This window comes from Nomascus leucogenys, chromosome 18 (genome assembly GCF_006542625.1).
Source record: "Nomascus leucogenys isolate Asia chromosome 18, Asia_NLE_v1, whole genome shotgun sequence".
Taxonomy (NCBI): domain Eukaryota; kingdom Metazoa; phylum Chordata; class Mammalia; order Primates; family Hylobatidae; genus Nomascus; species Nomascus leucogenys.
The window spans coordinates 33808199-33939610 of record NC_044398.1 but is presented as its reverse complement, the minus strand read 5'-3'; the positions used below and the strand labels follow the sequence as shown (position 1 = coordinate 33939610).

At 46.3% G+C, this 131412-nt stretch overlaps 6 protein-coding genes across 8 annotated transcripts in view; 2 read left to right on the top strand and 4 right to left on the bottom strand.

Moving 5' to 3' along the window:
• Positions 1-16249: 16249 nt before the first annotated feature.
• Positions 16250-30025, bottom strand: RGR (retinal G protein coupled receptor). The gene is made up of 7 exons (XM_003274469.3): positions 29909-30025; positions 27327-27483; positions 26128-26249; positions 22162-22315; positions 20686-20803; positions 17159-17272; positions 16250-16658 (listed from the first exon to the last, which is right to left on the bottom strand). Exons 1-7 carry the CDS (start codon positions 29985-29987, stop codon positions 16527-16529), a joined length of 876 nt encoding a protein of 291 aa, XP_003274517.1. The 5' UTR covers positions 29988-30025; the 3' UTR covers positions 16250-16526.
• Positions 30026-33516: 3491 nt separating this feature from the next.
• On the top strand, positions 33517-43302 carry LRIT1 (leucine rich repeat, Ig-like and transmembrane domains 1). Its single transcript, XM_003274468.4, has 4 exons — positions 33517-33770; positions 37443-37909; positions 40449-40754; positions 41922-43302. The coding sequence occupies exons 1-4, from the start codon at positions 33517-33519 to the stop codon at positions 42896-42898; spliced, it is 2004 nt and encodes a 667-aa protein (XP_003274516.3). The 3' UTR covers positions 42899-43302.
• Positions 43303-49240: 5938 nt separating this feature from the next.
• On the top strand, positions 49241-54355 carry LRIT2 (leucine rich repeat, Ig-like and transmembrane domains 2). Of its 2 annotated transcripts, XM_004091173.3 has the most exons (4): positions 49241-49413; positions 49710-50491; positions 51974-52003; positions 52151-54346. In XM_004091173.3, exons 1-4 carry the CDS (start codon positions 49304-49306, stop codon positions 52909-52911), a joined length of 1683 nt encoding a protein of 560 aa, XP_004091221.2. In that variant the 5' UTR covers positions 49241-49303; the 3' UTR covers positions 52912-54346. The 2 variants fall into 2 exon arrangements, with proteins under 2 accessions (XP_004091221.2, XP_003274515.2); XM_003274467.3 differs by lacking the exon at positions 51974-52003 and having other exon boundaries at positions 49286-49413; positions 52151-54355.
• Positions 54356-56171: 1816 nt separating this feature from the next.
• On the bottom strand, positions 56172-79305 carry CDHR1 (cadherin related family member 1). The gene is made up of 17 exons (XM_030798494.1): positions 79027-79305; positions 78266-78361; positions 77204-77349; positions 76016-76066; positions 74744-74833; positions 74387-74473; positions 73155-73268; positions 71927-72070; positions 70446-70524; positions 68952-69052; positions 66507-66710; positions 66003-66155; positions 63712-63876; positions 63163-63230; positions 62471-62699; positions 61531-61788; positions 56172-60797 (listed from the first exon to the last, which is right to left on the bottom strand). Exons 1-17 carry the CDS (start codon positions 79079-79081, stop codon positions 60258-60260), a joined length of 2580 nt encoding a protein of 859 aa, XP_030654354.1. The 5' UTR covers positions 79082-79305; the 3' UTR covers positions 56172-60257.
• A 9211-nt stretch (positions 79306-88516) lies between these two features.
• On the bottom strand, positions 88517-98626 carry C18H10orf99 (chromosome 18 C10orf99 homolog). Its single transcript, XM_003274526.3, has 3 exons — positions 98495-98626; positions 95868-95957; positions 88517-89121 (listed from the first exon to the last, which is right to left on the bottom strand). Exons 1-3 carry the CDS (start codon positions 98562-98564, stop codon positions 89036-89038), a joined length of 246 nt encoding a protein of 81 aa, XP_003274574.1. The 5' UTR covers positions 98565-98626; the 3' UTR covers positions 88517-89035.
• Positions 98627-120248: 21622 nt separating this feature from the next.
• GHITM (growth hormone inducible transmembrane protein) overlaps positions 120249-131412 on the bottom strand; it is a 13819-nt gene continuing 2655 nt past the window's right edge. Inside the window, exons 3-9 of one of the 2 annotated variants that reach the window (XM_003274524.4) lie at positions 130636-130735; positions 129281-129392; positions 128393-128534; positions 124582-124690; positions 123171-123359; positions 122531-122702; positions 120249-121162 (exon numbers count right to left, since the gene is read on the bottom strand). In XM_003274524.4, coding sequence (XP_003274572.1) covers positions 121078-121162; positions 122531-122702; positions 123171-123359; positions 124582-124690; positions 128393-128534; positions 129281-129392; positions 130636-130735 — 909 coding nt within the window. In that variant the 3' untranslated portion in view covers positions 120249-121077. The remainder of the gene's footprint in view (positions 121163-122530; positions 122703-123170; positions 123360-124581; positions 124691-128392; positions 128535-129280; positions 129393-130635; positions 130736-131412) is intronic. The other variant, XM_030798433.1, reaches the window with a different exon arrangement.

The following is a 131412-nucleotide window of genomic DNA, read 5'->3' as shown; positions in this document are numbered from 1 at the left end:
TTTTTTGCTGCGTTAATTATCTTGACTGAGCTACTGGCTTCTTCTTTAGTTTCAAATCTGGGGTAAATGAGGCAAAAAGAAAACCCAGAGAACTCACCACTGTGTCATTCTTCCATCTTGAGATTTCTAGGCAGCTTTTCCTTCTCTGCGTCTTTCAGTTTCCTGTGTTTGTTTTATACATAAAATGTCGAGGGTGTTTAGTGGCACTTAGCAGGAGGAATAGGGAAGGGTTCCTCTATTTCGTTTTCCTGGAAGCAGTTCTCTCATTGTGGTTTTAGTTTGCATTTCTCTAATGCCAAATGATGTTGAACATCTCTTCTCGTGCTTATGTGGCATCTGCAATTCTCTTCCATGAAATTCAACTATAATCTTAAGCTCTTATTCTCTCAACCTTCTGACCATCTTATTTCCTGCTTTGTTAACAGCAGATATTCCTCTTCTGAAAGAAAATTGAAGTCATCAAATGGGAATTTCCTCAAATTTCTAACACCAATCCCACAAATGAATCAAAATTTGCCCTTTTCAGCCTTTCTCTCCTGCTGCCTGGGGTCCTACCCCCTTCCTCTTTTCAGAACCCTATGCCATTAATTATTGCTTATCTTTCCCATATATTCAATTACTTCTCAATCAACCTTTCCCAAGAACATTTAAACCTGCTCAAGCTTCACTTTGTTAAACAAAAGCACACAGGACCTCCCCTCCCTTGTGTTATTTTGTTTCTCTCTTCTATCTCAGTCAAAATTTCTCAAAACGAACACTTCATTTCTACAAAAAAAATTTTTTTAAATAGAGGCAGTGTCTTACTATGTTGCTTAGGCTGGTCTCAAACTCCCGGCCTCCAATGATCCTCCTGCCTCAGCCCAAAGTGCTGGAATTACAGATGTGTGCCTCCACGCCTGGCAAAACAAGCACTTATCTTTCCAGTCTGGCTTCTATTCTCTTCCCCTCACTGAAAGCTCTTGCTCTGGTCAATGAAGGCCACCAAGTCACCAAATCCAGTGGGCATTCATCCACCCTTACTTTACTTGACCATTCTTTTTTCTTGAAATACCCTCTTCCTTATACTTCGGGAAACTCTCACTCCAGGCTTTCTTCCTGGTGCTCTGGATACTCATTCTGGTCCCCCATGCAGACTCTTCCTCCCCACCAGGCTATTCAGTGTAGTGGATTCCTCAAGGCTCAGTCAGGCTCTTTTCTCTCTTCCATTTAAAACTTCTCCCTGGGAAACCTCATCCACCACCAACGCTTCAGTTACCAACTCCATAGCAAAGACTTTCACATCTATATCCCCACCCAGACTTCTCTGAGCTGCAAACTCTCATATTCAATCACCTTTTCTAAATCTCCACTTGGCCGTCACAAAGACACATCAAACATAACAGTGCCAGACAGAACTCATGCCCTTCCCCCATAAGCCCAGTCACCTTCTGTTGCTCTTTTCTCCATTTCCACTGCCACCACTACTGTCCAAGCCATCACCATCTTTCACCTGGATGTCCATAAATAGCCTCAACTGGACTCCCTGCATCCCCTCCACCTGGATGGATGGATGGTTCTTTGTACCACAATGCCAAAATAGAAATTGGATTATAACAGCTTCTGCTTAAACCCTTTTAATACCTCCAATTACACTGAGCATCAAGCCCCAAATCCTTTTTATCAAACCCCAAATCCACCCCTTTTTTTTTTCTGAGACAAGCTCTCCCTCCATCACTCAGGCTGGAGTGCAGTGGCACAAAAATAGCTTACTATGGCCTCAAGTTCCTGGGCTTAAGCAATCCATCTGCCTTGGCCTCTTAAAGTGCTGAGGTTACAGGTGTGCACCACCATGCCCTGCTAATTTTTTAAATTTTTTGTTTGTAGATACAGAGTCTTGCTGTGTTTCCCAAGCTAGCCTCGAACTCCTGGGCTCAAGGGATCCTCCTGCCTTGCCCTCCCAAAGTGCTGGGATTACAGGCTCAAGTCACTGCACCCGGTCCGCCCCAAATCCTCAACCTGGCCTGTAAGGGTTTCTGTGTTCCGGACCCTGTCTCTTGTCTAGTCTCATGTCATATCATTCCCTCCCTTTCATTTATCACTTAAGCTCCAATGGCCTTCAATCAGTGCCTTTACCCTCACCTCAAAAACACCCCAACTAAAAGGGTATGATGTTCTCAAACCTCAGCAATATGAAGGTCCAGAAAGCCAGAGGGGAAGCCACCTCCTGTTCTAAATGTGAACATTCTCTGCTTCAGGACCTTGAATTATGATTCCGCTCCTCCCAGCACTGCCCATTTCCAAATCTGTCCTTCATCCGCCCGCCTGGAGGCTTCCACCACTGCCTGTGGATTGTTTCTGTCTTCTGTCTCCTATTCAGATCAATACACTCCTAATGGATCCTGGCATTGGGACATGACATCCTTACCAGCATTGCTTCTGTGGCTCTGTTATGCTGAAGCATAGTGCTTGGTCACTATGCTTCCATGCTACAAGTCACGGAATAATGCCCTTTACACCCTGACATTCAGCTTCTAGTAGCCCCCTTCCCTTACATCCCCAAGAGCAACCTTTCCCACCCAGCTCCGAACTTGAACATGGGGAAAATAAGAGAATTTTTGTGCAAGATGTCTGCTAGAAATTGATTTAAAAACGACAATAAAAAATGCATTTAGGTGTAGAAGAAGCTTCTACTGAAAAATACGTGAACAGATGGGGCTGGGGGATTTTGTGATTATTACGTAAAGCCTGTATAGAGGGGAGGAAGACACTGGGAAGGAGTATCAGGATGTGAAGTAGGACCTTTCTGCTCTGCTGAGACATTAGTTTTGAAAATAATCGTGCATGTACTATACTTCAGGGCCTTGAGAGTTAAGAAGGGGAGAACTTGTGTCACTTCCTCAGGGAAGCCTTTCTGGATCCCTCCTGCTGCTTTTGAGTTTCATCTTTTCTGAGTTCCCACTGCACTTTCCATTAATTCATTAAATTAATTAATTATTAATTTTTATTAAGAGATAATTTATATACCATAGAATTCATTCTTTTAAAATGTACAATTTACTGGTTTTCAGTATATTCAAAAAGTTATAAAATCATCACCACTATTTAATTTCAGAATGTTTTCAATATCCCCAAAATAAGCCTCATACCTAGTAGCAATTACCTCTCAAACTCCTGTTCTCCCAGCCCCTGGCAACCACTAACTTACTTCTGTCTCTATAAATTTTCCTATTCTGGATAGTTTGCATAAATGAAATAATTCAACATGTGATCTTTTGTGTCTGGCTTGTTTCAATGTTTGTTCGTATTGCAGCATGCATCAATACTTCATTTTTATGGCTGAATAATATTTCCTTGTATGGATAAATTACATTTTACTTATCCATTCATCAGTTGACTGACATTTGGGTTGTTTCCACATTTTGTCTATTGTAAAAAATGTTGCTATGAATACTGGTATACAAGATTTTGTGTAGAAGTATGTTTTCAATTATCTTGGGCATGTACCTAGAAGTAGAATTGCTGAGCACATGATAACTGTATTTTTAACTCTTTGAGGAACTTCCAAATTGTTTTCCAAAATGCTGTACCATTTAACATTCTTACTAGCAATGTATAAAGTTTCCAGTGCCTTCACATCCTTGCCAACACTTGTTATTATTGACCCTTTTGATTTCAGCCATTCTAGTAGATATGAAATGACATCTCATTATGGTTTTGATTTGCATTTCTCTAATAACTAACGAAGTTGAGCATTTTTATGGGCTTATTAGCCACTTGTGTAACTCTTTGGAGAAATATCTATACAAATGCTTTGGCCATTAAAAAATTGGTTATTCGTCCTTTTACTGTTGAACTATAAGAGTTTTAAAATATATTCTGAATACTAGTGACTTATAAGATATATAATTTGCAAATGTTTCCCCCAGTCTGTGGGCTGTATTTTCATGTTCTTGTGCATTTTTTGAAGCACAAATGTTCTTAATTTTGGAGAAGTCCAGTTTAGCCATTTTTATTGTTGTTTGGCTTGTGCTTTTGCTACTGTATGTAAGCAACCACTGCCTAATCCGAGGCTATTAATATTTATGCCTATGTTTTCTTCTATAGTTTCGTAAATTTAGCTTCCGTTTTCTCACATAGGCAATGCAGATAATAAAACTTAAGATCATAATATTGTAATCTTAGTATTGTTCAGAGGCTTGGATATGTTGACACATGGAAAGCCCATAATAAAGGGTTAGACTCTGCTGTTTCATAATTACCAGTGTTTATTCTTCTTACCTTCCTAACTTCAAGGAGTCCTTTAATCACTTCCTGTTTAACTTGAGAAGATTTGGCAAATACACCTGCTAACAGCAACTGATAAATAATGTTATCTGCAGTTTTCTAATGCCTGAGCTTCTACAAAGGCCTTCTTTAAACCCAGGTAGGCTGAACAACAAGGTACTCTATCCACTGGGCTCGTGCACTAACATCACTGTGAACAGAGAACAACACCTGCTGTCTGTGGCACTGGCCAGGTGTGAAGAGAGGGACTATGAGGCCGTTTTCCTGGAGTAGTTGGGGCATTAGAACTGGGGGAAGGCAGGCAATCTCAGAACTTACCTAAAAAGAGACGCAACCCACAGACTCCTAGAAAGCAAAGCAGAGTGGGTTGCAGATTTCTAAGGTGGTAGTCATGGGGGAGGAGGCTTATCCCCATTCACCATCTTAAACATTTGATAGGAGAAGTTATGCTGGGATTTCTTTAATTTATTTATATTTCCTGGTGTGTGTGTTTTTTTTCTCAAAGAAAATGCTTCAGTTTTTGTGTGTGTGTGTGTGTGGGGGGGTGGTGGTGGGGGGAGATGAAGTCTTGCTCTGTCACCCAGGCTGTAGTTCAGTGGCACAGTCGTGGCTCACTGCAACCTCCACCTCCCAGGTTCAAGCGATTCTCCTGCCTCAGCCTCCCAAGTAGCTGGGATTACAGGCACACGCCACCATTCCTGGCTAATTTTTGTGTTTTTAATGGATATAGTTTTTATCATGTTGGCTAGGCTGGTCTTGAACTCCTGACCTAAAGTGATCCGCCTGCCTCAGCTTCCCAAAGTGCTGGGATTACAGGCATGAGCCACCATGCCCGGCCGAAGCATAAGTCACCTACTTCCAGCCGGAATTGAACCAGTGACCTAAGGATTGCTTCAGTTTTTTAAAAGAAGTTTGAAAACAACTGATGTAATCTAACCCATCATAAATGAAAATGCAGCCCAGAAAAATTCAGTGACTCACCCAAAGTCACACAGGAAGGGAGCAGCAAAGCTGGAACTCCAAAGTAGGTGTCTGTTCTGACCAGGAGACCAAGATTCTTTCTATGTCACCTGCTGCCTCCCTGTTAAGTCACCTCCCACAGCATCTGAAAAATTCTTAGCATGTGCTGACTTGAGTCATAGAATATATTTGGTCGTAGATATATTGTCCCCAGGAATTGATTTATCCGATCATAGATGTTTGGATCTGCAGGGTGTGGGGACTAGATTTAGGATCAAGAGGATGGATTCCAAACTCAGGTTCTGGTGGACCTGGGGTGCCACTTAACCTGTGCACATCTCAGCTTTTTCATCTGAAAAATGGGATTCTAAATTCTCTTCCTGCTACCTTTCTTTCATTGTTCTGAGGATTGCTCAAACAAAAGACATGAAAAAGATGTGTAATTGTAATGTATTCATTTAGATCTTCATTTGTTCCTTTAGTAGCAGAATATTGATGCTCATAGCTTTATTTGGTTTAGAGAATCACTAGTTCTAACCTTCTCATCACAGTTTTTCTTCTGATTCCTGAGCTGTCAGGGAGAGGCTGTGCTAAGTGGCTGAAAGTTTGTCACTCTGTCCCACACCTAGAGGATGCCATGTGATGTGGGTGCCTCCACCCAGGACAACTCCCTTCAGCTCTTGCTCATATTTCCAGATGCTTACTAGACTCAAATACCTGAGTATCTAAGAGGCATCTGTATTTACTCTCCCCCAAGCCTGGTTTGTCTTCCTCATCTTGGTATATGGCACCTCCAAAACCCTAGGTACCATCCTTATGTACTTCCATGTCCTCGATTCTCACCTCATTTACAAATGGAAATGAAAATTTTCTCTTCAGCATCCATTCTGACCTCTCCCACTACTCAGCAACTATGTCATTTGTGTAGGTCTGACTACACCCCTACCTTTATTGGTCCAAGCAAATTAAAATAATTTCACCTCCTTACCTATGGTGATGGTTTCCAGTAAATCCCACCTAAGCTAAGCTAATCAGTCCATTGGCAGCTGGGGATTAATGGGAGTACTAAGCCAACTATCATGTTAATTCTCTTGGAAACAGGGATTTGTTTAGAAGTGGTCCAATCAAGCCCCAACTCAAGAGTTTTGTTTTATGGTTATTGGGAATGATGCTTGCTTCCTCCTATATGTGAACAGAACTAACTCACAAGCATGTACATATATTGTCCTTGGAGCCATCTTGGAGTTATTAATAAAGTTAGCATAAGAATAAATGGACACATAGAGAGTTGGAGAGAGAAAGGGTAGGCCTGAGAATCACAGAAAAATAAACCTGGAGACCTGATCAAACCTTGCCTGAAGCCTCCACTCTTCCACTTTTCATTTGTGTGAATCTGTAAGTTGCACTTATTTTTCAGACTGTTAATATTTACATTTTCTATTACCTGAAATCAAAAGCACTCAAACTGATAAACTTACTTAAACCACTAGCAAGTCATGTAATATCTGTTTCCAAAACTGTGTACCAAATCTGTCCATATTTCACTGTTATCATCACCACCACCTAGTTCAAGGCAACAGCATCTTTGGTCTGGACTATTGTAACAATCCCTACTTCAATTTTCAGCCTCTACTGTTCAGTGTAGCCCCCAAACAGCAGCGAGAGAGATCAGTTAAAAATGGAAACCAGATCTGGTTACTTTCTTGATGAAAAATTTTCAAAAATTTTCATTTGCTCTTAAAATAAAACTTGCTGTTCCCCTTCCCCATCCCAGCCAGCCCTACTGGATGGACATGGCCCCTGCATCCCCTGTTGCTTCCCTTTGGGCTTTCTGCCCCAGCCTCATGCCTCTCCTCGAACAGCCACTCCCTTTCCCACTTGCTGTTCGCTCTGCCTGAAATATTTTCCTTTTGCCCTCACCTGACAGCCTTATTATTATCCTTTAAGTCACAGCTCGAATATCACCTCTTCAGAGAGGTCTTTCCCAACCACCTCTCCCAGCTTCCCTATCTGTTCCCTAGTTTATGCCCTCCAAAGTGCTTATCAAAATTTGTAACGATTTCTTTTATACATTTACTTGTTTATTGTCAGTACAATGTAAGCCCCTCATGAGGACCTTGTCTGTCTTGTTTAAACTTTGTCCTTGACTTACAGTTAGGCTCAATAAATATTTGTTGAATTGTTGTTGAATGGTGAACATCCAACAGCTGCTCTGCAACAGGGAACGCCATAGGGAGGTGCACCAGAGCGCCACCCAGTGGCATCTTAAGCCTGGCATGGAGGTTTACAGAGCTCAGTCCAATGACACAACTTGAAACATTGATCTGAATCATCTGGCAGGTAAGAGACAATGAACACCCAGTCAGAGGCTGGGAAGTGACGGAGGGGCAGGTAGGGTCATAATCGGTTGCTTTGGCTGAACACACTGCAACTTCAGTAACATCGGTTTACTTGGGAGTTTGTTAGAAATGCACCCTTGGTCCCTATCCAGGCCTACTGAAGCAGAATCTGCATTTAACAACAATTCGGTGATTTGTGTGCACCGAAGAGTTTGAGAAGTGCCGCTCTACAGCATCTTGGATGTGCACTGCCTGCATTGATATCCAAAAATCCCTGTGCCAGGAGGCACAAACCAAGCTTTCTCATTTACTGTATGACTTTAAGCAGTATTGTTAACCTCTTATTCTTTAGTGTCCCCGCTAAAAGCCCTGGCCCTATTATCTTGTAGATGATATCATGATAATAAAATAAAAAGCCTTGGGCTGAGGCTGTCCCGCTGGCCTATGGTCTTTGGAATTTGGAGGAATTAGTAAGAGAAAGATGAGAGCAAGCCATGGAACAAGAGCAAGTGAAGAAGAATGAGCACCTAGAGAGAAATATATATTCATATAAAACAGCAAACAATGGCCTCAGAGATGACTCAGAGTAAATCTCAGCTAAATCACTCCTCATGAAACAGAACTGTTCATACCACTCCCCAAAAGTGGTGGTTCTCATGCATGGCTACATATTAGAATCACCCGGGAGCTTAAAAAGCCCAAGCCAGACAGCCCTTTAAACCTACCACATCGGCATCTCTGTGCCAGGGACCTAGACAGCTATAATCTGTAAGGCTCTCTGGTGCTTCCCAAGTTTTAAGGTGCACACAAACCAACTCTGGGGAGTTGTTAAAATGAAGATTTGGATTAAGGAGTTCTGAGCTGGGCACTGAGACTTGAGGGCTTGAGACATTTCTTTTTAAAAATTTTTTATTTTATTGTGTATGTATGTATGTATGTATGTATGTGTGTATGTATGTATTTACAGAGACAAGGTCCCGCTATATTGCCCTGGCTGGTGTCCAGCTCTTGGACTCAAGTGATCCTCCCATCTCAGCCTCCCAAAATGCTGAGATTACAGGCATGAGCCACCACGCCAAACCCTGAGACATTTCGAACAATCTCCCAAATGAGGTTGTGGCTTCCGGTGCGGGGATAACACGTTGAGTCACCGGGCCCCAGATGATTCAAATGTGCAAACAAAGTTGAGAACTGTGCTTGTGAGGATGTTGTGGGGATTAAATGAGGGAGTAGTTGGGACAGCTGTGGTGTGTAATTGCCAGTCAATTATGATAATTCTACACACCCTTTACTTGAGTGACAGCAAGGAGTAGATGATGAAGTCCCTGATGGAACGTATCTAATATCTATTGAGCACCTACCATGTACCATGCGCTTTAAAGTATGCCACCCAAATGAGTCCATTTTTGTGGATGTGGAACAAACTCAGAGATAAAAAATTTGCTTGAACTTGTTTAGACATTTGTTAAAAAATACTATTCGATGACACTTGTGAAAGCATGGTAAAGACTTTATTCAGGACCGTTGCTATAGGCGTAGGGACAGCTGCAATGGAATGTTGCAATGGGCGAGAGAGATGGACAAGCGGGAAACGATAGCCCAGGAGCAGGGTGTGGTTTGCTGGGTGGAAAATTACTAAGATGAAACATCAAGAATAAAGGGGATTCTGGCTAAACCTATGGAACAAGATTCTTGCTGAAGACAGGCCAGGGTGATCAGAAATCACCTGGGTGATGGTGCAGGCTGAGGAACCTGATCAGATATCGAGGGCTGATGGTTCTTGCTAAACTAACTTAATAGGGCTTTTGCTACAACTGGATGTTACAAGGAAGTTCAGAGATGGGCTTAGAAGAAGGTTCAAGAGCCTCACTCAAGTTTGGTCAAGCAGAGAATCTTTGTCACATTGAATAAATGGTAAATCCTGGATTCATGCCCAGGGATTTCCAACACCCAAAGCTGAGCCCTTTCCAATCTGCCAAGCTGGCTGTGATCTAGAAGGCGAAGGCGGTGCATGTGTTGGACAGCTGCAGAGGGCAGGGCAGCTGAGCTGAGGATGCTGTGCAGGGGACAATGGAGGCCATTGTGAGAGCTGCCAGGTGGATGGAGGGAAGAGCAGGTGTGTGATGTTGGGGCCAAGGAGCAGCTTAAGAGGGGAGCAGCAAGTTACCTCAACCGAGAACAGAAGGAAGACTTCAGGATTATATCTCTGGCCTTCACCCAGGGTTTTCCCAGCCCTCGTTACCTTAGAAACATTGCCCACAATTGCCAAATGTCATTTATTGTGCCTCTGCCTGAGGTGTGGGGTGCTTCTCTGAACCCTCCTGCCCCACACCCCAGTTTGCAGTGTGCTTCCACCTATGATCACAGCATGAGGGGTAATCACCACCACTTTTCAGATGAACAATCCCAGGTCGGAGAAATCCAGGGACTGCCCTGACTTATCAGTCAGACAATGACAAAACCCAGGCCCAGACCTCTTATCAAAATGCTGTGCCGTGCGGGGCTTTGGAGGCCTCCATTTGGCTAGACATTCAATGGCTGTCCTACAGGCAAAGAAAACGGACTGATTCCACCGGGCCATCAAAGACTCTTCTGGTCAATGGGCATGACACTGTGTTTCCTTTAAGAAAGAGAGAGATGTGGAATCATGTCATCATTTGAGGTAGAAACAGCTAAGCGTCAGGCTTCTTCTGTACTACGAATTGGCAAAGGAAAACGTGTCAGAAATCCTGCAGGAATCAATAACCCATCCACGCGGGCTTGCCAGGAGACCCCCAGGCTCTGCGGAGAGGCACTACCGTCAGGGCTGGCAGCTCAGGATGCACTGATCATTGAGAGGGCACTGCCACCTTGTGGTACCTCCTGAGCACTGCGCCACCCTCACGTTCTGCCCAGTGCGAGTATTTATGCATCTCAGATCTCTGCTTTTCTCTTCTCTCTTCATTTACCTTAGATGACAGGACAGATAATAGTGATATTTACAAACATAGGGAACACAAGAAGGGAGACAGTTGTGGTTGGAAGGAGAGTGAGCTTATATTTGAGAGAATTGGACCAGGAGTATCTCTGACAGGGAGAACAGCAGAAATTCTATTAATTATGTGGCAAGAAGAAAGATATGAATAAATTAGGCCAACTTCTTTGCCAATGAATTTATTTATCTATATAGAAAATTTGCAGGATCCCTTTTCCCTTTAAGAGGGAATATAGATATTGTATAATTCAGGCAGTATTTAGTTGATATCTACTTTCTTGCTAGCCAATCAAATGCACAGCCCTTTCCCTCCCCAGAAAAATTGTGCCAGTGAAGGTCTCCGGAAGGGGCCAATCCTTTACCTTGGTTACAACTTTCTACTTTATTTGTGACGTCAAGCCCATTTAGCAATAGGCAGAGCCATCTTTCCCAGCAAGAGGATGAGGTAGGTGATAATATTCTACTGTACTTACATTTCTTTGTGAAAGAACTCAAATACATTCTACAATCAATGGATCTTAGAGTGGGAGGGGATCTTAGAAGCCAAATTTTATAACTTTTGATTGGGATTTTTACAATCACCAGGCTCTGCAGAAGTGGCACTGGGTGTTCCGGGGCTGGGGGCACCAGCTGGGCTGTTGGTCCCCTCCATTATCACCTGTTTCAATGATGAGCTTTGATGTAACATTGTATTAGTTTGTTAAAGCTGCTGTAACAAAATACATAGACTGGGTGGTTCAAGCAACAGAAATTTATTTTGCACATTTCTGGAGGCTGGAAGTCGGAGATCAAGGTGCCAGCAGTGTTGGTGTCTGGTGAGGGCTCTCTCCTTGGGCTGGGCCAACTTTTCACAGTGAGCTCACATGGTCTTTCCTGGACATATCCGTGGGATGGACGAAGAGGGAGCTCAGGCTCTCCGGTGTCTCTTCTCATAAGGACACAATCCTATGGGATCACGGCTCTGTTCTTATGACCTCATTTAACTGTACTGGGTTTCAACATTGGTGTTCCAGGGGACACAAACATTCGGTCCATCACAAACATCTCGTTTGGAGAAAAACATTCGATAGTGTTTGAGAATCTTCTGCCTGTGTCAGAGCCCCGGGGGACTGAGATGATGGAGGGGATGGGCCAGAGGGGGTCTTGACTCCCAAGGTTACCCAGCGAGGGGATGGCAAGGCCTGGTCACACTACAGGAGTGCATGTTATGGGGCCTTCCTCTGTGGATGCCAATTTAGGGAAAACTGTTCTTAGAAATAATGGCGGTTTTCTTACATAGGACTATGTGGTTTTAAAAAAAGAGAGAAAGAAAGAAAAGAAAAAAACCCGGCGATTTCCAAGTCAAACAGAAAATTTTAAAAATCCAGAATGGGGCTAAAATCGGCTACACATTGAAATTCAATGGGGAATAATTCTCTTGAAATACAATTAAACCAAGTGCACAATGAAATGCAGAGTGCACGCTTAATTTATCTAGAGTCAGGGATAAGTGTTTAGTTTTTCGATAAGGACTTGCGGAGATTCTGAAGGAACTTTCTGGGCTATCTTGATAACACTTATTATTATACCTGATTTCACTTACTTGGACATGGCTGTACCGTAATTTCTATCTTTGATTTCCTAGCTATTGTTAACACCTGTATTTTACTCACAAATGTAACGAAGAGACAAAGAGACAGTGGACATTTTCTGGCAGTATCTGGAAAGGATCTTGGTACTGCGTCGTCACATTGAGCACGTGTCTGACACCCAGCAGCTGTTCAGTAGATATGTATTGGATGGATAGGTGAATATGTCACAACTAAGAGACACAGACAGGGATTCAGGGGGTCAGATGGATGCTGGCTTACAAATGAGGAAGTGATTGCTGGAGGTGGCATTTTCTGGTGCTTGGTGCTTGCTGGTTCTGGAAGTCCACCTCCTGGTGGCCTCTTCCTAGTCCAGTCTGTGTGTCTGCGTATCAGTGTGGTCTTTGGTGTAGAGTGTGGCTAGAGGCCAGGGCAGGGGAAGGTTAGGCTGGTTCCCTGGGCCTCCAGTGAAGATGCCCTGAGCCCTTGAGCTCTGCAGATGAGGCTCTAGCACCGTCTCTGCTATTTTCATCCTTCTTTCTTCCTTCCTGACTTCGCCAGACTTGGTCTTCTCACCTTGCTCTTGTCCCCTTTCCACAATGTGGCCCCAGTTCTCCAGGGCTGCACGGAACGTAGAGAGAGCACTGTGGTGCTAGTGATGACTAACATGGGTGGGGGGACCTTGTTGGTGTGTCCCCCTAAAATTCATTGTGTCTGCAGGGGGTGGCATTAAGGGGACACAAGTGGATGGAGAAAAAAGACCTAGGGGTGCCCAGGAAAGGGTGAGCAGTTGCTCCAGAGGAGCCTCGGAGGGAGGCAGGAGAGGAAGGCTGGTGGGGAATGACGTTCAGCAAACTCAGACTGATGGGGCTTATCTATTCCTCCCCTCCACTCTGTGGGATGGAGGTTGCTTTCTCCTGCCTCCATGGTCCTGGGTCAGCTGCGCCTTCATCATCAGACTTCCTCAGTCACCTTGCCCACCATCTCCATTTCCCTGCAGGGCCCCGGGTCTCACCAGATATACAGATATACATTCAGGGATGGGGACTCTTGCATCAGTGTCACAAACCCAGAGGCCCACAGGCTCTGCAGGGAACATAGAACTACAGCTAGGGATAAAACACTTGAAGGAGGGAGAAGTAACATTTTTCTTTACATGTTTTTGTGATTGCAAAAGTGGAACATATTCATTGTAGAAAATCAGCAGAGAGCTTGAGGACTGTGAATCCATCACCCTAGGGATTGGGCAGAGCAAAGCGAGCTTGAGAAGGATTTAGGTCTTTGAAGGCTGTGGTCTAACTTCTGCCAGGCCAAGTGCCAGGGATGGGCAGACTTTGATTCCTATCCCAGCTCAGGGACTGTGCCAAGGGCCCACAGGGAGGTGGACTTCAGACAGGATTCAGCCACTTCCTTTGTCCTCTTCCCCCAAAGGCAGCTGAGCTGCTTAAAAGAAGGCAGGGGTGCAGGGGAGGTTGTGGGGCGAGTGGGAAGGAGGGTAGAGGAGAAGACCTGCATGCAGTGTCACAGGGGACAAAGATCCTAAAAGTGCTTGGGAACATGGGCAGAAGAGCCCGAAGGTGATGAGTCTCCCCAAGCCCACTCCATGAGTGGGAATTGGGGGGTGTGGGCCGATATGGGGCTTCTGAAGTGAGTAACTTCAGGCGGGTCTGTGGTCATTCCTCACCAGTTACTGCTTCAGCCCTTCCCATCTCCTGCCAACCGAGGCCAGGCTGGCCATTCCCAAGCCCTCCTTTCCCTCCTACGGGAAGCCTTGGGGATGCAGGGCTTGAGCTTAAGCCATCTCTGAAAGCAGCCTGACCAAACCACCTTCCTCCCTGCCTCTCCTCTGATCACAGATGAGGAGGCTGATGTGTTTGGCCTCGTCTCCTTCTCTTGGGGACCCGGGATGGCTCTTGTCACAAACCCAGAGGCCCACAGGATCCACAGGGGACACAGGCATTGAGGTTGACAGAAGAGCATGTGTCCTGGGCAAAGGGCTGAGCTGCCCTGAGCTCTACAAACTGTAACCATGTAGGAAGGCAGCCTGGTAAAGCCTCATCTTCTGACATCTGCATTTAAATAAATTGTCCTGATTTTTAAATGTTGGCAACGAACCTCAAAACATTTTAAAGCAATGTGCAGGCCAAGCCCCATATTACCAGAGCCTGTCTTTGACTAGTATGTGCTGGTGGCTGATACTCCATGAGCACTTACCATGCCAGGGAATGTTCTGGTCCTTTCTGTGCAGTCAAGTTGCCACTTCCGTCATCTCACCTCCCAACTTGGGAAACGATGCACAGGCAGAGGAAGTGACGGGCAGCAGATCACGATTTAATACGTGGTGTTTGAATGCTGGCAGCCTGGCTTGAGCTCCCATAAGCAAACCCTGGGGCTTTTACCCCTTTCTATGTAAGACTGAGTCCCTGCAGGGCATGGCCAAGACTTAACGAACAGCTCTGTTTTAATGAGTATTTTCTATGTGCTTAGTGAGTACATGTTATCTTCAAGCCTCACAACAATGCTGTGATGTCCATATTAACATCCTTATGTTAAGGGTTAGAAGGTTTAGAAGGGGTGATGTTAGGACACCCTTTTCAATAAATGGTGCTGGGAAAATTCTTCTGCCATATGCAGAAGAATGAAACTGGACCCATATCTCTTACTATATATAAAAATCAACTCAAGGATAGACACAGTGGCTCACGCCTGTAATCCCAGCACTTTGGGAGGGTGAGGTGGGTGGATCACCTGAGGTCAGGAATTTGAGAACAGTCTGTTCAACATGGTGAAACCTTGTCTCTACTAAAAACCCCAAAAATTAGCCAGACATAGTGGTGCATGCCTGTAATCCCAGCTACTCAGGAGGCTGAGGCATGAGAACTGCTTGAACCTGGAAGGCAAAGGTTGCAGTGAGCTATGATGGCGCTACTGTACTTCAGCCTGGGCAACAGAGCAGGGCTCCATCTTAAAAAAAAAAAAAAAAATCAACTCAAGATGGATTAAAGACTTAAGTGTAAGAACTGACACTATAAAAATCTTAGAAGAAAATCTAGGAAAAACTCTTCTGGGCATTGGTCTAAGCAAAGAATTCATGACAGAAACCTCAAAAGCACAAGCAACAAAACCAAAAATAGACAAATGGGACTTAATTAAGCTAAAAAAGTTTCTGTACAGCAAAATAAACCATAAACAGAATGAACAACCTGCAGAACAGGAGAAAATGTTTGCAAACTATGTATCCAATAGGGGACTATTATCCAGAATATATAAGAAATTCAAACAACTCAACAAAAAAATTCCAAATAATGCCATTAAAAAGTGGGCAAAAGACATGAATAGACATTTTTTCAAAAAGAATACATACAGATGGCTAAGAAGCATATGAAAAAATGCTCAACATCAAAAGTCATCATAGAAATGGAAATTAAAACCTCAATGAGATCTTATCTCACACAAATGAGAATGGCTATTATTAAAAAGTCAAAAAATAACAGATATTGGTAAGGATGCAGAGAAAAGGGAACACCTATACGCTGTTGGTGGGACTGTAAATTAGGACAACCCCTATGGAAAACAGTATGGTGATTTCTCCATACTGTCTTAAAAATAGAGCTCATTTGATCCAGCAGTCCTACTACTGGTATCTACCCAAAGGAAAAGAAATCAGTATATCAAAAAGAAACCTGCATTTGTATGCTTATCACAGCTCTGTTTACAGTAGCAAAGATATGGAATCAATCCATCAACAGATGATTGGATAAAGAAAATGTTATATCTATATCTATATCTATATCTATATCTATATCTATATATATATGGAATGGAATACTACACTGCCATAAAAAAGAATGAGATCATGTCTTTTGCAGCAACATGGATGAAACCGGAGGTCATTATTTTAAGTGAAATAACTCAAAAACAGAAAGTCAAATACCAAATGTTCTCACTTGTATGTGGGAGCTAAATAATGTGTATACATGGACATGGAGTGTGGAATAATAGACACTGGAGACTCAGAAGGGTGACAAGGTGGGAGGGAGTGAGGGATGAGAAATTACTTAATGGGTACAATGTATATTATTAGGGTGATGGTTACACTAAAAGCCCAGACTTCACCACTAGGCAACCTATCCATGTAACAAAACTGCACTGTACCCCCTTAAATTTATTATTATTTTTAAAAAGGAGTGGCTTTCCTGAGGCCTCTCAGCCTTGAGTGTAGAGGGCTATGACCGACACTCAGGTCCATCTGGCTCTTTCTGTGCAGCCTGGTGTCTTTCTGAATCCTTCTGTCCAGCCTAGGGCCAGGCTCCACGGGGCCACTGGGGAAGGTGGGTGAGTGTCTGGGCTTGGCCACTGAGGCTGCTGGGCAGGACTCCTGGAACAGCTTCCTGGCATGGGGCTCAGTCCAGGGTAGCAAGCTCACTTGGCTCGGTCCTTCTCACTCTTCTGCGGTGAGAGGCACTGCCAGATTCCCCTGCAGACCATCTCATTGCCCAGGGCATAGTTGACGGCGTTGATCGTGGGCACCATTTTGGCAATGAGGGCGGGCACCTGTTGTGGCAGAAAGGTCCAGAAAAGAAGCTTCAAAGCCACTGATCCTCTCTCTGGTCCCACCTGGCGACCCCAGTCACCCTCCACCTACAGCTGCCAATCATTTAGTTCTGCAGTCTTGGAGCCTACCCTGACTAGTTAGTGGAGATGCATGGCTCACGGAGTCCATGGAGCCATACTCTTGTCCAGACCCACCTGCTCCCAGCCTGGGGACTAATCTCAACCCCTAGTCACAGAGTCTTTATCTGCACCATCTGGCTGGCTGTCCCTGTCATCTCACATGAGGTTTGGGCAATGTCAAGCAGCAGCCTGGTATGACTCAGGAACGAGGTGGGGGATTAGGGGGCAAATTAATGCTCTATGCATTGTGAGTATCCAAAGGAAGAAACACAGGGAGGAAGAGACTGACACAGAGGCCATAAATCCAGAAAGTGAGATGAGGTTAGACAGAGAACAAAGACGGAGAGGGGTGTAGTTTTAGGTACTATAAATATCTGTACCATCTGCAGTTTGGGGGAGATGGAAGTCACATCTGCGATGACCGCGTATAGATACAGGATGGCATAGGGGCCCCAGCCGAGCAGCAGCGTCCTTGCTGGCAGAGTGGTGTTTACCTGGGGAGAAATTGTCACAGGAGATGTCAGCTTGCTCCAGGTGGCCCACAGCCCCATGTGGCCGAGAAGACCAGGTCAGCACTCAGCAGGGCTGGGCAGCATGGACCAGGCTTCAGGAGGGGGCTGAGTCTGCAGGGGAATTTGGGACCAGATGGGCCTCTCTGTTGTTTTAAGACTGTGTGACCTTAAGCCTTTTATTTAAACTTGCCTGACCTCAGCTGCTGTGTCTGTAAAATGGCCTGACAATACCTGACGTGGCTGGAGGCCGAGACTGGGTGGATAATGACCTTCCTCCTGGGTCTGTACTCTTTGTTTGTCAAATACAGAAGGGGGTCTCACTACGTTTCCCAGGCTGGTCTCGAACTCCTGGGCTCAAGGGATCCTCCTGCCTCGGCCTCCCAACGTGCTGGGATTACAGGCATGAGCCACTGTGCCTGGCCCGGGTCTGTGCTCTTTAAGAGGAATCCTGGGCTCTGTGACTGCGTGCTCAAGGGGCCTCAAGCTGAGCTGCCGTCAGACCTCAGTCCTAGAACCAACTCGTCATCCACAGCTACAGCCACCTGGCGAGACCACCCTGTCTGGGCTCCCAATGTGAAATACAATCAGCGGGGAAGGGGCTTGTCCGGAGAGCGGGAGATACTGGGGTGCCGCCTGGGGCCATGAGGGGGCGCAAGACTCGCGCTTTAATGTCAGCAGGAGCTGCCAGGTTCCAGCCCCGCACAGACACGCGGACGTGCAAATTCTGACGCTGAAGTTCTTGCCTGTTTTCTCCCTGACCTTTCTTTAACAAAACGGGTGATTAAGCTGGAAGAGAACATATTTTCTTCCATCTTGGATTATTAAAATATGTTGACCAAGAGACTTTTTTTCCTCTTAATTGTCCCTTATTTGGGGGGGAAAAAAACAACAACAAACAACGGAGCTCAGCACTACGGGGCCCTCCCGGGAGCGGAGGCCGTAAGACGTGGAATCCCCTGGGGAGGCTGCGCGGTCTCGGGAAGCCGCTCAGCTTGGGATGAGGTCCCTGGACCCATGCGTGTGACCTTGGCGATGCCCACCGGAGACAATGGTTTAAAGTCAACCCAGAAAAATGAGGAGATCATGGTGGTAGCCTTGTCTCCTGGCTGCCTGAGCCTCCAATAAATGTGAACTTTGCGCCTCCAGACAGTGCTTGGGACCGGCATCGCGGAGGACAGCCTAGAGGCGGCGCCTGTGCCAGGGGCCAGCTGGGAGCCAGGGGACTGGATTCTGGTCCCAGCAAAGCCCTTTCTCTCCTTCTGACCTCGGGGGAGCATCGGGGCTCCAGCTAAAATAGATTTGCACAGTCCTTTTCCAAATTACAATAAATAAATAAAGTGGCAGATGAAGTGACTTAAAAAAAAAAAAGCGTTTTTCATGCACTGTGATTGACCACATGGGTGGTGGAGTCCCAGACCTAGGTTTGAATCCAGGTGTGTGGTTTTTGGTGAGTTGCTTAGTTAATCCCCATCTCAGCATCAATTTTTTAGTCCGCGACACAGGGATAAGAGGACTTCCTTCTGACCGGCGCTATGGCTCAAGCCTGTAATCCCAGCACTTTGGGAGGCTGAGGTGGGTGGATCACTTGAGGTCAGGATTCAAGACCAGCCTGGCCAACAGATACAAAAGATACAAAAATTAGCCAGGCGTGGTGGCAGGTGCCTATAATCCCAGCTACTAGGGACGCTAAGGCAGGAGAATCGCTTGAACCCGGAGGCAGAGGTTGCAGTGAGCCGAGATTGCCACTGCCCTCCAGCCTGGGCAACAAAGTAAGACCTTGTCTCAAAAAAAAAAAAAAAAGAAAAATAGAAAAAAAAAAACGCTGGGCACGAAGGCTTACGCCTATAATCCCAACACTTTTGGAGGCAGAGGCGGGCGGATCACCTGAGATCAGGAGTTCGAAACCAGCCTGACCAACATGCAGAAACCCCGTCTCTACCAAAAATACAAAATTAGCTGGGTGTGGTGGCACATGCCTATAATCCCAGGTACTCGGGAAGCTGAGGCAGGAGAATCGCTTGAACCCAGGAGGCGGAGGTTGCGGTGAGCCGAGATCGCGCCATTGTGCTCCAGCCTGGGCAACAAGAGTGAAATTCCATCTCAAAAAAAAAAAAAAAAAAAGAAAACCTCTTTCCTCATTGAGTGGTTACAAAGATGAAATAATATTAAGATCTGAATTTGTTCTAATCTTTGTCGCTTGTTACGACTCCTTTGCAAGAGGTCATCCAGGTGACCAAGTTAAAATAAAACTGTGGCAAGGGAATAGTAATGCAGAAACTAAAAAATGGCCAGGAGAACTTATTTTGAAGTATTGTATTTCTTGGACAAATGTGCTTATACGTTTGATTTTTATCTTTTGGGCACCACCCTGCGACTGTGATTAAATTAAACATCTCAAAGCAGTTTAAAAGTAGCATTTAAAAAGCCTGTAACTTTGTGCCAAACCTCAGATCCTTGGCAAGAATTAAGTGGAACAGCACAGATAGTGTCCAGTAGGGAACCCTGGTGCCCAGAATTACCGGGTCTGTGTGAATCTGAGCAGTCCTGATTCTTGCTCCCCAGGCCTTGGCCATCTGAGCAAAGGGAGGGTGGTTTCCAGTTCTAACATCCTATGCTGTGCACAGCTGGATTTTCTCTTGATCATTGAAAACTCAGAAAACCCCTGGTTGCTGTCTGTCACATTGTTCATATTCCCTGGTGTCCCTGAGATGAACCGAGAAATTTCTGCTGCTCTTGAGGCAGGAGAATAGCAGAGGGAATTGGAGGTTAAAGGGTGGAATGAGTAGAAGCAGAAGCAAGGTGAAGAGGCGGTGAGCAAGAAGCAAGACAAGAAACAGAAGTTGAGCAACCAAAACACAAATAAGATTAAAAAGTGAATAAGAAGCTCCCATGGCCAGCTAGATCTGTACCAAACCTGTCAGGGGCAGCTCCTCAGAGATGGGCATGTGCATTAGAGAGAAAAAGTATCCTTAAAATGACCCCATATGATAATAAGCTTATTAAAGCTGATGCATATGGACTGCATATCATGCATGTACTTAAGATTATGGGATGGAGGTGACAGGCAAGCACACAAGGGCCAAAGTAACTAAGCAACCCACCTATCAATCAAAAGGCAGATGCTGGCTAGAGATTAGGCAGCCTTGGGAAGAGAAGAAAAATAAACATATAAAAGAACCCAAAATACAACAAATTGGTGCTGATCTCACTTCGTAGAGATCGGTCCACCCTCCCCTCTCTGAGAGTGTAACACTGTGCTGAATAAGCTTTTGCTGCAAAAGCAATGAACATTTGCTTTGCTATTTGTGTGTGTCACATCCAATTCTTCATTCGGGACACCAGGAGCCTGGAGCTGCGCTGCACCATCAGATAACACTCCGGGAGGGGGTCCTTACCTGGAGATGGCCACTCTTCCCCAGTTTCTGCTCCATGAGACTGTAGGACGTGATCGTGATGAAGAGGGGCATGGCGAAGTTGAAGAAGGACATGGTGAAGAGGAAGCTGGTGAAGTTTCTACAGGGAGAGTGGGTGGAGGATTGGGGTTACCTCTCAGGGATGGCCAGCTGCCCTCAAGGACCCACCAGCTCTGCTCTAGATGATCAGATGCGGGGAAATGCCCCATTCAGACAAGCACTCAGTGTGGTTGTTCCTGGGGGTCCCAGGTGAACTCCCTTTAGGAGCCAGGGAGCTACAAGGTCCCCCTAAAACTTGCCTTTAGAAGCCAGGGAGCTCCGAGGAGGAAGAGGCCTCTTTCTTGTACAAGTTCTCAGCCCTGCTTTCCTGTTTGTCCCCCAAGCATGAAGAATGGGAAATTTTAGTTTGGGAAACATGTTCACCCAATGGTGGAGATGTCAGTGGACCAAGAGGAAGGAACATTCAAGGAGCATTCTAGGCCCAAAGGTTTTAAAAGGAGACTGGATAACAAGAAGATTGGATACTGTGTCACTGAAGAAATGGTTGAAGGGACCATAGAAGAGCCTGGGTTCCCAGGTAGTGGTCATGGGGAGGTGAAGGGAATGGTGGGAGTCCCAGGGAGACAGATTCCCATTTTCTGAAGGAGAGACTATGTCACCTTGGAGCTGTCCACCAGGGATGGGCAGCTGGAAAGACTGGACCCTGGCTGGGGAGTGCCACAGAGGGACACTTGGACCAGGCCGGGCATTCTCAAGAATGCATCACCTGGAAAGCCTGTCATCCAGTGCAGATGCCTCATGATTAAACACCATGGGTAAAGCAGATGAATGCAACTTGGCTCTGGTGGAAGCAAGAGGGGCTGGAGCCCATGTGACCATTCCTCAAGGCAGTTCCTAAAGGATCCCCCTAAGCTGTTGTCTCCCTAGAGCCGCCTGATGGGGCAGTACCAGAACAAGAGCCCAATGAGGGTGGTGACCCTCATGCATTCAGTCCTATTTCTCCAGGGATTGCCTCATAGCATATGCTCAGGGCATTCCCTCCCAATGCAAGGACCTTAATGTTCTTTGAATCTATTGTACCAAGGGCATGGCTCCCTCTAGAAATTGATGAGGTCAGAGCCATGATGGCCGACTGTGCTGAAAATGGCAAAGAGGTGGTGCAGCTTGGTGACTGTTATCACTGACACAAGCCAATGGCTCCCTGTATGATGTCTCTTTTTGGGTTCAACTCTGGGTCCCAATTTTCATAGCATTCCCATCATCTGGCCAGTTTTCAGAACAGGTTTTTTCCAGTCCCACTGTCCACCTGCAGGTGGGTATCATGACTAAGGAGTTGAGATTGTCTGCCAAACGTTGACATTTCCCCATTTGGATTTTCAGCTGGGGCACCCTTGTCATAGGAGTTCAAAGCCAAGATTCCCATGGATAGGAGCCTCGAAGCTGCTCCTCCCACCTCACCTGTCCCCCTTGGAGTAGTCCAGGGTGCAGCATGTCCCCAGTGGCTCATAGTCATAGTGACCCCAACCCAGGAGGGGCAGGGCTGCCCAGAAGGCAGAAGACAGCCACACGAAGAGCACCAGAGAGATGGCTGAGTTCCAGGCCAGCTGGCTGCCTGCACAGGACAGAGGAGGAAGAGGAGGTTGTGAGGAGAAGATGGCCTGATAGAGTGAGAAAGAATGGGACTTCCCGATCTGGAAGAGTGTCCCTTTGAGTGATCCACCCGCCTCAGTCTCCCAAAGTGCTGGGATTATAGGATTGAGCCACTACATTCTGCCAGAAGGAGGTTTTCTTATCCCTGTGTCACGGTCTAAAAAATTGAGGTTGACAGAGGGGTTAACTAAGCAACTCACCAAAATGGGAACCCCAGCTCTGATGCTTAATAACTCAGGGCCTCAGGCAAGTGAAGAGCTTCTCTGAGCCCCAGTATTCTCGCCCACAATGGGAATGATAATCCTTGCCTCAGAGGATGGTTATGAAGAATGAAATAGATAATGGATGGTGAAGGTCTCCAAATAGACACACTATACCATCTTCTTCAGAGGACAGAGACAAGGAGGGAGTGGCAAAGAGACAGATATGTTTTCAGAGACAAAGTTCAGGAAGAAGCATAGGCAGGGGTTCAGGTGAGGGTCACAGGGGATGGAGGCAGAAGTCTGGACTTACCACCATCCTCAGCACTTGCTCAGAATCAGGCCAGTGCCCTTGCTTCCAGGACACCCTCTGAGAATGCTTGACTTGGGGGTTGGGGCTTAACCTCAGTGCCAATGGCAGAGGCTGGGTCCCAGCAGCATCTTTTGATGTGAACCAGCCATGCTGATTTGACCTCCTCTAGTCCCTTCCCTGAAGCCTCCCTCTCTGCTGCGGTGTAATTGGGTCCTTCCCATCCAGTGGTTCCTCCTGGATCTGGCTTCAGGATGCACTTCCCAGGTGTCCTCCTCTGTCTACTATTTATTTGTCATACTCCTTTGTATATAAGATATCAGAGCAGAGGACAGTTCTCCAGATGGGTTTTGATCGGGAGAGAAGAGCATGTCTACAACCTCCCTCATCTGACACTTTGCTTCTACTGATACGGCTCCAGATGGAGTTTGCTTGGATGTGACCTTCTGATATGAACTGAATGTTTGTGTCCCCTCAAATTTATATGTTGAAGCCCTAATCCCCAATGTGATGGCATTTGGAGGTGGGGCCTTTGGGAGATAACTAGGCCATAAGGGTGGAGCCCCCATGATGTGATTAGTGCCCTCATAAGAAGGGACACAATTAGCTGGACGTGCTGCATGAGCCAGTAGTCCCAGCTACTCAGGAGGCTGAGGTAGAGAATTGCTTGAACCCAGAAGGTGGAGGTTGCAGTGTACTGAGATGGTGCCACTACATTCTAGCCTGGGCAATAGAGTGAGACTGTTTCAAAAAAATAAAAGAAGGAACACAAGAGTGACAATCTCTCTCTTTTTATGTGAGGACATGGCAAGAAGGTGAAGATCTATAAACCAAGAAGCAAGCCCTCACCGAACCTGACCATGCTGACACCTCGCATTTGGACTTCCCAGCCTGAATAACTGAGAAATAAATTTCTATTGTTCAAGCCACCCAGTCGATGGCATTCTACTATAGGAGCCTGGGCAGACTAAGACACCTCCCATCCCAACTGTGGGCATGATAATTATGTGCATGGATAGGAATACTCAATGTAGTTAAGATGTCAGTTCTTCCTATCATTTTTTTAAAAAAATTTTGAGACAGAGTCTTGTTGTGTCACCCAGGCTGGAGTGCAGTGGTGTGATCTCAGCTCACTGCAACTTCCACCTCCCAGGTTCAAGTGATTCTCTTTCCTCAGCCTCTCAAGTAGCTGGGATTACAGGCTCATGCCACCGTGCCCAGCTAATTTTTGTATTTTTAGTAGAGATGGGGTTTCACCATGTTGGCCAGGCTGGTCTTGAACTCCTGACCTCAAGTAATCTGCCCACCTCAGCCTCCCAAAGTGTTGGGATTACAGGCATGAGCCACTGTGCCTGGCCTTTTCTTTTCTTCTTCTTCTTCTTTTTTTAAATTTTTTAAATTTTTTAATTTTTTTTTATTTTATTGAGGCGGAGTCTCATTCTGTTGCCCAGGCTGGAGTGCAGTGGTGCCATCTTGGCTCACTGCAACCTCTGCCTTCTGGTTTCAAGCAATTCTCTGTGGGCACAACAATTAATATCTACCTGGATCCTTGTGCTGCCTCAGACTTTCAGCTTTAGAGACAGATGGCCAAGGTGACATGCCTACAACCACCCAGGGATGGAGTGGATGAATTCAGTCCTCCTCATTCCCCTTTGCCTGCCTTCACACTGCTCTGCCATGCTCTCAGTATAGAAAGGGCTTTGATCTAAGGCCTCTGGCACAGGGATCAACTGTTCTATATTGAGGCAGAGAAGCCTGTTGCTGTCTGAGATGGCGGTGTTTTGTGTGTGTGTGTGTGTGTGTGTGTGTAAGATGGTCCAAGGGAGCATTAGGGGTGGGGGCTGGGATGTAAGTAGTGGGAGAAGCGCTCTGAGGCCAGGTGAACAGGAGGGCTAACCTATCGCCACTCAAAATGATGAGACCGACGGCAGCATTTTGGCCTGGAGAGAGGCATATGACAGGAGAGACCCATGAGGGGCAGTGACTTTGCAGGGAAGGGGGCTGTCCATGTGACTATGGCAAGGGAAGTTCTGTGGATTCCAAAGAGGCCATGCCATGGTTTGAGGCTGTGCTGGCCATAGACCTCACAGCAGCCTCTGTGCTGGGCAAATTCATAGCTCAGGACTTGAAGGTACCAGGTCATGCCCAGTGCTGGCTCTGCCCTTAGTAGCGAGGCAAGCTGCTTAACTTCTCTGTGCCTCTGCTTCTGAGGCTGTGAGCTGAAGGTTTGCTAGGAGGATTAGCTGAGCTACAGCTCCCCAAAACATGTTTATGTACCCCTGGTGGTGAACAGGGTTCTAGATAGTCTCTGGTGAACAGGTTTTTATTTTAATTGTATTAAAATTATAAGAACATTAAACCTGTGATTTTGCAGATATTTAGAATGAGCTTGTAGCAGGTGTTTACATTTTAAAAAAATGAGTCACTTTTAAGAAAAAAAAATCAAGGAAAAATGGAGCAGTTTGTACACTGTTATGGCCAATTATGAAGATGGTATTTGACAGCGCACCTTGGGAAATCTAAAGCTGGACAGTTTTCATGAAGCCTTATGGAAGTGTGGGGTGCCAGCATGCCCAGCTACACACATACACACAGCCTCTCTGCGCCTCAGTAGTGCCTGTCTGCAAGGGCATTTTCTGTATCCCTGATCTCATTTGATTTTCAAAATAAAACTGAAATTGGTTATTAAAATAATCTCAGCCGGGTGCGGTGGCTCACGCCTGTAATCCCAGCACTTTGGGAGGCTGAGGTGGGTAGATCATGAGGTCAGGAGTTCAAGACCAGCCTGGCCAATATGGTGAAACCCCATCTCTACTAAAAATACAAAACTTAGCCAGGTGTGGTGGCACGTGCCTGTAGTCCCAGCTACTCAGGAGGATGAGGCAAAAGAATCGCTTGAAACCAGGAGGCCGAGGTTGCGGTGAGCCGAGATTGCACCACTGCACTCCAGCCTGGGCAATAGAGCGATTCCGTCTCAAAAAGAAAAAAAAATCATTTCGCAGAGGAGGAGACTAAGGTTCAGAGAGGATCCCTGACTTGCCCAAGGTTGCAGCAATGGCAAGAGAGCCTCAACAGCTCTCCTGCACACTCTCCCACCTTCCTTCCTTTCCTGAAGTGAGTGCCTATGCATGCACACTCACACCCACTCACACTTCCCTGTACTGGGAAGCATGGAGCAGTAGCTAGTTCTGACTGCCCCTCCCTGCCTCTTATCCTCTCCACACTGCATCGGTGTCCCTCCACTCGAGGAGCCCAGATACATACGGGTGCAGTAGTGGTGATAGCGCCCCCATGCGATGGCTGCACTGCTGCAGATGCTGGCTAATGCTGTCACAAAGCCCTGGAAGCCGTGAGCCTGGCAGCCGTCCGAGCCGTAGGGCCAGCGCCTGTGGGAGACACTGGGCACCAGTGACCTCTCTCCTCTTACCCTTTCCACCTCCCACACCTGTCAAGTACAGCTTGGAGTGTGTGTTCCTGAATGCTGCCCTGCTTCTCCGAAGAGGGCCTTAATATCAGTGTCTTTCCTATGAGGCGTTAGAGCTCAAGTAAATGGGCTGAAGGGGTGGAGCCCAATGCACATGCTCCAGGCTGGGTGACTTTGACTGCACCACGGTTGGGCCATAGTCTCTCTCTGTGTGATCAGATCCCTCTGTCACAGGAGAGCTCATGCCTGTATTTGATAGGTGGGGAAACTGATGTTCAAAGAGGCAAAGATACTGAAGCCAAGGTCACACAGAAGATGAAGGCAAAGTCAGAGGGGAGATCCCAGGCCTCCCCAGCCTAAAAGGCCAAGCAAAGGTAGAAACTTCAATTCTCCGTGGGAGGAAGAATTCTCACTGATGCAGACCCCCCAGGCTGGTCAGCACTGAGCATGCACATCCAGGTGGGCTCCAGCCTCCGTCTGTAGTGTCCAAAACCAGAATGAGAATGTCCAGTCTGCTTCAGAAAACAATTTTATAAACACCTTCTGAAGCAGTGATGGAAGACCCTGGTTTATGTATAAGGAGGTATTAGACACTAGCCAAAACCCTGTTTGCGTTCACAAACATTTACTTAGAGTCCTAGGTATCAAGCATTATTTTAAGTTATTTACACATAATAGAAGTAAATACTTCCAACCACCTATATGAGTTAGGAAATAATACCTGATTTATGGAAGAAGCCCAGAACTAGAAATGCTGAAGCCAGAATGCAAACCTAGGTTGCTTGGTTACAGAACCCACACCATTGATCTCTACAGCCTACCATCTCTTTCATCAGGTTTCAGCAACCCCTGTCTTCCAGAAATCAGCTGTCGTTCTTCAGAATCAATCTGGAATTCAGCCCATTTTAGCCTGCCCACCCTCTGCCCTTGGCCAATTTTCTGTAAGTAGTAAAAATGCCCTTGGCCTGGCTGCCCAGGGCCCAGAGGTCAGGCCTCAGGCAGGACCCCAGAGCCTGTGGACTGGGGAGGGGGCTGGTACCGGAGAAGGCTGGATGTGGCTGCAACGAGGGCATTCAGGCTGATCCCACTGTCCGCAAGAGCCAAGCTCAGCACCAGCAGGTGGCAGGGAGTCCGCAGCTCCGGGGTCTTGCAGAAAGAGAAGATGGTCAGGGTATTGAGGCTGAGACCGGAGAGAGCTGAAAGGAAGGGTGGGGGCTGGCATTGGGGCTGCTGAGGCCCAGCTGGGGTCAGAACAGGGTGCGTAGGGTGGATGGAGCATCAGCAACCTCCGGGACAGACAAGGAAGACAATCAATATAGGGTAGCACGCTTCGTGCTATAACAATCATAATCACTGACACCTGCCAGGCACTTAGCACACACCAGGCACCAGGATAAACACTTTATATGAGTCATCTCATTCAGTCTTCACTTGGATACTCTCTTCTCCATTTATAGCTGGGAAACTGAGGCTCAGAGACACTAGCTAACTTGCCGTAAGTACACAGCTAGTAAGCGGTGGAGCTGGAACTTGAATTCAGGCCTTTTGGATTTCAAAATGCCTTATCCAAGGACTGTAGAGAAAAGTCAGAGAGGCTCCAAGGAAAAGAGTCGATGTTAGAGCTGGGAGCTGCCCAGGACGCCAGGCATGGAAGTGAACATGAACGGGGCGTACTCTGGCAGCAGAGAGACCCGACCTTGAATTCTGGCTTGGTTGCCTCGCTTGCTGCTCCTTAAGCTCTCTGAACCTCAGCTTCCCCTATCTAAAGTGAGGAACAGGAAAAATTCCTGCCTTCAAAACTATGAGAAGCACTTACCTGAGGGACAGTGCATGGAAGAGCATTCCAGGAGGGAATAGCATGTGCAAAGACATGCTATGGTACAATGAGATACCACCTTACTCCTACAAGAATGACCATCATTAAAAAGTCAAAAAAACAATAGATCGATGACATGGATGTGGTAAAAAGGGAATGCTTATACACTGCTGGTGGAAATGTAAATTAATACAACCTCTATGGAAAACAGTATAGAGATTCCTTAAATAACTAAAAGTAGATCTGCCATTTAATCCATCCAAAAACACACGTGCACATCTATGTTTATTGCGGCACAATTCACCATTGCAAAGATACGAAATCAATGTAAGTGCCTACTGACCAATGAATGGACAAAGAAAATGTGGTATATATACATCATGGAATAATACTCAACCATAAAAAGGAGTGAAATAATGTCTTATTACAGCAAGTTGGATGGAGCTGGAGGCCATTATTCTAAGTGAAGTAACTCAGGAATGGAAAACCAAATACTGTTTGTTCTCAGTTACAAGTGGGAACTAAACCGTGAGTAAGCAAAGGCATTCAGAGGATATAATGGACTCTGGAGACTCAGAAGGGGAAGGGTGGGAGAGGGGGTAGGATTAAAAAAGCCTACATATTAGGTACAATGTACACTACTCGGGTGATTGGTGCACTAAAACCCCAGAATTTGCGACGATGTAATTCATCTATGTAAACAAAAATCACTTGTACCCCCAAAGCTATTGAAATTTTAAAAATATTTTAAAAATAAAATAAAAACGAACGCATTGTATATATAATGACATTTCTGATCATCAAACACGAAATAAAAATGTAAATTTAAACCCCTTCCAAAAAATAAAGTGGTAAAATTTTATGGCATGTTTGAGGACCTGGAATGATGCTAGATTGTAGGGTTCTCAGGAAAGGGAGACACGGGCTGGGGCCACCAGATAGTCGTGTCAAGAACTTTCAGGACCAATCTAACGACTGTCACTTCCCCTCCATTGTCAGTTCTCATTAGGTGAGAGAACGTGCTGATGATTTCTCTGGGTCTGCTTTGAACCAAAGCTGCATTCTCCATCAACTTAGCTTGGGTTGGCCCAGATTCAGGATTGACACTTTCTCTAGCTCTGGCCTCAGTGAGCATCTTAGGGATTCTAGGTTGAGGTAGGTACCTCGCGGACCCAGGTTGCCTACAGAGGGGAAGTGCTTAGGCTCATAGGAGTAGACACAGTGAAAATAGTGGTGGGGCTGGAGAGGATGGGAGTGAATGAACTTATATACCCTAGAGTCTATTTAGGCTAGCACTTTATACCCAGTATCCCATTCAATCTTTACAACCACTCATTCGCAATGTCAAGGCATTGAGGTCAGAGAGCTGAAGGGACTTGGTTCCACCCACACAGAGCAGGTGGCAGAGCTGTCTGTCCCCAGAGCCTTTTGGGGGACTGATCCTATGTGGGATTCTTAGCAGGATTTCCAAGGAGTGGATTAAATTTTCTCCCGGCTGGAGGGACATGAAAAGTCCTAAAGCCTGGCTCTTGATCATCTCCTGGGCAGATGTCCCCTCTCAAAGTCCCTCCCTCCCTGACCCTTGCCTGGCTTCCTCTCTGCTCCCAGTGGGTAGTGTGCTGCACCTCACAGGTTCATCTGTCAGAACACACCCCAAGTCCAGGCACAGAGGGGAAGGCAGCCAAGGGGACCTGACACCCAGCTGGGTTTGGGGACCTCTCCTCTCCTTGCCAGCTCCATACTGGTGGCCTGGGTCCTCAGAACCCACTGGGCCCCCACTGCACCCCAGGTTCTGCTTGGCTCACCTTCCACCAGCAGCACCATCCCCACAGCCAGCACCTCGAGCTCCCCGAAGCCGGTGGGCAGGGCACTGGTCTCTGCCATCCTCACTCTCCCTCACTGCCAGTGGCCCAGCTGTCTCTGGCTTCCCACAGCCAGGGCCTCCCTTTTAAAGGGCCATCCCATGTGCATGGAGGCACATGCAGGTTATTATGCTGGACCTTGGGCTGTTTCTGGATGCCTCCCCGCTGCAAATGGTCCTCTTGGCCCAAGCAGAAGGAACCCATTCACGAGTTGGACAATGCAGCCTTTGTGAAGCCAGAATGGAGCCCTGTCTCATTCATTTCAGCCCCATTGCACAGGATTAAGGTCGGGGAATCCAAATGGCATGTGGCTGAGAGCCTAATTGGAAAAGAGTTGCATAACCAAGGGAGGGGAGCAGGAGGAGGGATTTGAGCCCCAGCTGTTCCCGACAAGCCGGGTGCCCGTGTGTGTGTGTCCTCAGGCTCACATGAGTATACTCCAAAGCGCTGGGGAAAGGATGAGGCTTGGGAAGTCGCCTGCTGTCAGAGGAAGAACCTCAACTGGGACCAGAAAATGGAGTTCTGGTTCTGAATCTGCCACTAACCAGCTATGTGCCTTGGAGTGGGACCACTGGACTCTTCCATTTACTTTTCTGCAATGTCAATGTCTTTTGTCTGTAGCCTTTGTGTAAGTCCTGGTTAGATATCGTGAATATAAACCTCAGGGCTGCATTTCCTGTCTCCCATAGAGCACTTGAGCCACACAAGCATAAAAAATGTCCTAGGACACTGTCTTAGAACAGAGGGGCTGCCGTCTTGTCAGTCTCCATCCCTGAACCTGCCCAGCCTTGCTGGCCCCACTAAGAGCTTTGGCTGCTACAAATGACTTCTTGGTACACTGGCTCTTTATGCACTGTTATGCTCTGGCTCATGATAAAATTTACACCAGGAAACACTGATCTAGGACAACTTAATTCATTTTCAGATAAAGAAACCAAGCTCCAGAGCACTCTGAGCAACATAGCTAATATTGAGTGAGGTCAGGCACTGTGCTAGGGGATCTTCTCATGAGTCCTACAAACAACTCCATGAATTAGATACTATTATCCTTTTCATTTCAGATGAGGAAACTGTGGCTAAAAGCAGTTAAGAATCTGCCTGAGGCCATGCAGTAATTTATGGATGGAGTTGGAACAAAAGCCGATCTCCTATTCCTCAGGCTCAGGCACTTTTCAGTGGCATCTTCTGACTCATCTGGTAGAGCAACCCGCTATGTTCCAGGAACGCCCACTTCCCAGGCCTTTCCTCTCATGAGTCCTCACTTACATGGAAGCCTAATCCCTCCGCAGGGCTGAGCTTATGGTTGCGCCCTCCAGAGCGTTCCCTGTTCGTTCTCAATTTCTTTTTTTGTTTGTTTGTTTGTTTTTGAAATGGAGTCTCACTCTGTCACCCAGGCTGGAGTGCAATGGCGCAGTATCTGCTCACTGCAACCTCTGCCTCCCCGGTTCAAGCCATTCTCCTGCCTCAGCCTCCCGAGTAGCTGGGATTACAGGCATGTGCCGCCATGCTCGGCTAATTTTGTATTTTTATTAGAGACAGGGTTTCTCCAAATTGGTCAGGCTGGTCTTGAACTCCCGACCTCAGGTGATCCGCCGGCCTCGGCCTCCCAAAGTGCTGGGATAACAGGCATCAGCCACCACGTCTGGCCTTCTTTCTCAATTTCTACCTTATGGTGTTGGTTAATACATATGTCAGTCCTTTTTCCATGCCTTCAAGATCACAAAAGCCTTCACGAGAGAATATAAAGCAGGGCAAGGCCAAGATTAAAGGGTAAAGTTCATTTGGGCAAAAGACAGAAGGAGGAAGAAGCAGAGATGTGGGAACAGGCAAGCTGGTGGCTGGGTTTAGGGAGGAGGAGGTATAATTGGGAAGCACTGAGAAAATCCTACTGGCTGCATTGGAAGGAAGGAAAGAATGAGAAGCCAGTATTGTTGAAACAGACCTGGCACGGAGCTAGGCATTTTATGTGTGCACTGGGGCCCCAGATATCTTTGCAGGTCATACCTCACTGGTCTAGGCCTGCCTGGAGCCACAGGCATGAAGGACTGGGGAACCTTCTAGAAAAGCCAAACAACATAGATAGGGCATGCTGGACCAGAGAACAATGCCTCAGGGTCAAATGTGAAGAACGAATGAATGAGTCGACTGAGTGTCTACTACTGGGAATCATCCCTGGTCAGTCCCCACTGGCATCTTGAGAAGATATGGTGGGGTGAGATAGGGTTAGGAGAGAATAGGTAAAAATTGAAATTAGGCTGGGTGCAGTGGCTCAGGCCTGTAATCCCAGCACTTTGGGAGACTGAGGCAGGAGAATCGCTTGAGGCCAGGAGTTTGAGACCATCCTGGGCAACATGGCAAGACCCTGACTCTGCAAAAAATAATTTTTTAAAAATAGCCAAACATGGTGGTGGTTGCCTGCAGTTCCAGCTACTTGAGAGGCTAAGGCAGGAGGATGGCTTGAGCTCAGGAGTTCGAGGCTACAGTGAGCTATGATTACACCATTGCACTCCAGTCTGAGTGACAGAGCAACCCTGTCACTATAAAGCAAAACAAAGCTTTATGGATAGAGAATTTCCAAAGGCCCTTATTAGAGGTTGGGGTTCTGTCTCCAAAAAAACCTGAAAGTGCCTTCTCTAAGAACTCTCTGAGCTACCTCTCTGGGGCCCTCCTTGGAGTACAGTCCATTGAGAAGAGGGGTGCCCTTGTCCCTTATGTGGAGACATCTCCACCTTTGGCATTTGTAGTAATGGCCAGAAGGGCTCAGCTGAAATAGCATTGTGTTGAGTCCATATCCATGGGGCACTCAAGGCAGGCAGCTGTTTGCCTGGCAGCCTGGGACAATTTGTGGGCTCATGAGAGACACCTCTGATGTCTCCCCAAAATATCTGAATCTGTCCAGTTCCTCTGTAAGCAGGGTCTTATAAGTACCAGTGAAATTGGGCACTTACAACTTGTGAGAGAGCTTCTGTTCCCACAGGCTGTCAAGGCCTTGGAATTTGAGTTTAATTTTCACAAACACCCTGCATGGAGTAACTTTATTTCTCTTTGTCAGATAAGGACACAAAGGCCAAGAGATCATGTGACTCACCCAAGGTCACAGCCCATTAATGGAGCAGCTGGGATTTGACCCCAGGAAGCCTGGGTCCAGAGCTTAGCCTCCTTCCAATGCCTTTAGAACCGTCAGGAAGAGTTGCTTCATTTCACTGCTTTTTTGCTATGAGACAGTGTCACAGGAAAGAATTTCCAAAGGCCCTTATTGAGGCGAGGGTTCTTTCTTCATCTTCCCTGGCACTCCAGTGGGGTCTGTGTTGTCCGTGGCCTTGTTGGGATGGGATGCTTTGCAGGTGACAGTCCCATGGCTGCTCGCCTCTGGAAAGCTGCCTACTTGTCTTGCTTTGCTGTGCCCTGGCCTCTCTGGGCCTGTGGCTATTGCTATGGAAGGGGGTCCCCCGCCCCCACCCTCAGGACTGAGTGATTCAGAAAGCAATAAGCCGCTGAGTGCTGCGGCTGGGACTCCCCTCCCTAATCCCCAGCCTGTCCATGTTTATCCGATGGCCTCAGGAGGGGGTGTAAGGGGCTGGCGAGCAAGTGGGCAGCTGCTGGGTTTGCTGGGCTTGCTGGGCTTGTGGGACGGAGCGGTCCAGGGACAGACCCCTGCCCGGGCCAGAGAGGAGCCAGGAGCCATGAGGGTGGCATTAGGCATGCTCTGGCTCTTGGCCCTTGGGTGGACCCCCCAGGCCCGGGGCTTCTGCCCCTCTCAATGCAGCTGCAGCCTCCATATCATGGGTGATGGCAGCAAGGCCAGGTATGGTACCGGGTGCGTGGGACGGGCAGCCCAGCCTCCATTGCTGTGCCAGCTAGGTTGGGTTGGGAGGAGTTGGAGCTGGGGCCCTGGGTGAGATCTTCATCTCCCTTGGCCCTTGAGGACCAGGGATCCTATGGGGTGGTCTGTGCTGCATTGTTTTCCAGCAAGCAAGGGGGTGACTCTGTCTGAGAGGTACCAGGTATCTGTACACATGGGCCCGAGGGTGAGGCACAAGTATGTCAGTTCTAGAAAGTCCTTCCTAAGTCCTCCTGCAGGCTCCTGGTGAAGAGCCCTCCTTAAAGGTCCAGGAAATCTCCTCCCTTACTGCTTTTTCTTCTCCTTTATTTTTTCTATTCCCTCTTCTTTTCTATATTTCCCCAGCCCCTTCTTTCCCAGGCCACTTGCACTCTCTTGCCTGACCTCTCTACAATGTTCAATCATATCCCAGGCATTTCCTACAACCCCACCCATGATGGGACCACTTGCCCCTCATTCTCTTCCTCCTCTCCATCTTTGCTGGCCAGATCCCAGGAGCCTCAGCCTCAATCCCTTTTTATGAGTGCTCCAAAAAGCCAGGAGTGCCCATCCCATGACAAGCATGCTTCCTTCCATCCCCAGCCTTATCCTTGACTTTCCCCATCCTCTGTCTGATCCCTCAGAGTACCTCCATTCTCTCCTCCTTTCCTTCCATCAGACATTCCCATGCCACTGTGGCTCGTGGACCCTTGCTCTTCCACTACTGCTCATTTTCTTCTTTTCTTTAGCAACCTTTAAATCATCTTTTCTCCAACTTCTTTAGCTTATCCATTAAAGACCTCTGCATGGTTTCTGAGCCACTGATGGTTTCTGATCCTAGGAACAATGTTATCGGAGCTACCCTTTTAATAATCTTGGCAATGAATGTCGAGTTGATTGGGGGATGAGAGGAGACAGAGAATGGAGAAGAACCACTAAGAAAAGACACCTCAAATGATCTGAGAACCAGAATGAGCTCCATTGTAGCCCAAGTGTCCAATGCATCAACTCATATGGAGGGTAAGGATCCTGTCCCCAAGAGAAGCCAGGCTGAGCCCTGAACAGGCTGCTGTTTCCAGCCTGGGCAGTGTCACTGAAGTGACAAAAAGCCTCCTACCACCCATAGAAGGCATAGAGCTGAAAGCCACATAGCATCATTGACGAAACCAGTCCTGGAACCCAGGCATTCCGATTCAGTATTCAGAACACTTATCTGGTGATGCTGCCATGGGCAGGGACCAGTGATAAGTTCCAGGCAGCAGAGTTAGCCTTAAGATGGAAAATGAGTTTCTAGGGCCACTAATGTAAGTCAGTGGGCATTCCCTCCTCTGAAGCCAGAGCTCTTGGTTCTACCAGCCTGACCATCCCATGGCTAACATGCACCAGCCCATCTGCATGGAGGGTCCTATGAGGCCATGAAAGGTGGTAGCAGGCCCTGAGGTCCCCTGTGGCTATGGGCACAGACTGTGCAGTTAGACCAAAGCTCCTTCTGCATCTCAGAAGCCTTCCTCAGATCCCTCTCTAACCTGGGCCTCTCAGAGAGCCCAGCCTTTATGTCTGAGCTGTTGTATTGTGAAGTGTGTGCCTGTGAGCACTGGGGTTGCCTGGGAGGAGCTGGGCTGTGCACCTGAATGGATTTGTGCCCATGCTGTTTGTCCCAGTTTGCCTCTGGTTTTACCCCACCAGGAGTCGTGCTGGAGGTTTGAGCTGTGGTGTAGGCTTGCATTGGGTTCTTATGGTTTCCTTTAAATCCGCCTTTTACTGTTTTCTCTCCAGTCCAATATAAGTTTTCCAATCACCTGTCTTTCGCTCACCTACATCCAGACCTTCCTCCTTGCAATACCCAAACCTGTATTACTTTTTTTGAGACAGGGTCTTGCTCTGCCACCCAGGCTGGAGTGCAGTGGCACAATCATAGCTCACTGTAGCTTCCAACTCCTAGGCTCAAGCCACCTTCCCACCTCAGCCTTCTGAGTAGCTGGGACTATAAGCATGAGCTATCACACCTGCCCAAACCTATTTTAGTATCTGGAAATATCATTGCTGTAAATGCTCTTTCTTCCTGAGCTAGATTACACACTGTATGGAGACAGGGGCTATGAGGCTGATTCTCTTCTGAATTGCCCATCACTTAGTAGGAGTTCCATGTATATTTGCTCAAAAGGAGTGAGTAAGAATATCCATGCTGTTTGTGGACACTGTTTATAAGAAAAAACAAGCCCAGCCCAGATGCCTTTAAGTGGAGTATATGAGTTATGCTGAGGGATGCTGGTGATATGTGTGTGCACCTCCAGGAAAGCCTGATATGACCAGTAGGTTATGCTGTTACAAGAGAACAACCTCCCTTAGACGGGCCTGTTCAGTGGTTGGGGGGCTTAGGATTTTATTTTCGGTTTATGTAGTATAAAATAGCCCTGAAATGTAGGCTTCTTGAGGGCAGGGACTGCCTCCTATTATCTCTCTATCCTCTGCTTTAGTCTCAAACTTAATAGAATAAGGTTTAAGAAGTCGTGGTTTGGGTAGAAGAGCTGATAAGACTGACCCGATCTACTTGCAGTGCTGAGATGCAAACATTGATGACAGTGATCCATACCCTTGGGCTCATGCAGGGTGGCAGGCAATGTGCTGGGCTTCCACATGCATTACCTCATTTAAACCCCATAACCACCTTGTGGAGTCTATTTGATGGCAAAACTGAGGAAAAGAGAGGTTACCTAATGTACTCAAGGACACACTGCCAGCAAGCAAAGAGCCCAGGTGTGAATCCAGCTGTGGGGCTGCCAAGTCCTGGCTCTTAAACACCTTGATCATCGCATGGCTCCCCAGAGGTGGGAGAGACTTGAGGTGCTTTCATTTTTGATGTCCTTGGTATATTTTTTGTTAAATGATAAACCAAAACAGTTACGAAAATTGAGGTATAATTTAACAAACGAACAATTTTTTTTTTTTTTTTTTTTTTTTTTTTTTTTTTTTTTTTTTTTTTTTTTTGAGACAGAGTCTTGCTCTGTCACCCAGGCTGGAGTGCAGTGGGGTGATCTTGGCTCACTGCAACCTCTGCCTCCCGGGTTCAGGCGATTGTCCCGCCTCAGCCTCCCGAGTAGCTGGGACTACAGGCGTGTGCCACTATGCCTGGCTAATTTTTGTATTTTTTAGTAGAGGCAAGGTTTCACCATGTTGGCCAGGCTAGTCTTGAACTCCTGACCTCAGGTGATCCAACGGCCTCCACCTCCAAAATTGCTGGGATTACAGGCGTGAGCCACTGTGCCTCGCCAAGCGAACACTTTTAACACATATTTGCAAAGCAACAGTACACAACGTGATCATGGGGTTTATTAATGCTGTTCATTCTTAGTGCACTGTGGGTGCTGTGGGCTGTTATAGGTCGTTAACAGTTTAAGGGTGGGGTCTTGCAGGACCCTGAAGACCAAATCACTTTCCTGGGACCCTTGTGAAAGGCTCTGAGAGCAAGACCTCTGCAAAGGGAAAAGTGGGGCTGCTTGCTCCGGGCCCCTCTCCAGGTCTCCGTCATGGCTTGGACTCTGGTGTGGGTGTCCGGTGATAACAGGCAGAACTGGAGGCTTCGCGAAGGGAGGTAGCGGTGGGAGATCCCAGACCCGGCAGGATCCTTGCTCAACTATCCCTCATTTCTGCCAGCAGGACAGTAGTGTGCAACGACCCCGATATGACCCTGCCCCCGGCGTCCATCCCCCTGGACACCTCCAGACTGCGCCTGGAGCGGACGGCCATACGCAGGGTTCCTGGCGAGGCCTTCAGGCCCCTGGGCCGCCTGGAGCAGCTGTGGCTGCCTTACAACGCCCTCAGCGAGCTCAACGCCCTTATGCTGCGGGGCCTGCGACGCCTGCGGGAGCTGCGGCTGCCGGGGAACCGCCTGGCCGCCTTCCCCTGGGCCGCGCTCAGGGACGCCCCCCAGCTGCGGCTACTGGACCTGCAGGCCAACCGCCTCTCGGCTGTGCCCCCTGAGGCCGCGCGCTTCCTGGAGAACCTCACCTTCCTCGACCTCTCCAGCAACCAGCTGATGAGGCTCACGCAGGAGCTGATCGTCTCCTGGGCTCACCTGAAGACCGGTATCTTCCCTCCCGGCCACCACCCCAGGCTGGTCCTAGGTAAGAGGCGGCAACCGTCACCTGGGGTCTTAGGCAAGTTACCACGCTTCCCTGAGTTTCGATTCTTTATTTGGAAAATTGAAATCATACCTTCCTTCCAGGTTTCAGCAAAGACAGTGAGATCCACAAGAGCGGCGGGTTTAGGAGCTCAATCCACAAGCCAGACTGTGGCAGTTCACATCCCAGTCATAAGAGAGGTCTTTCCAGGTCACACAACCAGGAGAAGGCCCCTGAGACTCAATTTCCCAACTCAGAGCTGAATGGGTTAGTACACTACACCAGCTGGACCTGCTATTTCTTCGGTTCCTTCCTGTTCTTAACAAACCAACAGCTTACCATGTGAACTAGATCTCCTTTCCTGCCCAAGGCACCTGCCTGGTCCTGAGAATGACAGAAGGGGCATAATTCATTCTGGAAAATTGATCTGAATTATACAACTCATACATGAATAAATACAAACGTTTAAAATATTGCAGAAGAGGTTAAAGACGCTTCTGTCCTCTCTCCCTATTCCAACCCCCTCCCAAAAGTATTTACTATTATCATATTTATATGCAAGCTCCCTATCTGTTCAGACACATTTCGTATGCATGTGTATATACATATATACACATACATACATGGATTCTGGAAAGTTATATGTGTGTTTTACATAAAAGTTTGTCATACATACTAACCAACGCTTTTTGACCCAACACTGTATCTTGTAGATCTTTCTAAATTACTACAAATGGATCAAGTTTATTTTTAAAACTACTGCACAATATTCTATAGTATACTATATCTGCACTATGTTATAAATATATTTATACTATAGTTTATTTAGCCATTCACCCTTTAATGGACTTTTACATTGTTTCCATTATTTTGTTAACGCCTATGATGCAACAGAGAACATTCTTGGCAATACATTCTTGTGCACATCAATGTTTCTCTAGGATAGGAACTGAAAAGTGGAATTATTAGAGTCACAGAGTGTGCATATTAGACATTTAAAAACCCATCTGGGTTGGATACGGGGGCTCACACCTGTAATCCCAGCACTTTGGGAGGCCGAGACGGGTGGATCACTTGAGGTCAGGAGTTTGAGACCAGTCTGGCCAATATGGTGAAACTCTGTCTCTACTAAAAACACAAAAATTAGCTGGATGTGGTGGTGGGCACCTGTAATCCCAGTTACTTGGGAGGCTGAGGCAGGAGAATCGCTTGAACCCAGAAAGCAGAGGTTGCAGTGAACCGAGTTTGCTCCACTGCACTACAGCCTGGGCAATGAGTGAGACTCCATATTTTTGAATGCCTTCCAATTCTAGGTGCTGGGAATACAGCAGAGAACAAAAGAGATGAAAACGTATACATTCATGGAACTAACAATTAAAATGGCCAAAATGTTTAACTTTTGCCGGTCTGGCAAGTGGAAGTTTCACTGTTGTTTAACTTGGCCTTTTACGTTCATTCTTTCTGGCCCTATTGTGATAAAATGAAAGCCAGGTAGCTCACCACTGGAGCCAGGCATTGATGAATCTTAGGTAGCAGATGTATCATTAAGTGCATTTAACCAATGATGCAAGGCAGCAACCACTGGTGAGATGGGGTGAGGGGGAGGTGGGAAAAGGAACTGGCACCCGTGGGTTGTACTCAAAGAGACCTGAGAGACATGAATATACAGTCAGATCTGAATGCACCCACCCCAACCCTTTGACGCATGTATTAAATATATCTATGTGAATGTATAAGATATCATTGATTATTAGATATACTATTAAATTCAATAAGTCTTTGGGGACTAAAAGGACATCATATCAAGTGCATTTATCTTGCATTTCAGTAATGTAACCCTATAAGAAGGAATTGTGCCTTAGAATTGAGGACACATAGTACCCCTCATTTATATGCACGTGGTACCCCTCCATCTCTATAATGTTCTTTGACAGAGTGGGTACAGTGATCTGCTTTCGGCTCTGTAAGAATATTCAATTTTAGAGTAAGGACAGTAGGGGATATAGCCTAGGATTTGATTTTCTGGCCCTTTCACCCTGCTGTTTATGCCCATTTGAGCCTATGTCAAAAGGACCATGGCTCAGAGCAGCCACCTTCATTGCTGGGATGATGCTGAAAATATCATTTATACTGGAAGAACTGGCATCAAGGATCAGGGGTCAGTGATGCATTTCTAGAAATGGGTTTTGTCATATTGCAATTATTGTGGAAATACTGCCTGGCCAGTGGCCTGAAAGGACCAGTCCGAGAATGGCAACAGTAATTGCCAGTTTTGTCAGTATGCTGTATATCTACCCAGTACTTAATATGATTTATTTTTGATTATGTTTAAAGCAACCCTGAAAAGAAAGTAATGCTATTATTGAACACAAAAAAATCAAATTTCTGGTCATACTACTAGCAAGGCAAGGAGCTGGGTCCAGAGGCCAGTTCTGCTGACTCTGAATGAGGATCTGCCTGTCCTTCTAGAGGGGAAGGGGTGCTGGGCCTGAGGACCTTGAATATCTATCTGAATATCTTGTCTTCTTTTTTACCCCTGCAGGGCTACAGGACAACCCCTGGGCATGTGACTGCCGACTCTATGACCTGGTTCATCTTTTGGATGGCTGGGCCCCAAAGCTGGCCTTCATTGAGACCGAACTGAGATGTGCCAGCCCACGCAGCCTGGCCGGAGTGGCCTTCAGCCAGCTTGAACTGAGGAAGTGCCAGGGCCCAGAGCTCCATCCAGGAGTGGCTAGCATCAGGTCCCTTTTGGGTGGCACAGCATTGCTACGCTGTGGAGCTACCGGAGTCCCTGGGCCGGAGATGAGCTGGAGGAGGGCCAATGGCAAGCCCCTTAATGGTACAGGTATGTGAGCTACAGGGATGCTGCACTGAGACCCCAGACTGTGCAGGGCAAAGCAGTGCCCCAAATGGGGATTTGGCAGGGCCAGAGGGAAGTTGTCTAAGCAAAGCTGGGCTTCCATCTGTCTGAGTTGAGTTTGACGGGGGCTTCCCAGAGGCAAGTCACTGTGACAACAGATTCAACAATGACAATGGCTCTTGACCTGTCCTATCATATCCCACCAGCCACTCTATAGAGACTCAGGGCCCACCCTGAGAGAACAAAAAGCTGACTTTTTTGGTGGAAGACCCTCTTTTAGTGTATTAATATTTATAATAAGTTTCCTAGTTTTAATATTAAACCAGAATTACCTGGAGTAATTAATGATGTGAGCTACCATCTATCGAGCTCTTCATGTGGGTCTAGCACAGTGCTAAGTGTATTATGCACATAATGACATTGAACTTCAAAGAGCAACCCGATTTTCCTTCTTATTTTGCATATAAGTAAACTGAGGCTCTGAGAGGCTAAATGCTACATTACAAGGCTCATACATGGAGGAGCTGGGATTCCAGCACAATCTAGCTGATCACCTTTGCAAAATTCCAGGGCCCCTAAGAACATAGTGGGTTGGCTGGGGGCTCACACCCAATCCTAGCACTTTGGGAGGCTGAGGCAGGAGGATTGCTGGAGTCTAGGAGTTACCAGCATGGGCACCATAGTGAGACCTTGTCGCAAAAAAAAAAAAAAAAAAAAAAACTGCTGGGCATGGTGGCATGTGCCTGTGGTCCCAGCTACTCAGGAGACTGAGGTGGGAGGATCACCTGAGCCTGGGAGTTCCAGGCTGGAGAGAGCCATGGTCACACCGCTGCACTCCAGCCTGGGTGACAGAGCAAGACACTATCAGAAAAAAGCAAACAACAACAAAAAAACCCATAGTGTGAACTTGTCAGATTTAGAAGGCATCACTCTTAGGCTCTGCCTCAGCCTGGGGCTCCAGAGACTCCCCACATTTGAGCCCAAGGTAATAGTGATCCCCTTGGCTAGTCTAAGAAAAGTTGAATGACTGCCAGTGTTTTCTCAGGATGACACCTGAGTGTGCACCACCTGGGGCTGTGAACTTGGCCCTGAAAGGCAGCTTGGGGCAGACGGGCCCATTCGTTCTCCCACACATGCCTGTTTTCCTCCTAGTGCACCAGGAAGTCTCCAGTGACGGCACGAGCTGGACTCTGCTGGGCCTGCCTGCAGTGTCCCACCTTGACTCCGGAGACTACATCTGCCAAGCCAAGAACTTCCTGGGAGCCTCTGAGACTGTTATCTCCCTGATTGTCACTGAGCCGCAGACTTCCACAGAACACAGTGGGAGCCCAGGGACACTATGGGCAAGGACAGGCGGTGGAGGGGAAGCCGCTGCTTACAACAACAAGCTGGTGGCCAGGCATGTCCCCCAGATTCCCAAACCCGCTGTCCTGGCCACTGGACCCTCTGTGCCCAGCACGAAGGAGGAGCTGACCCTCGAGCACTTCCAGATGGATGCCCTGGGAGAGCTCTCTGATGGGCGGGCGGGACCCTCAGAGGCACGAATGGTGAGGTCTGTGAAGGTGGTGGGGGACACTTACCACAGCGTGTCCTTGGTGTGGAAGGCACCCCAGGCTAAGAACACAACTGCCTTCAGTGTCCTCTACGCAGTCTTTGGGCAGCACAGCATGCGGCGGGTGATTGTGCAGCCTGGGAAGACCAGAGTGACCATCACTGGGCTGTTGCCCAAGACCAAATATGTGGCGTGTGTCTGCGTGCAGGGCCTGGTGCCCCGGAAGGAGCAGTGTGTTATCTTCTCCACCAACGAAGTGGTGGATGCTGAGCACACTCAGCAGCTCATCAATGTGGTGGTGATCAGTGTGGCCGTCGTCATTGCCCTGCCTCTCACGCTGCTTGTCTGCTGTGGTGCTCTTCAGAGGCGCTGCCGAAAGTGCTTCAACAGAGACTCCCCTGAGGCCACAGTTACCTACGTCAACCTAGAGAGACTGGGCCACAGCGAGGATGGCTTGGAGGAGCTGTCCCGGCACAGTGTCAGTGAGGCCGACAGGCTGCTCTCAGCTCGTTCCAGTGTGGACTTTCAGGCCTTTGGAGTCAAAGGGGGCAGGAGAATCAACGAGTACTTCTGCTGAGGGACGTACCTCCACAACTCACACACCTGCCCGCCCACTCTCCTTCTTTAACTCTGACACCCGAGTAGATGATCACCCACTCTTACCTGCTCGGGTACCTGCTTACCCAGATACTTACACACAACAACAGCAGCAGCAGCCACTGCAACAACTGCGAACACTTGTTAAGCACTTACGACAGGATAGAAAGTGTTCTAAGTGCTAAATTCTTGTAACAATCATTTGCAGCAGGCACCACTATTCTCTCCATTTCCCTGGGGTGGGGGGTTAAGAAACTTGCCTGTATCAGTCAGTTTTTGCAGTATAACAAATGAAAGCAAAATCTTAGTGATGTATAGCAGTGAACACTTACTTTCACACTCACAGGCCTGTGAGTTGATTAGGATGGCTCTGCTCTGTGTGTTTCATTTGGAGCCTGGGCTGGAGAGTAGCAGTGGGTAGCTGGGGCAGGTTTCTCTCACGGTGAGGTTGGATGATAATAGAGGAATGATTGTTGATGCAATGCCTGTTAAGTTCTTAGTTCAGAATTGGTATACTGCCACTTCCTTCCATATTCTACCTGCCAAAGCAAGTTTCATGGCCAAACCCGTTTAAAGGGGCAAGTGAGGACACTTCTTCCCTGGAGGTGATGGTAGAGCAAGGAATATGTGCTGAACAGTGATTTAATCTGCATTGCCCAGGATTACACAGCTAGGCAAATTTAGGTAGCTCTGAGATTTGGACCACACAGTTGGGATCCACGGTTAAAAGTCCTTACCATCCTCCTACACTGCACCTTGATTACATTTATGCTAATTCATAGGCACTCACACGCACCGTCTCTCTATGCATTAGCCATATTGGTAGTTACCCATCCTCACTAACACACACGCTGCACTCATAACCCACTGTGCCCTCACTGAATTCTAATATTCTCTGGGTGCTATTCTGCCTAGAGACAATCATTTGATTTTTCGATAAATGCTAGACTTTGAGACAGTGCCCAAGAGAACATTGCTCATTTGCTTTCAGAATGTCAGGCTGGAGGGATGCAAGAGACCTCATTACACTCTATGCTGTCTGGCACATTCACCTCTGCCCCATGCAGCAGACTTTGTGATTCTTACCAAAACCTACCTGGGTTCTTGAGGGTGTCTCAGAGCCTTCTTGGTTGCTCATCAAGTTACTTCAAAGGAAAATTGCTGTTCACATTTTCTTGGAACTAGGAAACCACTGAGATGTTGTCTCTGTGCACTGGGGAAAGTGAATGTTCCCAGCAGAAGGCTCAATTTGTTCCTCATTTATAGAGCTGATCTCTGGCATGAGGAGCATCCAGGATACCTGTGCCAAGTCCTTTGGGTAACAACTGAAGAAATTTTGGGACAGCAAGTGATCCAAGAAAATTGTTTTGCTAGTATTATGCAAGAGACTCCAAGTATTTGCAAGTATTATGTCATGTGATTTATTAGATATAAGCCAGTGTGATGCAGTGCTTCCTAAAGTTACTGTACTCCCCCTCACATTTACAAAAGACTTTACCACATATTTCACTCAGTTTTCTCACATTTGATACTCATGACAACCCACTATGGAGGCTGGGCTGTTTGATTTTACAGACGAGGACCAAAGAGTTGAATGATTTATACAAGGAAGTGATGAATTCTCTTTCGGAATCCAGTTCTTCGACAACTTTCTCATCAGGCTGAGGGTCTTTATTCAGTATCAGTCCCTGCAGTGTGGTCCACAGCAGGTTCACTATAGAAATTAACTTTTTAAAAATCACTGAAACCTGGGATCAGAACCATGAGAGCACCCATGCACATGAGTGTGGAATTTCCATTCTTGGATATCTTCTGCCACCACCTGGAGGGTGCACCTGACTATAACTTGTGGACCATAGACATTGGTAAGAGAGGCTGTTTTGTTGAAAGATGACAAAGACACTGTGTACATTGGGAGCCAGCAAACATTTTTCCTGTAAAGAAAGGCAAATAGTAAATATTTTAGGCTATGTTGCTACTACTTAACTCTGCTGATGGGATGCAAAACAGCCATAGACAATATGTAAATTAGTAGGTATGGATGTCTTCCAATAAGACACTTTTTACAAAAACAGGTGACAGGCTGGGTTTGACCCTGAGATTGTAGTTTGTTTACCCCTTATGAAAATTTGGAAAGGTATTTCTGGTGAGTTTTGGAGACCCAAGACTCAATTCTGACTCTCTGATAAATGAGAGTGATAGACACCTGCAAAATTAGGACAAATGTAAACTCAGTAGATGAAAGCAGTCATCTGTTGAAGTGATCAGGATGTTGCCTTTAAATGATTGTCTAAACCAATCATGATGGGACAGTTATTGACCTAAAGACAAGTAACATTTAGCCAGTTTTATTGAGTCTTGTTTGAAGAAAAATCAGGAACTTAAAAGAAAGAAATCTGTAGTATTTATCTGATGTTAACAGAGACAGAAAGAGAGAGAGAGAATTCAATCTTGCCAATGATCCAATGATTTATTGGGACCTATTTTCATGGTCTGGATGGAAAGGCCTCTGATATGGTTTGACTGTGTCCCCACCCAAATCTCACATTGAATTGTAATAATCCCCACGAATCAAGGGTGGGGCCAGGTGGAGATCATTGAATCTTGGGGGCAGTTTCCCCCATACTGTTCCTGTGGTAATGAATAAGTCTCATGAGATTTGGTGGGTTTATAAATGGAAGTACCCCTGCACAAGTCCTTTTGCCTGATGCCATGTAAGACATGCCTTTGCTCCTCCTTGCCTTTTGCCATGATTGTGAGGTCTCCCCAGCCATGTGGAACTGTGAGTCCACTAAACCTCTTTTTCTTTATAAATTACCCAGTCTTGGGTATGTCTTTACCAGCAGTGTGAAAATGAACTAATACAGCCTCCAAGATGATAAGCCTCCCAAAACTCATCTGTCAACCTTCCTTTGTGTATCCTGTCTTCCCTGGTTTGCTCTTGTAGAGAAGAATCATCCTGGATTATGCTCATGAATATTCAAGTCATGAGAAGAAACACATTCTTATTGTAAAAAATAAAATGATGTCTGGCTTACCTTAGTCTTTTAGTATGTGAGTCTGATGAGTATGAGTTAGTCCCTGAAAATTGAATGCCCTCTGAGTATCCTGGCAAAAGAATTTCTGGCCTTCCAATGCTGAAGACCAATTTGGGCCATGGTGAGGCTGCAGCATAGCTGGCCTTGGAAGCCTGGTTTGGAGGTTGGCTGGAATAATAGTATCTTCATGATGTCTTTTTATGACTGCAACATGGTTATATTCCTCATGATTAAGCAGAGAATATGTCCAAGGTCACTTGCCCATTGAAGTTGCTGGGTACAAAAAGGCAAATACAGAAATTGTGCTCTGAAAGTGGATGTGGGCTATCAAACCTAGGCTATCAATCAAGGGATTCAGTGAGCAGTTTGTCTAGAGGACAAGAGCTGGAAATTTTTGTCTTAATTATCATTTAATCTAACAAAGGCAAAAATCAACATACAAGTACCTGAGCATATTTATTCACAAGGGCATTGTAGTTAGGATAGGTTAGATTTATGCTTAGGCAACCATTCCCAAATTTCCATGGCTTAACACAGAAAAATGTATTCCTGTTCCACAGACTCTACTTAAGTTTGGGAAATACAGAAGGAGGGAGGGCTCTGCTTCACTTATTTACTCAAGGACATGGCTGGGAAGACTCCACCATTTAGAATGTCAGTGGTTGCCACAACAAGGAAAAAGATAAATTGGGAGATCATGTTAGGGCTTTTCAAACCTCATTTCTTGTAACATTTCATTAGCCAGATCAAGAGTCTTGTAGCCCACCTATTTCAAGGAGGCTTGGAAAGGTCTTTTGTGTGTCTGCCACAGGCATACCTTAGAGCATGGGTAGCTGAGGCAGCATCTCAGACATGCTGGCAGCAGAGGATGGGGGTGGGAACAAGTCCTAGCTTTACAGAAACGGAGTACAGCGTGTCTGCTCCCTGATAGGATGCCCCGTTCTCTGTCTGAGTTATCCCAGTGTTTTACTAATATTGGGAAGGTGAGTGGCATTTTCCAATTGAATAGATAGGACACTATCCTATTAAGATTCTATTAAGACAAGCCAGGGAGCTGGCTCCCTGCAGCCATTTATATGTAAGCATTTCACAAGCACAGAGTAATTCCTCCCCCACGACTCTGTTTCTATGGAGAATTTTAAGAGCCTAGTTCTGAAAAGCATCCTGCAGAAGGGAAGATGGGTTGTAATATTCCCAGACCCTCTTGCCATTGTTGTTAGGGTCTCTTGAGTTTAGGAACTACACTTAACCACAGATTGTTTAACATAAGTAACTTGACCCACGCTAACTTTAATTGTGCTGGTCTCCTGCCTCAATTTCCAAGAGAGCCACTCCCTCTGTTCATATGCCAAATAAGGAAACCAGAGAATGAGGGGGTCAGGAAAGGAGTAGGGGGCAGTAGAGAAGTGGCCTAGATGATTCTAGAGACAGCATGCCAGTGGGTGTGCTTCACAAGCTTCCCGCAAACTTCTGGAAAGTCGGATGGAGCTGGATTCATTTGAAAAGGCAGGCATGAGATGGACAGAGAGGAAATTGTGGGGGAATGGAGGACTCTTAAGATCTTTATCCTTTGGGGTAAGGGGAGAGAAAGAAACCCACTAGTGGTTTGGAATAGTCATGAATTAAATCACATATTTCCATGAAACAAGCCTGACAAAGCCTTAGCAAAGCTGGTAGGGGACTCTGGAGTGATAATTGCTCATCAGAGTTTTCCCCCATCAGGGCAAACTGGCCAGGCCCTCACCACCCTCAGTCACTGAACGTGGGATGTGGCTGCCTTGGGAAGGACATGACCTCATGCAAGCACTCCTTGCAGCTGAGCATCCACTTATCCCTTGAAGGGGGATCTAGGCAGCACATCGCCATATGTATGACAAACTTTCTGCAAATAGCTCTCTTTGTTTTGGATTTTTACCTCCAGACAAACCCAGTGGTCCCCCCAGGTTTTAGATTTAGACTGTTTGGAAACTCCTGCAAATATATCTGGCTTGGACGGAAAGCCTGGAGTGTAATCAGCTTAGCTGGTGACCCATTTCCCCCCTCACTGGTTAGCTAAGCGGATTTTCTTTGCTGAGGCCTTTTGTAGGGTACAATGTATATCATGAGTCTTAAAGGAACTCATGGAATTTCAATATTCAACTGGAAGTGCCCTAGTTAATAGGGATGTAGACTTTTCAGATCTTAAAGAGTTTGTTGGTGGGAGGAGGATTAATGGGCACCAACTGTGTGCTAGGTGTTGTATTTAACATAATCTCAAACTTTTCTAAAAATATGGCTGGATGCAGTGGCTTGCACTTGTAATCCCAGCTACTTGGGAGGCTGAGAAGTTTGAGACCAGCCTGGGCAACAGAGTGAGACCCCATCTCTGAAAAAATACAAAAATTAAAAAATAATGAGAAATAAATTCCTGGAAACACTATGAGGTATTTGTTAATATTCTCACTATGCAGAGAAGACTCACAGAGATTAAATTACATTCCAAAGATCTCAAGACTCAGAAGCACAAACAAGAGAGAAGACTCCTTGGGACAGGGTCTATAATAGGTTTGCCCTCAACCCTGTTCCATTTATTGAGCAAGAGTGTAGCTTAAAGCAAATGACCAGTAAATATTTGTGGAATAAATGAAGAGTGAAAGAGCAAGCATATAAAATTGTATATATCTCTTTTTAAAATGTAGGTTGTCCATTTTGATGAAGTGAAATACACAGTATTAAGGAAAGTTTGTGAAGTCCAAGAAAATAATCTTTTGGTTTAACCAGAAAATACCATCTTGTATTTGAAACTGGTGGCCCAAGCTGCAGAAGCAGCTGTCTTAATGCAGTAGGAGCATGACTACACCACCCGTGGTGTTGGAAAGAGAACAAATGATGGGAATGAACACAGAATTACTTTGTTACTCATCACCTATTTTCACTTTGAGAAAATGATTGGAAATTCTAGGTTTCAGGAATCAACTGCAAATGATGAAGCATTAGTTGGATTCTGGCCACATTCCCTGAACAGTCGTGCTCAGAATAGCACTGCCTGCTTGTTTCTTAGACTTCTTTTTAAGACACTGAGAAATGTAGAATCTGTATGGAATTGGATATCTGACCTGGAGTTTGCTTTTCAGACTCAAGAATCACTCAAATGTTGAATTTCCTGACCCTAGTTAAGAGACATTGATCCCCCTTCCTGTGTTCTGACTGAACCTGTGGTCTGGGCTGTAACAGACCTCAGAGGTCCCATGGGCTTTCCTGCTGCTGTGCGACCTACATCACCATGGATTACCAATAATAGGATTTGCCACTCGGAAGCTGGGGCGATACTTATTCAAAACTCACAACGTATTTTCTTACAGAGAAATATGGCTTCAGTTTTTCATTACTTCCTGTTAGTTCTGGTCTTTCTGGATACACATGCAGCTCAGCCTTTCTGTCTGCCAGGATGCACTTGCTCAGAGGAGAGTTTTGGCAGGTGCGCTCTGCTGGCCAGATGTTAGAGGGTTATGGGGAATGGGTTTTCTTTGGGGATGATGTGGAGTGGAAGCAGGCTTAGAATTGGCAGGAAATCAGCAAATCTCTATGAGACTCATTCTAGTTGGGACTGAACTTTGCTGAACTGTGCATTTTTACCAAAATGAGTCTAACTCTTTTATTTCAATGAATAATAATATTTTTATTCTGATTCACATGTCTAATGCCAGGATCAGCCTGACCCCACTTTCCAGTCCCCTGTTGTTTATCTTAAAGCTGTTCTGGTTTCTTGTACAGGACTCTGCAGTGCACATCTGTCTCCTTGGGAAAGATCCCTGGGAACCTTTCTGAAGAGTTCAAGCAAGTGAGAATTGAAAACTCACCCTTATTTGAGATGCCCCAAGGGTCTTTCATCAACATGAGCACCTTGGAATACCTTTGGCTCAATTTTAACAATATCAGTGTGATCCACCTAGGAGCCCTGGAACACCTGCCAGAACTGAGGGAGCTGAGACTGGAGGGGAACAAGCTCTGCTCAGTACCATGGACAGCGTTCCGTGCCACCCCTCTCCTGAGGGTCTTGGATCTCAAACGCAACAAGATTGATGCACTCCCTGAGCTGGCTCTTCAATTCTTGGTCAGCCTGACCTACCTTGACCTATCCTCCAATAGGCTTACAGTTGTATCCAAGAGTGTCTTCCTGAACTGGCCAGCCTACCAGAAACGCCGGCAGACTGACTGTGGGGCTGAGATTGTCTCCAGCCTGGTGGTGGCCCTGCATGACAACCCCTGGGTATGTGACTGTCGCCTAAGGGCGCTTGTCCAGTTTGTCAAGTCCATTACCCTCCCAGTCATCCTGGTGAATTCCTACCTGATATGCCGGGGCCCTCTGTCCAAGGCAGGGCAGCTTTTTCATGAAACTGAGCTTAGTGCTTGCATGAAGCCACAGATCTCAACCCCCAGTGCCAATGTCACCATCCGGGTGGGACAGAATGTGACCCTGCGATGCTTGGCACAGGCCAGCCCTTCACCATCCATTGCATGGACTTATCCCCTGAGTATGTGGAGAGAATTTGATGGTAAGCCACATGCACCCTCTCAGTGTATCTGGAGGGAATGGAGAGGTCTGTAGCAAACCCATCCTCATTAGAGAGGTTCAAAGCTGGGTCAATCACGAAGGGTGGGTGCAAGTAAGATTGGGATAGCCCTGAATTACGCTCACTAGAACAGAAAAGATTCCAAGGTAGTGTTCCACTATTGGCATTATTTTAAATGTTTGCATACAGGTGTCTTTGCATACAGAACATATACACCTATATAAATACATATTTCAGGGCTAATTTAATATCTTATGTAAATATTATAAAATTTTATATGAGCAGATATAGTCTTTTGGAATCTTCTAGATGCAAAACACTGGACTATGTATTTTAGAATTCTAGAATTTTTGACTAGGATTTATTCTAAAGATGATCTATTACTTATTTCCTTGACTTGCCTGAGCAGAATCACCTGGGGTGCTTGTTTGAAATAACATTGACATAAAATTGTTCAGACCTTATTGGCTTGAATTTGTAATACTGGGACCCAGGGAAAGGAAGTGATCTCTGTGGGCCCTGGGGCTGGAATTCAAACCTGCCTCTTCCTTCCTGGAACCCTCTGCTCTGTTTTCATACCTCAGCTGGGATTACCTTTAATGCTACTCTGTAGGGTTGGGCATATCACAAAGCTGGGGATGGTCTCCCTGGGGGTATCCCAAAGCTGAAAAGAAGAATCTTTGTACATTCCTTGTGTCCTGTCTTCTGTTCTCTGTCTAGAAGACAACTAGGAATAGCTGGGTAAAACTTGGGAAATATAGTCATTTGCCCAGGTATTTGTTATACATTATGACAAAACTCTGGATGGTTTAAAAAATACCCAATTAGCTGAATTTTCACATTTTATATTGTTTTGATAATACCTTATTGGTTTGGCATTCAATATTGATGAAAGAAAAATATAGGATTTATTGTTGTAGCTTCTTTGAAAACCAAGAAATGCATCCAGGTGTTGTCTTTTGTGGTGTTCTATAATCACTGTTTGGCAACGTGTTATATAATCTCTCAGTAAAAATATAAGCTAAGACTTACTGAACACTTACTTTCAAACTAATGAGATAGGTGATTGCTTATCATCCCATTTTATTGACAAGAAAATTGTCAAGAGAATTTAAGCAACTTGCCCAGGACCACACTGGATAGGAGCTCCATTAGGGATAGGAGCCCAGGCATGTGGCTCCAGGCTCTGAGGAACTGTGCATCTGGAAGGTAAGAAGGCACTTCCTGAAACTCATAATATCACACAATCACATAGTTGCAAGATCTCTCCTGAAAGCCATGGCTCAGCAAGGCGAAGGTGGTTTGGTGGGTGCAGTTAGTGAATTTGAGAGTATGGTCTTCATTGATTGAACAGCCAGGTCCCATATCAATTGTTGCTTCTGAACAACTCTCACTATAGGCAAGCTGATGGATTGCTCCAATCCTCAATATCCTATGTGTAAAAATCAGTTACTTATCTTACAGGATTGCTGGGAGGCAAACACCTGACACCAGGTACGAGGTTCATAAGAGGTTACCACCATCTTTTAACAACAACAATAACAAAAAACAAAGCAAAGCAAAACAAAACTGGCATTGCTAGACACTTTCCAGCAGTCTATCAGATAAATGCACAGCTGTTTTGTTTTTCTTTCCACCCAGTGTTGACATCTTCTACTGGAGAAGACACTGCTCTGTCGGAGCTGGCCATACCTGCTGCCCACCTGGTAGACAGTGGTAATTACACCTGCATGGCCTCCAACTCCATTGGCAAGAGCACCCTTGTAATCTCTCTCCATGTCCAGCCTTCCCAGGCCCTACATGCACCTGATTCTCTTTCCATCCCCTCAGAGGGCAATGCCTACATTGACCTGCGGGTTGTCAAGCAGACAGTGCATGGCATTTTGCTGGAGTGGCTTGCAGTGGCTGACACCTCTAAGGAGGAGTGGTTCACCCTCTACATTGCATCGGATGAAGCCTTCAGGAAGGAGGTGGTTCACATTGGCCCCGGAATCAATACTTATGCTGTGGATGACCTCCTTCCTGGCACAAAATATGAGGCCTGCCTCAGCCTAGAGGGCCAGCCTCCACACCAGGGCCAGTGTGTAGCTTTTGTAACAGGCAGAGATGCTGGTGGGCTAGAGGCACGTGAGCGCCTCCTGCATGTCACAGTGGTCCTATGTGTGGTGCTGCTTGCAGTGCCTGTGGGCGCCTATGCCTGGGCAGCCCAGGGCCCCTGCAGCTGCAGCAAGTGGGTCCTGCGCTGCTGTGTTCATCGCAGGAAAGCCCCCAGCTGCCCCCCTGCAGCCCCGCAGTGCAGGGATGGCTCCTTTAGAGAACATCCAGCTGTCTGTGATGATGGTGAAGGGCACATAGACGCTGAGGGGGACAAGGAGAAAGAAGGAATGGAAGACAACAGCTGAACAACCCAGGCCATGGGGTGGAAATGGCTTGGGCTTCAAGCCTCTGAAACCAACCCTTTGCAGCAGCTCCATCCATTTATCCAACAAGTATATATTGAGCACCCACTGTGTTCCAAGCACTGAACTTGACACAGGAAGGTTCAAGAGTAAAAAGGGAAACAGTCTTTATCTTCATGATAAAGGGGACATAGTCATTATCTTTGTAAAGTTAAAGTCAGTGAAGATTTGTCCTATCAAATTAATCATTTTATTATACATGGTGTTTAGAAATCACTAAATATTACTCTTTGCATATACTTAGCCTTATAACATTTACATGTTTATACGTAGCGTCTATGTATAACATTTCACATATATTATCCTGTAAACGAAGGTAGACTTCTACCCACTTTTTATAGGTGAAGAAACTGCAGCCTGGACGGTTCAATGATACACCCAGAGTTCCACATCTGGCAGGAGGCAGAAGCCCCATTCAAAAGAGGTTCCAATTCCATTGTTTCCTTGAATGTCTGTATTGCAGTATTCTCGTGTCTTTCATTGTTTATAAAGTGTGACCCTCTCTCTTCATGACAAACTCCCAATGAGATCACATAAATGTGATGTTCCAAAGAGCTGCCCATCAGGGTGGATGAGAGCTGTTGGGTAATGTGAGTCTGTTTTTGTGGGTGTCTGTTCCCCTGTGAGCACAGCCCTTGGTGCTGCTGGGCAGGCTGGAGCCATCAGCACTGAGGAAGAGCAGGGGATTGGCTGCAGCCCTGGGTCTGGCAGAGAGCAGACTCTGCAGGGCCATATCCAGAAGGAAGAGCACCCATATGTCTGCTGCTTTCCCCTAGTCAATGTCTCAAGCCCTCCTATGAAATCCAAGAGAGGTGGTCATTTCCTCTTAGCCGGACCCATGTGGAATGGAGGGGCCCCAAGAATCCCAGCATCAGCTCATCGTCCCTCTGAACAGCCCTTCTAGGGGAGACTATTCCCAGGATTTAATCCACATCTGTCTCCCTGCAGTTTCCCTCACTGGCCACATGGAAACCTTTCGAAGAGTGTAAACATGAACTAGCCCCATTGTGACATCTCCACACATGTTTCCTCCTTCCCACCTTTTTTACCCATTCCTAATCATCCTTTTAGGCCTCTCTCAAGTGTGTACATTACATCTTCCACAGAGCTTTCCTTGACTTCACACTTCTGGGGAAAAGGACAGTATGCACGGTGTGTCCATTGGTTGTGAGACATTTGCAGGCAAAGACTGACCTTCCTTACTGTGGCCACTGCACTCGTCTAATACCTGGATTGTGTTCATAATCAATGTTAGTTAACAATAAATTTTAAGAAATTGAAGACGGCTCTCATTTTCAGACTAATTGTCCACTCATTTCTTCAGGTTCTACTCATTTGTTTTCTTCTGGGCATTAGAAAAAAAAAAAAACTCTAAATTTAAAAAAAATTTGGAACAGGGTCTCACTATGTTGCCCGGGCTGGTCCCAAACTCCTGGCCTCAAGCTATCCTCCCATCTGAGTCTCCCAAGTACTGGGATTGCACCTGGCAAAAAAACCTTCTAAATGAAAATTTTTAGTCACGCCAAAAGTAGAGAGAATCTCATTCCTCCTCTTCTGTCACTTTCAGCAGGTTTTAACATTTTCCAAGCTTATTTCATCTTGTCCTTGCCCTCAACATTTTTTTAACTGGAGTGTTTTAAAACAAGTACAAAGCTTCACACCTGTTTACCTGTAAATGTTTTAGCTTGAGGTCTAACAGATGAAGTTTTAAAAAACATAACCACAACGTTATTATCACTCCTAAGAACAGATATTTTAAAATTATATGGACATATATATATATATATTTAGATATGCACATGTGTACAACACACACATACGTGTAATGTAGTAGATAATTTATTTATGTGGAATTTCCTATGATAAATTTTTGAAGAAAAGTGGTTGGAGCAAGAAAAGAACTTGTACTTCTCTTGGCCTCTGTGTACTTCCTTCCGTAGCATCAAGGGGGTTTGATATGGTTTGGCTATGTCCCCACCCAAATCTCACCTTCAATTGTAGTTTCCATAATCCCCACATGTCATGGGAGGGACCCAATAGGAGGTAATTGAATCATGGGGGTAGTTTCCCCCATGCCATTCTCATGATAGTAAATTCTCACAAGATTTGATGGTTTTATAAGGGGCTTCCCCCTTCACTCAGCTCTCATTCTTCTCTCTCCTGCTGCCATGTGAAGAAGGACATGTTTGCTTCCCCTTCCACCATGATTGTAACTTTCCTGAGTCCTCCCCAGTCATGCTGAACTGTGAGTCAATTAAACCTGTTTCCTCTATAAATTACCCAGTCTCAGGTATGTCTTTGTTAGCAGCATGAGAACGAACTAATACAGTGGTCTATGGATCTTGAGGGTGCCGCCGTCATGAAATAGCCTGGGCTACCATGAAGGTGAGAGTGGATGTTCAGACCTTCACACCAAGCAAAAGAAGCTTGGTGGTGCACATGAGACGGAGGGGTCAGGAGGAAGGAAGTGCTGTGGAAGAGGGGCAAGCAGTGCAGCGGGAGAGCCAGGAGCATGTTGGTGGGCAGGGCAGTATTCAGCTGCTTCTGTAAACATAGAAATTTAGGGAGAGGGAAAATGGTCTAGGGAGGATTTCTGAGAATCTGATACTTTTTAAGATGCTTGGGCTGCCCCTTGAAAAACCCTAGAGTAAAGATTCCCGTTACTCAGATTGAATAAGGCAATTTCACAGTGGGGATGCAAGAATAGACCCTGGCAGGAATGTGGTTTCTTGGGCTTAAATTTTGGTTTTCTTACTGGCTTTTTTGTACCGGGGAAGTTACTCTCTTTTCATGTACCTTAGTCTTCTCCCCTATAAAATAGAGTAATAATATTACCTTAGTTTTCTCACCTGTAAAATGGGGATAATAACAGTCCTTACCTCATAGGGTTATTCTGATAATTATACGAGGCTTTTTTTTTTTTAACATGTAAAGTTCTCAGAACAATACTTGGCACATAGTAAACCCTCAGAAAATGTCACAATAATAAATGTTACCATCATTTCACGCACCTACATCAGTTTGTGCTTTCTTTGAATGTGACTCAGCACATAGACAGGGCCATTTGGAATATCAGATCTTATTAGGACTATATATGTGTATACTTATAAATATATATATATATGTAATAAGATGATATCTAGGCTAATATCCTTCATATGTTATGTTTAATTCATGTTGAAAAGATGCTACAGTTTCAGATATAGTTGTCATGCCCTTGAGAAGTTTATTTATTTAGAGTTTAGACCATACAAGTTTAAGGCAAATGCCTTTGATTGAGGAGACATTTGTAAGCAGGGCTACTTGCTTTTAAAATGAAGACTCCCTAGCCCAGGCGATTAACAATTTAAGAGAGGAATGTTGTTCTTTTTCTTTTCTTCTTTCCTTCTATCTTGTTAGAGACATACACCTAACACCTAGAAGAGAGCCTGGCACAGATGATATACTCCAAACTTGTCACCCTAGGAATGGCTGAGTAAATTATTGAGAAATGAATAAGCAACTGAACCTCATTCAGGCCTCAAAAGGGGTACATGTGCATGATTTTATAACATCAAACCAATGTCCCCAATATCAGCCTGTTGCTACTCTGCTTTATTGATCAAATGATGGTAGCTTAAGCCATGACTGCCTAATTCTGGAAACTAGGCCCTTCAGAGAACCCCTCCCCAGGTTGTTTGTAAGTCTCCTAAGGGGTCCTCCATGTGGCACATGCCAGTCTCCCGCCTCATTCCTCATACGGCATCTTCTCCATTCTCCCTCTCCATCCCTTGGTGGCCAAGGCCCTTGAAGACTGTCAGGATGTGCCACTGCCTGTCAACAGATGCCAATACCCCTGGCAGGTGGACTGGCCTTGGATTCCCTCAACGCCTTCAGTTCCTAAAAATAGAATTGCCGAAATCCTTAGAGAAGCAGAGCATGGTGGCTCCTTCCCAGCTCTGAACACACTTTTCCAGCTGGATTCTGAGGGACAGCTGCTTGAGGACAGAGTTCCACAAGTTCTTAGGGACATCTCATTGTTCCTAACTGCCCTGGAATGTCGATGCCCGAATGCAGGCTGCCAGCTGCACAGGCCACAGATGCTGCGGCATCTGCCTTGTCCTCCATTTCCCTCTGGATCCGCTCTCTTCTCTTCTCCTAGCACGAAGTAAAAGCTTCTGGACCTACAGGTGGGTGGAAACATCCCGGAGGATGATGATGCATGGAGGGGGTCCTCTCTTTCAAGACATGGTGTTCCAGTATGTGGGCCACAGTCACGGCAAGTGTCTACTAAGCTTGTGTAAGTAGATACAAAGCCGGTGCTAGGCACTTCACATATCTTAGCTCTTTTCATCCTCTCTGCAACCATACTTTGCACCATGTGTTAATGAGGAAAGTGAGGCCCGGAGAGACTTGACCTCTTGTCCAAAGTCACAATTAATGGCAGAACCAGAATTCAGACCTAGGGCTGTCAAACTGTAAAGCACTTTGTTATTTCATGTGATTGGAAGATCTGAGCTCAGCCGCAGGAGGAAAATGACTCTGCAGAGCCCTTGGAGTCACATCCGTTTATTGTCCATGAGGCTACAGCTCCATTCCCAGGGCCAGGAATAGGCAAGCCTGCCCAGTGTGCCATTCCTGCCTCCCAGCTCTTTCCCTGGAGGCCTACCATGGTGCCAGCCTGGAGCTCTGCCTGTCCTGCTGGGACTGAGCAGGCAGCCCCTTGGCCCATCGTTCGTAACACAGGGACTTGGCTGGCCTCACCCCACTGACGGGGTCTCCTCCAGTGCTGACCACACTTGCCAGTGCCTTAAGTTTGGCTGCACCTTCCTTCACTTTCCTAGTGTGGCTCATGCTGGCTACTGGGCACTTCCCCATCCATGGCCAGTTTGCAAGATTGGCTCTGCCTTGGTTCAAGTTCCTGGGGTTGTCCAAGAGACCACCCTCGGTCCCGGATCCACTTGCAAGCCTGAGCTTCCAGCCCAGAGGTCTTTATGACCACTGTCTGAGAGACAACAGTGCTTCCCAAGATTTCATGCCCACCCTAGGCCTCCCAATTCCTGCCCTTGCCGGGCTGCACTGGTAGGGTGGGAGAATGGGCAATTAATTCTAGCTCCAGGTTCCATTCCTCTCCATGCAGCCCTGCCTGGGCTTGTCCTGTTTGGGAGAAAAGTCCAGTAGACAAGGTCTGCAAATGTCCTGCTGTTCAAGATATATGCATTGCAATTTGGACAAAATTTTTCAGCCTTCATTAGAGTCAGATCTGGGGGTCAAAGAATGGAGCCACCCGCTGAAGGAGCCAGGAGGCAAGTTAAGCTTGGCTGTGTGTCAGAAATACTGGTCTCCACAGGTCAGCAAACACAAATGAAAGCAGGGAGCAGGGGATCAGCATGTCCTTTGGGTAACAGACTTTATTTTCCATTTACAAAAGAGGTTCATTGCATGCAAGCTGTAAGGATGCTGTATTCCCTGTGGAGGGCAAGCATGATCCAGCACAGTCCTCTCCTGAAACACAGGCTGGAAAGTACTTGTTTGCTCACTCTGGGCTCCTGGATTGCTCGAGTCCACCTCTTGCTTAACGCTGTTCAAGTTGGGGACTATAGAAACCCCAGCTAAGATTCTGCACACTGGCACATCTCAGTAACACCTCCAAACACAGACTCAGAAATCAGGAAAGCCACATGTGCATACAATCTCTTTAAATAAAATCACCATTGTATTCTAGAAGCGTTGTTGGTGAGTGGAGTCAAATGCAAAGAACTGTTCTACTTTTCTCTCTCTGTGCACACACCTAGATTTCCTGATAGCAGGTTCCTTAAAGGAGGGCATAACCTATTTGTATTAACCCCAGAGGCCTTGTATGACTTCTCTCCTGGGGAAGGTTGTCACAAGCTGATGAGTTCTGCCCTGGCTAGATCAGATCCTTGCTACCAACCTGCTGTGTGGCCTCCGGCAAAGCATTCCCGTTCTTGGGAACTCATTTTCTTCATCTTGGCAAATTGGAGACCTGGAGCTCTGGTTCTCTCTGACGGTAGCTGGCCAGGACCACAGTGGGGATGGGGTGAGGGAAGAACGGAAGGAGAGGTGTGTGAGTTATGGCAGGCCATCATCCAGTGCTAGCCCCTAAGCCTAGCACAGTGTCTGCTGGGGTGCCTGGCAGAGTAGCTGTGAGGCTCCTAATACTTTCTGGAAGAGCTGCATCCAGAGAACTGGGCTGCAGAAAAATACTTTGCATTCGTGTCGCTTTGCACTTGGTTAAAGCCCCCATCACCACTATTTTCTTCAATCCTCACCCTAGACCTGCAAGTGAGGCAGACAGGGCTTACTTTCTTCATTTACAGATGAGGAAGAGGATGATCAGTGACTTTAAACAGCTTTCCCAAGGTTACGCGATGTGAGCAGAAGAGCTGGATAAAAATGGAAGTCTCCCCACATCTCAGCCCTGATATTCATCAACTGCCCTGAATTGTCTCTTCAAGGATGGCTGGTGGGGCAGCTCCTCAGAGAGTGGCCCTGATGCTCTTCTAGATGCCTTTAGGGCTGCCTCTATAGCTCCAGCTTTGACATTTTTGGGCTCAGGGCAGTCCTGGCTGGAGACATCTGCCCTCACTCTTGGCGAGGCCCATCTTCTACCTCTGTGTCCCTGGTCCCACGTGGGCATACCAGGGTCCACAGTCTCTGCCCAGACAGAATGCTCTATCTTTCCAAATGCATCCCGGCACAGTCCCTCAGTCAGTGTGTTTTCCGTGCATCTTTGCTCTCCCCTTACCTACATTTGCTTTCCTACAGCCCACGAAATTCGCTGACCTCCAGCCTGAGACAGTGCTGAGCCTCCTTTTCCTGCTCCTGCTCTCAGCTGCAGGCCTCAGGATCCAGATTCTAGTCAGTGTTGCTCCACGTGGCCAGGGCCCTGCTGCTTGACTAAGGATGATGATGAGATTCCAGTAGAACCTGAGGGACTGTGAGGTCTGGGATGGGTGAGTAGAAGACACATAGAGCTGGCTTCTCGTCAATTCCCAGCCCTGAAGAATGGAGGGCATTGTAGTAGTGCCAAGGATTTGAGTAACGGGGAAGTATTTGCCAGTTGCATCCTATAGCCCAATGTCTTGCCCAAGGCCCTGTCTAGAGCCCTGTCAGAGCGCAACTTCTTGTTGCGCCAGAAGGTGGCGGTAGAGATGAGGACAGTGGGAATTATACCATTGTACAAAACGGGTCAGTGACCTTAAGGAGCAGAGGAAGGGGAGCATAGTCCGAGCAGCAGGGTGGTGGGGGTCGGGGTGGAGGAAAGATGGGGGGTCATAGGGAACACACTAGAAGTAAGCCTTGTTGTGCACACTCTTCTTCTCAAACTTTTGCTTGAGCTCAGAGATCAGAGTTGACTGGACGGGGCTTCCCATAGTTTTGGGTTTTGGTGGGGGTTGGGTCGGCTGCGGAGTGAGAGAGCCAGAGACGGTAGGCACGGTCCACTGGGCTGCGCCAATGCTGGGCGCAACGCTGGGTGGTGGAGGGAGAGCCGGAGCTCTCGGGAGCAGGGAGCTTTCTGGGCTGTTGTTGTTGCAGTTCTCATTGGGAGGTTTCTCTTTGAGCATGAACTTGGTAGAGGCTTTGGCGCTCTTGGACTTGAGCCACTCAATGCGGATGGTGCGGGGCGCAGGGCTGGGCCGCTTGCGGAGCACCCGCCGCACTGGCAGGACCTTGTTAGACTTCTTGTTGCGCCAGAAGGTGGCGGTGGAGATGAGGACAGTGATGGCCACTACGGTGGCCATGGTGCCGGCCAGCACACCCACGGCCTTCATGGGGTTGTCCTTGGTTTGTATCAGGAAGGCAGCCATGGGGCTCCGGGAGAGGGTCTGAAAGAGAAAGCCACTGTCTGCACTCAGCTGTTCCCACCTGATCCCTGGAGTACAGAGTAGGCGTGTGCTTCCTTAAGCCTAATGGTTTTTAAACTTTCTGGAGTCAGGAGTCCCTTTGAGGATCTGATAGGCACTATGGGCTTTTGTCCAGGAAAATGCACACAGAGAGAACATGATGCATGCAGCTCTCCAGAAAAATGCACGCAGACCCAGCATGGTGCAGACCACTCTCTAGTACAATATGCTCAGACAGAACGCAATGCGAACAACCTCTTTTGGATTCAGAACTCCTGCTTTAGCTGGAGTCTGTCCTTGAGATTGTAGGAGATCACTTGCCTTTGATTGTGGCAAGTGGGGGAGGGGGTCCATCTGCCCAGATGTATCAGGAATCTCTTAAGTGACTACTTTTCTGCCAGACACTGAGCTGAGAGCTACACATAATGATTTCACTCTGCTTTTCAACACCCGTGTGAAGGAGACATCCTTATCTCCATCTTACAGGAAAGGTAACAGAGGCTAGCAAAGCCCAAAGTCACACCATTAATAAGTATTGAACCAGAAACTCAACCCGCTTCCAAAGCCTGTGTGTTTGATGGCACAGGCTGCCTTTGATAACATTGAGTGTCTTTTGGAGGAAGCCTGGAGATGGTCCTTCTCGCTCTGCCCACGTTGCAGAGAGGTCTGAGCTGGCCTGCTGACCCCTTTTTCCTGACCATGGCTTTGTACTCACCTCAGCATCTGTGATGTCAATCTTGAGTAAGGCTGTGGTGCTGAAGGATGGGGAGCCCCGGTCCTTGGCCTGCACCTCTAGGGACCATAGGCAGTCCCTTCCAGGTGTGATGTTGTGCAGGGCATCCAGGGAGCGGATGGAATTCTTGAGCCAGATCTCCCCCGTGTGGGAATTGATGTCGAACACGTTGGCGGGCTCTGCATAGGTGATGGAATAGTCCACCAGGTTGTTGGGTTCCTCTGCATCCTCGTCTATGGCCTGTGCACAGGGAGAGACAGACAGAGCTGGGCTTTGGGGACCATCCTTGTGTACACTGGCTAAATCAGCACGTCATATGGGGCTTGCTGGGTTGATGGGAAATGGTCCTGATCCTGTTTTAAGAGGATTGAGTTGGGAAAGGAATAGAACGCATGCCCTCCTATAAGCCAGGGTCTACGTAGGCCTTACACATGGGCTACCCGGTTCTATTCTCAGAACAAGTCTAGGAAGCAAATATTGGTGAATCCATATTACAGATGCAGAAACGAAAGCTTAGATGCAAAGTGGCTTTCCCATGGATGCAGAGGTATAAGAAAGGGAGTCAGGATTCAAAGTCAAGTCTGCTGGGTTTCAGAGTTCATCCTTTTTGCCACATCGGCAAAATGACAAAGTGCAGTGAGAAAACCACTCTTTCGAAAGCAGGCAGACCAGCTATGTGAAGGCAAGCCAATCACTTAACCCACCTGGCCTGTTTTTTTCATTTGTTGAATAGCAATGTCTTCTTTCTCAGAGTTTAATTCTCTGTTGAGGTGGGGATGGGGATACACAAAATGTCTTAAAGTCCTTTGTCCATGGTGGGAAGCCAAAAAATTTTATCTTCAATGAAATTCTTATGCCCCAGTATCTCTTGCAGCTGCTGGACCCAGGCTTTTAGGGGAGCTCAGCTGCCTCCAAAACTCACCTCAATTTTCACTGGGGTCCCTAGCACCATCGTCTTCTTCTGAATGCTCTTTCCAAACTGAGGGGGGTGGTCATTGACATCCAGCAGTGTGATAAACACCTCAGCTACGCTGTACTTGCCCTCCATGTCCTCTGCCTTCACATAGAAGTTGTACCTGGCAGTGGCCTCAGCGTCCAGGCTAGCCCAGGGCTGGGTGTAGATAAGCCCAGTGGATGGGTGGATCAGGAAGCTGCCAGGCAGAGCGCATAGGCATGGGTGTGCACGCATACACACATATGTGCATACACACATATGCCTGCAATAATGAGCTGCCTCCTGAAGCAGCAGTGAGGTGTCATGCAGCTCCTCCAAAGTGTCCCACCTGCTCTTTCCTATCCTTGCAGTCTAAGTGAGGTAGATCCACACGTGGACTCACCCATCTGTCACTATCCAGCTTAACAACTCCAGTTATAGTCTTTCTCTCTTCCTATGGCCTGCCCCCTCCCCAGCCAGCCCTGCTTGCCTGGCTCCTGAGGTCCTGGGCCCTGAACTTCCTCACCCTCTGCCTCAGCTTTCCACTGCCTCTCTCCACTCCTCTTCACCCAGGCTCCTGTCCCTCCCAGGCCCCTCCTGCCTCTGCCACAGACCTCCTCCACCCTCAGCCTTCCAATCCCCTTGCCCAAGGCCCTGTCCTGGATTCTGGATCTACTTACAGGTCTGCCCCAGTCCCATAGATGGAATATTTCACTTCGCCCCAGGGTCCTGTGTCTGGATCCACAGCCTGGAAGAGAAAGAGCCCTGGGTGGCACGTGCCTCTTTGTCACGGTATGTTGGCAGCTCCCATGCTCTGAGGGGTGCTTTCAACCACAAAGCAAGGGGATTTGGGGTTTGCCCAACTGGGGAGAAATTGGTGGAGAGACCTGCCCGGGATCCCTAGTTTTCCTCCAAGAAGTTTTAAGTATTGAAACAGCCAAGAGATTTAGATCTGGAAAACATTCATCCCTCCTTTATAAATGAGGAAGAGGAGATGGGTCCCGTGCCCTGTGATTGTTGTTTACACATATATCCTCATTACAGTCCTGTGAGGTGTTGTAATACTCATCATATGGATGAAGACACTGAGGCTAAGAGAGGGCAAGTAGCTTTTCCAAGGACAGCTAATGAGTGTGGGCTCTGCCACTCAAACTGCAATGACCTTCCAGATTTGTCTGGCTTCACAAGGCCTCCTATCCCACCCAGTCCCTGGGCCATCCCCAACCCACTGTGACAGCCACCACACTGGAGCCCCCTGGGGCGTTCTCAGGAATCCTGGCAACGTAGTAGAGGGAGTCGAACTTGGGGACATTGTCATTGGTGTCCAGGAGCTGGATCACAACATCCGCTGTGGAACTGAACTTCTCCGGGGTGTTCACTTCAACAGCCAGGAGCTGGGAAGGGGGGAAAATGGGGACTTGTCTGGGTGGGCACTCACCCTGCGGAGAGCCTTCCCACCTCATCTCCCCAGGACTGATCTGGCATCCATCTGCCATGTCTCCCAATCTTCCTCGCAGCTGCCAACCAGCTATTCCTGTAAGTGTCACCTCTAGAGCCTGGCATCTTCCCCTACCCCATCAATTGGCTTGTAATGCCAGCTTTCTTATCATTTCCATCTGTATTGGGGTCAGTTTGTTTTGTTCCACTGAGCTGCATATCCTTTCCAGTTCCAATTGTCTTAACTATTCTTATAAGTTTATTAGCCCATATAAAAACCAGTTTAATTTTGTCAAGCCTTGTTGCCACCTGTCCAAAGGACATTCTAGGGAAGAGTTAATTGGGGGTATTAAATTCTTTTTTTAAAAAAATAAAAACAAACAAACAAAAAAATGGGTCAGGCGCAGTGGCTCACGCCTGTAGTCCTAACACTCTGGGAGGCCAAGGCGGGTGGATCACCTGAGGTCGGGAGTTCGAGACCAGCCTGGCCAATATGGTGAAACCCTGTCTCTACTAAAAATACAAAAATTAGCCGGGTGTGATGGTGTGTGTCTGTAATCCCAGCTACTCAGGAGGCTGAGGCATGAGAATCACTTGAATCTGGGAGGTGGAGTTTGCAGTGAGCCAATATTGCACCACCACACTCCAACCTGGGGGAAAGAGTGAGACTCTTATCTCAAAACAAACAAACGAACAAAACCAAAAAACAAACAAAAAAAAACCAAAACCAAAACCAAAACCAAAAAACAAAAAAATGAGTCCTGGCTCTATTGCCCAGGCTGGAGTGCAGTGGTACTATCTCAGCTCACTGCAACCTCTGCCTCCCAGGCTCAAACCATCCTCCCATCTCAGTCTTCCAAGTAGATGAGACTACAGGCGTGCACCACAATGCCTGGCTAATTTTTGTAGTTTTTGTAAAGATGGGCTTTTGCCATGTTGCCCAGGCTGATCTCAAACTCTTGGGCTCAAGTGATCTGTCCCCCTCGGCCTCCCAAAGTGCTGGGATTACAGGCGTGAGCTACCACGCCCAACCAAATTCTTTATTAACTTAAGGAGAGTTTGAACTTTTTAAACAAGGTATGCCTTTACATCTCTTTCTTTATGCCTTTTTGTAAAATTTAGCATTTTTCGTCATTTGCATGATGCATATTTCTTAAGGTAATTCCTACAAATTTTATGTGTTAGTTGTTATTGTAAAAGATAATTTTTATCCCATATTTTCTTATTATTTTTTGTATGTAGGAAAACTACTGGATTTTGTGCATTAACTTTGTAATCAGCCATGTTGGCAATTTTGCTGAGTTTCTAACAGTTTTTTTTTCTTTGTCTTTTCTGTCAGATTCTCTAAGCAAACAATCATCACCTGCAAATAATGACTGTCTTTTCTCCTCCTTTCTAAAGTTTGAACTTCTTATTTCCTTTCCTTATCCAGGAACAATGTTATTTCAGGTATTGTATTAAATAATAGTGGTGATAACAGGCATCCATGCTTTGTTCCCAATTTCATGGATTGCTTTTATAATAGTATTTTACTTTTAAGCATGATGCAGGCTATAGGACAGTATGTGTATATGTGTATAATTATAAATAAGATAATTTTAATAATGTCAATGAAGTATTTACTTTTCCTATTAACATATTATGTATGTTCATATATAATATGCATTTCATAATACATTTATGATGTTACATAATTACTAATGATATCACAGAAGTATTTTTTTCCTCTTCAGCTAAGATTGTTATCAGAAGAGATGACAAGTGTCAAGGCATGTGATAAAACATCTATCTTGATAATAAAATAGTTTATTCAATCTATTAACATGGCAAATTATATTGGTAGTTTTCCTTTGATCCCACACCACCACCTGCATTCCTGGGGCTGGTTGTGGTGTGGAAGCCAGGAAGCTCAGTGAGGCTGGATCTGTGAGCAATCTGCAGGAGTGGCAGAGGGTTGGAGAAGAAAAGAGTAGAGCCAGGAAGGGCAGAGAGTGACAAGAGACCCCTCAGGAATGAATCAAGATGCTGGTATGAATTCCTGGGACCCTCCTATTCAGGGCAGTGAACTCAGGGCACCACCGACCTTGAAGGTTAATACTTTGGACTTTTCAAAGTCAATGGCAGCTGAGTTCTCCACAATGATCGTGACTTGGGCTTCATTCAGGACTGTCTGTGGAACCACTCGGAAGATGCCCCTGGGTCCCACCAGCTGCAAGTTGAATTTGGCATTGGCTCCCTAGAGAATTTGGAGAGTGGAAACAAGGAAGATGAATGATAATAGAAATTCATATTCATACTATATAGAAGTCTTCACATGCCCTTAACCCTGGGAGATATTATTAAGAGAGTTTCTGCATCTGACTTTTCCTTCTGAATGGACCGTGAGTGCCTTTAGGCTAAGCAGATAGTCTTTGATTGGTTACTCTCCCTCCTCTCCCCCTTGGTTACAACTTCTTGTTTCATTCATTTTGTGGCCCACCTGGCCCAGGCTACATACGCAGAGCAGGTTGATGCAGACCCAGTTAGCTTTGAGACCTCGGCCCCATACCGTTTGTGAGAAGGCAGAGTGGAGGGCAGGACCACACACCTGGTCGGAGTCATTGACGGTGATCTTGAGGCCCCGCAGGATCTCTCCCTGGGGTGGGTGCTCATTCATGGACAGCTCAAACCTGTTTTGGGGTCCACTCTCTCCATAGAACGTTGGCGGGTGGTTGTTGAGGTCCACAATCCTGATGGTGACTGGGACAGTGGCCTGGGCAGCTGGGCTCCCAGCAGGGCTCATTTCGGTCACCTGGGATGGGGACAAGTGGCTATGGCTGTGTGGCAGGTGGACCCTTCAGATGGTCCAGCTCCTACCTCCCCTGTAGAATGTATAATCCCCTCCGTTTGAGTGTGTCCTGGCTTAGCAACTTGGTTCTAACTGATAATATATGGCAAAGATGGCAAGCTATCACTTCATGATTACGTGACAAGAGACTGTAACATCTGTCTTGTGAACTCTCTCTCTTGCTGATTTTGATGAAGCAGGCAGCTACAGTTGACAGAGACTAATGGTGACCTCTAGCCAACAGCCAGCAAGGAGCTGAACCTCTTAGTCCAACAGCCCACAGAGAACTGAGTCTTGCCAATAATTGGGTGGGCATGGAAACCAATCCTTTCCCAGTCAAGCCTGCAGATGAGACCCCAGTCCTGGCTGACAATCTGATTGCAACCATGTGAGGGACCTGGAGACCAAAGACCCAGCCAAGCTAAGCCTGGAGTCCCAAACTGCAGAAACTATGAGATATGAATGTGTATTGTTTTAAGCCACTAAGTTTGGGATAATTAGTTATGCAGCTGATAACTAATGCAGCCTACAAAGCCAGGGCAAAGAGCCCATAGGCACCTTGTGAACCATGTGGCAGATATCCTACGAACCTCTTCAAGACCACCTTTCCCTTGTTCTGTAAGCATGCTCTGGTCTTATGTATCCTAAAATAACCCTACCTGGACTCCGCTCCTTCACACTTTCACTGCTGTCCCTCTTGATTCTCACCCCACCCCTCATTCAGATACTTCACCCTGACTTCCACACTGTATCTGGCACTGCTACTCTTTCTCCTTCCCAAGTGCTCTATTCCCGTGGCAATGTGACTCTGCTCTCTCCGTCTTCTCCTCAACCTCTCTGATCCCTCCTGGGTTTCCTTTACCTGCCCCTCTCCTCTTCCTCACTCTCAGCCTCTTCACACAGCTCCCGCAGCTGTGCTTGGTCAATTGTCCTCTCTCTTCTTCTTCCTCTGGGTGCCTTTATTCCCTCCCATGCCTTCCACAGCTACCTGTAGGTTGATTCTCTCCCACAATTCCCAACCTGTATGCCCAAGTTTCGATGTTTGAACTTGCATGTCCCTCAAGCCTTCAAATGCATCCTTCCTCACCTACTTCACTTGCCTGCTGTTCTGTACTCTTGATGGCACGGGACCACCTGGGCTTCATCTATCCCTCTCCCATCCCTTTCCCTCAAGATCAGCCAATTTCCTCATTCTGTGCAATCTGCCTCATGCATACTTTTCAATTTGTCCCTTTCTTCCATCCCACCTACCCTCAGCCCCACAGGCTCTCTTCCTCTGTTACTTTGGCCGATGGCTCTACCTCTCATCTAGTTCCCTCTGAACCCAAGTTGAGACCAGAGTTCTCAAATTCTGGCTGGGACTGGTACCAGAATTACCTGGGTGCTTATATTATGCAGATTCCTGGGTTTGCCCCAAACACTGAGTTCCTATGCCCGGGAGTGGATCCTGAAAATCTTGGTTGGCCCAACTCTCCAAATTTGGGAACTCCACTGGTCTGGTGAGCAGCCAGGTGAACTTTCCAAGTGGCTGTAATCCTGCTGAAAACCTTCCAATGGCTCCTTATTGCTCTGGGGTAGGACCAGCTACATAATTTGCAGGCCCAGCGAAAAATAAAAATATGGGATCCCTTGGTGAAATTATTAAGAATTCCAAGACAGCAGACAGCGAGCATTAAGTTTAGTGTGGGATCCTCCTAAGTATAGTCCTTGTGTGACTTCACAGGTCACATGCCCAGCTCTAGCGACAGATCCATACCTCCCATTCAGGACCTTTGCTCCTCTGGCCCCAGCCTGGGAGTCCACCTTTCCTCCTTCTCCAGGCTGCCCATCTTTCTCTGCTCTGGCCTCACCTGACTCCTTGTTTTTCCCCCAGTATATCAGTTCTCTCCTCTCCAGCCTGGGCTTGCTGCACTTTCCTGGCTTGGAATGCTTTCACTCCACCCCCACCCACCCAATGCCCACCTCTGGCAGCATGCACCTGCAGGATCCCACCCATACTCAGGCATTGCTGCTTCAGTCGCACCTCCTCTTGCCTTTCTGTGACTCCCTGTTTGTGAGTTCATGTCTGGCACTGGTGCTCTTTAGAACAACATCTAGCCCCTTCCCCAGACTATGGACCCCAGGAAAGAGGGCCTGGGTCTCATCACCTTTATAGCCTTCCAGGGCCAAAGGTGGGCAGGGAAGACAAAGCTAGAGGGAGGGTACCTGTACATGCAGCTCATACACCTCTCTCTGGAGCTGGGCCGGGCTCTGAGTGATGGAGATGGCTCCAGATGTCTCGTTAATTTCAAAGGCTCCATCGCTCCCTGTCAGAGAGATGCACCCTGAAGTTCTGCACAGGACCACAGGGAGGCACAGGGGAGTCGTGCCGCAGGCTCCTCCTGCATTGCCTAAGGAAGCCTTCATAGAATGGAATCCCGTCATCTGTGTCTTGTCAACATGGAAACAGTCTCAGAGGGGCTAAGTAACTTGTCTAAGGCTACACAGTTACTGCAGATCTGGGACTTGAACTCACTTCTGTCCAGCTCCCACGTTCCATATTGTGTCCCTTTTCTTATGCATAATACTATATGTGCATGTGTGCATGTGTGTGTGTGTGTGTGTGTGTAGAAAAGAGAAAAGAAGCAGGAGGACATACAGTGAGAGAGGGACATGGAAGGGGAGGGGGGAAAGAAGGGACAGGAGGGAGGGAATAAAGAGAGGAGAGGGAGGGTGTGGAGTGGATCCTGAAAATCTTGGTTGGCCCAACTCTCCAAATTTGGGAACCCCATTGGTCTGGTGAGCAGCCAGGTGAACTTTCCAAGTAGCTGTAATCCTGCTGAAAACCTTCTAATGGCTTCTTATTGCTCTTGGGTAGGACCAGCTACCTAATTTGCAGGCCCAGCGAAAAATAAAAATATTGGATCCCTTGGTGGGTGCAGGCAGGAGATGGGGTGGGTGCTCAGGGACTGGGCAAAGGTTTGCAGTGGTGATGGGAGGGAAGGCAGCTGAGGTCCTGTGAGGCTGGGGAAAGGAGGCTGGCAGCCCACATGTGAGCTGCTGGAAAGTGAGTATGCACAGGCATGTCCTAGAGAAAGGCTGGGGCATATAGACATGCACACGTCTGGCACCAGGCACCAGATTTGATGCCTGGCCTAGCCTAGGGACAGCTCATGTGGCTCAGTTGCTGCCCAGCTGTGCAAAGAGCACAGACTGTGGAGCTAGCAGGCTCAGGTTCAAATACAATGATGGAAACTTGGGATACCTACTTAGCTTCTCTGAACTTCAGTTTTCTTGTCCATATATAGGGCTAGCACTAGGGAGATGCCATATCACCACTGCATTTGATTCATTTAATTCAGCTATATGCTGTGGGATAACAATGAAAAAGAATGAGGAAAATACATAGCCACCTAAAAAGTGTGAGAAATGTTGCCATGCATTCCCATCAAGGAGCAAATACCCAGGGGGAGGGGAGCATGGGTTAGCACCTCTGTGTTGCTCTCAGCGCCCCTGCCACATGCCCTCTTGGCTGTTGGATATCATGACAGGCAGGGGCCGAAGCACACAACCCAGAGACTTGCTTGTCTTGGGCACAGCCCTTCCTCTCCATACATCTTGTACTCCTGGTGAGGGAGATGGGATCTAGAGAGGTTGGGGAACCTTGCTGTGGTCACCTAGAGAGTCAAAGCTGCAGCCCCTAAAGCTGCTCAGACTCACCATTCACAAGGCTGTAGAGAATTCGATTGGGTTTGCCCCGATCTCCATCCATGGCGACCACCTTCAGTACCTCCGAGCCCTGGGGGAAACAGGAGCAGCCGCTGCCTGATGGGCAATATGGGGGCCCTCCCCTCCCCAAACAATGTCCCCATGATGAAAAGGAGGTGCTACCCCCACTCAGGAAAGGGTCAGGCCTCTATGTGGCCGTGGAGCATAGCCCTGCTCTCCTCTGCAGGGGGCTCGAAGCATCCACTGGCCTCCAGGGCTGGGGGGATAGCCTGAGCCCTTGCTTCTTCCTCGCTGGTAGGAGTCAGTACCTGGGCTGCCCAGGGATTCTCAGGCCTCTTGCACCACCTTCTGGCCCACACACCACACTCAGCCCTTGCCTCTACTGCTCCCTACTCTCTAGCCTTACTTTCACTGCCCTCTCCATCTTTTGCTTTCATCCCATCCCAGAAGTGCATGAAGGGAGAGGTGGGAGAGAGGCCAGGCCTCAAATGCGAGGTCCCAGAATTAAGATTTTATCCTGTGGGCCTTTGGTGCTGCTGGAAGGGTTTGGGGGTAGGGCTGCCCCAACTGTATAAGTCTTGCTTGACTTCTGCCTGTCGTCCTCTCTTAAGCCCCCCTACACAGTCCCTTCTCTCTGGTCCACTCCAGGCTACTTCTTAACCCAGCCCAGGTGCTGCCTCCTCCCTTGGAGCCTACCCTCAGCCCTGTCCTTCAGCACCACCTCCTCCCCTTAGCTCCTCAGTGGGATGGCCTGGGCCTACCCTGGCCCACACTGCAGCCCCCATCCAGAGCAGTCCAGCATCTCTCTCCCTCACTCTGAGCCCGTCTCCACCACTGGGTCCTCAAAAAGTGTTTCTTTTTGCTTTATAAAGTCAATAATAGGCAGGGCGTGGTGGCTGACGCCTGTAATCTCAGCACTTTCGGAGGCCAAGGTGGGTGGATCACCTGAGGTCAGGAGTTCCAGAGCAGCCTGGCCAACATGGTGAAACCCCGTCTCTACTAAAAATGCAAAAAATTAGCTGGGCATGGTGGTGTGCGCCTGTAGTCCCAACTACTCAGGAGGCTGAGGCAGGAGAATTGCTTGAATCCAGGAGGTAGAGGTTGCAGTGAGGCCAGATTGCACCATTGCACTCCAGCCTGGGGACAGAGCAAGACTCCGTTTCCAAAAAAAAAAGTCAAGAATAATCAGACAAATGCAAATTGAGAAAGCAATTCAATTGCACAGAGTTCTTAAGCTGTGGCCTAGCGAGGCCTGGCTCCAGCCTGGTCTCTGCCCACGGGGAGCTCATGGTCTAGTTGGGGGCAAAAGGGCCAGTTCATGGTCTGAGGCTGAGTGAGTCCAGAGCTGGCCTCTGTGTGAGGAGGGCAACCGGGGCCAGCCCAGCCATCTCCAGCAGGGGGTCCCTAAAATCACAAGTGTCAGGGCAGGAGGCATTTGGAGGGGACGCTGGCTGAGGGGGACAGCCACCCACCGGAAGGGTGTCCTCGTACACGTAGCCGTAGTAGGGTGTGCCCACGAAGACAGGGGCCATGTCCTGAACATCCTCCACATTGACCGTGACCGTGGTGGTGGCTGAGAACACCACATCAGCCCCATGAAGCCTCCCACCTCCATCCTGCGGAAGAATCGGGGGCCACAGAAGGAGAGTGAAGACAAGTTGGGATGTGGAATTGGACAGAATCTGTGAGAACCTGGCTTCTGCCCCGTTATGGCTGTGAGGCCAGCTGTGCTCTCCAAGTTTCTGTTGCTCCTGTGTCACCCGGAGATAATTCTCCTCTCACAGGGGTGTTGGGAATGTTAAAGTGCCACCATTCCTTTGCAAGTGGGGTTAGTTCTCTCTCCAGAGAAATCATATCAGATGAGTGGCAGGAGATGGGGCATTCAGAGCTAAATTCCCCCTCCCAGCCAGAAACCAAGCCTCAAGCACCTCCTGAGGATCTACTCCGCGCTTGGCCTGTGCTGAGTGTCAGGGACCCACAACAGCAGGGCTTGGGCCCCGCACCGAGCATCGTAATGGAGATGTGCACCCAGCCCAGCCCGCGCAGCTGTGGGGAGGCGAGGCTGACTCGGGCCTCCTGGTAGAGGCTGCAGTGGGATGGCCTGTAAGCCAGGCTGTGACCAGCAGGGGCTTGCCTGCAAAACAAAGTGCTGGGCCTAGAGGGACTGCTGGGGTTTTGCGCTGTTTGTGGGGGAAGAAGCTTTGGTGGGCACCTGCTGGCTTCCAATGTTTCCCACACCACACACTTCAGAAATAGGAGGTTGAGCTTCATATTTGAGCTTCGTATTAGTTGAGCTTCAGGGATGGGCAGACGAGGAAACTGAGGCTCAGAAGGGGTGATTGGGCACACAGAGAGGAGGAGGTGGGTGAGCAAGCCTGGCCAGCGAGAGGGAGGTGCCTGGAGGCCATGCTGTTGAGGATCTGAGGGGGACGCCATTCTCTTGACCATCCCACCTAGTCTTACCTAGGGGATCCTGGCCCATTAGTTTCGAGGAGGCATATGCCCTCCCGCAGCCCACAGACCCCAGCCTCCCTGGAGAATATGTCCAGGCAGGAAAGATTCCAAGCAGCTGCTCCCTATTTCCCCATGCTCATCATGTCTCCTGCTCTCCAAACTGCCCCCACTCCCCTGTAGAACCTAATTGGGTTCCAACCCAAAGGCTGAGGAGAGACTGGATGCTCCCCTGTCCTGCTGTGTTACCTTGGCAACCACGGTGATGTAGTGGGTCCGGGACCTCTCGTAGTCCAGAGTGGCCCCAGCCTGGAGGCGCAGCACACCGCTGTGGCGGTCCAGGGCAAATGGGGAGTGCAGGTTCTGTAAGAATTAGGGGCCGGCTGGACCTCAGCAAGAATGCAGGCCAGACCCAGGAATGCCCGCTCTGCTTTCTGAAGGGGGTCCTCACCACCCCTTGTCACAGGGCCTCAGGGCTGAGGTTCCTGCTTCAGAACACTCAGCTTTTCTGGTCCCAGGTTCTCCTTCATAGGACTTGGGACGTTCCCTCCCACACCCTCAGTCAAAAACACAACGTTCCCTTTTGGGCCTTTGTTTTTCCTCCTGCTCAGCTGGAAAACAAATTTTCTTGGACTCAGCTTTGGGCTAAGCCCTGGCCTGGAGGGTCCAGCAGGTGGCAATGTCTGCAGAGTGATCTAACCTGGAGGGAGCCAGGGGTTAAAAACCACAGTGAAGGAGAGACACGTTGGGACCTTCAAACCCTACACCAAGCAAGTGACTGCGGGCCAGTCCGAGGCAGCGTGGCATCGGGGGAGAAAGCGTGCAGCCTGAAGGAGGCAGGCAGGGAGCACCGGCCTCTGGTGGGGTCCCTGGGGGCCCTTCTGGCTGGGTAGTGTCAGGCGCTTGTGCCAGGTGCTATTACTGGGGACTTTACAGGAATGTAGTCTTCACAACAATGCAACAAGGATGTGTTTTTATCACTCCCATGTGATACATGAAGAAATTGAGCTGGGAAAGTTAGATAACACCCTGAAGGTCACTCGAGTGGTGAGGGGTGGGGTCTCTCCAGCACCCGTGCAGTCCAGGGGACTTCTGGGCCTGTGTCGTTAGGGGCATCAGAGCTCTGCTTCTTCTCAGTGTTGTCTCTTCTGCTCTTTTTTCTATTGACCTTTCTGGGCCTACACGGGGTTCTCCACCCATGTGGCAGCCCCTGGGGAAAGGGCTGGGGATGTGGAGGGCTGAGGGTCCTGGGGACGTGGGAAGAGGGAGGGGACAGGCTGACTTAGAGGACGCCAGGATGAGCCCATCAGGGGAAGAAGGCTTCTGTCCCTCTCACATCCCCTCCTGCCCATCCCACCCCTTCAAGTACTCCTCGGGAATCGTAGAGGCACCAACCTAAGGGCCTGGGCAATGGAGTTAGGGGCCATCTAGGTGTCCCCTCTGGCCCAGCCCCAGGTTAGGTCCTGTATGTCCCGCCTTACCTGCAGGAAGTAGGTGACACTCCCTCCAGAGCCCGTGTCCCTGTCCACCGCATGAACCTTAAAGATGATGCTCCCAGCAGGTATGTCCTGAGGGGGTCACAGCCACAGGGGAGGGTCAGAGACAGTGACAGCATTCTCAGGGGGACAGAGGCATAGGGGCATGCAGCAGTGGGGTCGGGGAGTGAAGTGTCAAAAAGGGTGAACAATTGAGGATAAAATGGGTGAGCATCCAGTGGGGGCTGGGCTCAGAGAGGGTGCAGGAAAAAGGGAAAGGGAAATTGGAGCAAAAAGACGTGGTGAGGGGTAGAGTATGGGCCTGGGTGGGACAATCAGCCCCTCTAGCGGCTCCTCACTCACCTCGGGAACCAGGACAACATAAGGCTCCTGGATGAACCTGGGCGCCTCGTCATTGGCATCGGTCACCAGGATCACGACTTTTTCGGCCACCTGAGAAGGGGCAGAGGGGTCAAGAGCCAGTGCAATGAGACCTTCTGAGGGATGAATGGATAGTGACCTCTATCACTCCAAGGTACACGTCTCTGCCCATCCCTCCTCTCTCTCTCCCTCTCTTCCTTCTTTTATTCATTAATGCAATAAACATTAAGCTGCCTCTTAGTGCCAAACATTGTGTTTCATCCTGGAGGCAGAAGACAGTCTGATGGTGTGTTATTTTGCAGTGGTCATGGTGGCTTGGATATCAGGGCAAAGATCAGCATATTAAAAAACACTTTATGATCTCCTAAAGGTGATAGCAGCAGTATGCCAGGCACTGAGGGTGGGGCCCCTGCACTGCACCAGCGCACACACATGGCCTGTGTAAATGCATCCGATGGGGTTGAGAGTTCCTGGGCTGTGGTGGTGGAGAGCAGGTGGGCTTCTTAGAGGAGTGAGAATTAATCCATGAGGCAGGTTTGCCAGAAGGAAAGAGTGTGCCAGGAAGAAGGGGTTGCATGTGCAAAGGCAAAGAGGAGTGAAATGCATGGTAGCTGAGGATGGAAGTAGATTTATGGCTAGATTGTGGCCTGGATGGGGTGGATGTGAGAGAAAAGGCAGTGAGGCAGATGGTGCCCAACGAGGAGTCCTGGAACACAAGACAGAAGCTTAGTTTTCATCCTGCCAGTGGCGGAAGCCAGATGTTAGTGCCTTCTGAGCCTCAGAGTGGGCAGATCTGACTCTGTTCCATAGTGACAACTTCAGAGGCAATTGAGGTCGGGGAGCCTGGAGGCCAGTAGGCCCCTGGGGTTTGTTGAGTTATCCAGGGAGCACTGATGATCGCTGAGAGAAAGTGGTTGCTGTGGGGTGTTCAGCTCAGGTGACTGAGCAGGAGGCCAAGACCTGGGTGGGGGAGGCAGATGGGGAGGGCAAGTTTGAGGAGATGCTGTGGAATGTGGGTTAGACCCATTAGAAGCTCAGCTCAGAGAGCCTGATCTCTCCATTCCTTCTTTTCCTTCCTTCCCCCTAGCCTTGCTGCAGCCCTCTCCTGTGGGCACTTTGGGCAGGTCTTGCTGGGCCCCGGCTTAAACTTGCAGAAAAGCCCTCATGAAGACTTGGGGAGGAATCGTGCCAGCCTCACCCTTCTCAGGCCCAAATACTGCAGGCTGCCAGGGACTGTCTTGGGCGTGCACTCACCAGATTCAGGCCATCAGAAATGCTGATAATGGCTTCAATCTCATCTTCCCTCTGTGAAGCACAGGGACTGAGTGAGCGTCCAGGAGTCTGACACGCCATAGGACCCCCGTGGCTGGGTGGAGCTCTCCCTGCCCCACGCACCCATCAGAGGAGGCCAGGGCATGCCAATGGATCCCTGGAGCAGGGTGAGTGGTGGCGACAGCATTCCTGGCAGAGTAGAAAGCTGCCTCTCCCCATGCTTGAGACCTTATTTTGGGACTTTTGTGTCTGGGGTTCTTATAAACTCAGAGACCCAGAGGCTCTGTTGAGGCTCCAACAGAAAATACTCTCCTGCCACAGTGAGGCAAGATGTCGACCTTAGTGTGCTCAAGGTCCCATAAAGACTTTTCCTCTTTCTTTTCCCTTTTCTCCCCTTCTCTCTCCACACCTCTCCACATTCCAGGGCTCTGCAGAGGTTCATATCCATGGTGTCTCAGTGCTCCCAGGATATGGTGAGACCTCAGTGGGGTGGGGTATCGGATGTTGCCAGATCCCGCGGGTGCCAGGAAGTGGGGTACTGGCAGCACAGTCAGGCTCCACCGCTGTGTCCCCACAGCAGTCCCTGAGACCTCCCTTTCCTTTCTCTACCCTGTCCTGCAACTAGTGGAAGCTGTCACCAGAGCTGGCAGCATCCCCACAGCTGAGGTCCAGTTAGCCACACACCAGGCTGCTGTGCGGTCTGAAAAAGCCCATGCCCTGTCGCCTGCAAGTTCTCAAATGTGTACAGTGGAGGAGCCCTGCCAAACTCAGACTCACTCCCAACCACCCTTTCCAGCCTTGACCTGCTCTGAGTTCCTGTGCCTTTCCCAGGACAGGCTTGAAAAATCACGTTGTGAGGTTTCTTTCAGAAACCTCAAAGTGCAAACGGATTTATTTTTAATGGAACATGCTTAAAAGATTAGCAGGGCTGGCAGGTGCTCATTAAAGGAGCCCACTCTTTGCTCTGTGTGAACGAGGAGTATGAAAGTGAAGCCCACTCTGCTGATGGGAAGTGGCCCAGAGATTTCACAGAGTGGATGTGCCTGGGGTGTGCCCCCTCATCCCCTACTCTGCGGAGAGGTTCTAACCAATGTGCTCTAGGGGAACTTCAGCCCACTGAGGCCTGTCTACAGGCAGTGGCCCCGCAGCACTCCCCACACCTCCTCGTACCTCTCTGTCCAGCTCTTCAACCAAGGTGATGTTTCCAAAAGTGGGGTCAACAGAAAAGACGCTTCTAGTGCTGGGGTCAAAGCTGATGTGGTAGGAGATGGGGTCTCCTTCAGGGTCTGTCCCATTCAGGGTGTATACGTGAGAGCCTGGAAGGAAAAACAGTGGAGAGACATAGAATCTGAGACCCAACTTTTCCTAAAAGTGGCAGCTGCTCAGGACCAACGATTCAGCTGTTTATAAAGTGACTATTCAACTCAGTGCCAAAGGTACTGCCCTGAACTTTGTGCTCATTGCTGGCCTCACCCCTGCTGGCTGCTTCCCTCTTTGTACGTTTATTCTTCACAGCGGGTGGATGTGATGATCAGCCACTTTCCAGATTGTAATCTATAACATGGGTTACAGAGCAGGTGCAGGTCTGCTGTGCCTAACGGTAGTGCCTATGTTCTGCTCAGCCTGGTAATAACTCCTCTCTCAGGATCCAAGATTGAGGGGCTCCTCGGTACAGGGAAGGGGAAATGGGAGCAGCCATTAAGGCAGGAGGGGTAACCCACAGTGCACCACTGTCCCCGATGCCTGGACCTGGTTCTGCAGGGATTTCTGAGCGAGGTGCCTGCTTTGCTCTGCTCTCCCTTTTCCCCGGGTTCCCAATGCCCACAAAGTGAGGGAGAGGGAGTGTGAAATCTCCCTTTTCTCCTCCCCTCTCTCTGCATATCTCAGCAAGCTGGATGTTCTTAGGCCGTTTTAAAGCCTAGAGACCTGGGGCTCAGGGAAGTAAATACATTTGTTCAAGGTCACACAGCCATAAGGGGCCGCTGTAGCTGCCTGCCTGGCGGGGTGACCCTGCCTGTGGGCAGGAGCACTGGTCTCCAGGACTGGCCAGACTTAAGTCGCCATGGCAGCAATGACCTTCTTTCCTGCCATTGCCCAGGGGAATTCGGGAAGCAAATAAGGAGCCCCCGGGCCCGTGCAGCAACTTGGGTTGGTGCCTGGGGCACTTTGTGTTCTAAGCCTGCCTGCACCCCTCAGGGAGACCTATCGGCAGCCGGTGCCAGGGCTACTCACCTACAGGGGTGTCCTCTGGGAGGCTGAACAGAGCCATGTTTCCATTGGTGCTGCCGACCCCGTTGTCGAAGAAGTGGGGCGCGAAGTTGGCCTGAGCTGGGAAAAGAACACAGAACAGACGGACACCCAGACAACGGACACCCAGACACCAGGAGAGAGCTTCGCACCAGCGCGGTCCCGCGTCAGGCCCAGCTACTGGGCAGGAGGGCGCTCTGCCTCCCGAACCCAAGTGCACCGAGGTACCCCCCTGGGGCGCCGCCCAGAGGATGCCCCTGACCCCCACTCCACCCCCGGTGGGCTCGGGCTTGTCAGGGACACGTAGCATGTGGGCGCTTAGAACCCAAGTAGCAATTCAACCCCTCCTTCATCAATGGGCAGATTGCACCCGCGCTCAGAGTGCCCCAGCCAAGGTCACGCCGCGAGTCGGGGCACTATCCCCTGCCCCACGCAGCATCGGAGCTGCCACCAAGCCTACAGCTCTGCTTCCCAGCAAGCGGAGAGCAGCGGGGGTCCGGACGCCAAACCCTGGGGCTCTAGGATGCCAGCTCTGGAGAAGCGCCCCAGAGCTCCCCACTACTCCGCTACCCCACTCCCCACTACCGAATGGGCCAGGAAGATGGAAGGACTTCTCCGCTCCCGTCCACCAGCCTGAGTCCCACTCTGGAAGTGGTCCAGGGCCATGCCCCTGTGGCCACCTGGGTGACGCCGGCGCCCACCTCCCTCGCCATCCACGCGGCCAGCGCGGCCCAGCGGCCACTCACCCAGGCAGAGGCGCAGCAGCCCCAGGGCCAGGGCGGCCCACCGGCCGCGCCTCATGTCTCCGCCGGCGCGGAGTGTCGCCTGCCGCCGCCGAGACCTGGCGCAGGGGCACGGAGCATGCCCTGGGCCCGCGGGGAGGGCAGAGACAACAATGGGGGTAGCTGCGACTGCAGCCGCGGCGGGAGGGGGCACGGGGCGGGAGCGGCGGGTGGCGTGAGGGCGCTAAGAGGATGACACGGCTCGGATCTGCTCCTGCGGGCCGCCTGACGAGACCAATTAGCGGCGCAGAGCGGAGTGACAGGCTCCCAGCAGCGGGCGGGGGCAGGAGGGTGTGACAAGAGGACTCCCCGCTCACCACGCCCCCTTTGCTGGCGGCCCCGGGTCCTGGACAGGACACCGTGGGGGACAGGAGTGTCTTTCCCCCAGGTTGTCCTGAGGCTTTCCCAGGGTACCTAAGTCCTGGTGGGGCTTGGGCTTCGCAGAAGTTTTCTTTTCTCATCAACTTCCTCTGTGACTTTCAGGGGCTTAGCCGTCTTCTCTGAGCTAAACATTCCAGAAGAAAAGTTAGTGGAGCGGCCGGGAGGGCCTTGCCTTAGCAGTCTAAGCAGGTTCTATGAGCCGCGTGAGACCAAAGGCAAAGAGAAAGAGTAATGGATGGGCAGCAGATGGTAAGGGGTTATCAGGACCCCCTCTTTGTGATCTCAGCCCATTCCTGCCCTGTTCCCCAGGCTGGACCACCTCTCCCAAAGTGTCTGATCTGTGTGGTGGGCAGCAGGGAGGACCCTCAGGTCTCCACCAGGGTGAGAGGCAGTTCTGCTCCCCATCCCCAGTCAGTGCCCAGTCTGGGACAATGAAGGGGCAGCTGACCCACTCTTCAAACCTTCCAGGGAAGAGTGAAGGGCCTGAAGGCAGAGTTAAGCCCCATCTTAGGACAGACTTGCACAGAGCTGCCCAACATAGATCTGAACTGCCCGAGAGGCATGAGATCTCATCCCTAGAGGGTATTACACAAAGCAAGGCACTGCTATTGGGGTTCTGGATGCTGATAACTTGAAGACACAGGTAACCCCAGGAACCTTTTTGGCTGCTGGTAAAGCTCCCGGGGCTTCCTCGTTCTCCTGCTCTGACACTGGAGGGTGCTTGGAAATGCAGCCTGTTTTCCTTCTCCTGGTTGGGCCATTTATGGGGAGGCACACGGTGGTCACTTCAAGCCCAAGCCAGGTCACTTCCCAGGATGCCCCTGGGTGGATGTGTTCTCAGATAGAGGAGATCCCTCCTCTGTGTGCTCCTGGGAGAGGTCTCTACAGCTGAAAACTCAGCATTCCCCCCACCCCCACCCCGCCAGGGGCCTTTGAGGGAACAGAGCACCCCCCATCCCTTGGTCTAGCCCTACATGATCTACTGTAAGCAAGGGTCAGGGATTTGCAGAGAAGAAGGAAGATGAATCAATAGTCTTAGAATGTGCTGCAGTTTTCAGGCCTAATTGGCCTGAACCCTTGTTGAGTCTCCTCCGGCTTGGCTCTTTTGCTGAAAAGACACACTTTAAATTGCACAGACATTTCTGAATCTGCTTCACAAAGTGCTGGGATAAAGCTAAGGCAAGCATTCTGCAAGTCCCATATAGGGATGTGGAGACTGAGGCTTGCTGTGGATTTCCCAGGAGCCAGAGGCAGAGCCAAGGTTTCCTGGAGCAAATGTTTTGGTGTGCCGAGAAGAGCCAGCTCTCCCTGGGTCCTGTTAGCCCTGCTCCTCACCAATCTAGGGCTGTTGATTTCTGTCTCCTCAGTTCCCTCAGTCAACAGCCATGCACCGGAGAGGGAAGGGGAAGGAGTAGCCTACATGCCATGTGTTGTATGTGCACCTATGCATATTCGCCCATATTATCTTATTTGACCTGCACCGCTCTCCCAATGTGATTTTCTCTGCTTTACAGAGGAAGGAGATGTCCTCATTGGCTGTGTGAGCCCAAGCAAGTGACTTATCCTTTCTGAGGTGCAGAGCTTGGATTCACACACAGTTTGGGTTGGCTCCAAACAAAGTTCAAATTCTTTTTTTTTGAGTTGGAATCTCACTTGGTCACCCAGGCTGGAGTGCAATGGCAGATCGCAGCTCACTGCAACCTCCATCTCCTGGGTTCAAGTGATTCTCCTGCCTCAGCCTCTCAAGTAGTTGGCATTATAGGTACATGCCACCATGCCCAGCATATTTTTTTCTTTTTCTTTTCTTTTCTTTTTTTTTTTTAGTAGAGATGGGGTTTCACCACGTTGGCCAGGCTGGTCTTGAACTCCTGACCTCAGGTGATCCACCCACCTCGGCCTCCCAAAGTGCTGGGATTACAGGCATGAGCCACTGTGCCTGCCCGATTCAAACCCTTTTCATGGCAGAAGTAGATGATCTTAAAGCTACTGAAGCTTCAGCTTCTAGGCCTCTCACTCACCCATCACACATTCTTTCCAGAGCCCCAGTTTTGTATTTTACTTTGTATTTTCTTCTTCCTTCTTTTTAGAGATAGGGTGTTATTATGCTGCCCAGGCTGGCCCTGAACTCTAGAGATCAAAAGACTCCTCTGCCTCAGCCTCCTGAGCAGCTGGGAATACAGGCAGCACCATTACATCTGACTTCTATTCTTTTTCTGAGAAAGACCCTCCACACCCCCAACTCCAACTCCCGCTGCTTCCTTCAGCTGTACCAGGTTCAGATCTGCTAATGTGACCAGCTGCCCAAGTTTGCCTGGGACTGAGGGGTTTCTAGGGATGCAGGACTTTCAATGCTAAAACCAGCAAAGCCTAGGGTAACCTGGTATTTGGCGGTCACGCTACATACAACCCTGTCCTCAAATCACCTAAGGACCTGGGGAAACAGCAGCTCTTTATGGTGGTTCTCACTATGGACCCTGATCTTGACCTTGAAGTATGGAGGGCCTTGGCTTGTCGAGGTTCAGTAGGTCTCATCTGCCGTGAGACATGGGACTTGGCCCTCACCTACAGAGCCTGGACAGCCTCAGGCACAACAGTCACACTGTTTTCCAAATGCCTGTCATCCCTGAAGGGTGGTGAGCTCCCTGTCTCCTGGGGCCTCCCTGCCATGGTACCTGCAGTGCAGTACCACATAGTGTCATCTTAAAGTCAGCTTCTGACAGCTCTTCCTCTGGTGGATTTATGGCAGCTGCTCCAGCTATTGATAAGCGAGAATTGGCATGTCAGCTGTTAGCCTGGGCATGCATGTGTTGTAAGTCTGCCAATATGCCAACTCAGGCTCACGTGCACATCCATGTCTTTGCCTTTATCTGATCTACCTGAGTGTGCCGACCTATAGTCCCTTGCCCATGTGCATAGACACAAATTCACACAGCTGCTCACAAACATACACAAGAGTCATAGTCCCATTTGTACACACATACACACATATCAAACAATGTGTGAATCCACTCACATCTTAGCTCCACATATAGACACAGGTGCATACCTGCACTGACAGCAGTTGGGCCAGGTGCCTTCCAGGCTCCACCTGGCACTGAGGATGTGGTGAGCAGCAGGTGTCTGCGATTCAGGTTCATTTCCTGACAATATGAGGAGGGAGCCAGGTCGGGTAGACAGTCGCAATAGGTTTCTAGTGCCCTGCTTCTGCCCCAGCAGTCTGAGACAGTGAGGGTGGGACCGTTTGACAGACTGACCTCTGCCCTGGTGTGTTAGCATCCTGAGCTGCTCTATCCAAAGTTTCCACAAAATGATTGCTCATGATAGGAAAGTCCTGGCCCAAGGCAGAGTTTGGTACTGAGCCTGACGGAATAGGGTCAGGGGATCTGAGAAGGCCTGGATGTGTCAACTGTGTACTGGACATACCCTCTCTGGATAAAATTCCGTCAGGTACTGTCCCAGTCCAGGTAAGGTTCTGAAGACTCTCCTCTGCAGGTCCGGGACAGGGTGTCCTCTCCTGGCTGGAAATTGGGAGTCCCACCCCACACAGTGGGCTCTGAGGTTAGTAGTTCAGCTGTGGGCTCAGTGTGCCTGGGGAGCCTGGATGCCCATCTACTGTGACATGTTGCTTCCCCTGCCCCCTTGCTGTGCCCAGGCCAGGTGTAGAGTGGCCACCTCAGTTTCCTGTGACATGAGGCTGGGGTCCCTTTCCTATCTGTCTGAGACCTTGCCTATCTCTTTAACTGAGGGACTCTGTGGCGCCACCTGTTTCCTTGTACCCATCTAATAGGTTAGTGGCTCCAGTAACCATTTTGCCCACTCACTCAGACTCCTGGCTTGTATGGGCATTCACACGGGTGGGCAGAGCCTCCTCTAACCCTGACTTTGCCTACAGTAGTCTCTTTTGCTTTCTCAGCCTGCCACGTGGCTGACACTGAGTAGAGGAACACATTGAAGGATCACTGTCTTCCCAGAAGGTTCTTTTTCCCAGCATACCTCTGCCTCCAAGCAGAACTGCTCCCATTTGGAACCTCAACAGAGCCTTTAAAAGACTTTAGTAGGCCTGACTCGGTGGCTCATGCCTGTAATCCCAACACTTTAGAAGGCTGAGGTGGGCAGATCACTTGAGCCCAGGAGTTTAAGACCAGCTGGGAAACACCGTGAAAACCTGTCTCTACAAAAAAACAAAAAAATTAGCTGGGTGTGATGGCATACACCTTTAGTCCCAGCTACTTGGCTGGCTGAGCTGAGAGGATTGCTTTAACCTGAGAGGTTGAGGCTGCAGTGAGCCATGATTGCACCACTGCACTCCAGAGTGAGTGCAGTGAGACCTTGTCTAAAAAAAAAAAAAAAAAAAGTCTTTTGTGCAGTCTGCTTGTGTGTCTCCCCTAGAAGGCTGTGCACCAGGGAAGAGGCTGTGTTTCAATCACAGTTTGCTTCAGCATTAGCATAGGGTCTGGCACAAAATAGGTCCTCAATGGGTAATTATTGACTGAATAGAGGAACACACACATATATATATATTTTTTGTTTGCTTGTTTTGAGACGAAGTCTGGCTCTGGACCCAGGCAGGAGTGCAGTGGCATGATCTCTGCTCACTGCGACCTCTGCCTCCCAAGTTCAAGTGATTCTCCTGCCTCTGCCTCCCAAGTAACTGTGCGCCACCATGCCTGGCTAATTTTTTTGTATTTTTAGTAGAGATGGGGTTTCGCCATGTTGGCCAGGCTAGTCTTGAACTCCTGACCTCAGGTGATCCACCTGCCTCAGCCTCCCAAAGTGCTGGGATTAAACGGGTGAGCCACTGCGCCCAGCCAAATAGAGGAATATTGAAAGAATGAATGAAGAGGCATCTGACAATGTCATAAGCCTTGGTTCCTGGTCACGGCCTTTGTCATGCTCCTTATCCATCCATCCATAATTTCAGAGTGGAACAGCCAGGGATATACACTGAAAATCCCTGCTGAACCAGGCAGGAAATGGAAATGTGTGAAATGGCTGGGTGAAAGGCAATAGGGAGTGGTGGAGACTATGGAACATATATAAATGTTTACATTCACAGCATATTTAAACCTTGAGTTGAAATTCTTGCATTTAATGTGGAAAGGGACTTCTCAGAGTGGACATCTTATAATTTGACACCCTCCCCCACATTCTGGTTGATACTTTGCATGTCCTGAGGGGCAGTGTAATTTAACTGAGGTTAAAAAGCAGATGAGTGCCAAAGACCTCTTCCTGAGATGGAGCTGTTGATAGCATGAGTCTGCTTATTGCTTCTAGAGCCACCTACATGTTACCAGGCTCCTAGTAAATGGGCAAGGTCCAGCCACAGCTGGGGAGATCAGACTTGAGCCCTGGACACACCTATTCTCCCAAAGCAGGGAAAATGCTGCAGAGTCGGTAAGGGGAGTCACTGTGTGAACATTAACCGGCCAGGGTATGGCCCCTGCAGGGCTCCAGCAGGTGGTTTACCCCGGGCTATTTGCCCAGAGATGAGCTGAGAGGTGCGATAGGCAGTTTCAGCCTCATTTTACAGATGGGGAGAAGCTCTGAGAGGTTATCTGATCTCCCCAGTGTCACAAAGTGGGTGTATGACAGAGCCATCATATGAGCCCAAATCTGATTTTGAAGCTCATGCTCTATCAATTACAGTGGTGTCCCACCCTTTCAGGGAGTATGGACCCCTTTAGTTGCCATGGAGACTGTACACTTCCTCTATTGATGCTACTGTAACCTGCAAACTGGTCTAGATTCTTCAAGACTCAATTAGGGCAACATAAGAATTCCAGTTTTATTATTTTAAAGTCACTTCCAGATGTTTGGGTTTTCTCCCCAAACTGGAAAAGTGTTATTCACAAGAGTTTCCCTTTAGTCTCAACCTCCCTTTGAGAGCGAAATTCTTCCACTGCTGAAAAAGTTGTTTATTTATTTATTTTGAGATGTAGTCCTGCTCTGTCGCCCAGGCTGGAGTACAATGGTGTGATCTCAGCTCACTGCAACCTCCGCCTCCCCGGTTCAAGCGATTGCTGAGAAAGTTTAAAAGTGCATGTTCCAAGTTTTGAAGGCGGTCAGTGAGAGTGGGAAGGAAAGCTTTTGGTATCTCTGAGGGAAGCAGCACCTGCTCCCAAGGAGCCACGGACCTCTAGCTCTGCGTGAGCATCTCTGCTGGCCTGGGAACCCGCCACAGGCTTTCCCTCCCTCCTCAGAAGGACAGATAGGACAGGCTGGGGCGGAGCAAGTGCAGGGTCCTTGGCTCCATTTATGTTCTCACCTTTGACCTAGGCCGTTTTGAGGGGCTGGTGTCCCTCGAGGGCCTCGTGTCCTCACAGCTGTGGCTCACAGCTGTGACCCTGCAATCCTGGCCCTCAGAGAAGGTGCTCCTTCTTTCCCACAGGCCAGGCTGTGTCTTCCTCTTATCTGAGTGTATTAAATATCTAGTCTTCCTCACCTGCACCCCTCACAGAGGCTGAGGCTTCCAGAACTCTTGCTCCCCTTCCTTTCCATGGTTCCCAGAAGGAAGTCAGCTCATCAGTGGGGCACATGGCCTTGGAGTCTTCCTTTAGGTTGACTCTCCAGCACACATGTTTAATTTGTGTGTGTGTGTGTGTGTGTGTGTGTGTGTGTGGCTTTTTTCTTTACTTTTCTTGGGGCTTGGGGTGGAGAAGAGACAAGGGAGAGGAGAAGGACACAGAAATGGCCAGCTCTTGCATTGCTGCTAAGTGATTCACTTTGCCAAAGGAGTTCCTGGTGAGGGTCTGACACAGCACGGAGCCGCCACTGTGGACGTATTAGCCCCGCAACTAACACATCTCTAAAGCCTCTCCACTGCTGTTCTGAACGCCCCAATCCTGGCCCTTGGTGCTGCACTTGCCACCCCTGCCTCAGCTCCCTTCCTTCTGTCTCTTAATTGCCCTCTCTCATGGCATTCTCTCCTGCTTACTGAATCTCTGGTTCTTCATTGCTCTCAAGATAAACCCCAAACACTGAGGACTTTCCAGGCCCTTCCATAGGCCCTGGCTGAACCCTCTGCCTCCCTTTTGTCCTGATGCTGCTGTCCAGTTGCTGACTTCTCCTTCAACACTCATGCTTCCTGCCTGGCCCTTGCTGCATCCTTACTTCACCCCAACACACACACACACATACACACACACACACACACACACCACACACCCCTCACCACACACTCCAACACACACACACAATCACACAGACACCACACACACAAACCACACACCACACAAATGCATCACACACACAACCACATACCACATATCACACATCACACCACACACTGCACACAACACACCACACACCACATTACACACATACACCACACACACCACACATCACACATGCCACACACACACCATGCATACCACAAACAATATCCACAAACCACACATGCGCCATATACCACACATACACCACACACACACCACACACACACACAAACCACATGCCCCGACACACACATACATCACACACACCACACACCCTACGCACACACACAAATACCACACACACAAACCACACACCATACAAATGCATCAGTCACACCACACAACATACACAGCACACACACCACACATACAACCACACACCACATATAACACACACCACACACAACACAACGCATACCACATTACACACATACACCACACATACCACACATCACACATGCCATGCCACACACACACCATACATACCACAAACCACACATCCACCATCCACTACACATCCACAACACACATCACACACACTGTATAAACTACACACATACTACAGACATACATATGGCACACACACACCACAGACAAAGTCCATACCCTCACACACACACCACACATCACACACACATCACATATAGACATGCACAAATCCTGTACCCTCACATACACATCACACACACACATTACACACCATACACACACACCATTCAGCACATACACCACACAAACCCCCCCACACCTCCCACGACCTCCACACCCCTCTGCACATCACACACACACACACACAGACACACCCTGTGCCCCTTCTCTGGCTGGCCTCTTCTGCTGAGTTTGAGCAGTCTTTTCATTCCTTCCTCATCTTCCACTCCTTCTCCTGCAGTCCCAGCCCTCTGTTCTTACCTGGGTGCCCACAGCTTTGTGGAGAAATATTGTCTCTCAGACATCACGGACCATATTTGTTCATCTCTGTCTCGGAACCCAGCCCCGGGCCTGACAATTACTACCCGGGGATAGATGAACATGGAGATTAGAGGACCTGCTCAGAGGGCAAGTAGGCAGATGTGAAGTGCAGCAAAGGGCCTGGTGCACAGAGGGGCTGGGTTCAGGGAAGTGCCCGCCTCCTCTGCCCCACTCTGAAGGGGTGTTTATGTCCGTGGTGAACAGAGCGCTGCAGAGCCTGGGAATGAGTGAGTGTGTGAGCCTGGGAGTGGGACATATGGAAGAGATGTGAAAAGTCTGGCCTGTGACAAGACAAAGACTCTGACTTGCCCTGGGTACCACTGTCCCCAGAGCCCTGGGCCAGGGAATCTCTGCCCATCAGCCCAGAGGGGGCCTGGCGTTCTCCTACGCAGCTGTGGAGGGTGCAGCGGTGGGGCTTCTCACCTTGCTGTGAGAATCGGATTAGAAGGGAGCTTTGTTGAGAGATAAGCTGCTCAGACCTGAGCCATCTGTGCCCTCTGGGCCTCAGCCCTGCAGCACTGTGTTCACCGTGGGCACAAACACCCTACCCCAGGATAGGGAAGGAGAGGCAAGGATTTTCCTGAACCAAGTCCCTCTGTGTGCCAGGCCCTTTATGGGCACTTCACACCTGGCTATTTGCCCTCTGAGTAGGTCCTGTAATCTCAGTTTTCTAGAAAAGACCCAACATGCCCAGCTCACACGGAACACCCTTAGCAGGGCAGGGCTTCGAGCCCTGGTGTGCGGGACCCAGGGCCTCTGCCCCTGCTCCTCAAATAGTTACATTGTGTTGTGACAAAGAGTGGCCTGCAGGGAAGGCTTTAGGGACACGTTTCTTCTGGCAGAAAGTTGTGCCTCAGGCTCTATCACTGACCTTGTCAAACAAGGATGTGTCTGCATTGAGTTGATTTATTTATTTATTACTTGTTTGGGTGTTCTTTCCAGCAGACTCACGTCAGGAGGCTAGGAAGGGATTCCTTGGGGACCACTGGATGCTGGTAGTTAAATGCCAGGAGGCTGAATGGACCTGAAGATGGAGGAGACTCTGCAGTCTTGGTCAGCCACCCTTGGGTGCTTGCCACCCTGCACCCTAGCAGGATTGATGGTCTCTGGATTTGTAGCTGTGACAGATCATGGTGGAACGCCTGGCGGTTTGCACTGGAGAGGCCCACATGGTGGCGACTGAGGCCCTGTGGGCTGAGGTTGGCTGATGATAGCTCTGAAAGTTGATGGCACAATTGAGACAAGGACATGGAGTTCTGGAACTTTCCCAGGGTCCTTGCAGCCCGAGATGAAGCCCTCCAACATTGCAGCTCACTGCTGTGAAGGCTGAAAGGGGAGACAGGAGGCTGCTGGGTACCTCAGGTGCCAGGCATGAGGTTCTCCGCGTCTGGAGTCTTGCTTTGGAGGTGCTACACCTGTGGGAGTGCCCCAGGCACCACCCAAGTGCGGGGCTCTGGCTCAAGCTTGCATGGTTTGCAGAGCCTCACATGATGTCCTGGGAGGAGCAGTGAGTAGACAAGAGGGACAAGGACAGGAAGGTGGCGAGGTCGGAGCCAGGTTGGGGAGAGAGAGAGGACAACACAATTAAGTTGCATTTTCAAACACATTTAAAAAAAAAATTCAAAGCAAGAATTAGATCTTATCCTTTGCCCTGGAGGCCCAGAAGGGGCTTTTCATGGCAAACAAGACCAGCCCGGATTATTTCGGTCCCATCAGAGGGAACCTAATTGATTGGTAGAAGAGGAAGAGAAGGTGGCTATCCTAAGTGGAGCCCACCTAAGCTGCCTCGGGTCTGGGAGGCCTGTTTCTAATGACTCTGGTAGGAGGGTCTGCTCATGGATGTGTGTCCTTGGGCCCTCTGGCTGTCTCTTTCCAGATGGCACATGCCAAGCAATGTGTCCCAAAACTACATTTGCATCTTTTGACAAACCAGTCCCATTTATGGGAGGAATAATCCACAAGAAAGAAAAAGCTGCATGCATTAAACTATTTTTATAGTTTTTTTTTTTTTTTAAGAGAGATGGGAGTCTCCTTCTGTTGCCTAGGCTAGTCACGAACTCCTGGCCTCAAGCTATCCTCCTGCCTCAGCCTCCCAAAGTACTAGGATTATAGGCATGAGCCACCATGCCTGGCCCATAGTTTTGTTTTTAATTGCAGAAAAAAAAGTGTCTGGAAACAATCTGAATATCCTATAATAGAGAAATTGTTAATTAGTAATGATAATTTGGCCAGGCGCAGTGGCTCACACCTGTAATCCTAGCACTTTGGGAGGCTAAGACAGGCGGATCACTTAAGCCCAGGGGTTCAAGAACAGCCTGCACAACATGATGAAATGCTGTCTCTACCAAAAGTACAAAAGTTTGCTGGGCATGGTGGTGCATGCCTGTGGTCCTAGCTACTCAGGAGGCTGAGGTGGGAGGATCACCTGAGCCTGGGAGGTGAGGCTGTGGTGAGCCATGATTGAGCCACTGCACTCCAGCCTGGGTGACAAAGTGAAACGTTGTCTCAAAAAAATAATAATAATAAATAATAAAATAAAAAATTAATGATAATTCATGATGATGGAAATGTTTCATGGGGACAAAACCCTGTGGTTATGACTACCGCATAGCAACAAGAAGAAAAATGCTTCTGACTTAAGTTTAAAAATTAAAAAATGAGATATAATTAATTAAAAATAAAACCAGGTAAACATGTTTGTAAGAAAAACAAAGGACACATAAATGAATGAGAAGGGTTACTAAGTTATGGTCATGAGATTATTCTTTCTGTTTTCAGATTATTACTATATGAAATGTGGTGTGGTAATTAAGATCATGAAATCAGGAGCGAGCCAGATTATTTGAATTCAAAGGCTGAATCTATCACTTACTTAGTAGCTGTGGGACCTTCAACAAGTTACTTAACCTTTCTGTGCTTGGTGCCTCATTTGTAGAAGTGAGAATTGTAATAGTATCTAACTTTTAGTACTATTGTAAGGATCAAATGAGTTAGCAGATGTAAGCGCCACCCACACCTAGTAATTGCTATATAAGCACTAGCTATACAAAGAAATAAATTTAATTATAATTCATCCATCCACTCATGTCTTAACCACAAATAAGTGATAATATTGGTGTGTTTTTCTGTTTTTTTTTTTCTATTGGTAAGTGCTTTGATCTTCCCATAGTGATAATCCTAGTAATATATAGTGTAACTTACTCTTTTCCATTAATATCATTTCATGAGCATTTTCCACCAGCATTTCTGGTGGAGACACATGATTTCGTGACCCCTGATCCTCCTCCACCTCCTTTCCTTTCCTCAGATCCCAAGACTATCTTCTCTGGCTCCTACAATAAATTTTGTGGTTGACTGGTTGCAAATATGGTTGCAATTCTCCATCTGTCCTTTGCAGTTTCTCCCATCATGATATGGAGTCTATTTGCCCACTCCTAAAATCTGGACTGGCCTTGCAACTTGTTTTGGCCAGAATGAATGTGGTAGAGATGAAGGCGGGAAGTTCAGAGCCTGTACCTCAAAAGGCCTTACGTGTTTCCATTTATATAAATGGAACTCTGCAGACACCATGTGAACAGTCTGGGCTTGCCTGTGGGGAGCATGAAAGATCACATGGAGGAGAGGCTAGTTGTTCCAACCGAGACAATTCTAGACTCACAGACACCAAAAATATGAGAGACCCCAGCCAAGATCAGCAGAGCTGCCTATCCAAATCTTAGAAGAATGAGTCCAGCCAAGACTAGAAGAAATATCCAGCTGACCCGTAGACTCATTGAAAAGAGTAAACACTGCTTTGGGTCACTAAAATTGGGAGTGGGTTGTTCTGCAGCTATGGCTAACAGATATAATCACAAGAAGCAAGACCGTGGGTCTGAGGCCCCTCTGATTGAGCCACTGGGAAGGATGGGCTGCCAGCCCTCTTCACCTCCTTCTTTCCAGGGTCTGTTTTCTGGGCCCTCATGTCCATCCTGGTATTGTTGTTGCTGAAAACCTCATGTCCTCAATGGGTAACATTTGTCCAGGCAATCCGAGCCCCTTCTTGAAGGCAGAGACAACCCTATGGTGAGGGAGGAATCTCTCTGTGCCCCTTCCAGCCTGAGTATCCCACTATGGGCTCAGTCATTTTTCTGGGTTTCAAAAACAGGGAAGTGGCAAGGAGCTCTTAGGACCTGGGCAGCCTCTCAGGCTCCAGACTTCCCACAGGACCTCCCCAGTCTTCCCAGATAGCTTCCTCACGGTGGCCCCAGGATGTGTAGAAGGAAGGTGGCCTGAATGAAGCTTCAGGACCACAGTACTTCCTGGCTGGTGGGGCCTTCACAGCCATTAGTCTGACCCCAGCTTAAGCCTGGGCAGCCCCTGGGCTTGGGGATAGTGCTTGACGCCCGTAAAGAGCCAATAGAGTCAGCACATTGAAACTTCCTTTAAAAAAACTGGGCCAGATGCAGTGGCTCACGCCTGTAATCCCAGCAGTTTAGCACTTTGGGAGGCCTAGGCAGGAGGGTTGCTTGAGGCCAGGAGTTCAAGACCAGCCTGGGCATCATAGTAAGACCCTGTCTTTACAAAAATAGAAAAGTTAGCTGAGTGTGATGGCACGCATCTGTAGTCCCAGCTACTGGGCAGGCTGAAGCGGCTCACTTGAGCCCAGGAGTCTGAGGCTGCAGTGAGCTATGATTGTGCCACTGCACTCCAGCCTGGGTGACTGAGCAAGATTCTGTTTCTTAAAAAACAACAACAAAAAGACTTGCTGCTATACAGATTGCTATAAATTTTCTAAATACTCTTTTAGGCTGGGCGTGGTGGCTCACGCCTGTAATCCCAGCACTTTGGGAGGCTGAGGTGGGCGGATCACGAGGTCAGGAGATAGAGACCAATCTGGTCCATATGGTGAAACCCTGCCTCTACTAAAAAAAAAAAAAAAAAAAAAAAAAAAATTAATTAATTTTTTTAAAAAGCCTTTTTAAAGCAAATTGGTAAATGTAATAAATTCAGCAAATCAGCCATTTAGCATGTTGATTTTTGAAGATGGTTTTGTCACATTGACCCAGAGTCCTGGGCCTTCCACATATTGTCATCCCCATGGGCCTACCACAGTGCTGAGATATAAAGCAGTACTCAAGCAAGACACCACAGAATGAGGAGTAGTCAATATTCAGCAAGTGTGTGCCATAGCTGGTGTTGTTGGCTCAGGAACACCCTCTAGGCAACTCTGAGTTAATTTGTATTTCTACAGACAGATGCACAGGCTTTGTCATACGTCAGTGAACCGGAGCACACGAGGCCAGATTTCTGGAGCCTGGCACACTCAGCAATCCTGCCGTTGCTTACACAACACCCTGGGAACACTGATTCATCTCCCTCCTTGCTGAATCCCAGCATCAGTCCATAAGACAGAAGGTGGTACCACCAAGCCTGGACAAGAAGGCTTTGGTTGTCGGTGTTGGAGTTGCTCATCTCCTGTGCCAGCAGCCCTGGCAGGGCTGGGTCTGTCTCCATAGCAACAGCAGGACATGTTTACAGGGCACCATGTGGCAGGCTTGATGCCAAGTCCTGTATAGACATGACCCCATTGACTGCTCATCATGGTCCAGTGAGGCAGATTCTATTATAACTCCCTCTTCACAGAGGGGGAGACTGAGGCTTAGCAGTGCTGGGTGACTTGCTCCAGGGCACACAGCCAGCAGGTGGTGGAACTGAGATCCCAGCCCAGATGGCTGTTTCCTTCTGGGAAGTCAGCCGTCTTGCTTGCACGCGCATGTCTTCATACACAGGCTACAGAAAACTTTCTGTGTACAGGGGAAGCAGTTTGTTGTAGTGGAAAGAGGTGGAAAGATCCTGGTTTCTGACTCTGCCTCAGTTTCTTCCTCAGTCTCAGTTTCCCAATCTATATAATGGTGACAAGACCTCCCCACGGTGGTCTCAAGGATTTAAATGAGATCACATGGCAAGGACCCAACACATATGTTTGTTTTGCTCTTCTTGTTCTAAGTTGTTCATAAATTTCTACAATGGAATTTTAAAAATATACACACAAAAAGAAATCCAGTCTCAGCACAGGAGCCACACACCTAGATTTATTCTCCCGAAGTAACAAAACTGAGAAAACGGATGCACGTGTACTTGCACAGGAGTTAACCTGGCCATGTCTCCTATGCACCGTGTGTGCTTGGGTGTATATCTGTCCATCTGTGTGTGTAGTGTGTGCGTGCTGTGTGTAGCATAGGAGTGTAGTGTGTGTAGTTGTGTAGTGTGTGGGTGTAATTGTGTGTCCATGTGTAGTGTCTGTGAGTGTATTGTGGTGTGTGTCTGTGTGTGCATGTATTTGTGTGTGTGTCTGTGTGTATAGTTGTGTAGTGTTATGTATTTGTATGTATTTATGTGTGTTTGTGTGTATAGTTGTGTGGTATGTGTTTGTGTGTAGATGTATTTGTGTATGTGTCTGTGTGTGGTATACGTGTGTGTGCTGTGTGTATGTGTCTATGTGTGTATGATTGTGTGTAGTGTGTATATGCATGTAGTGTGTTTGTATGTATAGTGTGTGTCTGTTTGTGTAGTTGTGTAGTGTGTATGTGTCTGTGGGTCTGTATGTATAGTGCATGGTGTGTGTGTGTAGAGTGCATGTAGTGTGTGTCTGTGTGTGTAGTTGTGTGGTGTGTGTGCTGTGTATGTGTCTATGTGTGTATCACTATACTGTGTATTGTGTGTATATGCTGTGTGTCTGCGTGTAGTTCTGTAGTGTGTATGTGTCTGTGTGTCTGTAGTGTGTGGTGTGAGTCTGTGTGCACATGTATTTGTGTGTGTCTGTGTGTGTGGTTGTGTGGTGTGTATCTACTTTTGTGTGCAGGTATTTGTGTTTGTGTGTTTCGGTTTGTTGTGTGTGTGTCTGTGGTGGGGGCTCACACACCCCCTCAACTTCCTGCCTCTGAGCCGTCGGTGCAGGAGAGGGGAAGAGGAGGGGGAGGGTGTGAGCTCTTGGGGCTCGCCTCCACCTCTCTCTGGAAGGTTTTCACCTTCTTTCACAGAACCAGGGGCCTGGGGGAGCAGAGCCACAGCCTGCGCTCACCCTGCATCCTGCCTGGGCTGGCACCTCACACTGGTTCAGCAAGAGGTGCGTGAGAGCTGGTTATTTTTATCCTGGCTGGCTGGGCGTGATGCCAGTTTGGAAGAAGAGGCTGTCAGCATCTTCGGGAGAAGGTCTGCGGCTGGAGTCATCCTGTCTTGCTTCCTCCCTCTATCCCTCCCCTGCATCACAGCTGAGCATCCCCCTGGTAGCTGGGAAAGGCATGGAGGCTCCGGCGCTGGTCATAGACCCCATGGGCCATGGCCGCAGAGGAGCAAGTGGGGCCGGGACCTCCTCAGCCTCCTGAGAGAGGGCGCTGGGGCTGCAGAGTCCAGGCAGGAGCCCCAGGTTGGTGTCAGGCTGTCTGACTCAGGGTCCACAGTCTCCCCTTGGGGATCTGCCTGCCCCACCCAAGCTCCAGCAGCCTGACCCTTCCACCTGGGCTGGGCAACTCCAGTGAATGTCTGCCCTGGGCTTGGAGCCCCTGTGCAGGGAACTGGGTGCCCACAGTCCTCCTGGGCTTGGGCCTGTCCGCCACAGGCCTCCCAGTGTCCCCAGGCCTCAGGGAGAGGGCAGCCTTGCTCTTCTGGGCCTCGCCCTGGTCATGCAGCCTGGATGCTGCCTGCTGGCATCTCTGGGGCTGCCTTACCTCCTGCCAAGCTGCGGCTCTCTGGACCCTCGCACCCACTCCCCTGCTGGTGACCTGCATGCTGGTCTGTGCCCCAGGTCCACAGGGCTCACAGACAGCTTTGGTCCTTAGCTTCTGGGAGTACCTCCCAAGCCCTGCTGCCCTCTGTCTTCCATCCCCCACTCTTGCCCTTCATGCTTGCTGCCTCCTCTGCCTGCATCCCCCACCTCCACAGTCCTCAGCTGAGCTCCTGGCCTTTCTTCAGGTCTCATAAATGTCACCTCCTCAGACGCCTCCCACCTAAAGTAAGTGTGTTTCCACATAACATTTTCTAATTGCATCCTGCTTTTTTTCCAATGGCAGAATGTATTCAGTTTAAAACGATTAATTTGTTGACTTCGGAGGGGGAGTCAACAAATTAATCAACAAAACAAAGATGTCCTCCCAGCCAGAGCCTGATGCCAGCCATGGATGGGGGCTGATCAGCATGTGTGGCTGGTCCCATGGCCACTGCAGAACTTCTACCCCACAGTCTGGATGAGGTGGGGGTACTTACCTTTCAGGTTTGTTGAGTTGGGGCTAGGGACTCGGTGGCAGCAGAGCCTGGTTCTCCTGCCTGGCCAGGGCTTGGCAGGACGCCTCTTCCCTGAGGGTGGACACAAAGGAAGAGAGACTGTCCTTAGTGGACTTGTCTGTGAGTGAGCTTCCCCTCCCAAGGCACAGGGCTTAGGAATATTTATCCAGAGAAACTCAGGATGAGCCAGGCTACGAGAGGTCCCAGGGAAAGGGTGGGCCTTGTTGTGATTTATTTTTCAGAAATAACAATGTTGGGAGACACAATGGCCCCAAAAAACATCCTTCTCAGGTTCCTGTCCAATAAGCAGTTTCTTTGACATAGTAATTCTCCCCTTGGCAATCTAGCCTAAGAAAATAAGCCTGAGCCGGGTGTGTTGGCTCATGCCTGTAATCCCAGCACTTTGGGAGGCTCAGGCGGGCGGATCACTTGAGGTTGAGTGTTCGAGACCAGCCTGACCAACATGGAGAAACCCCATCTCTACTAAAAATACAAAATCAGCCTGGCATCTTGGCACATGCCTGTAATCCCAGCTACTCGAGAGGCTGAGGCAGGAGAAGAGCTTGAACCCAGGAGGCGGAGGTTGTGGTGAGCCAAGATCATGCTATTACACTCCAGCCTGGATAACAAGAGCAAAAACTTCGTCTCAAAAAAAAGAAAAAAGAAAAAAAGCCTGAATAGAGGACATATTTTATGTACACATATACCTTTTACCACATAATTAAAATGTGCAAAGTAGGCCGGGTGTGGTGGCTCATGCCTGTAATCCTAGCACTCTGGGAGGCCAAGGTGGGAGGATGGCTTGAGTCCAGAAGTTCAAGACCAGCCTGGGCAACATAGAGAGACCTTGTCTCTACAAAAAATTTTAAAAATTAGCAGGGCATTGTGGTGCGCACCTGTTTTCCCAGCTACTGGAAAAGCTGAGGTGGGAGGATTGCTTGAGCCCTGGAAGTCAAGGCTGCATGGAGCTGTGGTCATGCCACTGCACTCCGACCTGGGCAACAGAGCAAGATCGTGCTTCAAAAAAAGAAAAGCACACAATTGCAAACTATCTAAATGTCTAATCATGTAAACTCATCATAGTACATTCACTTGATAGCAAGTTATACCTGAAAATATTAGTTGATTGATGCTACTTCAAGAATCTGCTACAGATAGTCCTAAATGGATAGGAAACTTTATGGGGGAAGATATCTATCCTCATTTAATTGTCACTAGGGTATCACTGGCAACCTCCAACATATCCAAAAAAGAGGTCTGATAAATTGCATGTCATGCACTGTGTTTATGAGGAATTCTAATCACTGTTTTCCTTATTATATATGTGGCACATTTTCATTGCAGAAACTTTGTAAAACAAACACTTGCTATAATTCCGCTACTCTGAGATGGCTACTGCTGACACTGGGTTGTAAATGCTTCCAGAATATCTTCAATCATAAGTATTTTGGGTGATTATAACAATATATATAGTGATAAATAAAAAAGATATAACCTTGAACATATAGAGGTACATCAATTAAGGTTTTTAAATTCTACATGCAAGGAAATAAACAAAATGTTGAACATGGCTACTCTTGAATCATGGAATTATGAGTGTTTTTCTTCTCTTTATATATTTCTGTAGCTCCAGCTCCCCCCACCCAAAAGTTTAAGTAACCATAACCACTAAAACAAAAAATAAATGTAGGCAGTTTCTAGAGGGTTAGACAAGAGAAAAACGTATTACTGAAACACTCAGCTATCTAAACCAAGAAAGGCAGCCGGGCACGGTGGCTCACACCTCTAATCCCAGCACTTTGGGAGGCCGAGGTGGGTGGATTACGAGGTCAGCAGCTAAAGACCAGCCTGGCCAAGATGGTGAAACCCTGTCTCTACTAAAAAATACAAAAATTAGCTGGGCTTGGTGGTGGGCACATGTAATCTCAACTACTCAGGAGAGGTAGAGAATTGCTTGAACCCAGGAGGCGGAGACTGCAGTGAGCTGAGATCACGCCACTGCACTCCACCCTGGGTGGCAGAGCAAGACTCCATCTCAAAAAAAGAAAGAAAGAAAGAAAAAGGCAAGAGAGCTAAATATTCATATCTATGGAAGTAAAGAGATAGTGTCCCCTTCTTCTAAACAAGCATAAACATACCCCACCTCCCCACCACACACACCTTCATTCCAGCTGCTCATGGATATTTTCTGGGCATGAGGTTTTGGGATGTTCAGACTTAGGTGGTCTAATAATTAATGTATTCATTTGCCCAACACTAATTTACTCTGTTCCAAGCATGATACAAGCACAAGAGAGTGGCTCCAGAAATTCTAGATAGGTAGGACTTAAGCACAGTAATCTAGCTGAGAGGTTGTATGTGTGTTTGCATGGTGAACACACCACTTTACTTAGGCTGGGTATGTATTTGGGGGTGCAGGGGCTGTGAATGGAACCCTCAAGCCACCTGCAGGCAGTCCTGAGCCCCAAACCAATAGGTTCAGGAGCAAGAGCCTGTCTTTCCAGGGCTCAGGACTGCGTGCCAAGGCCTGCCCTCCAACAAATCCTGATCAGAGTCTTCCCAGATGCTGAAATCCTGCTCAGGGAACTGCACCCTGGGGACTGCCCTACCTTCTGTGGAGAAGATGGAGAAGCAGAGAAGCAGGATGCAGAGCAGGCTGGAAAGGACTAGAAGCCTCATGGTGAGAAGGCAGACTCTCACGTCCTGGGAAGGGAGCTGTGCTGCAGAAGTCCTCCCTTGGGGCCACCTTGGACATTTATAGAGTTATAGAGAGGCGTTTCCCAATGGGCAGGGCCCTAGTAGCCTTGCAATTCTCCAAAAGGGTAAAGTCAGCCCCTCCCAAGAGGAAAACCAGCCTTTCGAGATGCATTTAGTAACCTGTAACACAGAAAGCTGTAAATGCCCAGCCCAGAGAGCTTTCAGCACTGGCTTCAGTGGTGAGAGCAGGAACCAACTGCCCAGGAAGAGTCACTGTCCAGAGTTGATCGTTAACTTTTAGTGTCAGTAATAATCCTATCGAATGCAGCTCTTCCTGCTCATTCCTCAGCTGTGTCTGGGAAAAGGATCATACAACCTGTGCAGGTTCTCATCCAAGGATGAGTCTTGAGTAACCAATGAGACGTAGGGAGCACAGGCGCTGGACTCAGATGACCTGGGTTTGAGTCCTGGCTCTGCCAATTAGCAGTGTGACATCAAACTTGTCCTTGAATGTCTTTGAATCGGCTTCCCATCTGTGAAATGGGCACAGGACTATCTCTCCCACAAGCCTGTATTGAGGCATGTATGAGAAGCCATCTGCACCAAGGTGCTCACACAGCTCTTAAAGGAGGTGAGGCCACAGGTGGACTTTGATGTTTAAGACAGTGATGAAATGAGAAGGCACTTCAAGTACTCGGTCACCCTGAACAAGGCCTGGAAGAGAGGGGCCTCTGCCCAGGGGCATGGGGGAAAGTCTGACCACAGGTGCAGGAGGCTCAGATGCCACCCATTCACTGGACACGTGACCTGGGCTGAGCCATGCGCTTGGCTCCAGGGACACAGAAGACACTGTGTCTCACCTCAAGGAGCTCCTATTGGTGGAGGAGGCTGCGCAGACAAGTGACTGTCTCACAGTATTGTAAGTGCTGTCTATACTGAAAGAAGGGGAGGTAGGTTGAACAGTCAGAAGGTGGGCGAGGGAGGGGACGCTCTGCAGAGATGGACTGAGATTGGGTCGGGGATGGCCTGGCATGGTAGGCCAGGTCATGGTGGGCTTCCTGGACCAGCAGAGGAATCAGACTGGCAAAAGGGAGGCCAGGGGATCCTTTAGCCGGGTAGAGACTGATGACAGGATTGCTTTGGGCTCCTTTTCCATCAGAGCAGGTCTGAGTTCCCTTTAATAATGGTGCATGGGTGCCTGAACACTTGCTAGGCTCTGGCCTCAGATGGTGTCAGAGGGTCCAGAGCCCCTGGGCCTATGAGAGATGGTGGGTAGGAGGAATATTTTCGGGGAGAAATTAGGATGTTTCCCATGCACTCTGATGAGCCTCTGCCTGGGCTGCTCTCAAACCTCCACTCCCAAACTGAGGGAAGAGAGAGACCGTCTCATATTGTTTTATATTGTTTTATGCTCAGTACCTCTTTTAAGAAAAAACAACAAGGAAGTAAAACCAAAGACAGGCAGCCCGGTGCCCAGCCTGAAGCCAGGCCTGGGCCTGCCTGGCCTAAACCCAGTAGTTAAAAATCAACTCGTAACTTAAAAACCAATGTTATTCATAGATTCCAGACATTGTATAAAAGAACATTGTGAAACTCCCTGCCCTGTTCTGTTTCTCTCTGACCACCGGTGCATGCAGCCCCTGTCACATACCGCCTGCCTGCTCAAATCAATCACAACCCTTTCGTGTGAAATCTTTAGTGTTGTGAGCCCTTAAAAGGGACAGAAATTGTGTATTCAGGGAGCTCGGATTTTCAGGCAGTAGCTTGCCAATGCTCCCAGCTGAATAAAGCCCTTCCTTCTACAATGTCTCAGTGTCTGAGAGGTTTTGTCTGTGGCTCGTCCTGCGACGTCTCTTGGTTCCCTGACCAGGAAATGAGGTGACTGACAGATGGCCGAGGCAGCCCCTTAGGCGGCTTAGGCCTGCCCTGTGGAGCATCCCTGCGGGGTCTCTGGCCAGCCTGAGTGACGTGATCCAAAGAACGCTCCTGGGTAGGCAATTGCTCCAGTGGAATGCCTCGCCAGAGCAGCATGTAGCAGGCTCCCGTGGAGGATTAACACAGTGGCTGAACACCAGGAAGGAACTGGCACTTGGAGTCCGGACATCTAAAACTTGGTAAGACTAGTCTTTGGAACTTGCCCCACTCCATCTGAGTGGAAGCGTGGCCTGATCACCTACAGCATGCCTGCATTGACACTTTTGTTTTGGTTTTGACTTGACTTAAATTGTGTGATACTTTGGTTTTGGTTATGACCTGGCTTGGATTTCTGGATACTCTGATTTTGGTTTTGATTTTGGTTTGGTGTAAACTGCAAAAGTGTGTGTGTGCCCTTTTCACCAGTTTTTTGTTTTGTGGTGTGCGTGTGGTGTGAGCGTGGTGTTTTGTCTCGAAGAAGCATGGGTCAGGCAAAAATAAGCCCACCCCACTAGGAACTATGTTAAAAAAAAATAAAAATTTCAAGAAAGAATTTAAGGGAGATTATGATGTTACTGTGACACCAGGAAAACTTAGAACTTTGTGTGAAATAGACTGGCCAGCATTAGAGGTGGGTTGGTCATCAGAAGGAAGCCTGGACAGGTCCCTTATTTCAAAGGTATGACACAGGGTAACCTGTAAGCCAAGGCACCCAGACCAGTTTCCGTACATAGACAGTTACTGCTGGTTTTAGACCCCCTTCCCCCCACAGTAGTTAAGAGAACAGCAGCATAAGCAGCTGGCAGAGGCAAGGAAAGACCAGCAGAGAAAAAAGAAAAAAAGAGGCCATCTATACCACTTCTAAGTTAATTTAGACTAAACAAGGTCTTATTAACAGCAAAGGATGATTGAAATCCCAAACTTACAAGGTTTTCAACAAAAGTGAAATTTGCTAAAAGTTAACAGTGTAGCATGTATTATGGTAACTTCTAATCTTGTGGCCTTAGACAGTCTAGTCCAAAGACATAAAGAAAGTTAGCTTTAAAAAAAGGAATGGTTATCTTCAAAAAAAAAAAGGGAGGGGGAGGGGAGGCAGAATTTATGTAAAAAGAGTGTTATATGGTAAATTCTTGTCCTGAAATAAATTAACTGGTTGTTTAAAGAAAAAAAATGTTTGTAATAAGTCAGAAAGTTGAGACATGTTGAAGAATTGTTGGCAAAAGTCATGAAAGAAAAAATGTTACAAAAACATTTATGCAAAAAATGTTGTATAATTTAAAAGTAATAAGGCCTCCTGAGTACTATTGAAGAAACAGTTTATGTGCAAGGTGTATAAAAATAGTAAAATATACCTTTAGTAAAAAGATTATAAGGAGGCATAAGAATGTGGATTTTTACCAACATTAAAAGGTTAAAAAAATTATTGTTTTGAAAGTTTAAGCAAGTTTTAAAATGTTAATTGTAAAGAAAGTTCTGTGTATAAACATATTAGCTAAAGGTAAAAAGGTATCATCCAGTTTTTCTGTGAACTGGACATTAAAGTAAAAATGCAACAGGTTTTTCTTAAAGCATCAACCTGCTCTTTAACAAAAATTATAAAAGGTTAAAAAGAGTCTATAAAATCTTACCTTATGGTCAAACATGAAAAATTGGATAAATATGTCTGCAAGGTTTTATTAAAATTAAGTTTAACATTAATAACACACTAATATAAAGGTAAAATTTAGCTTATCTGGTATAAAAGTCATACAAGAAGCATTATTAAATATAAAACGGTGTTTAACTTTCTTTGGTCTAAAAACTAACAAAAATAGGTACCTAAAGGAAACATTCCTTTTACTAGAGGATCATAGAAGTTAAAAACTTAAAACAAACTTTGGCAATTAAGACAGCATACCAAGATGCAAATGCCCGGTTGAAATGGATCAAATATTCCATCTGCACGTTAAACAAAAGCAATTGTTATGCTTGTGCACATGGCAGGCCAGAGGCCCTGATTGTCCCCCTTCCACTAAGGTGGTCCTCCAGTCCACCAGGTGTGGGCTGCATGGTAGCTCTTTTCCAGGATTCTACAGCCTGGAGTAATAAGTCATGCCAAGCTCTCTCTGCTATATCCTGAAGTCCCTGCAGGTCATCCCCGAGGGCCATCCAGCTTCCGTCTCCCAACACTAAGTTCACTTCGTGTCTCTCATGGCAGGGAGGAGACTTAGCATTGCTTGGAGACCTGAAGGGATGCAGTGAGCTTAAGAATTTTCAAGAGCTTATCAATCAGACAGCCCTTGTTCATCCCCGAGCAGATGTGTGGTGGTATTGTGGTGGACCTTTACTGGGCACTCTGCTGAATAACTGGAGTGGCACTTGTGCTTTAGTCCATTTGGCTATCCCTTTCACCCTGGAATTTCATCAACCAGAGGAAGAAAAAAATAAAATAAAATAAGACATCATAAAGTGAGAGAAGCCCCTTATAGGTCTTTCAACTCTCACATCTATTTAGATGCAATTGAAGCCCCGCAAGGAATACCAGATCAATTTAAAGCGTGAAATCAAATAGTTACAAGATTTAAATCAATATCTTGGTAGATGACAGTCAATAAAAATGTAGATTGGATAAACTACATCTATTACAACCAACAGCAATGAGCTTTTTTCATGAGTTAAAAAGAAAAATTCATGTTGGCTCCAGCCCTGAGGCTACCTGACCTGACAAAACTCTTTACACTCTATGTGTCAGAAAGAGAAAAAATGACAGTTGGAGTTTTAACCCAGACTGTAGGGCCCTGGCCAAGGCCAGTGGCCTTCTCTCAACACAACTAGATGGGGTTTCTAAAGCCTGGCCCCCATGTCCAAGGGCCCTGGCAGCAACGGCCCTGTTAGCACAAGAAGCAAATAAGCTAACTCTTAGGCAAAACCTAAAGTCCCCCCATGTTGCAGTGATTTTAATAAATACCAAAGGGCACCATTAGCTAATGAATGCTAGACTAACTAGATACCAAAGCTTTCTCTGTGAAAATCCCCGCATAACCATTGAAGTTTGCAACACCCTAAACCCTGCCACCTTACTCCCGGTATCAGAGAGCCCAGTTAAACATAACTGTGTAGAAGTATTGGACTCAATTTATTCTTGTAGGCCCAACCACCGAGACCACCCTTAAACATCAGTAGACTGGGAGCTGTACGTGGATGGGAGCAGCTTCGCCAACCCCTGCAAAGTGACTCTGAAGAAGACGACAAGCCCTGCTCCAGTCACACCCGGAAGCTGACTGGTCCACACATGGCCAAAGCATGAGGAAACTCATTGAGGGACTCATTTTCCTTAAAATTTGGACTTGTACGGTAAGGACTTCAACTGACCTTCCTCAGACTGAGAACTGTTTCCAGTATATACATCAAGTCACTGAGGTAGGACAAAAGATTGCTACAGTCCTATTATTTTATGGTTATTATAAGTGTACCAGGACTCTAAAAGAAACTTGTTTGTATAATGCTATTGTATCCAAGGTATGCAGCTCAGGAAATAACCAACCTGATGCATGTTATGACCCATTTTAAGCCTCCCGTGATCACAGTTTTTAAAATAAAATTAAGGACTGGTTCTTTTCTAGGTGACACAAGTAAAGTAATAGCTAGAGCAGAAGAAAGAGGGGTCCCCAAAAATGTAACCTTAAAATTTGACACCTGTGCTGCTATTAATAGTAAACAGCATGGGATAGGATGTGGTTCTCTAGATTGGGAAAAAAGTTACACAGCAGAAAATAAGTACATCTGTCAAAAATCATATTTATGTGAGATGTGTCAATACTGGTCTTGTGTCATTTAGGCTACTTAAAAAGAAGATAAAAAAGATCCTGTTTGGCTCCAAAAAGGAAAAGTCAGCCCCTCCTGCACGAGTGGGAGCTAAAACCTTTTAAAATTGATAATCACAAACCCCTCAGACCCAAAGTGAAATAAAGAAAAATACGTAACATTAGGCATCGATGGAAAAGAACTAGATCCTAGTGTAAGCATCCTAATAAAAGGAGAGGTTCAAAAATGCTCTCCAGAACCATATTTCAGACTTTCTATGATGAACTAAATGTGCCAGTACCTGAGATTCCAGGAAAAACTAAAAATTTGTTTTTGCAATTAGCCGAACATGTAGCCCAGTCTCTACAAGTCACCTCATGTTATGTTTGTGGAGAAACTGTAATAGATCAATGGCCATAAGAAGCCCAAGAATTAGTGCCTACAGACCCAGTTCCTGATGAATTCCCAGCCCAAAAAAACCACCCTGATCATCTCTAGGTTCTAAAAGTCTCAATTATTGGACAGTATTGCATAGCTAGAGAAGGAAAAGGATTAACTCATCCTGTAAGGTGGCTTAGTTGTCTTAGGCAAAAGCTGTATAATGGTACCACAAAAACAGTTACATGGTGGAGTTCCAATTACACAGAAATAAATCAATTCAGTAAATTTCCAAAGTTGCAGAGTGTTTGGGCCCACCCAGAATTCCACTGGGACTGGACGGCCCCCACCGGGTTATACTAGATATGTAGACACAGAGCTTATGCTAAGCTGCCTGATCAGTGGACAGGTAGCTGTGTAATTGGCACCATTAAGCCATCTTTCTTCTTACTGCCCATAAAAACAGGTGAACTTCTAGGCTTCCTAGTCTATGCTTCCCATGAAAAACGAAGCATAGCCATAGGTGATTAGAAAATAATTAATGGCCCCCTGAAAGAATCATACAATACTATAGACCTGCCACTTAGGCACAAGATGGCTCATGAGGATATCGAACCCCCATCTACACGCTCAACCGAATCATACGGTTACAAGCTGTTTTAGAAATTATTTACTAATAAAACCGGTCAAGCCTTGACCGTTCTTGCCTGGCAAGAGACTCTGATAAGAAATTTTATCTATCAAAATAGACTAGCTCTTGACTACTTGCTAGCAGCTGAAGGAGAAGTTTGTAAAACATTTAACCTTACTAATTGTTGTCTACACATAGATGATCAAGGGCAAGTAGTTAAAAATATAGTTAAAGATACAACAAAACTGTCACCTGTACCCATGTAAGTGTGGCATGGACTCAATCTGGGAGCCATGTTTGGAAATTGGTTCCCAGCAATAAAAAAATTAAAAACTCTTATAATAAGATTAATAATAGTAATAGAAACCTGCTTACTGCTCCCTTGTCTGATACCCGTATTTCTCCAAATGATAAAAAACTTTGTCGCCACCTTAGTTCACCAAAATGCTTCAGCACAAGCATACTATATAAATCACTATCAATCTATTGCACAAAAAGACATAAGTAGCAAAAATAAAAGTCAGAACTCCCACTAATAAAAAGTGAGAGTCTCAAATGAGGGAAGAGAGAGACCCTCTCATATTGTTTTATACTCAGTACTTGTTTTAAGAAAAAGCAACAAGAGAGTAAAACCAAAGACAGGCAGCCCGGCACCAGGCCCAAAACCAGGCCTGGGCCTGCCTGGCCTAAATCCAGTAGTTAAAAATCAACTCATAACTTAGAAACTGATGTTATTCATAGATTCCAGACATTGTATAGAAGAACATTGTGAAACTCCCTGCCCTGTTCTGTTTCTCTCTGACCACCAGTGCATGCAGCCCCTGTCACGTACTGCCTGCTTGCTCAAAACAATCACGACCCTTTCATGTGAAATCTTTAGTGTTGTGAGCCCTTAAAAGGGACAGAAATTGAGTATTCGGGGAGCTTGGATTTTAAGGCAGTAGCTTGCCGATGCTCCCAACTGAATAAAGCCCTTCTTTCTACAACTCGGTGTCTGAGAGGTTTTGTCTGCAACTCGTCTTGCTATAAAACCAGCTCTGCTCATCCTTCCAGCCCCAGCTCAAGAATCTCCCTGCCTTGAAGCCTTCCCTGGCCCCTGGTACAGGTAGTGTTAATGCGTGCTATGACCTTTACTTCAGCCTGCTGTTTCCCACTGGATGGTGAGCTCCTGGAGACTCAAGACCTGAGCCCAGGGCAAATGATGGGCAGGATCCCTGTGGGTAGGGGCAGGCCATGTGGGCCTGTTGCACCTTTATACCTGGTTGGGCCTCTCTGGTCAGCTGTGAGCAGTGCAGAGCTCTGCAATGTCTTGGGTGTGCTGAAGGTCCACAGTGACACCTGCCCACCTGGCCCCAGGAAGCTGTCATCCGGGAGGTCAGACTTGGGCAAGAGGAGGAAACCCAGCCCAATGCCTAGAGGATATAAGAATTGAGGAGCATGCAAATTCTCTTCCAGCAATGAGAATGCTAAGATGTGTGGGAGGTTGTTTCCATGTTATTGAGCATGGGTTGGGGATTGTCCCTGGCTGAAGAAAAAATGTGAATTTTGGCCGGATGCGGTGGCTCACGCCTGTAATACCAGCACTTTGGGAGGCTGAGGCGGGTGGATCACGAGGTCAGGAATTTGAGACCAGCCTGACCAACATGGTAAAACCCCGTCTCTACTAAAAATACAAAAATTAGCCAGGCGTGGTGGCATGTGCCTGTAATCCCAGCTAGTCAGGAAGCTGAGGCAGGAGAATTGTTTGAACTCGGGAGGCAGAGTTTGCAGTGAGCCAAGATGATGCCACTGCACTCCAGCCTGGGAGACAGAGTGAGACTCCATCTCAAAAAAAAAAAAAAAGAAAAAGAAAAAATATGAATTTTGTGTCATGCACAGAACTGTGTTTGCCCTTGCAATGTGGTGCCCACCTGACCTTTGCCTTAATAAGGATGAGCTTCTTTTTTTTTTTTTTTTTGAGATGGAGTTTCACTCTTGTTGCCCAGGCTAGAATGCAATGGCACAGTCCCAGCTCACCACCACCTCCGCCTCCTGGGTTCAATTGATTCTCCTGCCTCAGCCTCCCAAGTAGCTGGGATTACAGGCATGTGCCACCCTGCCTGGCTAATTTTGTATTTTTAGTAGAGACAGAGTTTCTCCATGTTGGTCAAGCTGGTCTCGAACTCCCGACCTCAGGTGATCCGCCCTCCTCGGCCTCCCAAAGTGCTAGGATTACAGGTGTGAGCCACAGCGCCCGGCCTAAGGATGAACTTCTAACCAAAAAATCTGATGCTGGTTCCTAGCTTGAAGGACACATGGGAAGATGCCAGTACCTGGTTCAACACTTCAGGATCTCCCTGGTTCCTGGAAGGCAATTCAGACATTGCCCACTGCCAGATACTGGCCAATGGTGCACTTCACTGGCCTTCACTTTTTGTCACAGATTAGAGAAGCAATTTAGACCACATGCTCAGGCTGCTCAGTGGGCAAATCAATGGCAGGAGACATTTTGATGGGCCGCCCTCATGCTTTTATGCATTTGCAAAAACTAAAATTGGTCCACATAAATAAACTGGTTTCTTTGAACTATACATCATGCTGTCAGTTACCTGCCTGGCCCCAGAGAGACTCTCTTTGCAGGCTGTGCTCTGAGTCCTGATGTCTGTGCGAAGTGGACAGCAGCCACAGCAGAGGATGGGGGCAGGAAGACCCCAGGAGTCTACCAGGGGCAATTGCAGAGCTGGAGCCCAGGAGAGGCTTGAGGGCAAGGAAGTGGTGGGGTTCCTCTTGAGGCTGCGTTGCTAGCTAGGACACTGCTCTTATTTGGAATGCCTGCTATGGGTTAATAAACTCAGCAACATTCCCTAACGGTGCTTCCTAAGGTTAGAATTACATCCATGTTCCATATCAAGGATCAGCAACACGATTTTATTTTTCTCAGGGCTCATTTGAGGGTGTTGTCATGAGTTCTCTGGGCAGCATCACACCTTCAGCTGGCACTCACCTGTTACCTGTTTTTTGTTGAAATAGTTCCTTGTCGCTTTTGGCAAATCATCATCAGAGGGGAAAAGAACAAGCTAGCTGATAGAGTTCAGGGACTAGGCCAACTCTTAAAGCTGACTGTAATCGCTTAGCAGTGGTGCAGGAATTAGGGGCAGACTCTGAGGTTAGTGAAGAGAAAGATACATCTGGATCCACTGATCAACCGAACCAGGTCTTTGGTCATTTTCTCAAGATCCCTCAACCACTCAGCCATGGAGTCAGAAAGACTTTAGGTTCTCAACACAGCTCTTCTTCTCACTGAAGAACAGAGACTAAGGGCACTAGTCTCTGCTAAGAGCAGGAAGAATTTCCTATCTCAGGGGCTCTCTTCCTTCCCTACTCACACATACAATTCACAGATTTGCAGGTTTTCCTGGGACCATATATTTCTAAGGAAGAAAAGATTCAGATGTCAAAATTCTACCTGATTTTAAAACACTTACAGAAAAATGAAGCAATCCATGCCACATTAATTTAAATAACCCAGGGCATAAAGTGTAAGTTCTGACTCAACTCCACTCCCCAGGGACAATCACTGTTCACAGATTTTCACCTGCTTTTAACATTTCAAAGAGAGCTGTCAAATTCTTGCTTTAAAAAAGGAAGAAACACCTCGGGCTCTTTAGAAAATTCAAAATCTCGTGTTGAGCTGAGAAAGGTGAAAATGAGAGGCATTTTAACAGCAACACTTGTTAGGTTTGAGCATAAGCAGTTTTGGTACAAAAAATACTCAAATTTGAGGCTTTAGATGATTTCCAAAGGTGGTTTTGAAAACTTGCCTGCCTTCCTGAGAAGAAAAGTTCTCCAGAGACACACCTAACACACTGGGGAATTTGTAACGAAGACATTTTTTTTTTCAATTTAATTTGTAATTTCTAAGACCAGTTAGGAAATTGCCTGGGGCTTCTCCACCCTTTACTGGCAAACCACTTTGGGCATGAGTCCCACACTTCACTCCCAGTCACCACACTCTTCTTTCAAAAGTGTTTTATAGAACCCAACATTGATCAGAAATGACTCTCCCACCTTATTTACTTAGCAAACTGCAGCTCAGCTTATAATGAAGGGAGGCACCGGGCCTGGGCACCATTCTTTGCTTGTCCCCTCATTTAATTATCTCCCCACTTCAGGGAGACAGGCATTTACTTGTTACCTTACTCAACAGGGAAAGGGAAACTTCCCTTCACTCCATAAAAAAGGTTATGGGAATTTTTCAACCAGATCTGTCTGACTCCAAAGTTTCTTTCCAGAGTTCCGTGAGAGCTCATGCACAACTGAGAATAACTCACAACATTGATGTTCAATGTACACACACTCACCACAACCTGTACAAAAACCCAATAGTTTCCTCTATTTTTACAGTTAGTCTGAACTTCCTTGTAAGTCTCCAGCCTACCGCCTCTGGGCACCCTGCTGCTGAGGTCAAGGCTGGTATGTCTGTCCGGTATCTGTTCCCTCAAACCCCGATCCTTTTGAGGACACCCTTGGCTCTCGTGGGTGCTGTGAATTTTCCCACTGTTTATCAACAAAAAGAGTAAAACTCTGTATATTTGAAGAGATTTATTCTGAGCCAAATATGAGTTACCAACAGCACATGACACAGCCCCAGGAAATCCTGAGAACATGTGTCCAGGGTAGTTGGGCTACAGCTTGGTTTTATACATTTTAGGGATGTAGCAGGAAGACCCCCAGAAAAAACCCCTCAGACACCGAGTTAAAGAAGGAAGCAGTTTATTCGGCTGGGAGTATTGGCAAGACTCCTGTCTCAAGCCGAACTCCCCGAGTAAACAATTCCTGTCCCTTTTATGGGCTCACAACTCTAAAGGTTTCCATGTGAGAGGGTGGTGATCGATTGAGCAAGCAGTGGGGATGTGACTGGGGGCTGCATACACAGGTAATTAGAACGGAACAGAACAGGACAGGGATCTTCACAGTGCTTTTTTATGCAAATAACGGGTCAGGGGTTGATCTTTAACTACCAGGCCCAGGGTATGGTGCCATTCTTTATTCCTTTATTTTCTTAATAAACTTGCTTTCACTTTGCTCTGTGGACTCACCTGGAATTCTTTCTTGCATGATGTCCAAGGACCCTCTCTTGGAGTCTGGATTGGGACCCCTTTCCAGTAATAGTTATGTACAGAAAGGTGGGACAATTAGAAGGGGTGGTGGATCCAGGTCATAGGTGGAGACCTGGGATCAATCGAAAGGAATGTCTGGGTTAAGATACCAGGTTGTGGAGACCAAGGTTCTTATTATGCAGATGAAGTCTCCAGGTAGCTGGCTTCAGAGCTCTTGTCAGACCTACAAAGGCACCAGACTCTTAGTTAATTCTCTCCTGGATCAGGGAGAAGACCTGGAAAGGGTGGGGGATTCTCTACAGAATGTAGATTTTCCTCACAAGAGACAGCTTTGCAGAACCATTTCAAAATACGTCAAAGAAGTATATGTTGGGGTAAAATATTTCAATTTCCTTCAGGGCTTGCTATCTGTCATGTGATACTACACCAAAGTCAGGCTGGAATTTGGTATCTTATTGCTATAAAAAGTCTGTTTTATTAATCTTAAGATCTCTGTTTTAATTTTTGTTGGTTTGTTTGTTTGTTTTTTAAGACGGAGTTTCACTCTGTCCCCCAGGCTGGAGTGCAGTGGCACGATCTCAGCTCACTGCAAGCCCCGCCTCCCAGGTTCATGCCATTCGCCTGCCTCAGTCTCCTGAGTAGCTGGGATTACAGGTGCCTGCCACCACGCCTGGCTAATTTTTCTATTTTTAGTAGATACGGGGTTTCACCGTGTTAGCCAGGATGGTCTCGATCTCCTGACCTTGTGATCCACCTGCCTCGGCCTCCCAAAATGCTGGGATTTGTTTTAATGTTAATATTGTTTAGTTGTGCCTGAATTCCAAAGGAGGAGAGTATAATGAGGCATATCCGATCTCTTCTTCTCATCATGGCCTGAACTAATTTTTTCAGGTTTACTCTGGAATTCCCTTGGCCAAGAGGAAGGGAGTCCATCAGTCAGTTGAGGGGCTTATAATATTATTCAGGGTTTACATTGCTTCTTGTCTCCCTGTACCCTGGGTTGATCTGTCCACCATAGCATTGGTGGTAGGGCTACCCTGCCTCACTATGGCAGCAGCTAGCAGGCCTGCAGGCTCCTCTACAGGGAATGTGCTGAAATGTCATGATCTCCACTATGCCACAAAGATGAGACTAGAAGGCAATGTCTTTCATTCTCCCATGGCCACTCTAGGTTGGTGTTGAAGCATGTGTGAAACCAGTCCCTGGGCCCTTGATAGGCATACCCCCTTCATGTTTGGCCTTGCTCTCTCTCTCTCTGGAGTTTCTGTCTTTTGCCCCCACCCCTTCATAGCCAGCCCAAGTTTCAGCCTAAAGTGGGGGACTCAGGACCCTTGTATTTGGTGTCTTTCTACCTCCCCTACACTTGTTAAAAAAGCACAGGCTCTACAGCCACATGATCCATGCTCTAACCAGCGCTCTCCTATGTTTTAGCTGTGTGACCTGCACAAGTTGCACAACTTCTCTGTGCCTTTGTTATTTTCGATGTAAAATAGTAGATGCAGCTGGAGAGGAACAGATTCACAGGATGAGAGTTAATGTTAAAAGTGCCATGCAATACGAACATAATTTTTTATTATTTTAGGTGGCCAATTTTCAGAAATGGGGTACACAGTTTTCCCTTCCTTTCTCAATTTTTTTAATCCCCCATGTTTATTATAATTGAGTATTACAGTAGTTAAGGATAAAAGGCTTTTACTTTTTTGAGGCAGGGTCTCCTCTGGCTATGTTGCTCATGCTGCAGTACTGTGCCTATTCACAGGTGCAATAATATTATGTGCTCTGCAGCCTCAAACTTGTAAACCAAAAGTGAATTCTAAGCCCCACCCCCAACCAACTGAGTGCACTCCTCCTCTGGGCCAAGGGCATTCTAAAGTAAACCTGAAACACTAGTTCAGCCATGATGGGAATCGGTGAGAAGATGGGCCTCATTACTCCCTCCTCCCTTTGGAGTTCAGGCACAGCTGACCAGCATTAACATTAAAATAGAGACCTGAAGACTGACAAAAGACTCTTTGTAGCAATATTACAGCTAGCAGGCCCCGATAAAAATATGTATTTTACCTCCAAAATGTATTTCTTTGACATATTCTGAAATGGCCCTGCAAAGCTGTCTCGAGGGGAAAATCAACGTTCTGTAAAGTTGATTTTTATCCTTTTCCAGGTCTTTTTCTGGATCCAGGAGAGAATTAACTAAGAGTCTAATACCCAGTCTGATAAGAATTTATAATCGATTCTCTCTGAAGCCTGCTACCTGGAGGCTTCATCTGCATAAGAAGAACCTTGGTCTCCACAACCTCTTATCTTAACCCACACAGTCCCTTCAATTGATTGTAGATCTTTAGATAAACTTTCAACCAATTGCTATTCAGAAAATCTTTGAATCCACCTATGACCTGGAAGCCCCCCAGCCCTTTGAGTTGTCCCACCTTTCCGTACTGAACCAATATATACATCTTACCTGCATTCCATAGAAGTCTTAGGTCTCCCTAAAATGTACAAAACCAAGCTATAGCCCAACCACCTTGAGCACATGTTCTCACGATCTCCTGGGTTCTGTCATGGGCCATCATCATGCATATTTGGCTTAGAATAAATCTCTTCAAATATTTTACAGAGTTGGACTCTTTTCATCAACAAACTCTTGGGCTCAAGTGATCTTCCCACCTTAGCCTCCCAGGCAGCTGGAACTATAGGCACACACCATCGTACCTAACTATGGAGTTTAGAACACTCAACTAACAAGGCCACTCTGACCCTGAAATTCTAGTGAAATTGAACTTAACACTGATCCAAAATGTAATACTATTCCCCAGGGTTTCTTTTTTTTTAAACTTCTGGATCTTTTTGGTTAACCTCATAACCACTGGCTTAGATTTCCAGTTTCTGCAGAATTCCATTATTTAATTTATAATATGATAATGAAGTATATTTTAAAAATTATTTTATTTTTTGATAAATTATATATTATTATGGCAGACACAGTGATGTTATATGTACACAGTGTGGAATCATGGAATCAAACTAATTACCATATCCATCACATCATTTATAACATCTCCTCATTCCCCCCACCCACCAGCCCCTGGTAACCACCACTCTACTCTCTGCTTCTATGAGTTCGATTTAGATCCCATATGGAAATGAAAACATGCATTTTTTGTCTTTCTGTACCTGGCTTATTTCTCTTAACATAAGGTCCTCCAGGTTCATCCTTGTTGTTGCTAGTAACAGAATTTCATTCTTTTTAAAGGCATTTTTTGAGTGGCATTCCATTGTGTATATATAGCACATTTTCCTTATCTATTCATCTGTTAACGGACAGTTAGCTTGATTCCATATCTTGGCTATCATGAATAGTGCTGTGATAAACATAGGAGTACAGATATCTCTTCAAGATACTGATTTCATTCCCCTACAATATATAGCCAGTAGTGGGATTGCTGATCTTCCTTCCTTTTTCAACAGCAATCTGTCTCCAAAAAATACCCAACCTCCCACTTGTGCTCAAGGATAGCTGATACTGCTTTAATGGGGAATGACTATTTTTCTTGCCACAATTTGAGGCAAAGGAAGCACACACACTGAAATTTAGGTCCAAATGACTGATCCTAGGCCTACATCCAAGTGCAGATTTTGACAGAGAAAGGTGAGAGGACAAACAGAGCAAGTGCGAGGAGGAACTCGGGCAGGAGGGAGGGAGGTTGTGTAGAAAGAATTAGCAGTGCCAAAGCTTTCCTCTTTTGCCAGTGCTTAGAGCTGGAAAACTGCAGGTAGGGCTGGGATGGATCCTGTTTGTCAGCGTCTGTTCTGTACTTTGCAATTTGACAGCAGGCTTCCCAGCAGACATGTGTCACCTTGCCTCCGCATTTTCACCCCCACACCTAGCACTCCCAGGAAAGGGCAGGGACGTGGGAGGTGCAGCTAGGGCCATGTACTCCAGGGTAAACTTCAACCTCACAGAAGGAGCCAGGCTAGAAGGACCCTGAAGGCCCTGGGTTCAGTTCCACAGGGTGGAGAGACTGTCTGCTTTCCTGGGCCATTCCACTAGTTCCAAGATCTGGAAAGCTCCTTGTAAAGTGTTTCCATAATTTTCATTTTCTCCCATGTGTCCTTTGCTTTTTACAAAATTATTTAAGGGCAGCTATAATATACTAAAAAATATACCAAAAGCCCCATTTTATCATCAAATGCCCATTTTTTCCTGCCACTCAGAATTAATAACAGTGAAAGTCTTGTCATAATTTCTCCAACTTCTTTTTAAATAACTGTTCTATTTAAATGAGGAAGGCAATCATGCTTGCATCTTCTGAGAAACAGTGTGGTTAAGGGTGGCGTCATTTTATTGTCACACAACAGAGTCCTGAAGGACATTTTATAGCTTTTCAAGAATACCACATTTTTCTCAGGGTCTTGCAGGCAGAGAAGGTTGGGTTCTCTGCAAAGGAGGTCAGGAACTCCCCATGATGCTACACATGTGAGCCGGGCCAGACATTCCCCTTTCCACAAAGTACCAACCCTTCTGGGCTGGCGCGTGTGGACTCAAATGTCCCTGTATGCACTCCTCATATTTGCCTCCTTCCTCTGAACTCCTGTGGCAATTAGTCTGAATAAACCTCTTGTAGTTTCTGGATAATGATTTTATAATTACCTTGAATCATTGAAGTGTGTGTTGCTATTTCTTATCATTTAACTACTCTCGTACTAGAGTGTCTAACAAATGTTGATTTAATATCTTAAAACAGTGGCTTCTAATGATCAACATTCCCCACCCACAGTAAAGGCTTCTGCCTCCAGCACTGCCTTCTCTCACTAGAATTAGATCCTCCTAGCAACTGCCCACTCCCACTGCTCATTGGATGCTGTCTTCTAGAACGATGGGTTTCCAGCCATTCATCCTTGTATTTCCCCACAGCTGGTGCTAACAGTTCATTCCCTCAAGGTGTACCAAATGGAATGAACCTATTAAATCCCTAACTCTACTAACAGATCATACCAAACCAGTAACGTGCCCTCTCTTAATTTCCATTTATATTCCTGTTTGGGAGTCATTCTGTGTTGCTGACCTCAGTCCGTTCAGCCTGCATACTTAAAAGTACGTAACTGGGCCTTCTCTCTTCCTCCCCCGACCCCACCATGTGAGGACACAGCAAGAAGGCTGCCATCTACAAGCTAGAAAGTGATCTTTGACTGAGTGTGGTGGCTCACGCCTGTAATCCCAGCACTTCGGTCTCAGAAAAATAAAAGTGATCCGTTTTCACCAAACAGAACATGCTGGCACCTTGCACTTGGATTTCTAGCCTCCAGAACTGTAAGAAAATAAATTTTTGTTGTTTAAGCAAAAGAAAAAGAAACCTTCAAAAAAGTATGTAACTGGGTGGGGTGAGCTTGTTTGTACTTCAGAAGATCCCCTCTGAATCATAAGTAATAATTAGTTACTGAGGTCATTTATCAAAAGACAATGCTTTCGATATCTGTTCTTACAGGACACTATAAGTATTAGAAAATCATGGGAAAAAGAAAACCACTGGAAAATTTTTTCCATTTTAAAATGCCACTGATTTTAAGACATGCTAGTTTTAAAAAAAAAATCCTGAAATAGAATATGCACTTCAGAAATGAAATGCAAAAAATGCTGTATCTTAGAAATGAGATAATTCAACTACTAAGCAAATAAAATAAACCTGTAACATTCCTCCAATGAGATGGCCATGGGCCTGTTTTCTCTGTTGACTGTGTAAAAACACTCTGGGCATATAGGTGAGAAAATCCATGTCAGGCATATGGAGGGTTAACTTGGAGGAATGATGGCCCACTGACACCACACCTGTGGGTCATCATGCCGCTTCTACAAATTGCCCAGTGGAAAGCATAAATTGAATGTTTAAAAACTACTAAACTTGTGTATATGGTTATGAGGAAAAATGTCCATTCAGTCCTGCCAGAACACATTAATTTTTTCTCTTGAGTGTAGCCACGGGGATCCCCGCACTTCTACTATCTGTATCCAGTGAGGCTGCAACAACCTCACCAGCCATCAAGCTCTCTATGGAAGGTGGAAGGTTGAGAGAAGTCCCCTAAGAAGAGTGACATTGCGCTGGGTGACTCAGTCTGACGTAAGCCACAAACGAGGCAGGGCAGGATGCTGACGCTGAGGGGAAGAGCTTGTGCAAGGCCTCCCCTCATGCTAACTGGGCAACAGCCCATGAGATGTAGGCCAGAATGGTCCTTATGATTCTCCTCCCCCACCAGTCTTTTATTTAGGTTCATTTTTGCTTGTGGCAAAAAATACTCTCTTCATGATTCTCAAATGTCAATGAATTGAATGTTCACCGTCCATCTTCCTGAACTGCTTCACAAAAGAATCTTAAAAGCGGAAAGTCCTCAAGGTCGTAGCTTTCTAATCTATTCCAGGAAAATCGTTTCCATTTTGTGCTAGTTAAAAATGGAATGCATTTAGGAAGGATTTCGTCTTATTAAATTGACATTAAAAACTGGTTTGATTTGTAGCTCGGAGTGAACCGGGCAACACAAAAAAGGACTATTTTGTACTGTAAGAAATAAATGTGAGGAAGGCATGATGATTTCCATTATCCTTCACTGAGGTCAATTTTTTTCGCAAAAAACTAAAATGTTCCTGTTCTATTTCCTTTAATTTACTCAGAATACTGATTCCTAAGATTTTAAGAGTGACTTACACTTTAATAGAATCTCAACCTATTTAATTTGTATAGTGCTTTTGTAATTCTCAAGCAAAATTTTACTTTTTCAACTTTACCTTGGATTCATGGAATACATGTGCAGGTTGTTACCTGTGTATATTGCGTGATGCTGAGGTTTTGAGTACCAATGATCCCATCACCCAGATACCGAGCATAGTGTCCAATAGTTTTTCAACCCTTGCCCCCTTCCTTCCTCTAGGAATCCCCGGTGTCCACTGTTACCATCTTTATGTCCATGAGTAGCCAATGTTTCGCTCCCATTTGTGAGAACATGGGGCATTTGGTTTTTTGTTCCTGGGTTAATTTGTTGTTTTAACAGGATAATGGCCTCCAGCTAACTTTATAAGGACAAGATTGCTTTCTTTTATATGGCTGTGTCAAACACGATTTTAGATCTATCATCTATCTTCCCGGCATAATTGGTTAGGGAGTTTGTCTCATAATTCTTCCCGGCCGTATGACCTTGTGCAAAGATCAAACTTTGGGCAAAGAGTTCAATTCAAACATCAGCTATTACTAGTGTAGCTGGGCCATCCTGCCCCACTGGAATTATACAAGTCTTGGGTATCACTCAGTTTTAGTACCTTTAACCTGGACACATCCTACCCAGATACAATTTCAAGGCAAACATGCCTGCCTGTCTTCCTAGGTTTTTTTTTTTTTGCCCAGCAGGAGTGCAGTGGCACAATCGCAGCTTCAAAATGCTAGGCTTCAGCAATCCTCCTCAGTAGCTGGGACTACAGGCATGCGCCACTGCACCCTGCTGATTTTTAAATTTTTGGTAGAGATGGGTTTTTTTGTTGTGCAGATTGGTCTTGAACTCCTGGGCTCAAGCAATCCTCCTGCCTCAGCCTCCGAAAGTGTTGGGGTTAGAGGCATGAGCCACCACGCCTGGAGGTTTTAACATGTTAAGCAAAGCACACACCCACAGCAAGTGGAAAATCCAGCTTCAAGAGAATTTCCATTTCTTACCATCTTTTTCCACTTTGTCCATCTCTCCCTGCAACCCTCCCCCATCAAGCATCCATTGTATGAAATGCCGATACTACCTTTTTCTGTGCACTTTACCTACTATGCTTACTCTTGAAAATTTCCTCCTGGGCCATCTTAGAATCTTATTATTCAGTCGGCATTTCCATTTTGCTTACCTTTCTGTGACAGTCATCCAATGGCTTATGGCCGTGTTTACACGGATTTGATATGCTTTAGAAGGCAATTACTTTTATTCATCATTGTCTCCCCTGGGCCCAGCTAGCATGGCACCTGTTACATAAAAAATTCATGTTTTCTGACTGTTTAGCAGATGCCATTTTAAGCAACGACTCGGCCTTTTTTCTTGGGATTATTTTAAAACACATTTCATTTATCCTTTAGTATTTCAGATTATGTCAGAAAATGAAAAATGGACATTTTCCTTTTTTACCTAAAGCCTACCACTCTTCGCTGTGAATGAGGAAAAAAACCCCAAAAAACTGTGATATGTTAACGAGAGCCAAGAAACTAGTCATTTTTTTCTATTACCATTTTACAACTGGTATATTTTACAAATGATCACATTTTATATATCAGCTTACCTTTTATATGTTATTTATTATTTTTTTTTGAGATGGAGTCTTGCTCTGTTGCCAGGCTGGAGTGCAGTGGTGCGATCTTGGTTCACAGCAACCTCTGCCTCCTTGGATCAAGCAATTCTCCCGCCTCAGCCTCCCGAGTACCTGGGACTACAGGTGCGCACCACCATGCCCAGCTAATTTTTGTATTTTTAGTAGAGATGGGGTTTCACCATGTTGGCCAGGATGGTCTCCATCTCTTGACCTCATGATCCGCCTGCCTTGGCCTCCCGAAGTGCTGGGATTACAGGCGTGAACCACCGCACCCGGCCACCTTTTATATGTTATTTTACATAGTCTTCATTGTCTTAGCAAAGTCAGAAGAAGTCCAATAACATAGTGTCATTAAATTAACAACAACAACAACAACAAAACAACCCAGGATGGGGGTGGTGGCTCAAGCCAGTAATGCCAACACTTAGGAAGGCCAAGGTGAGTGGATTGTCTGAGCCCAATTCAAGACCAAACTGAACCCCTCTATTAAAAAAAAAAAAACAACAGTAAAAAACCCTTGGTTTTCTAGATAAACTGCCTGATACCATCAATGAAGTGGTATCATTTTGTGTGTGAGTGATATTAATTTAAAAAAGACATAAACTTTGGGTTCTAAAAGGTGACTAAAGAAAACAGGCACTTTAAGATCACACTGATATGGGTATCAGGATGGGGAGGAGAAAAATAGAAAATTGGCATTTACATTTTTACTAATAAAAAAAAAGCATCAATATCTAAGACTTATGTAATGCTTACTAAGTGCCTGCATGTTTAACCATAAACCTATAAGACAGGTTCCAATATATTCATTTGACAGGAGAGGAAACTGGGCACACAGAGGTTAAGTAATTTGCCCAAGGTCACATAAGAAATAAGAGTTGAGATTCAAATACAGGTAGTCTAGCTACAAGTATCATGTACTTATCACACTGCACTATACTACACTGGCAAGAAACTAAGTTGCTTTCTTGAACAAATCCCTATTCAAATGGCATGCATATGATCCAATTGGAAAAATTAGACCAATCACCATCTGAATGAAACCTTTGTTTCAGAAATAAGCATCCTATGTACTTTGAGATGATTAATAGTATTTCTGGATTACTGTAGTAAATATGTCAAAAAGAGCAAGCACTTCAGTCACCACACAGACTTCTTTCCCTTCATTAAAGACTTCCAAAAATAACTCTTCTGTATCAAAAAACTTACAAATGTCTCAAGAAAGTAATGGTGCAGCAGTGTAAGAGAAGTAAAATTCTGCTAGGGGAAACTAATGAAGCATTTTCCTCATGACACTTTTGGGTTGATATATTTCATTAAGACAGAACTAGTTCTGTTTTGCTTTGCTTTTTAGTGCTTAGTCTGAGAGGCAATGCAAGAAACCAAAAGTCTTAGGAGAAAAACTACTTTCATAATTTCAAGTGTAAGCCACAAAGAGGCTTTTCTATAAAGGCTTGAAAGCTTGAAGAGGTGACAAGAGCAAGCTGTATTCAATTAGACAGTTCAATAAATATGCAAAAATAAAAAAACACCTAGCAATCATGAGTACACTGTTTGTATTCTGGAAAAAGCAACATATTTCATGCTTTGAATATTTTCTCTTGAGAATAGTTTTAAAGTTATTTCCTTTTGTAACATTCAAAAGTAAAACACACATACATAATTCCATCAAGGATTCTCTGTATGATTAACATTCTGTACAAGTCAAACATGACCACATCTATATTGGAAAGAGAGCACTGAGAAGCAACAGCAGGAGAATGCATCACCTGTGTCTGTTTCAGGATGAACAGTTTTGTTAAGTTCAGCAGATTAATGTAACAATGATTACTTGTTTCCAAATACCCAGATGTTTCTTACTGGCTCCTCACTAATCAATCACACAAGTGCTAAGTCCTAAGTATTTAAAAAAACAAAAGACTGCAGGTGCCTCCTTCTCTCTGGTCCCTTTACCAAAGCTCCAAATCACTTATGACATTAATTACAATATTCTGCACTCTAAAAAAATATGCAAACACAGGTTTGCTAAATTTTACTTACTCAGCAAGTCTACTAAATTTTAAAGTAGAAAAAGCACTTACATTCTCATGACACAAACTTTAGTTTTCACATTCACTAAAACATTTTAAAATCACTCAAACATGAGAACTGAAAATGTGTGTGCTTATTTGGGAGAGGATTACTGCATTTATTCTCCAGATAAAAAGGCAGACCTGAGGCATCACATTACTGGAACATTTAAACATGATGACATGTTTCTTATCTTCTAAACTTCAACGAAAGCTGCTTGTACATGATTTAATGCATATCTGCCCCATTAATCAAGCAAGATGTTTGATGTAGCAGAGAAACCAGAGCTGAGTCACTTCATTTCTTTCTGTTGCCTCCAGTTGCCAGCATAGTTGCAACTCGCATAAATATATTTAATGTATCCATGTAGATATTCAGCATCCTAGAAAAGAAAATTATGCCCATTACATATGATGCAATTCTAATAGCGATGTTGAATTCTTAATGTAGAAAAGAAGAAAAATACTATTTGTCTTAGTGACATAAAATGGAAATTAAAAATAAGATGTTTAACTGCCAACTAATGAAGTCCTAGACTAGAAAATAGTTGAGGTCTTCCTTTTGGCAGACTCATCTTTTAAATGTTAAAGAGCAGTTTAAAAATATCATTATTTTATTCTCTGACACTGCATATATCAACTTGCAAAGAAAACTAGGTGGCAGACAATTAAATAATCAAAACAAGACCAAAGAAACACCTTTATTAAAACCTGTTAGACACAAGTATAGCATTTTTTAATATAAAAGACCCACTTCACCCCTCTAAAGAAAACTTCTACAAATCTGTAAGCTTTACAGCAACTTTTTCTTCCCCCAAGCCATTACATTGTTTTATTTTTAGATAAAATCAAATTACTTTAAAAAAATGTGACAGACACAATGAAACTCAAGAAAATTGTTTAAATAAAATAACCTACTTTGGTAGACTCCAAGACAAAAGAAAAAAACATAATAACACTTTATGCCAACTAAAGTTGCGTATCTCTGAAACTAGAATCTTTATACTGAATAGTTTCTAGTTTCTAGAAGTATAAAATAGGCTTTTCTATTAAAAATTCCAAGTCAATTATATACATTTTCCAATAAATAATACTTGATTAATACATTTCTTCAGTTTTAAAGTCTGCAAAATATACTATCAAAAAATTAACTGACCAATAAGAGCACATTATTTATTGCACCCTGAAGCTGGCTCACAAAAACAGACAAAATATTCTGATAATGGAATGAATACCTAAGTATTACACTAAGTTGCGATATAATCAAGAGGTTTTTTGGACAGTTTACTAAAGAAAGAACAGACCAAACTACAACAGAAGTAAAACAGGAAATCTGCCAAAGCCCTTGGTGTGGTTTAAACTGTGACCCTCCTCCGCCCCCCAACAAAATATGATGAAATCCTAAGCCCTGGTACACAGGAAGAACACCATGTGATGATGGAGACAGAGACTGGAATGATCCATTTACAAGCCAAGGAATGTCAAGGACTGCCAGCAGTAACAAGAAGCTGAGAGGCAGGGAACAGATTTTCCCTCACGGCCCTCAGAAGTACAACTCTGCTAACACCTTGATTTTAGATTTCTGGCCTCCAGAACTACAAGAGAATCAAGTTTTGTTTTAAGCCACCCAGTTTGTGACACTTCGTTAACAGTATCCCTAGAAAACTAATGCAGCCATAAAAAACAGGTCAAATACACACAAGCATCCTTACGTGACAGAGTCACAGTGTTAAGTAAAAAGCATTACTTACGAGTTAATGGGATCATATTTTTGAACTCCATACATTGGTGATACTTCTGCACGCTTGATTACTTTCTGGGTATCATACAGAAGGAACATGCTGAAAAGAACTAATCCACCGTACATTGCCACTGAGTAAAGAGTGGCACCAGCCACAGTAGTAGGTGGAAGAAACATAGATCCTGAAATCAAAATGTGAAAACAATTAAGATTTTTTTTAAAAAAGGATTTCCGATAACTGAGTTTATGATTTATATTACTTAAAAAAAATCTCCTTGGTATACTCTGTAGGTAAGATGACATCTGGGTATACGTACTGTCTAATCTCATTTACATTAGTTCAAAACTCATGATACTCATTTCTCCAATGAGCCACTTGCCCATTTCACAGGAAGGTTCTTGCATGGAAGCAATATTCATGTTCTCCAGACCAACTTTCCCATTTTACATGTGTTTGGTAAAGCCAGTAATAATGGTTGATCATGTTGCCATGATTTTTATATGATACCAGGTAGTAAAATCCAGTCAAATTAGCATCAATCTTTAAAAAATCTTTTAAAATAGATTACTCAATCAATTAGGATATTGGAGTATTTCAGGTTACAGGAAACTATGCACCAAGAATTAAGTGTTAAAATACAGCAGCTTACCCAGTGAGGACACAAAAACGAGACCCAGGCCCACTCCCAGGGGCGCACCCATGTTCAGAAACTTTTCACTGGGCGCACACATGGCCACGGTGGAGAGGCCTCCCACAATGCCAGCTGTGTACCATGCAGCTCTGATGAGAAGAGGACCCCCTAATATTGTCAGAGGAGCCACCACTGCACCCATCACACCTGGAGAAAGAGCAAGTGCTCATTAAGTATTTACTAAATAACAAGCAAAAGGAAAATATCACTTCTACCATGCCATTTTATATTATACCTTACTGTTTAAGCACTGTGATTCAAAAAGTTCTGCCTTTAGATAATACTACCCCCACCAAATTCTATAACCCAAACTGGTGACTACTCAAATTCTATATCACAACATTAACACTATTCCTAATCAATCACACTCACAAGCAAACACCAATCTACTTATTTAGTAACTATCAAATTCCATGTAGCTATTTGAATCTGAGCTTACCACTAGTTTCTACAAAATTCATATAATAGTTGAGATAAACAAGCTTAAAACAAATAACTCAAGGTCAAACCTACTGCTGTCAAAAGGGAAAAGCATATGATGATAAACTTGAAATGTGGCAACTTCTAAGACAGACACTGCTGTTTCTTCACGTAGTAAGGATTGCTAACAGCTTATAAATAATTTTAGTTGTCAGATATTTATAAGCAATTTCATAAAAATTACAGTAAAAAATTTACCAATAATTTAACAAAGGTAAATGGAACTCCTTAATTGAAAAAAATATTAGATAATGCATTATTTCAGTGCTAGGCAGAATAAGTTACCTTTTTCTTGAATGTAGTTTACCTCCTAGACTAGGCACAAAGCTATCTTTATACTGAATTTTCAATACTAGTTTAAAGAGTAACATTTCTAGATCAAGTTATATGGTTAATAAGGTATACTATCTCATGATGATGAATAATTTAAAAATACTTTTTGCTCTAGGCAAAACAGTGGGTGAAATTTCTACACAGAACACTTCTATTAGGACTCCTCTCAGTTTTCTGTATTTCGCAGCAACATTTTTAGCACAACTTTCTCTATCCTCAGTTTTTTTCTAAATATACCCGACAAAAACAACTCTCAAATGATGCGTACTAGATATAAAACCCTCCTGGTATTGAACAAAATACACAAAAGCAAATCTCTGCATATACTAGACTGTCAGAAGACACAAGTTTCGTATTGAAGATGTCCATGGTCTTAGTAGCAAAATCAATTTTTCAAAGCAAAGGTCTGGCAATAATGCAGCCAGTAATGACTGAAGAAAATCGTGTTTTCTAAACATGAGGTTTAAATTCCGTGTAGGTCATTTACAACTGTGAAGAGCCACCCAAAAAAGGTAGTAGTCAAGGTTGTCTCATAACAATTTAAAACAGAACATACCAGAATGTAGCAACCAGGCAAGATGCTTTGGGCCTGGGCTCTGGTCATATGGTATTGATCGTACCAGCATTCCAGCTCCAACCATGGCTGCAAAGGTCACACCAATTGTCTGAAAGACAAGTACTATTAAGAAAAACTGATCCTTATATGAAAACAAAGCAGAAACCCACAGGTTTGAAGTACAACTGGTTACTTCTAATAAACTAGTTGTAAAAATATAAAAGATAATAAATCAAAGCTTAAGGCCAGGCGTGGTGGCTCACGCCTGCAATCCCAGCACTTTGGGAGGCTGGGGTGGGTGGATCACCTGAGGTAGTTCCAGCCTGGCTAACTGGTGAAACCCCGTCTCTACTAAAAATACAAAAATTAGCCAGGCGCAGTGGAGTGCGTGCCTGTAGTCCCAGCTACTTGGGAGGCTGAGTGAGGCAGGAAAATCACTTGAACCCGGGAGGTGGAGGTTGCAATGAGCCAAGATCGTGCCACTGCACTCTAGCCTGGGTGACAGAGCGAGACTCCATCTCAAAAAAAAAAAATTTTTCTGGCACATTAAAAGCTCTGGGTTTATTTCAGAGTTTTGGCTAAGTTAGCATGAGTGCCCCCTACTGCCATATATAAGGTTTTGCAGACAGCTTCAAATGCATGTCTTAAGCTTGGACTGGCAACACATCTTTCAACAATTTTATTCTTGTTGGACAGAGGTGAAACAAAAACCCTTTAGGGATCCCAAGATAATTAACTCTTAATTAAAAAATATATTTTTGTATAGCACAAATAAAATTTTCTTTAAAATCAGTCATGCTTACAAATTAGTAATTTTTTTAAAAAAAATATATAGCACATCACTTTAAAATCCATATTTGCTAAATGAAGACTTGAAAAATAGAAAGTAGATATCACAGCACATGGAAAAGAAAAATGAGAAATAAGATTCTACACTTCTACCCTCCAGGTTTATGGCTAATTTGGTCCTCATTCCTTTTCTTTGCCTATCTTAGATTTCCAGTGTTATATTTAAATATTCCTTGTGTATGACAAGAAGAAATGTATTAATATGTAATGGAAAAAAGACAGTGCTAATCTCCAAGAAATTTAAATCAGAGATTGCAAACTTGTAGCCCTTGGAATCAGGCCACAGATGTTTTGTTTGGCAAACTATGTAAAAAAAAAAGAACATGGTGAATGGTTTTAGTTGAGAAGGCTACTCTACATGTCAGTAACCTCTATATGTCAACAATCTCCTGTGTGACACACCAGGCCTCCTCACTCATCTGTATTATCTGTCTCACCCATGAACATCAAAATATTCAACTTCTAATATAAAGTACAGGTAAACAAAACAGCTGGTCTTGCCAAGAATGGGAAAACCTTAACACGAAAAAGCATACTGAGCTGGGTGCAGTGGTGTGCGCCTGTAACGTCAGTTACTTGGGAGGCTGAGGTGAGAGGATCACTTGAGCCCGGCAATTCAAGCCAAGCCTAGGCAAACATAGAGACCTAGTCTCTCTTTTTAAAAAACATTAAAAAGAAAAGCATATCAAGCTCCACTCCACCATTTTCTAATGAGAAATAATTACTACCTACAAACTATTTCACACATCCTCTGTGGACAGCACTTTTGGGATATTTACTGCAATTACATTTTTTTAAGATCTTTTATGATCCAGTCTCACTCCAAACTCTGCATTCCAATCATACCGAACTGGCACGGCTGCCAACATGCCCCAAAGTTTCAGGCCTCCTTAATTCAATCCATCATGCCTAAGAATACCTCCTTCCGTATCTGGTCGACTTACTGAGGTATTGTCTCATCTCAAAAGCTTTTTCTAGTAGGTACCCTGGCTGCCCAGGAGCAAGATCAGATAACCTCTCCTCAGAGGCACTTGGGACAAACTTTGACATTATCTGTGTGTCTATGTGTGTGTTTGTATATATATGTCTGTCACACCCAAAAAGGTTACATCTTCATCTCTGTAGCACTTGTCTTTGACTTTCCTGAGTATTTTCTGTATTACTAACAGTGGAAGAAGGTAATCTTTTGCCCAGAAGGGACTGAGGATATGGCCCAAACACAAAACTTCTTTGAAGCCTCATTTTAGGGCCTAAAATTTTAGGTAAATATTGCCATGTTTATTACAAAAGTATTGTTTTAAATTATTTGCTTTTGATTAAAACCGACATCCCCAGTGAGAACATTCTGTGCCTTTGTGAACCTCTGGGCCGGGAGATTCATGACACCTATGTGAAAAGCATGATCCTAAGAATATATAAATGTCCAAATGGCTATGCTACTGTAAATGGTTATTGTTTAGTAAAGTATAACACAGTGAAAATATTATGGATTTTGGTCCCTATGTGGGGAATCAGTGTTACATGAACTCTCCTTCCCCTCCAATCTCACACACTGCTCTAGTTCAGGTTCTTATCATCCCTCATTTCAGATCTTACAAAGGCACACAGCTGGTACACCTGCTCCATGTCTCTTCCACATTGGTTCAAAAAACTCAAATATAAATCACACTTTTGTTGTTCCAGTATCTCCAATGGCCTCCGACTGCTTAGGTTCTCTCCTCAGCTTGACAATCGTATCATTTCTAACCATGTCTTCTTTACCCTCCAGACCTCAAACACTTGAATTTCCCTCTAATGGGATTGTAAGTCACCTCTAAAATTAGGTTTTCCTACCTCCTCTTTGCTTAAACTGTTTGGTAAAATGGAACTGCCCTTGTCTACTTAAAAATTTTTTTAATTTTTAAAATTTTCTATTTATTTAAAAATTACAGACAGTGTCTCACTATGTTGCTCAGGTTGGTCTCAAATTCCTGGGCTCAAGCAATCTTCCTGCCTCAGCCTTCCAAAATGCTGAGATTACAGGTGCGAGCCACTGCACCTGGCCCTCTTGTCTACTTCTAAAATAAATGAAACATGTTAGCCTTCAACAACCCTGATGAAATAAATGTCTCCTTCACGGACCTTGCCTAAGAGTCCAAGACAGAAACTCTCAAGTGACTTTGCACTTTCTTATTGCGTATCTGTGCCACTTATTCCGGTTCATCTCTTCTACCAAATAGCAGGAGAATAGGGCACACATATTCAAATTCTCATATCTAGCAAAATAACAAGGGCTCCAGAGAAACTCATTAAATATAAAATCTTCTATAAGGTCAAGAATCTTAGGAATAATAGTAGCAGCACTATTCTACTCTTAACTGCATAAAACGGCTAGGCTTTTATGATAGGCATTTCCCTCTGACTTCTAAGATGATTTTGCATTTGTTTTATTTTTTTAGTAAACTGCTACAAATTAGAGGCTGTTTGATATCTGCTGCTAGACAAGAATGTTGTCCCTGTAAGTTTGATTTCTAACTCCTCTGGTATTATTCGAATACATGTTTAATAAAGAACAATAGCTGACCTACCTAGAATGAACTTCCTACTTCATCTCAGCTGCACTAATACAGGTTGAGTATCCCTCATCAGAAATGCTTAGGACCAGAAGTGTTTCAGACTTCAGATTTCGGACTATTTATCATTACACTTCATTGTTGTTAGGGTTCAGGATCCCTAATCCAAAAACCCAAAATGTGAAATGCTACAATTTTCTTTGAGCATCATGTTGACACTACAAATGTTTTGGATTTTGGAGCATTTCTGGATTTTAAATTAGGGATGCTCAATCTATAATTCATACATTATTTGAACAAAAACTTGTTCAATACAGTATTCTTTCCATTTAATACCCCTTCCCTCCAATATATTTTATCTAATCTTTTGATCTTTAGATGAAAAAGGAAAACAAAAACAGCTGACTTACCACCCAAGAGCCTCTCAGCATGAAGTTCATGAGAACAGGTGTTCTGCTGATTGCTATGGCAGACAAAGCTGTTAAACCAATACTCCCTGCTAAGTACATATAGGTGGAATGAATTCTATCCTTGACATACTGAGGCCAAATTCTGTAAGAAACATGACATGATTAATTTATGAAATTACAGATTTGATTTCTGGTTGAGTCATATACTAGCTGGGCGACCTCAGGATACATCATTTTACACTTTAAATGTGATTCACTTCATTTATCACAGAAATAATTACGATAATTATACATACTTGGGAGTTACTGTAAGGACTAAATGAGATAAAACATACAAGCACATATAAAAAACAACATATTTTTGGCTAAGCGCGGTGGCTCACGCCTGTAATCCCAGCACTTTGGGAGGCTGAGGTGAGTGGATCACCTGAGGTCAGGAGATCGAGACCAGCCTGGCCAACATGGTGAAACCCTGTCTCTACTAAAAATACAAAAAATAGCCTGGCATGGTGGCGGGTGCCTGTAGTCCCACCTACTCAAGAGCCTGAGGCAGGAGAATTGCCTGAACCCAGGAGGTGGAGGTTGCAGTGAGCCAAGATTGTGCCATTGCACCCCAGCCTGGGCAACAAAGCAAGACTCTCTCTCTCAAAAAAAAAAAAAAAATTTTCTCCTTGCTTAAACACATATAACCTTGCTAAAAGATTTTTATTTAGATTTGAATAAATAAAGGTCAAAGAAGCAAGAAGAGATTCTCTATTTGTGTGTATACACAAAGACTAGACACAAAATATTCCAAAGTGACTAAAGATAGGAATGAGAAGAAAATCGGAATTTTTGTTTTAAGGTTGGAGTTGTTTAGGAACAATTTACTTAAAACAATTTACTTACACAGCCTTTTCAATAGCTCCAATCTCATTAGACAGTCCCAAGCCATAGTAACACAATGCTCCAAGACCAACAGCAGCCCCTCCAGCAACAAACCATCTTCCCATCTGATCAACTGCAGAACACAGAAGGAAATGCAGGTTAGTACTGGCACGTCTGGACGAAGCCTTTAAAATATTTATGAAGGGAATCAAATCATGTACCATATTTAATAACAGCCATAACCAGCGCATATGGGGTACAGAAATTGCCTCAATGTTAGGTAACCAGTAGAAAAAACACTCCTGAAACAAAGGTGTAAAAATCAGTACAAAAAAGAAAGGATCAGGTTTGGTGAATCTTCAACCTCACTCCAACAATATTTGAGGGGGCAGTATATCTGTAGATGTGGAGCTACTTCTGTGATACATATTATTTTACTAATAAGAGGTTGAAGTATATTCACATGACATTCATGGAAAGTAAAAAATGAGATGGAAATGTTAACAGTCATACCACACTGCATGGTGTTAACACGATGCTTTACGTGGAAATCAAGAGAAAAGAGAAAGAAAATATAATCAGTGTTTATGCAGCAGAATCAAGTGAGGGGAGGCTCCCGTTCTAGGGTACTGAGAGACAACTAACTTATCAGCTCTAAGTCAATAGAGGTATTCATAAAGGGCATCTTATTCTTTTGGTCTAATTCATTTACTAAGAATATTACTAGGCTGTCACTACATAATTTGCATGATTTGGTTTCTACAGTCAAATCAGAAAGAAATGACCTGAAGGATACTGATTAGGGCTCTCTCCCACTGTAAAGACATTTTGCAAGATTATTAAGGAGCAGTGGTATTCTTTGAATAGCTTTAGGATGATTAACAGTCCAGTTTCTGAACTTGCAAAGCTCATATCCAAACTGAACCAAACTGGCAATATATTAAAGTACTGCCCTCCTGAGGCCCTATGTGAGCAGTGAGTTAAAGGACTCTTCTTGGACAGCTAGGCTTTTATTAACACCTATGTGTTGGTGATTCATTCTTAATCGGAAACATACACAAATATTATATGCTTGAATGAGAATTCTACACATTTAAAATGAACTTTCTCAACAGACTATACCTTTTGGACCGTGGCATATTAATAATCCTTTTCTTTAAAAAAAGGGAAAGTAAAATTTCCACTGGAAGAAATATGACTGATAACCACTGAATCCAGTGCAAAGTACCAATCTTTTCTGGGTCGTCAGATCTCAGAATAATAATGTGGTCTTCCCAGAAAATGCACAAATACACATATATTTTTAGGAAGTTGTTCATGGACCTCTTAAAACATATCCATAGATTCTAGCTTAAAAACTAAATATAGCCACCTACTTTTAAATATTTTTTCCATCGATGGTTCCAGTGCTGCCTCTTTGAGTTCTTGGCCAGTTCTCCCACGCCGGATCCCAATTCTTGTTTTGGTGGCATACTCCTGACACACATGCAAACAAAGACACGCACCACCCACATGAAAATAAAACGTTAATAAAATAAAATGCAAGATCTCTTTACACTAGAAAACTCTAGTCAAAGAAACTTGGTACTTTCTATATATGTAACTTCACTATGGAAATTTATTAGCCAACTTAAAAAACTAAATGTAAAAATAAATAAATAAATGTAGACCTTACCTGTGCTCCACCTTTGGAAGCTAGTAATTCATTATATTCTTCTTAGTTTCAATTTCAGAAAAATTGTTTCTTTTACAAACTATAGATTTACATACCTAGAATTGTTATATTTTAAATCCTAACCAAATATCAAGATGAGAATCTATTAGCATTTTTAAGATATGCATTCTATAAGCATTATTAGCTATATTTCGTCATCTGGGATATGGACTCAAGAAAGGCATCTTTCCTTAACATGAAGCCAAGAAGAGGGAAGACTACTACTTCCATTTTGGCTCTTTTTCAACAGTGGAACAGTTAATTTAAAAGGGAAAAAGTCTCCTTCTAGCTTCTGTATATTGTCCTCATTATCTCACACTTCAAACTTTATAATATGAAAGCTAGAAGGTAAATCTATTATAAAGATGGGTTTCTTTCTAACCTGACAGATATTATCAATCTCTAAATAAGAGATAACAATTTATTAATAAGCTATTGG

Excerpts from the sequence above, each read along its gene's own strand:
- RGR (XM_003274469.3), bottom strand. The coding sequence starts at position 29,987 with ATGGCAGAGACCAGTGCCCTGCCCACCGGCTTCGGGGAGCTCGAGGTG. Across the intron at positions 27,484-29,908 it reads GATGGTGCTGCTGGTGGAAG|CTCTCTCCGGTCTCAGCCTC; the intron begins GTGAGCCAAGCA and ends CCTTCCTTTCAG. Across the intron at positions 22,316-26,127 it reads CTATCACCACTACTGCACCC|GCAGCCAGCTGGCCTGGAAC; the intron begins GTATGTATCTGG and ends TGTCCTGTGCAG.
- LRIT1 (XM_003274468.4), top strand. The coding sequence starts at position 33,517 with ATGGCCTCAGGAGGGGGTGTAAGGGGCTGGCGAGCAAGTGGGCAGCTG. Across the intron at positions 33,771-37,442 it reads GGTGATGGCAGCAAGGCCAG|GACAGTAGTGTGCAACGACC; the intron begins GTATGGTACCGG and ends TTCTGCCAGCAG. Across the intron at positions 37,910-40,448 it reads CCACCCCAGGCTGGTCCTAG|GGCTACAGGACAACCCCTGG; the intron begins GTAAGAGGCGGC and ends TTACCCCTGCAG.
- LRIT2 (XM_004091173.3), top strand. The coding sequence starts at position 49,304 with ATGGCTTCAGTTTTTCATTACTTCCTGTTAGTTCTGGTCTTTCTGGAT. Across the intron at positions 50,492-51,973 it reads TATGTGGAGAGAATTTGATG|GATTGCTGGGAGGCAAACAC; the intron begins GTAAGCCACATG and ends CTTATCTTACAG. Across the intron at positions 52,004-52,150 it reads AGGCAAACACCTGACACCAG|TGTTGACATCTTCTACTGGA; the intron begins GTACGAGGTTCA and ends CTTTCCACCCAG.
- CDHR1 (XM_030798494.1), bottom strand. The coding sequence starts at position 79,081 with ATGAGGCGCGGCCGGTGGGCCGCCCTGGCCCTGGGGCTGCTGCGCCTC. Across the intron at positions 73,269-74,386 it reads GTGTCACCTACTTCCTGCAG|AACCTGCACTCCCCATTTGC; the intron begins GTAAGGCGGGAC and ends TAATTCTTACAG. Across the intron at positions 60,798-61,530 it reads TTGACATCACAGATGCTGAG|ACCCTCTCCCGGAGCCCCAT; the intron begins GTGAGTACAAAG and ends TTTCTCTTTCAG.
- C18H10orf99 (XM_003274526.3), bottom strand. The coding sequence starts at position 98,564 with ATGAGGCTTCTAGTCCTTTCCAGCCTGCTCTGCATCCTGCTTCTCTGC. Across the intron at positions 95,958-98,494 it reads CTCCATCTTCTCCACAGAAG|GGAAGAGGCGTCCTGCCAAG; the intron begins GTAGGGCAGTCC and ends GTCCACCCTCAG. Across the intron at positions 89,122-95,867 it reads CAACTCAACAAACCTGAAAG|GACATCATGTGAGGCTCTGC; the intron begins GTAAGTACCCCC and ends TGCTCCTCCCAG.